Source organism: Hyla sarda, chromosome 8, assembly GCF_029499605.1.
Source record: "Hyla sarda isolate aHylSar1 chromosome 8, aHylSar1.hap1, whole genome shotgun sequence".
In the NCBI taxonomy this organism is placed as follows: domain Eukaryota; kingdom Metazoa; phylum Chordata; class Amphibia; order Anura; family Hylidae; genus Hyla; species Hyla sarda.
In genome coordinates, this window is record NC_079196.1 from 231262108 (window position 1) to 231371117 (window position 109010).

A 109010-nucleotide genomic window follows, 5' to 3' on the forward strand; every position below is an offset into this window, starting at 1 on the left:
AAAAAAACTAATATTCGTCATTATGAACATATATCACTATATTCTAAATATTCCCAAAATTGCGAAGTGCCGATATTTGCAGAAAAAAATAGCATTTTGAATATTTTCACTCAACACTAATGGGGGACTTAATTATTAGGGGCAAAAAGGGTATCACTGGGATTATTGGACAGTATGTTGTCCTCCTGGGGTGAATTGAGTTGACAGATTACTGGGAGGAGCTGGTGGGAGGGAAACCTGGTGGTCATGGTGCACAATGACTCTAGAGATGAGCGAATCGAAGCTGATAAATCCGAATTTGTTACAAATTTCATGAAAAATGGAGGTGGCACCATCAGCATTAGACCATATGGTGGCACAATGACAGAGCAGGGAGGCGGTAGCATCAGCATAAGGAGACCATAGAGCAGCACAATGAGAGAGCCTGTAGGTGGCAGCATCAGCATGAGGAGACAATAGAGTAGCACAATTAGAGAGCCTGGAGGTGGAAGCATCAGCATGAGGAGACCATATGGCGGCACGATGACAGAGTCTGGAGGTGGTAGCATCAGCATGAGGAGACCATATGGTGGCACAATGACAAAGCGTGGAGGGTGTAGCATTAGCCTGAGGAGACCATAGAGCAGAATGAGAGAGTCAGGAGGTGGTAGCATCAGCACGAGGAGACCATATTGCAACACAATGACAGAGCCTGGAAGTGGTGGCATTAGCATGAGGAGACCATAGAGAAGCAACATGACAAAGCCTGGAGGTGGCAGCAGCAGCATGAGGGCCATGCCAACTGAGGGTTGAGTCTGAGGAACCCCCCAACTGTTGACTGGGGGTGTCAGATGTCACTTGGGATGAAGTGGATGACCGAGTGAACCGATCAATCACGGCTGCTGGGTTGCTGGTCAAGACACGACCGGTAGCTGACACCGGGAGCTCAGACCTCTCGCTGCGACTCCTGCTGCCACACGCCCCTACTCTGCTGCAACCTCTGCCTGCACCTGATAAATTTAGGCCTCTGCCACTATTCTGTGCACGTCCTGGCAATACTCTGCCTGATATACTTATTGCGTTTATGAGGGGAGTACAATACGCTTCACTACGCTTAAAACAGTATTTGTCTGTCCTTTCACAGTAACTAGGCCCTTGACAGATTAACTGGTACAAAATAGTACACTACTTAGATTTACGTATGTGGTATGCACTTATGAGGGCAGAAAAATTCACTACAGAACACTTTAAAAAAATTATTCCTGCCTCCTCTGCTAAGGTTTATGAAGTTGAGGCAGCTTGTTGAAATGTATGAGACAACACACAGCTCTCTGCCCCTTTCTGTAATACAATGCTGAAGAAAGTGATTGGGAGGTTAATGGCTGCAGTAAAAATCCTTTTCATTAAAAAAAAAATTCTCTTTGTCCACCAGAATGCTGATGTGACTAGGAGGTGAAAGACTGCTGGAAAAAGCTTCTGTGTAACACACGCACAGCGATATCCGTCCTCTTTCTCTACAGTGTAATGAATTAAATGACTGGCCGCAATATGGCTGCCAATTATATAGGGCTGTGACATCACAGGGGTGACTGGCTGCTGATAGGCTGCATCCTGCATGTGATTCAGGGTCATCCTGCCTACCCGCCTTCCTGCCTTGCCTTCCAGCCTTCCCAGGATTCCTTGCCCCATGTCCTCACATGTGGATCCACCATTTTAGATGTCTTGGAGCCTGGATCGCACTAAATGGAGTTTAATGTAACAATTTTTAATTAATCCAATTTTTCATGAAATTCATAACGAATTCGGATTTGTCAGCTTCAATACGCTCATCTCTAGTATCGCTAGCTACAGTAAATCTTCCATTTAAATTTAAATATTCATCTTTTAATCTTAGGGATTGTGAGGCCTATGGTCTCCTCATGTTGCTGCGAGCTGCAGGCTGTGTCATTCAGCCACTATGTGGTCTCCTCTTGCTTCCGCCAATTCCAGGCTGTGTCATTCTGCCAGATTATGTTCTCCTCATGCTGCTGCCACCTCTATGCTCTGCGGGAAATGGAGACAGAAATGTAAGTTTGGCATGGCGCTGCTGGAGACTTCGTAAAAGGAGGAAGAATTCGGTAAGTTTCAAACATTTATTGCAACACACGCAACACGTTTCTGGGTATGACAAAAACAAAAAAATACTATCTTTTTCCTGTAAATTTCTGTTTTTGTCATGCCTGATGAAAGGGTTGTTAATACCTAGAAATGCGTTGCGTGTGTTGCAATAAATGTTTGAAACTTACCAAATTCTTCCTCCTTTTACGAAGTCTCCAGCAGCCTGACGCCAAGCTTCCATTTCTGTCTCTGTTTCCCGCATTCTACACACGTTGGTGATCCAGCATGAGAAGCCGCTGCAGCTGTAGCTCCAGGTTTATTCATCTTGCCCTGGATTTTGCACAACTGCACCAGGTGAGTACGTTTTTGTCACTCTCATACTGTCACGCTCACCACCAGGATTCTTCACAAGGAAGCTTATTTGTATGTAACCTCTAGGCTCTGTCACTGTTCTGCCATGTGACTCCTTGTTAGTTTGGGTTACAGTATTAGTTCAAAGTAAACACCGGGACTTTAACTTGGGAATCTAATATAAATCTTAAATTTAAATTTAAAAAAATCAATGTAATCTTTACAAGACTGAGGCCTTATGGTCGTCGCCTTCATATTACCTGTGGAATTATCACAAGAATCCAATGAAACAGCTTCGAGCGATAACAATGAACCATAAGTGGAGGTTAGCTGAAACCGTTATCCTAATTTGTGGGAGGAGACTGGTCTTTATAAACCCACCTGATCCACACAGGTGCTGTCGCCAGCATGCAAGATGTCTTTGCACCGGATGCTGTGGTTTTGGCGGGAGGTTTGATTGCATATGTTGCAGAGAGGCACTGTCCGCTATCCTAACTATGATGCAAGGAATACGGTAATGCGTTAAGTTACCTTTCATGCTGCAGGCTGTGAAGTAGCTACATCTTGCTCCTACAATATGCAGTAAACATGCAGTAAGCACATGTAGCTGTGCAGGCTCCAGCCCTGGCCTGCTGGCCGTGAGGTAATTTGCATATTTCAGCTTGAGGTTAACTCTTTCCTGCCTCAGTCTCTTAGTCTGCAAAGATCACTCATAGGAGGTCACCGCTGTGGCTTATACAAATAATTGACTGCAGCAGGAGGATGTGTTTGGGCTGACAGAGCAGCACAGGCTGCTGAATCTCCAGGTGTTGGGGGGCCTCCATATTTCGGTGTTGTTTTGACTGTTCTTACATTTACGAGATTATTTTTCTTTCATATGTGACCTGGTGTAATCCAGTTTCATGCTCACAACCGCTCTCCATTCTGTCCCCTCGCTGGAGTCTCTCCTGCTGCGTCTCCCCATCTGTACGCTCTTTTATGCTGCAGCCCAGGTCCAATCTCTATCTCAGACATGTCATCCATTATAGGCCATGTATACATTGTCATTATACATTGTACTGTTATACATCACCAGTGCATTTATTTACTGTGTTTGTCAGTTACATGTACACCACGTATACATCCCTTAGTATATACCATGTAAGTTGCCATCAGTATACTGTTATATGTCACCGTGGTTATGTCACTTGTCGTAGATACATCATATGTCTCTATTATACTGTTTTATGTTACCATTCATATAACTTGTATAGTTTATAAATACACACACGTAGTCATGTATGGGTCATGTCCCCATAGAATATACTGTGCGCCCACCTGCTACGTCAGCGGATGTTTCATAGCTTTATTGTCACATTTGTCTTGGTTTTTAGTTATGTCACGTTAGGCTTCATTAATGTATGCAGGGCAGGTTTTTCAAGCTGTCACAACATGACTCTCATGGTTCTCAGGTCTAGTATGTTAGGCTGTTATCATGGCATTGCTGTTACTTTTACTCATGTGGGAGGTCAGGTGTGATAGGATGTCCTTGCTGACATTACCAAATGGTTCTCCACACTTATGTTTCCTTACAGCGTTCTGTGTTTCGTTACCATACACGCCATGTTTTCCTGCATTTATCACGCATACGGTTCACGCAAGATAACACGTATTCATTTCAACCAGGTACTGACATCACTTGGCTTCCTTTGTCATGGCTACATTCTACACAACTACACCACCATGATTGCGTTTCCACTTGGTTGCAACAGCAGGTAACAAGCAAAACCGCGTACTGCCATACGTTCCCACGCAGTATACTACGCCTACCTTCCACATAGTGTTCCTTACTGATATCCCACACAGTATACCACGCCTACCTTCCACATAGTGTTCCTTACTGATATCCCACACAGTATACCACGCCTACCTTCCACATAGTGTTCCATGCTTATATCCCACACAGTATACCACGCCTACCTTCCACATAGTGTTCCTTACTGATATCCCACACAGTATACCACGCCTACCTTCCACATAGTGTTCCATGCTGATATCCCACACAGTATACTACGCCTACCTTCCACATAGTGTTCCTTACTGATATCCCACACAGTATACCACGTCTACCTTCCACATAGTGTTCCATGCTTATATCCCACACAGTATACCACGCCTACCTTCCACATAGTGTTCCTTACTGATATCCCACACAGTATACCACGCCTACCTTCCACATAGTGTTCATTGCTGATATCCCACACAGTATACCACGCCTACCTTCCACATAGTGTTCCTTGCTGATATCCCACACAGTATACCACGCCTACCTTCCACATAGTGTTCCTTACTGATATCCCACACAGTATACCACGCCTACCTTCCACATAGTGTTCCTTGCTGATATCCCACACAGTATACCACGCCTACCTTCCACATAGTGTTCCATGCTGATATTCCACACAGTATACCACGCCTACCTTCCACATAGTGTTCCTTACTGATACCCCACACAGTATACTACGCCTACCTTCCACATAGTGTTCCATGCTGATATCCCACACAGTATACCACGCCTACCTTCCACATAGTGTTCCATGCTTATATCCCACACAGTATACCACGCCTACCTTCCACATAGTGTTCCTTGCTGATATCCCACACAGTATACCACGCCTACCTTCCACATAGTGTTCCTTGCTGATATCCCACACAGTATACCACGCCTACCTTCCACATAGTGTTCCATGCTGATATCCCACACAGTATACCACGCCTACCTTCCACATAGTGTTCCATGCTTATATCCCACACAGTATACCACGCCTACCTTCCACATAGTGTTCCTTGCTGATATCCCACACAGTATACCACGCCTACCTTCCACATAGTGTTCCATGCTTATATCCCACACAGTATACCACGCCTACCTTCCACATAGTGTTCCATGCTTATATCCCACACAGTATACCACGCCTACCTTCCACATAGTGTTGAGCGGCATAGGCCATATTCGAATTCGCGAATATTCGCGAATATATGGACGAATATTCGTCATATATTCGCGAATATTCGCATATTCGTTACATTCTCGTTTTATTTTCGCGTATGCGAAAATACGCGCATGCGAAAATTAGCATATGTGGAAATTCGCATATGCGAAAATTAGCATATGCGAATTTTCGCATATGCGAATTTTCGCACGCCAGTCTCACACAGTAGTATTACAGCCTTCTTTACACCACACAAGCTGGAAGCAGAGAGGGGTGATCACTGTGATGTGTACTGTGAAGAAAAAAAAAAAAAAAAAAACGAATATTCGTAATTACGAATATATAGCGCTATATTCGCGAAATTCGCGAATTCGCGAATATGCGATATTCGCGAATAATATTCGAATTGCGAATATTCGCGAGCAACACTACTTCCACATAGTGTTCCTTGCTGATATCCCACACAGTATACCACGCCTACCTTCCACATAGTGTTCCATGCTTATATCCCACACAGTATACCACGCCTACCTTCCACATAGTGTTCCTTGCTGATATCCCACACAGTATACCACGCCTACCTTCCACATAGTGTTCCATGCTGATATCCCACACAGTATACCACGCCTACCTTCCACATAGTGTTCCATGCTGATATCCCACACAGTATACCACGCCTACCTTCCACATAGTGTTCCATGCTGATATCCCATACAGTATACCACGCCTACCTTCCACATAGTGTTCCTTACTGATATCCCACACAGTATACCACGCCTACCTTCCACATAGTGTTCCTTGCTGATATCCCACACAGTATACCACGCCTACCTTCCACATAGTGTTCCTTACTGATATCCCACACAGTATACCACGTCTACCTTCCACATAGTGTTCCATGCTTATATCCCACACAGTATACCACGCCTACCTTCCACATAGTGTTCCTTGCTGATATCCCACACAGTATACTACGCCTACCTTCCACATAGTGTTCCTTGCTGATATCCCACACAGTATACCACGCCTACCTTCCACATAGTGTTCCTTACTGATATCCCAACCAGTATACCACGCCTACCTTCCACATAGTGTTCCATGCTGATATCCCATACAGTATACCACGCCTACCTTCCACATAGTGTTCCATGCTTATATCCCATACAGTATACCACGCCTACCTTCCACATAGTGTTCCTTGCTGATATCCCACACAGTATACCACGCCTACCTTCCACATAGTGTTCCTTACTGATATCCCAACCAGTATACCACGCCTACCTTCCACATAGTGTTCCATGCTGATATCCCACACAGTATACCACGCCTACCTTCCACATAGTGTTCCATGCTGATATCCCACACAGTATACTACGCCTACCTTCCACATAGTGTTCCTTACTGATATCCCACACAGTATACCACGCCTACCTTCCACATAGTGTTCCTTACTGATATCCCAACCAGTATACCACGCCTACCTTCCACATAGTGTTCCATGCTGATATCCCATACAGTATACCACGCCTACCTTCCACATAGTGTTCCATGCTTATATCCCATACAGTATACCACGCCTACCTTCCACATAGTGTTCCTTGCTGATATCCCACACAGTATACCACGCCTACCTTCCACATAGTGTTCCTTACTGATATCCCAACCAGTATACCACGCCTACCTTCCACATAGTGTTCCATGCTGATATCCCATACAGTATACTACGCCTACCTTCCACATAGTGTTCCATGCTTATATCCCACACAGTATACCACGCCTACCTTCCACATAGTGTTCCTTACTGATATCCCACACAGTATACCACGCCTACCTTCCACATAGTGTTCCATGCTTATATCCCATACAGTATACCACGCCTACCTTCCACATAGTGTTCCTTGCTGATATCCCACACAGTATACCACGCCTACCTTCCACATAGTGTTCCTTGCTGATATCCCACACAGTATACCACGCCTACCTTCCACATAGTGTTCCTTGCTGATATCCCACACAGTATACTACGCCTACCTTCCACATAGTGTTCCTTACTGATATCCCAACCAGTATACCACGCCTACCTTCCACATAGTGTTCCATGCTGATATCCCACACAGTATACCACGCCTACCTTCCACATAGTGTTCCATGCTTATATCCCATACAGTATACCACGCCTACCTTCCACATAGTGTTCCTTGCTGATATCCCACACAGTATACCACGCCTACCTTCCACATAGTGTTCCTTGCTGATATCCCACACAGTATACCACGCCTACCTTCCACATAGTGTTCCTTGCTGATATCCCACACAGTATACCACGCCTACCTTCCACATAGTGTTCCTTACTGATATCCCAACCAGTATACCACGCCTACCTTCCACATAGTGTTCCATGCTGATATCCCACACAGTATACCACGCCTACCTTCCACATAGTGTTCCATGCTGATATCCCACACAGTATACTACGCCTACCTTCCACATAGTGTTCCTTACTGATATCCCACACAGTATACCACGCCTACCTTCCACATAGTGTTCCTTACTGATATCCCAACCAGTACACCACGCCTACCTTCCACATAGTGTTCCTTGCTGATATCCCACACAGTATACCACGCCTACCTTCCACATAGTGTTCCATGCTGATATCCCACACAGTATACCACGCCTACCTTCCACATAGTGTTCCATGCTTATATCCCACACAGTATACCACGCCTACCTTCCACATAGTGTTCCATGCTGATATCCCACACAGTATACCACGCCTACCTTCCACATAGTGTTCCTTGCTGATATCCCACACAGTATACCACGCCTACCTTCCACATAGTGTTCCATGCTGATATCCCACACAGTATACCACGCCTACCTTCCACATAGTGTTCCATGCTGATATCCCACACAGTATACCACGCCTACCTTCCACATAGTGTTCCATGCTTATATCCCACACAGTATACCACGCCTACCTTCCACATAGTGTTCCTTACTGATATCCCAACCAGTATACCACGCCTACCTTCCACATAGTGTTCCATGCTGATATCCCATACAGTATACCACGCCTACCTTCCACATAGTGTTCCATGCTTATATCCCATACAGTATACCACGCCTGCCTTCCACATAGTGTTCCTTGCTTATATCCCACACAGTATACCACGCCTACCTTCCACATAGTGTTCCTTGCTTATATCCCACACAGTATACCACGCCTACCTTCCACATAGTGTTCCTTGCTGATATCCCACACAGTATACCACGCCTACCTTCCACATAGTGTTCCTTGCTGATATCCCACACAGTATACCACGCCTACCTTCCACATAGTGTTCCTTGCTGATATCCCACACAGTATACCACGCCTGCATTCAACAGTGTATTGCTCAGGTTCCTACTCGGTGTACGTGTTTATGTTTCCCTAGCGGTGTAACATGTACATCTTCCTTCAATGTGACCCGCATATGTTTCTTACAGTATTGTTTTCATGGCTTGCGGTTACGTTTTTCATGTTCAGCGCTGTCATGCTACTCTTATGTTTCTCATTGAACATGATTCATTCTACCCCATAACGTTCACACTACGCAAATATTCCTATAGCAGGCACATTACGCATAAAATTATGTATACCTTTCTGGAGCGGTCACATTGTACATACATGACTGTGACATTTATGCTACAATAGTTCCGGTGGCATGTGTTACCTGAGCTGATACCATGCTTCACGTTATATTGGTTTGCAGTACCAGACGTTTATACCATAGCATATGTACTGTGCTCGTTTGGTATAGTTGATTTACTGGGCTTTGTGCTAATATAGCCGATGCTGTGTTACGTTTCCATAGCTGTCATGTGGTGCATTAATGTCCCTATTGTGGTCATACGGTGCTTATGTTACTATAGCTGATAATTTGCATTACATAACAAGTGTCTATATGCTATGCGTTTAATTAACTGATATACGTACTGTAGCAGATATACTGGGCATTTTACATTATTTTAGCTGACATATGGGCCTATGTTTTATTGCTGGTAATTGCGTTTTACTGTGGCTTATATATACTGTGTATTAGTGGTTAATTTAGCTGTTCTGCTGAACATTAATGTTGTTCAGGGTTTACACTACTTTAAGCTTATATACAGGGCTTTGTGGTTTTCGGAGATGTTATACGGTGCTTACATTACTCCAAGTGATATACCATGCTTCAACGTTAACGGTTCTCTTCAGTGTCACATACATACGGTTACCTTCAGTGTCACATACATACGGTTACCTTCAGTGTCACATACATACGGTTCTCTTCAGTGTCACATACATACGGTTCTCTTCAGTGTCACATACATACGGTTACCTGCAGTGTCACATACATACGGTTACCTGCAGTGTCACATACATACGGTTCTCTTCAGTGTCACATACATACGGTTCTCTTCAGTGTCACATACATACGGTTCTCTTCAGTGTCACATACATACGGTTACCTTCAGTGTCACATACATACGGTTACCTGCAGTGTCACATACATACGGTTACCTGCAGTGTCACATACATACGGTTACCTTCAGTGTCACATACATACGGTTACCTTCAGTGTCACATACATACGGTTACCTTCAGTGTCACATACATACGGTTACCTTCAGTGTCACATACATACGGTTACCTTCAGTGTCACATACATACGGTTACCTTCAGTGTCACATGCATACGGTTACCTGCAGTGTCACATACATACGGTTACCTTCAGTGTCACATACATACGGTTACCTTCAGTGTCACATACATACGGTTACCTGCAGTGTCACATACATACGGTTACCTTCAGTGTCACATACATATGGTTACCTTCAGTGTCACATACATACGGTTCTCTTCAGTGTCACATACATACGGTTCTCTTCAGTGTCACATACATACGGTTACCTTCAGTGTCACATACATACGGTTACCTTCAGTGTCACATACATACGGTTACCTGCAGTGTCACATACATACGGTTACCTTCAGTGTCACATACATACGGTTACCTTCAGTGTCACATACATACGGTTACCTGCAGTGTCACATACATACGGTTACCTTCAGTGTCACATACATACGGTTACCTTCAGTGTCACATACATACGGTTCTCTTCAGTGTCACATACATACGGTTCTCTTCAGTGTCACATACATACGGTTACCTTCAGTGTCACATACATACGGTTACCTTCAGTGTCACATACATACGGTTACCTGCAGTGTCACATACATACGGTTACCTTCAGTGTCACATACATACGGTTACCTTCAGTGTCACATACATACGGTTACCTGCAGTGTCACATACATACGGTTACCTTCAGTGTCACATACATACGGTTCTCTTCAGTGTCACATATATACGGTTACCTTCAGTGTCACATACATACGGTTACCTTCAGTGTCACATACATACGGTTACCTTCAGTGTCACATACATACGGTTCTCTTCAGTGTCACATACATACGGTTACCTTCAGTGTCACATACATACGGTTACCTTCAGTGTCACATACATACGGTTCTCTTCAGTGTCACATACATACGGTTACCTTCAGTGTCACATACATACGGTTACCTTCAGTGTCACATACATACGGTTACCTTCAGTGTCACATACATACGGTTACCTTCAGTGTCACATACATACGGTTACCTTCAGTGTCACATACATACGGTTACCTGCAGTGTCACATACATACGGTTACCTGCAGTGTCACATACATACGGTTCTCTTCAGTGTCACATACATACGGTTCTCTTCAGTGTCACATACATACGGTTCTCTTCAGTGTCACATACATACGGTTACCTTCAGTGTCACATACATACGGTTCTCTTCAGTGTCACATACATACGGTTACCTTCAGTGTCATATACATACGGTTACATTCAGTGTGACATACATACGGTTCTCTTCAGTGTCACATATATACGGTTACCTTCAGTGTCACATACATACGGTTACCTGCAGTGTCACATACATACGGTTACCTGCAGTGTCGCATACATACGGTTACCTGCAGTGTGACATGCATACATTTCCCTACAGGGTAATACGCATACAGTTCCTTACAGTATACGTTTCATAGTTATTCTCCCATCCTTTTGTTTCAGCTGTCACGTTGTGTACGCTTGGTTGTTTTACCTCTTAGCGCCATACGTTCAGTGTGGTTGAAGGCTGATTGCTATCGTCAATCCGTAAAGCCTCATCTTTATAGTTTAGTTTCTGGTCATTATACACGCCTTGTTACAGCCAGGTTGACCTCACCGTTCCAGGTAAGCTTTAAGTCGTCACTTTACATGCCTTTTGCACGTCACACGCTCCCGTGAGAGAGAAGTCTCGTATCGTTGTCATTCCTTTGTATATTATAAATGTTCTCATTTGGGGCAGATTGTATCGTCAATCCACGAGCCTCTTGTTGTCTTTTGTCCGTACGTTACACACGCCCCTGTTAGAGGCAGATAGCTCATGTTATACGGTGCTTACGTTACTTCAAGGGATATACCATACGTCAACGTTAACGGTTCCCTACAGTGGGACATATATATGGTTCCCTACAGGGTAATACACATACAGTTCCTTACAGTGTACGTCTCCTAGTTTATTGTCCCCTTCTGTTGTTTCAGCTCTTTTGTTTCATCTTACTTTATGTACGCTAGGTTGCTTTAAGTCTTAGCGCTATGTGTTCGATGTGGTTGGAGGCTAAATGCTGTTGTGAATCTGTAAAGCTTCATCTTTATAGTTTCCTTTTTGGTCATTACACACTCCTTGTTACAGCCAGTTTGACCTCGCCATTCCAGGTAAGCTTTAAGTCATCACTTTACATGCCTTTCGTACGTCACACGCTCCCGTGAGAGAGAGGCTGCTCGACAATCCTCGAGCCTCATATCGTTGTCATTCCTTTGTACATTAGAAATGTTCTCATTGGGGGCAGATTGTATCATCAATCCACGAGCCTCTTGTCGTCTTTTGTTTTGTACGTTACATATGCCCTTTTAGAGGCAGATTGCTTATGTTATACAGTGCTTATGTTACTTCAAGTGATATACCATGTTTCAACGTTAACGGTTCCCTATAGTGTGATATACATATGGTTACCTACAGGGTAATTAATACGCATACAGTTCCTTACAGTGTAAGTTTCATATTTTGTTGTCCCCTTCTGTTTCAGCTCTTTTGTTTCAGCTTATGTTATGTACTCTAGGTTGTTTACCGCTTAGCGCTATGCATTCAGTGTGGTTGAAGGCTGATTGCTGTCGTCAATCCGTAAAGCTTCATCTTTATAGTTTCCTTTTTGGTCATTACATACGCCTTGTTACAGTCAGTGTTAAGCTGTCTCTTTGCATGCCTTTCGTACGTCACATGTCCCTGTGAGAGATAGGCTGCCCGACAATCCTCGAGCCTTCGTATTGCTGTCATTCCTTTGTACATTACAAACGTTCTTGTTTGGGGCAGATTGTATCATCAATCCACGAGCCTCTTGTCATTTGTTTTTGTACGTTACTTACGCCCCTGTTAGAGGCAGATTGCTTGACAATCAACGAGCCTCATGTTGTTTCCGTTTCTATGTTCCATGAGCTTTTGTCAGAGGCAGATTGGACTGTCAGTCCATGAGCCTCATGTTTTTTTCCATTTCTGCGTTTCATATGATTCTGTCCGAGGCAGATTGGACTGTCAGTCCACGATCCTCATGTTGTTTCCGTTTCTATGTTCCATGAGCTTTTGTCAGAGGCAGATTGGACTGTCAGTCCACGAGCCTCATGTTTTTCCATTTCTGCGTTTCATACGATTCTGTCCGAGGCAGATTGCACTGTCAGTCCACGATCCTCATGTTGTTTCCGTTTCTGCGTTTCATATGATTCTGTCTGAGGCAGATTCAGTCCACGAGCCTCATGTTGTTGCCATCTCTATCTTGCTCTTATGTATGTTACTATGTGTCTGATTGTGGTCTTAGTTGTACACGTCTTAGTGTTAAGTTCTTTGATGTGGGTTCAGCTTGTTCATGTCTTGTCGTGTGTACCTGTTGGGAAATTTCCCTTATCGGTCTTTGTAACCTGCTGGTCATGTATATTTTCTTCTGCAATAAGCCTCAGGGTGTAGCAGTAATAATCTTCTTTACACCTGCAAGTATGTGGAGACTACCTTACTGGAAACCTCAGGATAAGTATGTTATATACTTTTATGTTTTTTCTATGTGGGTCTGTTGTTGTCACTTTATGTATGGCATGGTTCAATAGGATTACTTATATGTGTAGCTCGGGACACTTTTCAAATCTTCCTCTTCTGGCACTACCTATCTAAATACCTACTAACGTTTGTGTTTTGGCCACTTTTCTAACCGACTCATTGTACCTTCTGTCTATCTAGCACTTCGACATTTTCTATATTTGACACTTGGGTTACCTCTATCCATGCGCACCCTGGTAATACCATCCTGGTAGGTGCTATGGGTCTAGTAGTGCCAAGTGGTATATCTAGAAATTTATCTTGGCTTCGGCTCCATAACAGCTGCGCCAGCTTCTGGGTAGGGGCTTCTCTTTGTCAGTTATCACTTAGATATTAAGTAAGTTAAGGGCACTGTTATCGCTCTGTTTCATTGACACGTTCCAACCTCCGGCTGTTAACTGGAGTATTTTGTCTGTTATCTTGGGTTCATATGACGTAGGTTATGCTTAACCATTAATTCATGTATTACCTAACTGAAGTATTTTTGCCCCCTTCTCTAGAATACCCTTCACGGCCGGCCAGGCACACCCCAGGCCTAATTATTCATGCAAGTGGTGCCCTACTTACAGTACATATAAGAATCCGACCACATGTGGAGGTTAGCTGAAACAGTTAACCTAATTTGTGGGAGGATTCTGGTCTTTATATACCCACCTGATCCACACAGGTGCTGTCACCAGCATGCAAGATGTCCCCACCCTCCCTTCTCCTTTTTTTTCTACAGTCACTCTCGGGGTATCCCCCTTCTCTAGGATACCCTTCACGACCACCCAGGCACACCCCAGGCCTAATTATTCATGCAAGTGGTACCCTACTTACGGTACATATAAGAATCTGACCATAACTGATTAAATGAAACATTCACACTTTCATAGTCAGGGGGGCGCTGAGAGGTCGGGGCAGGAACAGGTGGTACCTCGCATGGCAGAGGACCGCCAGCTTGATTCTAAGATACAAGTATGAGCTTTTTCACTGCAGCCACTTCTAGCTTTATGCACCCACTCATCCAATGGCACAGTAGCTGAATTTGTTCCTGTTCAAGTAGCTGGTACTGCAGTCCCTCCCTTTTCAAGTGGACACTCAGAGTATGGGGGTGCGCTGAGAGGCAGGGGCTGGAACAGGTATTAGCTTGCCTCTCGGCAGACCGCCAGCTCGATGCTCACCAGAATGAGTAATCAAAAAATTTAAATAAATTCTAATTAAATAAAATAAAAATTACATAAAAAATCTGCCACATTCAGACGCTCTGAATGCAATGCATGTAATCTGCATGTCATACTGAATAACAATATTATTACACTACCCCAGCACACTCCATATGCGTGTTAGAACAAAGCAAAGTGTTCTGTACCTCTATAGACTTGACTGATGATCTCTATAGACATGACTGGATGATGATGATCTCTATAGACATGACTGGATGATGATCTCTATAGACATGACTGGATGATGATCTCTATAGACATGACTGGATGATGATCTCTATAGACATGACTGGATGATGATCTCTATAGACATGACTGGATGATGATCTCTATAGATGTGACTGGAAGATGATCTCTATAGACATGAGTGGATAATGATCTCTATAGACATGACAGGATGATGATCTCTATAGACATGACTGGATGATGATCTCTATAGACATGACTGGATGATGATCTCTATAGACATGACTGGATGATGATGATCTCTATAGACATGACTGGATGATCTCTATAGACATGACTGGAGGATGATCTCTATAGACATGACTGGATGATGATCTCTATAGACATGACTGGATGATGATCTCTATAGACATGACTGGATGATGATCTCTATTGACATGACTGGATGATGATCTCTATAGACATGACTGGATGATGATGATCTCCATAGACATGACTGGATGATGATGATCTCTATAGACATGACTGGATGATGATCTCTATAGAAATGACTGGATGATCTCTATAGACATGACTGGATGATGATCTCTATAGACATGACTGGATGATGATGATCTCTATAGACATGACTGGATGATGATCTCTATTGACATGACTGGATGATGATCTCTATAGACATGACTGGATGATGATGATCTCTATAGACATGACTGGATGATGATGATCTCTATAGACATGACTGGATGATGATCTCTATAGACATGACTGGATGATGATCTCTATAGATGTGACTGGAAGATGATCTCTATAGACATGAGTGGATAATGATCTCTATAGACATGGCAGGATGATGATCTCTATAGACATGACTGGATGATGATCTCTATAGACATGACTGGATGATGATCTCTATTGACATGACTGGATGATGATCTCTATAGACATGACTGGATGATGATGATCTCTATAGACATAACTGGATGATGATCTCTATAGAAATGACTGGATGATCTCTATAGACATGACTGGATGATGATCTCTATAGACATGACTGGATGATGATGATCTCTATAGACATGACTGGATGATGATCTCTATAGACATGACTGGATGATGATGATCTCTATAGACATGACTGAATGATGATGATCTCTATAGACATGACTGGATGATGATCTCTATAGACATGACTGGATGATGATCTTTATAGACATGACTGGATGATGATCTTTATAGACATGACTGGATGATGATCTTTATAGACATGACTGGATGATGATCTCTATAGACATGACTGGATGATGATCTCTATAGACATGACTGGATGATGATGATCTCTATAGACATGACTGGATGATGATGATCTCTATAGACATGACTGGATGATCTCTATAGACATGACTGGAGGATGATCTCTATAGACATGACTGGAGGATGATCTCTATAGACATGACTGGATGATGATGATCTCTATAGACATGACTGGATGATGATGATCTCTATAGACATGACTGGATGATGATCTCTATAGACATGACTGGATGATAATCTCTATATAAATGACTTATTAAATTTAAAATAAAAGTGATGTTTAGGGGCCCAGTTCTGTTTTCTTTTTTAAGCTATTGAAGAGATATTGGGTGATTTTGATGGACTCTTGTTTTTTTTTACCCTTATGCACTTTGTAACCATATAACTATCATCTGATGCTTTAGAATGGGACTGGCCTGGACTTTGGAGTTATAAATGGTGTCTATTAACCACAACTATCACTGGATAAACTATCTGTACATTCAACTTAACAGTTAATTATAAAAATATATAAGACAAAAACAAAAAGGTCTCCACCAATGGGTAAATGAAAAACATATATTACTGCAAACAGTCCAAAGTGTCACTGATATCCAATAGTCAAAGGTAAAGAAAATGGCGATGCTATACAGCAATACTAGTACAATTCTGTGACTCCCAAATACATCATTCCTATGACTGAGAGTAAGTGACGGTTTGGGGAAATAAAAGATTGATAACAAAAATACACACTGTCACCCGGTTGTGTCCCCATCATTACTAATCTATATATGCGGGAAAACCTTAATGTCATTATGGAGACTTAATCTTGGGGGGAAAACTTCATAACGATAAATTAGTAAAAAAAATAATGGCAGATTTATCAAACTGTGTGAGAGAAAAAGTTAATACATTTTTTCAACAGCAACCAATCACAGCTCAGATAACAAGCTCCGGTAAAGTGAAAGCTGAACTGTGATTGGTCACTGTGGGAAAATCCCTCCATTTTCTCTCTCACACAGTTTGATAAATCTGGGCCAATATTTTGCCAACCAGATGTGCCTCATTTTTCCTTATTATTATAAATATATAATCATGGGGCAGACTGGGTGTTTGCAAATGGGATTGGGAGAGGACAACCAAATATGCCTGTAATAGTGTCTAGGGCCAGGAGCTGTGTCCATTGTTAGAGTCATTATGAAGTATCTTGGAGGGAGGTAAATAGGTGTATGGTGGATCATGAATGGGATATTACTGATATATACGGCCAGGTGTAGTATACTGCATGGGGTCTGGTGGTGCTCTATATCTCTACATATAAAGCATCTGTGGAGTGACCCAACCCAAAGCCCTTTCCCCCAAAATACCCTAACACAGGGCACTGGTGACCCTTTCCGGAACCTGACCCGTTCTCTATAATAACCCCATAGGTTGAGGCTTTAGCACCGAGTGATGCTAATGCAAAACGCTTCTACATCCATGTTCCTGAGCATGGTGGCCATGAAAGATCCAGGGTGTGACAAGAAGATGGGGTTAGTTTGGAAGATAAGGGAAGAGGGTCACCAGAGGGGGGGGGGGGGGGTAAATAAAGTAGGGTCTTCATATTAATGCACAAAGGTGATACATATGATATGAAATCTGATGTTGGCGGGAAGGGCTGATACCTTTGCTGTATAATCACATTATTATTCACGAGTCCGACCAGTCACATTGGAAGAATGGGGCCTGGGGAGGGGGGGGAGATCGGGTATGCGACATGTACATTGTGTGTAGAAGGACCCCTAAGTTTCAGATGTATTAACCATCAGGATACTAAGATGCATCTACATCTGGGGTGATCTTCTGCATCAATAAACCAGAGGGTAAAACATGTGAAGTCCAGTCTGTCATTAATCCACGAGCCTCTTGTCGTCTTTTGTTTTGTACATTACATATGCCCTTTTAGAGGCAGATTGCTTATGTTATACAGTGCTTATGTTACTTCAAGTGATATACCATGTTTCAACGTTAACGGTTCCCTATAGTGTGATATACATATGGTTACCTACAGGGTAATTAATACGCATACAGTTCCTTACAGTGTAAGTTTCATATTTTGTTGTCCCCTTCTGTTTCAGCTCTTTTGTTTCAGCTTATGTTATGTACTCTAGGTTGTTTACCGCTTAGCGCTATGCATTCAGTGTGGTTGAAGGCTGATTGCTGTCGTCAATCCGTAAAGCTTCATCTTTATAGTTTCCTTTTTGGTCATTACATACGCCTTGTTACAGTCAGTGTTAAGCTGTCTCTTTGCATGCCTTTCGTACGTCACATGTCCCTGTGAGAGATAGGCTGCCCGACAATCCTCGAGCCTTCGTATTGCTGTCATTCCTTTGTACATTACAAACGTTCTTGTTTGGGGCAGATTGTATCATCAATCCACGAGCCTCTTGTCATTTGTTTTTGTACGTTACTTACGCCCCTGTTAGAGGCAGATTGCTTGACAATCAACGAGCCTCATGTTGTTTCCGTTTCTATGTTCCATGAGCTTTTGTCAGAGGCAGATTGGACTGTCAGTCCATGAGCCTCATGTTTTTTTCCATTTCTGCGTTTTATACGATTCTGTCCGAGGCAGATTGCACTGTCAGTCCACGATCCTCATGTTGTTTCCGTTTCTGCGTTTCATATGATTCTGTCTGAGGCAGATTCAGTCCACGAGCCTCATGTTGTTGCCATCTCTATCTTGCTCTTATGTATGTTACTATGTGTCTGATTGTGGTCTTAGTTGTACACGTCTTAGTGTTAAGTTCTTTGATGTGGGTTCAGCTTGTTCATGTCTTGTCGTGTGTACCTGTTGGGAAATTTCCCTTATCGGTCTTTGTAACCTGCTGGTCATGTATATTTTCTTCTGCAATAAGCCTCAGGGTGTAGCAGTAATAATCTTCTTTACACCTGCAAGTATGTGGAGACTACCTTACTGGAAACCTCAGGATAAGTATGTTATATACTTTTATGTTTTTTCTATGTGGGTCTGTTGTTGTCACTTTATGTATGGCATGGTTCAATAGGATTACTTATATGTGTAGCTCGGGACACTTTTCAAATCTTCCTCTTCTGGCACTACCTATCTAAATACCTACTGACGTTTGTGTTTTGGCCACTTTTCTAACCGACTCATTGTACCTTCTGTCTATCTAGCACTTCGACATTTTCTATATTTGACACTTGGGTTACCTCTATCCATGCGCACCCTGGTAATACCATCCTGGTAGGTGCTATGGGTCTAGTAGTGCCAAGTGGTATATCTAGAAATTTATCTTGGCTTCGGCTCCATAACAGCTGCGCCAGCTTCTGGGTAGGGGCTTCTCTTTGTCAGTTATCACTTAGATATTAAGTAAGTTAAGGGCACTGTTATTGCTCTGTTTCATTGACACGTTCCAACCTCCGGCTGTTAACTGGAGTATTTTGTCTGTTATCTTGGGTTCATATGACGTAGGTTATGCTTAACCATTAATTCATGTATTACCTAACTGAAGTATTTTTGCCCCCTTCTCTAGAATACCCTTCACGGCCGGCCAGGCACACCCCAGGCCTAATTATTCATGCAAGTGGTGCCCTACTTACAGTACATATAAGAATCCGACCACATGTGGAGGTTAGCTGAAACAGTTAACCTAATTTGTGGGAGGATTCTGGTCTTTATATACCCACCTGATCCACACAGGTGCTGTCACCAGCATGCAAGATGTCCCCACCCTCCCTTCTACTTTTTTTTCTACAGTCACTCTCGGGGTATCCCCCTTCTCTAGGATACCCTTCACGACCACCCAGGCACACCCCAGGCCTAATTATTCATGCAAGTGGTACCCTACTTACGGTACATATAAGAATCTGACCATAACTGATTAAATGAAACATTCACACTTTCATAGTCAGGGGGGCGCTGAGAGGTCGGGGCAGGAACAGGTGGTACCTCGCATGGCAGAGGACCGCCAGCTTGATTCTAAGATACAAGTATGAGCTTTTTCACTGCAGCCACTTCTAGCTTTATGCACCCACTCATCCAATGGCACAGTAGCTGAATTTGTTCCTGTTCAAGTAGCTGGTACTGCAGTCCCTCCCTTTTCAAGTGGACACTCAGAGTATGGGGGTGCGCTGAGAGGCAGGGGCTGGAACAGGTATTAGCTTGCCTCTCGGCAGACCGCCAGCTCGATGCTCACCAGAATGAGTAATCAAAAAATTTAAATAAATTCTAATTAAATAAAATAAAAATTACATAAAAAATCTGCCACATTCAGACGCTCTGAATGCAATGCATGTAATCTGCATGTCATACTGAATAACAATATTATTACACTACCCCAGCACACTCCATATGCGTGTTAGAACAAAGCAAAGTGTTCTGTACCTCTATAGACTTGACTGATGATCTCTATAGACATGACTGGAGGATGATCTCTATGTACATGACTGGATGATGATCTCTATAGACATGACTGGATGATGATCTCTATAGACATGACTGGATGATGATCTCTATAGACATGACTGGATGATGATCTTTATAGACATGACTGGATGATGATCTTTATAGACATGACTGGATGATGATCTCTATAGACATGACTGGATGATGATCTCTATAGACATGACTGGATGATGATCTCTATAGATGTGACTGGAAGATGATCTCTATAGACATGAGTGGATAATGATCTCTATAGACATGACAGGATGATGATCTCTATAGACATGACTGGATGATGATCTCTATAGACATGACTGGATGATGATCTCTATAGACATGACTGGATGATGATGATCTCTATAGACATGACTGGATGATCTCTATAGACATGACTGGAGGATGATCTCTATAGACATGACTGGATGATGATCTCTATAGACATGACTGGATGATGATCTCTATTGACATGACTGGATGATGATCTCTATAGACATGACTGGATGATGATGATCTCCATAGACATGACTGGATGATGATGATCTCTATAGACATGACTGGATGATGATCTCTATAGAAATGACTGGATGATCTCTATAGACATGACTGGATGATGATCTCTATAGACATGACTGGATGATGATGATCTCTATAGACATGACTGGATGATGATCTCTATTGACATGACTGGATGATGATCTCTATAGACATGACTGGATGATGATGATCTCTATAGACATGACTGGATGATGATGATCTCTATAGACATGACTGGATGATGATCTCTATAGACATGACTGGATGATGATCTCTATAGACATGACTGGATGATGATCTTTATAGACATGACTGGATGATGATCTTTATAGACATGACTGGATGATGATCTCTATAGACATGACTGGATGATGATCTCTATAGACATGACTGGATGATGATGATCTCTATAGACATGACTGGATGATGATCTCTATAGACATGACTGGATGATGATCTCTATAGACATGACTGGATGATGATCTCTATAGACATGACAGGATGATGATCTCTATAGACATGACTGGATGATGATCTCTATAGACATGACTGGATGATGATCTCTATTGACATGACTGGATGATGATTTCTATAGACATGACTGGATGATGATGATCTCTATAGACATGACTGGATGATGATCTCTATAGAAATGACTGGATGATCTCTATAGACATGACTGGATGATGATCTCTATAGACATGACTGGATGATGATGATCTCTATAGACATGACTGGATGATGATCTCTATAGACATGACTGGATGATGATGATCTCTATAGACATGACTGAATGATGATGATCTCTATAGACATGACTGGATGATGATCTCTATAGACATGACTGGATGATGATCTTTATAGACATGACTGGATGATGATCTTTATAGACATGACTGGATGATGATCTCTATAGACATGACTGGATGATGATCTCTATAGATGTGACTGGAAGATGATCTCTATAGACATGAGTGTATAATGATCTCTATAGACATGAGTGGATGATGATGATCTCTATAGACATGACTGGATGATCTCTATAGACATGACTGGAGGATGATCTCTATAGACATGACTGGAGGATGATCTCTATAGACATGACTGGATGATGATGATCTCCATAGACATGACTGGATGATCTCTATAGACATGACTGGAGGATGATCTCTATAGACATGACTGGATGATGATCTCTATAGACATGACTGGAGGATGATCTCTATAGACATGACTGGATGATGATCTCTATAGACATGACAGGATGATGATCTCTATAGACATGACTGGAGGATGATCTCTATAGACATGACTGGAGGATGATCTCTATAGACATGACTGGATGATGATCTCTATAGACATGACAGGATGATGATCTCTATAGACATGACTGGATGATGATCTCTATAGACATGACTGGATGATGATCTCTATAGACATGACTGGATGATGATGATCTCTATAGACATGACTGGATGATGATCTCTATAGACATGACTGGATGATAATCTCTATATAAATGACTTATTAAATTTAAAATAAAAGTGATGTTTAGGGGCCCAGTTCTGTTTTCTTTTTTAAGCTATTGAAGAGATATTGGGTGATTTTGATGGACTCTTGTTTTTTTTTACCCTTATGCACTTTGTAACCATATAACTATCATCTGATGCTTTAGAATGGGACTGGCCTGGACTTTGGAGTTATAAATGGTGTCTATTAACCACAACTATCACTGGATAAACTATCTGTACATTCAACTTAACAGTTAATTATAAAAATATATAAGACAAAAACAAAAAGGTCTCCACCAATGGGTAAATGAAAAACATATATTACTGCAAACAGTCCAAAGTGTCACTGATATCCAATAGTCAAAGGTAAAGAAAATGGCGATGCTATACAGCAATACTAGTACAATTCTGTGACTCCCAAATACATCATTCCTATGACTGAGAGTAAGTGACGGTTTGGGGAAATAAAAGTTTTGATAACAAAAATACACACTGTCACCCGGTTGTGTCCCCATCATTACTAATCTATATATGCGGGAAAACCTTAATGTCATTATGGAGACTTAATCTTGGGGGGAAAACTTCATAACGATAAATTAGTAAAAAAAATAATGGCAGATTTATCAAACTGTGTGAGAGAAAAAGTTAATACATTTTTTCAACAGCAACCAATCACAGCTCAGATAACAAGCTCCGGTAAAGTGAAAGCTGAACTGTGATTGGTCACTGTGGGAAAATCCCTCCATTTTCTCTCTCACACAGTTTGATAAATCTGGGCCAATATTTTGCCAACCAGATGTGCCTCATTTTTCCTTATTATTATAAATATATAATCATGGGGCAGACTGGGTGTTTGCAAATGGGATTGGGAGAGGACAACCAAATATGCCTGTAATAGTGTCTAGGGCCAGGAGCTGTGTCCATTGTTAGAGTCATTATGAAGTATCTTGGAGGGAGGTAAATAGGTGTATGGTGGATCATGAATGGGATATTACTGATATATACGGCCAGGTGTAGTATACTGCATGGGGTCTGGTGGTGCTCTATATCTCTACATATAAAGCATCTGTGGAGTGACCCAACCCAAAGCCCTTTCCCCCAAAATACCCTAACACAGGGCACTGGTGACCCTTTCCGGAACCTTACCCGTTCTCTATAATCACCCCATAGGTTGAGGCTTTAGCACCGAGTGATGCTAATGCAAAACGCTTCTACATCCATGTTCCTGAGCATGGTGGCCATGAAAGATCCAGGGTGTGACAAGAAGATGGGGTTAGTTTGGAAGATAAGGGAAGAGGGTCACCAGAGGGGGGGGGGTAAATAAAGTAGGGTCTTCATATTAATGCACAAAGGTGATACATATGATATGAAATCTGATGTTGGCGGGAAGGGCTGATACCTTTGCTGTATAATCACATTATTATTCACGAGTCCGACCAGTCACATTGGAAGAATGGGGCCTGGGGAGGGGGGGGAGATCGGGTATGCGACATGTACATTGTGTGTAGAAGGACCCCTAAGTTTCAGATGTATTAACCATCAGGATACTAAGATGCATCTACATCTGGGGTGATCTTCTGCATCAATAAACCAGAGGGTAAAACATGTGAAGTCCAGTCTGTCATTAAGGCCAAAATATCCACAGGGATGGTCTAATAAGTACTTATCTACTAACAATCTGTGAGCAGGGCAAAATTTACAATCATACTTAAGGACAAAATTGGTACAACAGTGATCCTATTCCCAAAACATGCTTAAAACACACTCACTGTCGCACTTGGTGCACAGAGGCACCAGAGAAATTGGCTTTTCTTCATCTCCCCTGTCCGTCCATCTCCACATCTCCCCTGTCCGTCCATCTCCACATCTCCCCTGTCCGTCCATCTCCACATCTCCCCTGTCCGTCCATCTCCACATATCCCCTGTCCGTTCATCTCCTCATCTCCCGAGTCCCTCCATCTCTTCGTCTCCGCTGTCCGTCCATCTCCTCGTCTCTCCTGTCTGTCGTTCTCCCCATTTCCCCTGTCTGTCCATCTTCTCGTCTCCCCTGTCCCTCCATCTCTTCATCTTCCCTGTCCAGTCATCTCCTCATATCCCCTGGATGTCCATCTCCTTGTCTCCCCTGTCCGTCAATCACCTCATCTCCCCTGTCAATCCATCTCCTCGTCTCCCCTGTCCTTCCATCTCCTCGTCTCTCCTGTCTGTCCATCTCCTCGTCTCTCCTGTCTGTCGTTCTCCCCATTTCCCCTGTCTGTCCATCTTCTCGTCTCCCCTGTCCCTCCATCTCTTCATCTTCCCTGTCCAGTCATCTCCTCATATCCCCTGGATGTCCATCTCCTTGTCTCCCCTGTCCGTCAATCACCTCATCTCCCCTGTCAATCCATCTCCTCGTCTCCCCTGTCCTTCCATCTCCTCGTCTCTCCTGTCCGTCCATCTCCTCATCTTCCTGTTCGTCCATCTCGTCTCCCCTGTAAGTCCATCTCCTCATCTCCCCTGTCAGGTCATCTCCTCGTCTTCCCTGTCTGTCCACCTCCTTGTCTCCCCTGTCCGTTCATCTCCTTGTCTCCCCTGTCAGTACATCTCCTTGTCTCCCCTTTCAGGTCATCTCCTCGTCTTTCATGTCTGGTCATCACCTTGTCTCCTCTTTCCGTCCATCACCTCGTCTTCCCTGTCCGACCATCTCCTAATTCCCTCTGCCCGTCCATCTCCTCGTCTCCCCTGTCCTTCCATCTCCTCGTCTCCCCTGTCCATACATCTCCTCGTCTCCTCTGTCCATCCATCTCCTCGTCTCCCCTGTCCCTCCATCTCCTCGTCTCCCCTGTCCCTCCATCTCCTCGTCTCCCCTGTCCCTCCATCTCCTCGTCTCCCCTGTCCTTCCATCCCCTCATCTCCCCAGTCCTTCCATCTCCTCGTCTCCCCTGTCCTTCCATCTCCTCGTCTCCCCTGTCCGTCCCTCTCCTCATCTCCCCTGACCGGTCAGCTCCTCGTCTGCCTTATCCCTCCATCTCCTCGTCTCCTATATCCATCCATCTCCTCGTCTCCCCTGACCGGTCGTCTCCCTTTTCCCTCCATCTCCTTGTCTCCCTTATCCCTCCATCTCCTCGTCTTCCTTATCCCTCCATCTTCTCGTCTCCCCTGTCCTTCCATCTCCTCGTCTCCCCTGTCCTTCCATCTCCTCGTCTCCCCTGTCCTTCCATCTGCTCGTCTCCCCTGTCTGTCCATCTCCTCGTCTCCCCTGTCCCTCATTCACCTCGTCTCCCCTGTGCTTCCATCTCCTCGTCTCCCCTGCCCCTCCATCTCCTTGTCTCCCCTGTCCTTCCATCTCCTTGTCACCCCTGTCCCTCCATCTCCTCGTCTCCCTTGTATTTATTAAATATATGGTATAAAAAAAATTAAAGTATCATAAAAATTACAACTAAATCCGTAGTTCCAAGGGATTAGATATCCTAGTAAAATAAAGCACTAAAATAATACTTTCTACCCCATCCTATAGTGGTTGTTTTTATTTATTTATTTATTTATTTTAAGTTATACCACAAAAATATATATATATATTTTTCTGTATATTTAATAAACACTTATTCATTTTCACTGCATATTCAAATTAGGTCTTCTTGCATTTAAGCAGGGTTCTGTACACATTAGACTGCTGCGTGGAGCGGAGGTCGGTCATTGCACCCTTTATATGCCATCCCCTTTTTAGAGTGTTGGCACTAGTGAAGTTTGTTCTGTTGTAAACGATGCTGATAACCAGACTTTAGTCATCTCCTCCGCTGCTATCTGTCCTCGTCTTATCAGTCACTAAAGACATAAACGTTTTCTTTACAGATAAACCCCCCATATAGCAGCAGTTTCTCTTTCATTTCCATCTGTATTCCGGTAAATGTTATTGCATTGTGCCATACATTATCCATCACCTTTGTCCTCAAACCTTTTTCCAGATAAACACTATCATAAACCAGTGCTTTCCCTTTCGTTTTACGTTTTCCAGTATCGGGGTTACATTGAACCAATGAAAATCAATCCATAATTGTATCTAGAAGAGACATAAAATAATCTTTAAGGAAAATATATCTTCTAGGGAGTAATGTTACCATAAGAGTTGCCACCTGCTTTTCTGCTTTCCGAGCTGCACCTAATTTACCTAAAGGCCACGCCAATGAGTGAACATGTGGCAGCTCTGGGTGCCCAGATACTTTAACCCCTTAAAGGGGTTCACTCTGTGCCGGATGACTGGCGATGCGAGGCGGAGGCTCGTGACATCATCATCACACCCCGCTTGTGACGTCATGGCAATGCCCCCTCAATGTAAGTCTATGTGAGGAGGCGTCACTCCCCCTCCCCTAGACTTGCATTGAGGGGGCGTGGGCCCTGATGTCATGAGCCTTCGGCACTGCACCTGACGCTCTAAACGAACACCGGGTGCAGCAGGGAGATGGTGGGGTCCCCAGCGGCTGGAGCCCCGCAATCAGACATCCTATTCCATATCCTTTGGATAGAGGATAAGATGTCTAGGGGCGGAGTACCCCTTTAAATAGTAATTTTTCATTTTTTGCGTTTTTATTTTTTCCTCCTCATTTTTTAAAATCCATAACTCTTCCAATTTTTCATCAATTTTCCACATAGGGCTTGTTGTTTGTGGCACTTATTGTACTTTGTAATGACATCACTCTTTTTATCATATAATGTATGGTGAAGCAAAAAAAAAAAAAAAAAAAATTATATATATATATATATATATATATATATATATATGTATATATTAATGAGGTGTGGTAGCCCTTGGGGGGTGTATGGTAGTGGTGGTATGGTATTGGTATATGAGGGGTTTATGTTAACCCTATAGTTTGTGACGCCAGGCTGAGGGCTGGTATGCTGAGGTAATGCTCCAGCCTATCACCGCCCTTCCCAGTAACGATAGGTGCATGAAATGACTGAAGATCCACAAGGAGATTGAACTTGAACAACTTTACTTAAGTGCTTGCGATACATCCAAGGCACAGTAACAGTCTCATGCAAACACTCCTTATATCGTTCAGTGACTGACAGTTGTTGCGGACCTTGAGCTACTTAGAAAGTCTCTGAATTTAGGGTAGATATTTTCTCATCCGTCCGGATTTACGGGTTAGATTAGGTCCGGTGACGCTGCAGAGTGTTTGGGGATTGATACACTCTCTACTCTGAATTACTCAGCCGTTGCCGCAAGGCTCGGGCCTAACTCACTGTGATAGTTGCTGCGCAGATCCTTCTCGTTTGACAGGCAAGGAACAAGAGAGAGATCCTTACTGTTTGGCTGCGCAGGAACAAGAGAGCGAAAACATGGCCGCCGCTCCCTTATATGGGCAGGGGGCGGGGTGAATCCGATTGGTCCGAACATCTGGCATTCACCATTACACAGAGTAATGGGATTGTATACGTCACAGGGCCTCCAAAGGTCCTTAAGCAGAATACCATAGAGTCCACCTAATCACATGACCCGCAGGTCCTGCAACGCTATGGAACAGGTAATTACATATATATATTACTTTATTTACATCAACCTTACATAAATTACTGAACTATTAGTTGGAATAGAGGCGACAAGGGGTAGATTACATAACAGGGATCCCTACGTCCTAGGGACTCTGGCTATGGGGACCCACACATACATAGGTACCGTATAAGATGCAGTACCGGGACACCACAAACCCCCTTACTTAAGATAAGTTGGCCTCGACATCTGTCCCCTGAGACAGAGGGACTAGGACTAGAACAGGATGCTATAGAACAGGATGATCTGTACTTTTGCTATACATCCTAAGTAGACTAAACACATTTACATTCTTTTGATACATTTCCTAGTATCTGGATTAGGCAATTAGAAATATATCTAGACAATTTAATGCTATCTAGACATTTAATGCTATCTAGACATTTAAAGAAACTATATATCCTTTAGTTTCTAGCTTCCTATGCAACTTTATCAAACTTATTATACATTTTGAAGCTTACTAGACAATAAGGCAGCTATCTGACATGTAGTTGCTAGCTCCTAAGACACTTTATTAGCTCTCTATACATTTTTAGGAGGATAAACTGAACATTAGCACATACTTCTATACATAATACTAACTAGACATTAGTACAGCTTTCTACACAGTTAGCTTCAAGCTGACTAGGCATTTGTATTATCTCACACATTCTATTGACCAACAATAAGTTACCTGTTAGTTAGTACACGAAAGGTATACTGGCTAGCCGGAAGCTAGGTCACAGTAAATGTGGCTGCTAGGGTCTATCGGCTACACGCTACCTATCCCTAGAGCACTTTCAAAACAACCTACTAGTTTATTCTTAGAATTACGTGTTTATTTCTGGATTAGCAAGAGCACCTGCTGGCCAGGCAGAGCATCTCACACACGCAATAAATGAAGATGAGAAGAAGTGTACCTAACAGTGGAAGGAATTGGGTATCAACATGCTACAATTCCTAAGTGTTTTCTTAAGTGAGATATTTATTTTGATCTATGTACTAGAAAAATTTGAAGTAGTACCTTTAAGTGAGTAATCTAGGGTACTATGAGTGCAAGTACTATTTTAAGAGGGAATCCTCCCTACTATTTTTGTTGGGACAGGTGCTAGCGATGGGCGACAGCAACAATACTACCCTCGGAGAAGCCGAGGTGTCCCCTGTGAAGTTACCTACTAAACACCTTTGGCTTATTATACATTTGTATGTACAAAAATTATATATATTTTTAGTGTTGAGTGTACACGTGCAGTACATCGATATTTTCTGTGTACAGTCCTGACTTGCTTTTTGTGTACATAGACATTAGACAATTTTTTTTTCTATGTGCAAACCTTACTTACTATTTATGTACACAGGTACTGTCAGGATCCGGATACTGTGAGGATACTGGTGGTGGATCCTCTGTGTCAGTGGGGTGATGACGTGGGCCGTACAGGGGGAACGGAGTCTAAGGGGTTACTGGTTTTCACCAGAGCCCGCCGCAAAGTGGGATGTACTTGCAGCGGCAGGTAACCCCCAGGTCTTTCCACCCGATAGTGACTCAACCCCAACTGACGGCTGAGACAGGCGCGGTACAAGGGATTATGCAAGAGCAAGGTCGGATGTAGCAGAAGGTCAGGGCAGGCAGCAAGGATCGTAGTCAGGGGCAACGGCAGAGGGTCTGGAACACTGGCTTGGAACATACAAGGAATGCTTTCACTGGCACAAGGCAACAAGATCCGGCGATGCTGGGAAGGGGAATTGAGGTATTATAGGCATGGACACAGGTGTGAGCACTAATTGGGCCAGGCGCCAATCAGTGGCGCACTGGCCCTTTAAATCGCAGATAGCCGGCGCGCGCACCCTAGGGAGCGGGGCCGCGTGTGCCGGGACTGAGCCGTCGGGGAACAGGACGGGTAAGGAAACTGGGACGCGAGCCGCGAGCGGGCGCGTCCGGCTACGCGGGTCGCATCCCGCCGGTGACATTAATGCAGCGCTCCCGGTCAGCGGATCTGACCGGGGCGCTGCGAGAAGGTGAACGCCGCGAGTGCTCTGGGCAGGAGCGGGGACCCGGAGCGCTCGGCGTAACAGTACCCCCCCCCCCTTGGGTCTCCTCCTCTTTTTGGAACCCAAAAACTTGCGAATGTGCTCCTTGTCGAGGATGTTATCCTCGGGTTCCCAAGACCTCTCTTCGAGGCCACAGTTCTCCCAATCTACGAGAATTTTTTTTTTTTTACCTCTGACTATTTTGGACGCGAGGATTTCCTTAACAGCGAAGACATCGGAGGCGCCAGAGACAGGAGCTGGAGCGACAACCTTGGGAGAGAAGCGGTTAAGAACAAGAGATTTGAGAAGAGAAACATGAAAAGAGTTAGGAATACGGAGAGAAGGGGGAAGAAGAAGTTTGTAGGAGACAGGATTGATTTGACTCTTGATTTTAAAAGGTCCAAGATAGCGTGGTCCCTTATAGCTGGGAACACGGAAGCAGATATACTTGGCAGAGAGCCACACTTTGTCCCCAGGAGCGAAGACAGGAGGAGTTCTTCTCTTTTTATCGGCATGTTTCTTCATACAAGACGAGGCCAGTAGGAGCGACTTTTGAGTTTCCTTCCAGATGATAGAGAAGTCCCGGGTAACTTCATCAATGGCAGGCAACCCAGAAGAAGTGGGAATGGGGAGGGGGGGCAGAGGGTGACGGCCGTACACCACAAAGAACGGGGATTTGGCGGAGGATTCAGAGTTTTTGAAATTGTATGAGAATTCAGCCCAGGGTAGAAGGTCGACCCAATTGTCTTGGCGGGAGGAAACAAAATGTCGCAAATAGTCACCAAGGATCTGGTTAACTCTCTCTACTTGCCCATTGGATTGGGGATGATAGGAGGACGAGAAATTTAATTTAATTTTTAATCGATTACAGAGAGCTCTCCAAAATTTAGATACAAATTAGACGCCTCTATCCGAGACAATATGCGTGGGAAGCCTGTGAAGGCGAAAAATGTGCATAAAAAATTGCTTCGCCAATTGTGGCACAGAAGGAAGACCTGGAAGCGAAATGAAGTGTGCCATTTTGGAGAAACGATCAACGACCACGCAGATGACTGTGTTGCCATGGGATACAGGCAGATCTGTAATAAAATCCATGGCAATTTGAGACCATGGTTGCTCAGGAACAGGTAAAGGAAGGAGGAGTCCAGCAGGCATCTGGCGAGGGGTCTTGTCCCGGGCACAAACTGTACAGGCCTGAATGAAATCAGCGACATCACCCTCCAGCGTAGGCCACCAATATAAACGAGAAATAAGTTGGATGGACTTCTTGATGCCAGCGTGGCCAGCGAGGTGTGAGGAGTGTCCCCACTTGAGGATCTTGAGGCGCTGGTGTGGAGGGACAAAGGTCTTTTCAGGAGGAGTTTGTTTAATGGAAGCTGGAGCAGAGGAGACCAGGCACTCAGGAGGTACTATGTGTTGTAGAGGAGCTTCAGATTCGGTAGCATCAGAGGAACGTGAAAGAGCGTCAGCCCTGACGTTTTTGTCAGCAGGACGAAAGTGAATCTCGAAGTTAAAGCGGGCAAAAAACAATGACCACCTAGCCTGGCGTGGGTTCAGATGTTGGGCAGACTGGAGATACGAGAGATTCTTGTGATCTGTGTAGATGACAATGGGGTGTTTGGAACCTTCCAGTAGATGCCTCCATTCTTCGAGAGCTAGCTTCACGATCACCAATGGAGTAATTTTTTTCTGCCGGAGAGAAGGTTTTAGAAAAGAAACCACAACTAATATTATGTCCAGTAGAGGTTTTTTTTAAGGAGTACGGCTCCGGCTCCGACTGAGGAGGCGTCCACTTACAGCAAGAAGGGTTGCGATGGATCAGGTCTGGACAGTACCGGAGCAGAAGCCAGGACTTAGGGTTGGCATTCTTCCTGGTTAGGGCCACAATCGGAGCCACAATGGTGGAAAAATGAGGAATAAACTGTTGGTAGTAATTGGCAAATCCTAAGAAGCGTTGGATAGCACGGAGTCCAGAAGGGCGTGGCCAATCTAAAACCGCTGACAGTTTGTCTGGGTCCATTTGAAGTCCCTGGGCAGAGACTAGGTAACCTAGGAAGGGAAGAGATTGGCATTCAAAGAGACATTTCTCCATCTTGGCATACAGTTGATTTTTGCGGAGTCTCTGGAGCACTAGGCGGACATGACAACGGTGTTCCTCTAGAGTAGAGGAAAAAATCAAGATGTCGTCCAGGTAATCCACAACACAGGTATATAACAAGTCCCGAAATATTTCATTAACGAAGTCCTGGAAGACTGCAGGGGCGTTGCAGAGCCCAAAGGGCATAACCAGATATTCGAAGTGTCCGTCTCTGGTATTAAATGCGGTTTTCCACTAATCCCCTTTCCTGATGCGAATGAGATTATATGCGCCTCTTAAGTCCAATTTAGTGAAGATGTTGGCGCCACGAAGGCGGTCAAAGAGTTCCGGGATTAGAGGCAGGGGATAGCGGTTTTTAATGGTGATTTTATTTAAACCGCGGTAGTCAATACATGGCCGTAGGGTACCGTCTTTTTTTGAAACAAAGAAGAACCCTGCTCCGGCAGGGGATGAGGACTTGCGAATGAATCCCCTCTTTAAATTTTCCTGGATGTAGTCAGACATGGCTTGAGTCTCAGGGGCGGACAGAGGATAGATCCTGCCCCGGGGTGGAGTAGTACCAGGAAGGAGGTCAATAAGGCAGTCATAAGGCCTATGGGGTGGCAAAGTCTCTGCTTGTTCCTGGTAGGCCTTGGGAAGACCTGGTATAGGAGGAGCCACAGGGGTTTGACTGACGGGAGCTGACGTGAGGCATTGTTTGAGACAAAAAGGGCCCCAGCTCTTGATTTCCCCGGTGGTCAAGTCAAGGGTAGGAGAGTGACGTTGGAGCCATGGCAAGCCAAGGAGAATTTCAGAGGTGCAGTTGGGTAGGACAAGAAATTCAATTTTTTCGTGATTCAATCCAATGCACATTAACAGAGGTTCTGTGCGGTAACGCACAGTGCAGTCCAATTTCTCTCCATTAACTGAAGAGATGTAGAGTGGTCTGACGAGACTGGTCACTGGGATGTTGAACCTATTAACGAAAGAGGACAAAATTAAATTTCCTGCAGAACCGGAATCCAAGAAGGCCACAGCTGAGAAGGAGTTAGCAGAGGCACAGGCACAGTAAGAAGTGGAGAAGCAGAGTTCACACCTAGAGCTGTTTCACCTTTGTGCGGAATCGGAGTGCGTTTTTCCTGACGCGGAGGGCGGATAGGACAGTCTTTTAGGAAGTGTTCGGTACTAGCACAGTACAGGCATATATTCTCGTTAAGGCGGGACCGGTCCACTTGCATAGCCTCCACGGCAGAAGGCACAGGAACAGATTGCAGTGGACTTGAGAAGAGAGGAGTCGGGGAGAGAAATCGCCTGGTGCGAACAAAGTCCTTCTCTTGTCGGAGCTCCTGGCATCTTTCAGAAAAACGCATGTCATTGCGGGTGGCCAAATGGATAAGTTCATGCAGGTTAGCAGGAATTTGTCGTGCGGCCAGAACATCCTTGTTGTTGCTGGATTAGCCTTTCTTGAAGGTCGCGCAGAGAGCCTCATTGTTCCAGGATAATTCAGAAGGGAGAGTACGAAATTGGATGGCATATTCGCCCACAGAAGAACTTCCTTGGACAAGGTTCAACAAAGTCTCGGCAGAAGAGGCCCGGGCTGGTTCCTCGAAGACACTAAGACACTACGAATCTCAGCGAGGAAAGACTGGACAGTGGCAGTGACAGGATCATTGCGGTCCCAGAGCGGTGTGGCCCATGACAAGGCCTTTCCAGACAGGAGACTAACCACGAAAGCCACCTTAGACCGTTCTGTGTGAAATTGGTCTGACATCATCTCCAAGTGTAGGGAACATTGAGACAGGAAACCACGGCATAATTTAGAGTCCCCATCAAATTTGTCCGGCAGGGACAAGCGGAGGCTGGGAGCGGCCACTCGCTGTGGAGGAGGTGCAGGAGCTGGCGGAGGAGATGGTTGCTGAAGCTGTGGCAGGAGTTGTTGCAGCATGACAGTCAGTTGGGTCAGCTGTTGTCCTTGTTGCGCTATCTGTTGAGATTGCTGGGCGACCACGGTGGTCACCGTGGGCGACCTCAGCGGGATCCATCGCCGGATCTACTGTTAGGATCCGGATACTGTGAGGATACTGGTGGTGGATCCTCTGTGTCAGTGGGGTGATGACATGGGCCGTACCAGGGGAACGGAGTCTAAGGGGTTACTGGTTTTCACCAGAGCCTGCCGCAATGCGGGATGGACTTGCAGCGGAGGTAACCCCCAGGTCGTTCCACCCGATAGCGACTCAACCCCAACTGACGGCTGAGACAGGCGCGGTACAAGGGATTAGGCAAGAGCAAGGTCGGACATAGCAGAAGGTCAGGGCAGGCAGCAAGGATCGTAGTCAGGGGCAACGGCAGAGGGTCTGGAACACTGGCTTGGAACTTACAAAGAACGCTTTCACTGGCACAAGGCAACAAGATCCGGCGATGCTGGGAAGGGGAAGTGAGGTATTATAGGCATGGACACAGGTGTGAGGACTAATTGGGCCAGGAGCCAATCAGTGGAGCACTGGCCCTTTAAATCGCAGAGAGCCGGCGCGCGTGCGCCCTAGGGAGCGGGGCCGCGCATGCCGTCACTGAGCTGTCGGAACAGGATGGGTAAGGAGACTCGGATGCGAGCCGCGAGCGGGTGCGTCCCGCTACGCGGGTCGCATCCCCGCAGGTGACATTAATGCAGCGCTCCAGGTCAGCGGATCTGACCGGGGCGCTGCGAGAAGGTGAACGCCGCGAGCGCTCCGGGGAGGAGCGGGGACCCGGAGCGCTCGGCGTAACAGGTACAAGGATAGCTTTCTGTGTCCAGAACCATATACATATTTACTATACATTTTTCAACACTCCAACATGTTTCAGGTGCATTCACCTGATAATTGCAACATTTATCATAAGAGTTCTTATGAAGCTGGTGGTATATACATGAAGCAGGCGTGTAAGGATCAGCAGTCCACCTACACTATGAGTTCAAGGCAATATACAAATTGGCGTGTAAGGATCAGCAGTCCACCTACACTAGGAATTCAATTGAAAAGTGAACACGGCCTTAACCACAACTCAGCAGGGTACAGTCCTTGATGAATCTCCTACAGGCTTGGAGTCTCTTGACTTAATAGTCAGGCACAAGCTTAGTGGTTACGTTGCTGAACTTTAAACTGGAAAACTTAGCACAGTCCTGCTAGGCACAATTCTTGAACTTGGTTGCTGTAAGACAAAAATGATTAGACAGAAAACAATAAGACATTACTTTAGAGTCTCTTTAGAAGACGTTCTTCTTCACTCTTGTAGTGCCTCTCTTGGTTCCCCTATATCTGCCAACATCAGGGGCAGGGTTAGAATTAACATAGCTTTGCCACACCACATTGGTGAGGATAGAGTGGTGGAAAGCAGCTGAAAAGGTGTTATAGGCTTACTAGCCGGGATCACAGTGGGGCAATAGGTCTTGAGCACCATCTCCAAATTAGGAGCAACCCATGACCCTTTCGTTGGTACCTCATGAACTGGCAAACTCTCACTGCTCCGAGAGGGCCTAGGTACATTTGTGGGCATCGGTGGCCGCAGCTTTGGCCTACTTTCTTCACCCTGTGCAGAACTTGACTCTTGACGGTATGAAGAAGATGAAGAACTTGACTCTTTGTTGTACATAGAAGACGATGAACTTGACTCTTTGTTGTACATAGAAGATGATGAGCTTGACTCTTTAGGCTCCTCCTCCTTGGGTGCGCTGGTGGAGGCTTTAGGAGGAGACCTTTTCGGCCTCAAGTTGAAGGGATCGGACTCCCAATCCGTTGACGGGAAATACTTGAAAGGAAGCTGTGTTGGGGCTGTTGGTCTGGTGACCACTGAAGCCCACTCTCCACGAAGGCTCTGCACGGGGGTGTACTCCACAATTTCACCCACCTCCAAGGTGTAGAACTTCTTATGGAGATATGGCCTTTGCACTGCTCGCCCAGTGTGGCAGTCAAGGAGTGTCCCATAACCTCTGACCTTGTCGAACTTGGCCACAGTTACTCTTCTTCTTTCTAATGGCTCCTCCCCTTCTCGGGGGTGATCCCATTTACGGATGTACAATGCCTCCATTTCTTTGGTATTCTCTTGATACCGCACTCTTTCTTCATAAGGCAAATGTACGTGCTTTGGAGCATAGAGTTCTTTGTATATATGTACTGATTGCATATTTTCTCAAATCTGAGCTTATATAGTTAGTTAAATACTAAATAGTTGTAAATAAATTGATTTATGTGTTGGTGGTATAAGGTAAAAGAAAGAAAAGGATGTGATATATATATCCAGGTATATCACCTGAGTATATGTGTATGTAGAAAATGTGTATAAATATTAAGTAGAAATTACAATAAGTGATTGGGTGATGTGATTGGATAGTGTATGGCTGGTAAATAAGTGATTTAGGAGAATTTAATATATTTCAATATTTATTTATAATATAATGACTATCTACCCCTGCAGGACCTTTGCATAGGGTAGAATAGTACAATTGATAGTAAAATAGTTTAAAGAGCATAACTTTTAATTAAAAATAATAAAAAAATAATAAAGCTTATAAAACTTATACACATATATATATATATATACAGTTGCATATATATGGAAACCAGCTATTGTTCGCTTTCCAGGGTAAAAGACAATAGTATTGGATAACCTTGCAGTATTATAGTTTGTATCCGGTTTGTGAAGATAGTTTAGTGTTCAATTGTTAGTATCACAATGGTTGTGGTAAAACGTGGATACCGGTATCCTTAAATAAATTGTTTTTATAGCATATATTCCTATGGACGTAGTTGGTATATTGCAATTATGTATCCATATGATGGTGCACAGCACCACTTACCGATCCTCCTAGTGGTTATCCTAGGCACACAGTCAGGCTGGCGCGGCTTGCATCCGGCTCTAGGTTGGTAGATGCCTATCTGGAGGATAAGCCGCAAAGCAGCTACGTGGGTTCCCGTGATGCCGCACTGGCACGGCTGGCGTCCGGCCGATGGAAACTGTCCGGGCTGAGCGGGTGTCCACGGAAGCGGTGGTAAAATAGAGGATCAGTAGTGGATGCTGGCAATGGATACTGGCAGTGTCCTCGTGTGCTGATGCGCACGTATTGCAGTGGGCCCAAGTCCTAGGGTCTCCAGCGGTTGCAAGTCGTAAAGTGCATATATACACCTCTTCTATATGTAAATAAGGTTGTATGGGTTACACAACCTTGGCGTGAGTACTCATCTGGCAGTGAATTCCATACAATCACATTTTCGGTTGCAGCTACCTCCCTACATTTTTCATAGAGTTCTTTGTGTCGGGCCTTTAACTTTTCCATCAATTCGGCCAGCTCGGCTTCTTGACGGGCCCTTTCCCTTTCTGCGGTTGGGATTGGTGGGAGTGGTATCCCAGGTAATGGGTGAAGTACTCTGTGCATGTACTCGATCAGCTCCGGCTCATCTCCGAACACCCATTGCGGCAATTTTGGTGAGCACGGTCGTGCACTTGGCAAGCTTGATCAAGGAATGACCTCAGGTCTGGAGGAGGAAGAATAGACCGCCTCTGGCGGGGTACTCACAGCAGATTCCTCCGACGGGATCTCGGCCCACGAGCCCCAGGTCCTGTGGTGAGGGGACAATCTCACCGGTGACGCACCTCCAGGTGTCCCTGCACTGTTCGCTGGAGGTGTCTCTGGCCAATCGTTGTCATCATCAGGCAGTGGGGGAAGATTGCAGGCCCCCTCTTCGTCTAATGACAACCGCTGCAGACGGTCAGCAAGCTCTTGAAAAAGTTGGGCTGCGACTGCCACAACTTTCCGTGTTTCCAGCGCCATTGTGCCAACTTGACCACATGGAACACTGCTCTCCGCCATGTCTGTACTCTCCGGCTCTCTCTGCAGACTGAAGAGGTTGCTCTGCGTGGCGTCTTTAACCCCTTAAGGACGTAGGACGTAAATGTACGTCCTGGTGAGGTGGTACTTAACGCACCAGGACGTACATTTACGTCCTAAGCATAACCGCGGGCATCGGAGCAATGCCCGTGTCATGCGCGGCTGATCCCGGCTGCTGATCGCAGCCAGGGACCCGCCGGCAATGGCCGACGCCCGCGATCTCGCGGGCGTCCGCCATTAACCCCTCAGGTGCCGGGATCAATACAGATCCCGGCATCTGCGGGAGTTCGCGATTAAAATGAACGATCGGATCGCCCGCAGCGCTGCTGCGGGGATCCGATCATTCATAACGCCGCACGGAGGTCCCCTCACCTTCCTCCGTGCGGCTCCTGGCGTCTCCTGCTCTGGTCTGTGATCGAGCAGACCAGAGCAGGAGATCACCGAAAACACTGATCTGTTCTATGTCCTATACATAGAACAGATCAGTATTAGCAATCATGGTATTGCTATGAATAGTCCCCTATGGAGACTATTCAAGTGTAAAAAAAAATGTAAAAAAATGTAAAAGTAAAAGTAAAAAAAAAGTGAAAAATCCCCTCCCCCAATAAAAAAGTAAAACGTCCGTTTTTTTCCTATTTTACCCCCAAAAAGCGTAAAAAACATTTTTTATAGACATATTTGGTATCACCGCGTGCGTAAATGTCCGAACTATTAAAATAAAATGTTAATGATCCCGTACGGTGAACGGCGTGAACGAAAAAAAATTAAAAAAGTCCAAAATTCCTACTTTTTTAATACATTTTATTAAAAAAAAATTATAAAAAATGTATTAAAAGTTTTTTATATACAAATGTGGTATCAAAAAAATGTACAGATCATGGCGCAAAAAATGAGCCCCCATACCGCCGCTTATACGGAAAAATAAAAAAGTTATAGGTCATCAAAATAAAGGGATTATAAACGTACTAATTTGGTTAAAAAGTTTGTGATTTTTTTTAAGTGCAACAATAATATAAAAGTATATAATAATGGGTATCATTTTAATCGTATTGACCCTCAGAATAAAGAACACATGTCATTTTTACCAGAAATTGTACGGCGTGAAAACAAAACCTTCCAAAATTAGCAAAATTGCGTTTTTCGTTTTAATTTCCCCACAAAAATAGTGTTTTTTGGTTGCACCATACATTTTATGATATAATGAGTGATGTCATTACAAAGGACAACTGGTCGCGCAAAAAACAAGCCCTCATACTAGTCTGTGGATGAAAATATAAAAGAGTTATGATTTTTAGAAGGCGAGGAGGAAAAAATGAAAACGTAAAAATTAAATTGTCTGAGTCCTTAAGGCCAAAATGGGCTGAGTCCTTAAGGGGTTAATAGTAGGCTTCTCCAAAATGGCGCTGGCCAGGAAGGACTCTATCGGTGCAGCCCCGACTTCCGGTCCCTCCAGAAACGACTCCTGCATCTCTGAGTTCCCTTTCGGCTGGGATACAGCAACTTGGCGCCCACGCCCAGGCTCGGGGCGTGTCGCAGCACAGGCTTTCTTCCCGCGCTTTTACGGCAGAAGTTCGGCTCTGCCTGTGCATGAACTCATTCCGCAGTTTATACATTTCAACTGTAGACAAATCTTCGCCTCCCCCCTTACTTTTCTCTTGGCCCCCTTGTATGGTGCACCACAAGCACCATTCCTGTACACAGCAACACGGTTTGCAACACATAAATAAAGCTCGTTTTCTGGGGGGAGTACACTTTCACCAGTGGCAATAGTAGGCACACACCCGTATCCTGTTCGTGACACCAAAAAGGCTTTGTGGTAGCCCTTGGGGGGTGTATGGTAGTGGTGGTATGGTATTGGTGTTAATGTTAACCCTATAGTTTGTGACGCCAGGCTGAGGGCTGGTATGCTGAGGTAATGCTCCGGCCTATCGCCGCCCTTCCCAGTAACGATAGGTACATGAAATGACTGAAGATCCACAAGGAGATTGAACTTGAACTTGAACAACTTTACTTAAGTGCTTGCGATACATCCAAGGCACAGTAACAGTCTCATGCAAACACTCCTTATATCGCTCAGTGACTGACAGTTTTTGCGGACCTTGAGCTATTTAGAAAGTCTCTGAATTTAGGGTAGATATTTGCAGATCCGTCCGGATTTAGAGGTTAGATTAGGTCCGGTGATGCTGCAGAGTGTCTGGGGATTGATACACTCTCTATTCTGAATTACTCAGCCGTTGCCGCAAGGGTCGGGCCTAACTCACTGCGATAGTTGCTGTGCAGATCCTTCTCGTTTGACAGGCAAGGAACAAGAGAGAGATCCTTACTGTTTGGCTGCGCAGGAACAAGAGAGCGAAAACATGGCCGCCGCTCCCTTATATGGGCAGGGGGCAGGGGGCGGGGTGAATCGGATTGCATACGTAATGGCATTGCATACGTCACAGGGCCTCCAAAGGTCCTTAAGCAGAATACCATAGAATTTAGATAGTCACGTGACCCGCAGGTCCTGCAACGCTATGGAACAGGTAATTAACCATTTATTTACATATATATTACTATATTTACATCAACCTTACATAAATTACTGAACTATTATTTGGAATAGAGGTGATAAGATGCGGTACCAGGACACCCCAGAGGCAAAATTATAAAAAAAAAAAAACATGCAATTTTAGGGGATTGTTTTTTTACGTAGTACACTTTTCGGTAAAAATTACACATTATCACATTTTGTAGGTCCTTTCGATTACGACGATACCTATTTTGTATATTTTTTGTTTTATTCTTCTAGTGAATAATAAAAAATAAAAAAAAATTAGAAGACTTAAAATTGTTCTCTTCTGACAATTTTCTTTTTCCGTATATGGGGCTATATGAGGGTAATTTTTTTGCTGTGTTCTGTTTTTATCAGTGCAATTTTTGTTTTCATAGAATTTTTTTTAGCACTTTTTATGATTTTTTCTCTGATATATGAAGTGACCAAAAATGCACAATTCTGGACTTTGGTATTTTTTTCCATTAACACCGTTGACCCTGCGTTTTAATTAACATTATATTTAGTCATTTACACACAGGCGATACCATATATGTTTATTTATTTTTTTTTTTTACATTATTTTATTCATAAAATAGGAAATGGGGGTGATTAAAACTTTTGTTAGGGGGAGGGGTTGTTCACATTTATTACTTTTTTGTTTTTCTTTTAGTCCCCATAGGAGGGGCTAGAGCAACACAAAGATGATCAGACGGCACGGAGGAAGGTAGGGACCCTCCGGCCATCAGTTAAGGTAATGGGGACCAAGCGAATGCCCCACGGTGGTCCCAATCACCCTTAGCAACCAGTCAACAACATTAAGTTGCCGGATTTAGGGTTAATAGCCTCGCCACTACAGGCTATTAGCTGCAGACCCTGGCTGTTGATTCCAGCCAGGGGAACCGCGGTACAGAGCAGGATGACAGGGGTTAATGGTCTCTTGCTCAGACTGCCAACCAGCTGGTATTAAAGGAGAGCTCCAGCCACAATGAACTTATCCCTTATTCACATGATAGGGAAAAGGTAACTGATCGCCAAAACGGGACCCTGTCTCTCTCTGGTAGATGGCACCATCACCTATAGAAATCAATGAAGTGCGTGACGCCAGCAGCTTGCGCTCTTTACTGAGAACCAGGTCCCATTCCGGAGATCGCAGGTGGTCCCAGCAGTTGGATCTCAGCAATCCGCTACTTATCCCCTATCCTGTGAATAGGGGATAGGTTCATTGGCTGGAGTTCTCCTTTAACTATTTGCGCATTTTTCTCTCTAATTCCTCTAAATCTCTATATTCAACCAATGATGTCTCCTTTCCTAAGACCTTTCAAGAAGACTTATATACATACAGTAAGATGGAGGTTTAATGGCTGGGTGAAGTACCTTTGCCCTTGCCAATTCTGCAGATCATAAATTTCTTAAACACTGGGATATTTGGATGCACAGCCCACACTACTGCTGAATCCCATTCTTGCTCCCCTTGATGTCTACTGCTCCTCTATTTCCTCCTATTCACTCTTTTACCCTTATGTGTCTACCTTCCCCCTTGTCCCCGCACGACTGAGATGTCATTCAGGTAGCCGAACGAAGGGCCGTTGGTACTTAAAGGGGTACTCCGCTGGAAAACATTTTTTTTTTTTTTTTTTATCAACTGGTGCCAGAAAATTAAACAGATTTGTAAATTACTTCTATTTAAAAATCTTAATCCTTCCAGTACTTATCAGCTGGTATTTGCTCCACAGGAAGTTATTTTCTTTTTACATTACCTTTCTGTCTGACCACAGTGCTCTGGAGTTATTTTCAGTATGACCACAGTGCTCTCTGCTGACACCTCTGTCCATATCAGGAACTGTCCAGAGCAGGATAGATTTGCTATGGGGATTTGCTCCTACTCTGGACAGTTCCTGACATGGACAGAGGTGTCAGCAGAGAGCACTGTGGTCAGACAGAAAGGAAATTCAAAAAGAAGAAAACTTCCTGTGGAGCAAATAGCAGCTGATAAATACTGGAAGGATTAATATTTTTAAATAGAAGTAATTTACAAATTTGTTTAACTTTCTGGCACCAGTTGATTTAAAGAAAAAAAATTTCCAGCGGAGTACCCCTTTAATGTACACAGATATCCTATTAATACACCTGTCACTTGATTGCATCCTATCTTTGTAGACCAATCTACTTATCTAGTTTCATGTGGACGGCAGTCATTTCTCTTTAGATGCTTGAAGGACATTGCCAATGTGAAATTTGTCCTCTCGCCTATGTTTTACTTTTATTTTTGTATTACTTGTTATCCGGCGTTTGCCTTGTCAGGCATGTATCTGCCTAATTGACTTGTTGTTCCTGTTTTATGAAAACCAATAAAACAGTTAAAATAAAATTATGCCATCATCAGAATTATTGGAAATATTTTGATCTTATGAGTAGTGGGCCAAGATACCTGCAGTCTGGAGAAGACAACTTCACCTCTGAGACATCTGGAGCAGGATCTTATGAGAAGTCGGCCAAGATACCTGCAGTCTGGAGAAGACATCTTCACACCTGAGACATCTGGAGAAGGATCTTATGAGGAGTGGGCCAAGATACCTGCAGTCTGGAGAAGACATCTTCACCCCTGAGACATCTGGAGCAGGATCTTATGAGGAATGGACCAAGATACCTGCAGTCTGGAGAAGACATCTTCACCTCTGAGACATCTGGAGCAGGATCTTATGAGGAGAAGGCCAAGATACCTGCAGTCTGGAGAAGACATCTTCACCTCTGAGACATCTGGAGCAGGATCTTATGAGGAGTGGGCCAAGATACCTGCAGTCTGGAGAAGACAACTTCACCTCTGAGACATCTGGAGAAGGATCTTATAAGGAGGAGCAAAGATACCTGCAGTCTGGAGAAGACACCTTCACCTCTGAGACATCTGGAGCAGGATCTTATGAGGAGTGGGCCAAGATACCTGCAGTCTGGAGAAGACACCTTCACCCCTGAGACATCTGGAGCAGGATCTTATGAGGAGAAGGCCAAGATACCTGCAGTCTGGAGAAGACATCTTCACCTCTGAGACATCTGGAGCAGGAATTTATGAGGAATGGGCCAAGATACCTGCAGTCTGGAGAAGACACCTTCACACCTGAGACATCTGGAGCAGGATCTTATGAGGAGGAGCCAAGATACCTGCAGTCTGGAGAAGACATCTTCACCCCTGAGATATCTGGAGCAGGATCTTATAAAGAGAGAGGACCAAGATACCTGCAGTCTGGAGAAGACACCTTCACCCCTGAGACATCTGGAGCAGGATCTTATGAGGAGTGGACCAAGATACCTACAGTCTTGAGAAGACACATGAGACTTCTGGAGCAAGATATTATGAGGAGTGGGCCAAGATACCTGCAGTCTGGAGAAGAAAACTTCACCTCTGAGACATCTGGAGCAGGATCTGATGAGGAGGAGCCAAGATACCTGCAGTCTGGAGAAGACATCTTCACACCTGAGACATCTGGAGCAGGATCTTATGAGGAGTGGGCCAAGATACCTGCAGTCTGGAGAAGACATCTTCACCTCTGAGACATCTGAAGCAGGATCTTATGAGGAGTGGGCCAAGATACCTGCAGTCTGGAGAAGACACCTTCATCTCTGAGACATCTGGAGCAGGATCTTATGAGGAGGAGCCAAGATACCTGCAGTCTGGAGAAGACCTTTCACCCCTGAGACATCTGGGGCAGGATCTTATGAGGAGGAGGCCAAGATACCTGCAGTCTGGAGAAGACACCTTTACCCCTGAGACATCTGGAGCAGGATCTTATGAGTAGTGGGCCAAGATACCTGCAGTCTGGAGAAGACACCTTCACCTCTGAGACATCTGGAGCAGGATCTTATGAGGAGTGGGTCAAGATACCTGCAGTCTGGAGAAGACATCTTCACCCCTGAGACCTCTGGAGCAGGATCTTATGAGGAGGAGTCAAGATACCTGCAGTCTGGAGAAGACAACTTCATCCCTGAGACATCTGGAGCAGGATCTTATGAGGAGTGGGCCCACATACCTGCAGTCTGGAGAAAACACCTTCACACCTGAGACATCTGGAGCATGATCTTATGAGGAGGAGCCAAGATACCTGCAGTCTGGAGAAGACACCTTCAGCCCTGAGACATCTGGAGCAGGATCTTATAAAGAGAGAGGACCAAGATACCTGCAGTCTGGAGAAGACACTTTCACCCCTGAGATATCTGGAGCAGGATCTTATGAGGAGGAGCCAAGATACCTGCAGTCTGGAGAAGACACCTTCACCCCTGAGACATCTGGAGCAGGATCTTATGAGGAGGAGCCAAGATACCTGCAGTCTGGAGAAGACACCTTCATCCCTGAGATATCTGGAGCAGGATCTTATGAGGAGGAGCCAAGATATCTGCAGTCTGGAGAAGACACCTTCACCCCTGAGACATCTGGAGCAGGATCTTATGAGAAGTGGGCCAAGATACCTGCAGTCTGGAGAAGACACCTTCACCCCTGAGACATCTGGAGCAGGATCTTATGAGGAGGAGCCAAGATACCTGCAGTCTGGAGAAGACATCTTCACCCCTGAGACATCTGGAGCAGGATCTTATGAGGAGTGGCCAAGATACCTGCAGTCTGGAAAAGACACCTTCACCCCTGAGACATCTGGAGCAGGATCTTATGAGGAGGAGCCAAGATACCTGCAGTCTGGAGGAGACATCTTCACCCCTGAGACATCTGGAGCAGGATCTTATGAGGAGGAGCCAAGATACCTGCAGTCTGGAGAAGACATCTTCACCCCTGAGACATCTGGAGCAGGATCTTATGAGGAGTGGCCAAGATACCTGCAGTCTGGAAAAGACACCTTCACCCCTGAGACATCTGGAGCAGGATCTTATGAGGAGGAGCCAAGATACCTGCAGTCTGGAGGAGACATCTTCACCTCTGAGACATCTGGAGCAGGATCTTATGAGAAGTCGGCCAAGATACCTAAGGACAAGTGAAGATGTCTCATTGAAATATTGTGCAGCACAATATTATGTTCAGGGACCAATATCTCTGTCTAGGACTGGGTCATTATTTTTGTTTAAAAAAAAAAAAAAAATGTTGAATCCACCATTCAGAAGTTATGTCTTATCTCCAACAGGTAACTGTCAGTCAGTTTTAGATAAGTTTATTAGCACTGTGATTTTTATTTTTTTGTCTTTAATGGAAGAGACCGACAATTTTGTCCACATCTGTAGATGACTTTTTCTGCGCTATAGATTTACTGTATGGTTTAAAAAAAAGAAAAAAAAAATAGATACATTTTGATAATAAAAAGTTTGAGTGAGTAATAGTCTCCTGCTGGATTATGGATGTTGCCTGGGAAAGTACATGTGCCTTGCGCTGAAGCAAAAGTTGTGCAATGTTTTGTAACATTTTAAAAAAAACTTCAATGTACTCTCTTGCGCACACAAAACCCGACCCCCACAGGAAAAAAAAAAAAAAATGAACAGACCACAAGTACCATGAAAAGTCATGTAAACGACTAAATGAATAGGGCGCACAAAGGTACACTATTTTATTGAGACACACCTCAAGTATACAAGTATCCAATCAGTGGTTGCAGTTACTTCCAGTGGCTACAGGGGGCGTCCTTTCTGTTTGGATTTGTCCATTCCATGATGAATTCTTCCAGACAAATTTCATCATAGTAGAACCTGTAAACATCTTAGGCTCTTCACATTGTACTCAGCCTCCCCTGGTACCGTACACAGGTACCATAAACCTCTTCTTCTTAGGGTTTAATGTTATTTTTTTCTCTTACATGCCCCGGCCCCTCCTCCAGTTGTGGTCCCTCTCTCTTTTCCCCTTCTGGTCAGTTCTGACCAATGAGCTCCCTAGCTCCACCTTATGGTTGACCAGGTACGAGCCTTTGCTCTGTGCTTCCCGGGCTTTCTCACTGTTTCCTGTGCCATCTAGAACGTGCCCCCCTCCCCCCCCCCCAACTCTTATGTTATTATTGTGTACTATTGATGTTTTTGGACTTTGCTCTCATGTAATTTACAATCTGGGGTTTGTTAGGCTGCGCTGGCTGCTTTGTGACTTGCAGGTGTTCTGGTGGTAGCTTAATCTTGCAGGCCTCTTTGTGCCTCGTATCGATTTAAAAGATTTAATAAAAAGCTGTGTCTGACTCCCACCCATTTAAGGTTAATTTATGAGTTGTGTGCCTATTCCTGACCCATTATGGGCATGTTTCAGGGAGACTAGGTTATAGGGAGCATTATGTCACCTAAGTCTTGGACTGTCTAATTAGATCCTGTATAGAGATGAACAAGCTGAGCCCGGCGAACAAGGTCTCGCTCAAAACTTCGAGGTGACAGCAATTTGCCGATCTTTCAAACATCGTTAGGCTCTGCCCACCCAAACTGCCATAATAATAGCAAAAGGGATGAGGAACACATGGCCTTTTGGCACCTTAATGAAACTAAGAACACTGAGATGTCAGGGTAGCCCAGAATACCTTGCAGCTATCACATGACCCCAGGTTATCCAATCATTGTTTGCATTCATGTGTCATACAGCCTTCCAGGCCAATAGGACTGTGGTGTCCCTGTACCGTATGGTATACTGTACCATTTTAGAAAGTCCTCAAAGTCAGAGTTCCTTATCACCGTTAGGGTCCTCTTGGTGGGATAACCCCTAGTCGCCTCTTCTTTCTTTAATTTTGTGTGTTAAATGTACATAATGTATGAAGATATTGTTACTTGTATGGTACTTCCAGGACCTAAGTATTTTATGGTTATGGTATGCTGTAGGACCTTCCTGGTCATGTGGTGCGGTCACATGCTAATGCAGTGGCCCGGTACTGCACTGCATACCGTACCTAGTGTTTGAGGTCCCCAAAGTCAGAGTTCCTAGTAAGAGAGGGGGTCCGCCTGCTGAGTAAGTCCCCAGTCGCCTCTTTAACTTTACATTTGATGTGTTAGATGTATATATATAAATGTTGTTTACCTGTATAGCGTTGCAGGACCTTAGGTCATGTGACTTGTGTAGATTCCTCTGTGGTGTGCTAAAGGACCTTTGGAGGACCTCAGGTCACGTGTTTACCCACAACTCTTTGTAAAGACAATTGACAGTTGATAAGGACCAATGAGCTTTAGTCCAGCCCCTGCCCCTATAAGGGAGCTGAAGCCAATGATCGCTCTCTAGGGTTGCTGCTCTCGTGGATGCCAGACTATCAGGACGGATCTACGCAACTTACAAAGACAAGCTAGGCCAGAAGCCTGCCGGCCTCAGCCTGAAAATACACCGTGAGTTCAAATCTCAATCCCCGCTAAAGCTAGCCTGACTACTAGACCAAAACTAACCCCTAAATCCAGTGGGACAGTGGGAACCTTTTAAGCTCAATAGACTCACGAGGTCCCAACCACTTGTCAATCTCTAAAAGCTTCAGTAAAAGTTCTGACAAGTTTCTGCAAAACTCTGGTTGTGGACAATCAATTATTTCCTATTTCCCTATCGCTCTTGGGACGGGTGGCAGTAGGACAAGCATACAGAGAATAGCCCTCACCCTGGTGTCACGACTAGAAAGGGTTAAGCAAGCACCCTTTAGTAACCGCACAGCTACATTCCGATACCATACCCCCCAAAGCTACCACACTAACCCACAATGCTGTGTGTAAAGGACTGACAGTTGGTGGGAACCAATCAGCTCTAAGCCAGCCACTGCCCATATAAGGGAGCTGCTAACCAATCCTTGTTCTCTTGGGTTCCGGACTAGCAGTGAGAGAGGAGATCTGTGCGACTTACAAGATAAACCTAGGCATGAAGCCTACAAATACTGCAACTTACTAACCGTGAGTTAACAAACCAAATCCCTGCTAAGCTTGCGTGACTGCTGGACCTCAAACTAATCGCCTAAATCCAGCGGAACAGCTTAAATCAATCTCCTGAGCTGAAACATTACAAGGTCCCAACCAACTGTGAGGAACCTAAAGCCTAGTCCTATGTACAGACTGTTTGCCGTTATTAACCTGCATAAAATCTGCAGTAACGTTACCTACAGTTTACCAAATCTCCGGTTGTGGACAATCCTTATTTCCTCCCTATTGTTCCTGGGACGGGTGGCGGTAGGATATATCTATAGAGAGGAAGAACCCGCACCCTAGCGTCACGAGTGTTAAGGGTTAATCCAGCACCATTTCATCACCGCACATCTACACCCCATGTACCCTATACCCCTACAAGCTTACCACAGGACACATCACAGGGGTGAGTTTAAGAGGCTTTGTATTGCATTGTGGCTGCCATTTTGAAGAGAGAAAGCTGAGAGAGCAAGGACTATTGAGCCCAGAAAGCTGTACAAATTGTATAGAAAGGGAGCAGAGCAGTGGGCTGGCCTCAGAGAGTGACCTCCTGTACCCTGCAGTGCTGCGCCCAGTTGGTACACTACAAATCCCAGCCATCAGCAAACTAGCACATAAATGGTATCACAATTCAGGCCTGTGAGGATCAGATCATCTAACATAGCGGCCGGAGGTCCCCTCACCTGCCTCCTGCTTCTCTGGTCCTCCATCAAGCAGACCAGACAAGTAGATCACAGACAACACTGATCAATCCTTTGCCTATGCATAGTACTGATCTATATCTGCAATTTAAAGATTGCAATAAATAGTCCCCTGTGGGGACTATGAAAGTGTGAAAAAGTTTGAATTAAAGTGAATAAGCCCCTCTTTAAGAAAAAAAGAGTAAAAAATAAATAAACAAATCAACATACTTGGTATCACTGGATGCAGAAATGTCTGATCTATAAAAACACTATGTTAATGATCCGTATGCTGAACGGTGTAAACAAAAGAAAAAAAAAACGTCCAAAAATATAGATTTTTAACCACATCATTTATCAGACAAAAAATTGAAAAGCAATAAAGAAAACATCAAAACAGGAATGTTACCGATAAAAACTAAAGATCACGGCACAAAAAAATTAGCCCTCATCCCGCTGTGCGGAAAAATAAAAAGGCTATAGGGGTCGGACAAGGACAATTTTAAATATACAAATTTTATTCAATAAAGCTTGACTTCTTATAAGGGAAGTACAGTATTATAAAAACTATATAAATCAGGTATAATTTTAATCGGATTAAGCTACAGAATAAAGAAAACCTATCAATTCAATCATAAGGTGCACTGCTTAAAAATAAGAGCCCCAAAAAGTGGCAAAACTCTGTTTTTTTCTTCAATCCTACACCCCCCCCCCCCCCACCCCTCGAATGAATAATACTTTTTTGGGGTTTGCCATACATTTTATGGTAAAATGAAGGACGTCATTACAAAGCACAATTGGTCATGGAAGGAAAAAATAAACCTCATATGGGTCCGTAGGAGGAAAAATAGAAGTTATAAAATAAAAATAAACAAATAAATGAATAAAATAAACAATACTAAAATGGAATTTTGCTGTGTTCTCGAGGCCAAAATGGGCTGTGTCCTTAAAATGGGGACTCCACTGCCCCAGCATTCTGAACATTTAGTTCCGAACGCTGGGTGTGGCCTGCAGAGGTCAGGACATCATGGCCACACCCCTCATGATTTCACACCCCACCTCCTCAATGCAAGTCTATGGGAGGGGGCGTGGCAGCCGCCACACTCCCTCTTATAGAATTGCAATATGGGGGCATGGCGTGATGTCAAGGGGGAGCATGGCAGTGACATCACGACCCCCGCAGCCAGCACCCAGCGTTCAGAACTAAATGTTCTGAATGCTGGGGCAGTGGAGTGCCCCTTTAGGGGTTAATACGTATCGGTCATCACTGCAGCCACCAGCTTTTTCCTTTTTTGTCCCATTTTTCTGGTTTTCCTATAGCTGTAAGCAGCATTGTTCTCCTAGACATGTATCAATGGGCATTCCCAGGCAGTGATGATGCTTTCCCTCACTGCTGTAAACTTCCTGTCTCTTAGTCAGGTTCTCAGCTTAGTCAGGTTGACAGAAGCCAATCAGCTGCAGTCTGCAAATGAGAGGATGCTGGGAGGGCCTTTACCTGCCCCCTCGTCATTGATTCGGGGCTCCAATGCTGCAGTCAGTCATAGCAGGCTGGAGCAATTGAGCTCCGATAGCACTGATCAATGTTCCTCTATGGAGTATCATTAAACAGTATATGCAATCTAAGGATTGGTAATAATACCCTATTGAGACAAAAAAAAATTGTAAAAGAAAATGTTAATAAATGTGAATCAACTTTGATTGCAGCATCTAAAATGAAAGTAAAATGAACCCGGCAGCTTGGCGGGAGGGCACTTACCTGTCTCTTCTGTCTGATCGGTGATCCTATGCTGCCTCCATCCTCTGCAAGCTGGAGCAGCAAAGCACTGATGACACTGATCAATGCTATGCTGTGGCAGTAAAATTGGTGACGCAAAAAACAAGCTCTCATATAGGTCTGAAGGTAGAAAATTTAAATTGTAATGATTTTTAGAAGGTGAGAAAGAAAGAGAAAAAAGAAAAATCCTTCAACTAGTTAAAAAATCTCAAACTTTTTAAAGAGTACCTGTCACAAAACTAAACTTTTAATATATTGTTCCTTATGTTATTATGAGACACTCTGCTGTTAAAATTCTCAACTTTTATATGTTTTTAATGTGATTGAAAAAATTGCCACTAGGTGGCTCTGTTCTATTCCCAAACAATTAGTTTGGTCTGCACCCCGGACTTGAAACTCAGGAAGTGCGTGCGAGGCATAGTGATTCACAGATCTCACAGGCTTCAGTGACATCGCGCCTGCGCGGGAACGCCCACCTTCTCCTGACGACAGCTCACACAATGTGAGCAAAGGGAAATGTATGATACACAGCTTTTTAAAGCTCACAATTTTATTTTTTTTTAGGGCAGGAGGGATATTAGGAGTAGTTAGTGAATATAATCCAAGTTTGTTTAGAAAATTTGGTTTGATGACAGGTACTCTTTAAAGGAAATCTGTCACCAGTGTCACCTGCACTAACCCGTCAGTACCGAAAGGTAGTGCAGGTGACATTGATGACAATGGTACTTACCTTGCCCCGGTCCGTGGCAGCGATCTCCTGTAATCTCCTCCGTTAGCTACAGCTCTGGGCAACGGATTGAGGCATGGGCGGAGCTTAATGACATCACTGCTGATGTACCTGGGACCCAGCAGAGAGCAGCAGCAGTGACATCACTTAGCTCCACCCATGCCTCAAGCCGCTCCTGCTCTCTGTTGGGTTCCGGGTCCTGGGAACAGCAGCGGTGACGTCATTAAGCTCCGCCCGTGCCCCAAGCCGGTGCCCGTAGCTGGAGATTACAGGAGATCCCCGCCACAGACAGGACAAGGAAAGTACCATTGTCATCACTGTCACCTGCACTACCTTTCAGTACCGACAGGTTAGTGCAGGGGACAGTGGTGACAGATTTCCTTTAAGCAAACTTAGTATTTTATAATCGCTATATTCAACCCCCTATAACTTTCTCTTTTTTTCAGTATACAGAGCTATGTGGGGGTCATGGTGATCTGTAGTTTTTATCGGTACCCCTTTTTCATATATTAGGTGGACTTAAACTTCATTTATTGAAAAAATTTAATTGAACAAAATAAAACAATGACGCGTTTTGAAAAAGTAACAGCCCTACTCCTAAAAAAGGGGAAGGTCCATCAACTATATATAAAGTAGAGAAGGTCACATATAGGGGGGAGAGAAGAGAAGGGGAGAGAAAAAAAATTATTTTATTTTCCCTTTTCTTTCACACATTTATTCCTAGAAAAGACCTTTATTTCTTATTTATTCTTTTAGTGCTCTGTTTATATTTCCTTCTTTCCCCGACTTGCCAGCCCTAGACTTCATCTTTCTCAGGCCCAAGACTCTGACTGGCTACTCCTCCACCTTCCAGGATGGTTTTTATCCCACCCTAGTCTGTTGCGGTATCGGGGAACCAAAGGGTTTTAGAATTATTCGATTGTCTGATTCAGCACTTTCTTTATTTTCTTTGTCTTTTATTCTCATCATTCACTTCTCTCTCTTCAAACATCCAAAAAAAAACTAAAGGGAGAAGGGGAGAGAAAAGAATGAAGATTTTCCTCCTCTTACTTCTTCTCTTTTTTATTCTTCCTTCCTCTCCATCCTTCTTCCAAAGGACATATATTCTGTAGAACTCTTCTACCACCTCTTCCGCCTCCACTATAAACAGAGCGGTACCGGATGGGCTGCAGGACCCAAGCATTACAATTATCGTAACCCCCCTACCCTTCCGCTCCTCCCCCTATGGCACTGGTGGGAGAAAAACAAAAGCATAAACACTTTTTATGACCTTAAAACATCCATTATTTTCCTTTTTCCACTGGTGGCATGGTATCAATCCAACTATCCCACGTTTGATGGAACTTTTTCAAGCCCCCATTTTTTTATACCTTCCAGAATTCTAGGTTGATGGTACTCGCTACAGTCTTCATATATTCCTTTACCCCTGTGTTCTTCTTACTCATCCATTTTCTCGATACCATTCATCTTAAGAAATACATCAGTTTGAACAACAATGCCTTATTTTTATTTGCCACTACCTTACCTAGCAGCCATACTTTGGGATCACTCATCTCTATATTTTTCAACCTTGTCTCCACTACTTTTATCCCTTGTTGCCAACATCCTTTGGACCTGCTGACACTTGTAGTACATATGCGCAAAATCTGCATCTTCTTCTCCACACTTAGGGCAATCATAGTGTTTATTCTTTGAGATCTTTCCAAGTTGTTTTGGTGTGTAATATAATCTCTTATTAATAAAAAATGGTGTCACCCTGTGATTTCTATTACCTGTTGCTCTCTTACCCCACCCCCAACTATTCTCCCACTCTGTTGCACTTATTACTCCTAATTCATTCTCCCACTATTGCTGACTATTATGAATGTCGGTGTCATCCTGTACCCTCCTTAACCCCTTGGGGACGCAGGACGTATGCATACACCCTGCATCCCCGATCCTTAAGGACTCAGGGCATACCTGTACGCACTGAGCATTTCCGGTCCCCGCCGCTCACCGGATGGGGACCGGACCAGGATGCCTGCTGAAATCATTCAGCAGGCATCCCGGCTCATCGCCGAGGGAGATCCTGAGACCCCCCCATGTCGGCGATCGCAGGAAATCGCATATCAATTCAGACATGCAATTTTCTGCTTTTCCGGGCTGATCGGGTCTCTGCCATTAGTCAGAAATGAGTTCTGACCAATAGCAGCGCATGAAAGGGGGTTGCCATGGAAACCCCCCACTCTGCCCACCCCTGGATGTCGGGCAGAACGGGGGAAGAAGATGGAGGCCAGTACCTGACTAGAAGATGCCGTGGGGACCGCCAATCATCGGTGGAGACTGCAGAGATCTGCGGCGCAGGTAGGGAAGCGAAGGTGGGGGGGGGAATAAAAGGTTGCAGTAAAGTGATCATTACTGTTGCCTTCTAGTGGTTGCCAAACTGCAACTCCCAAACGGTAGCCCTCCAGATGTTGCAAAACTACAACTCCCAGCATGCCAAGACTGCCCAAGCATGCTGGGAGTTGTAGTTCTGTAATATCTGTCCCTTCAGATTTAGAAATTTTTTTAAATTGCTGCTATTCTTTGAAGCCCTCTAATTTTTTCAAAAAGTTAAAATATGTCCATTTTATGATGCCAACATAGAGTAGACATATTGTATTTGTGAATCAATATAACATTTATTTGGAATATCCATTTTCCTTACAAGCAGAGAGCTTCAAAGTTAGAAAAATGCTACATTTTCCAAATTTTCCTGAAATGTAGGGATTTTTCACCAAGAAAGGATGCAAGTAACGACGGAAATTTACCACTAAAATAAAGTAGAATATGTCACGAAAAAACAATCTCAGAATCAGAATAATCGGTAAAAGCATCTTAGAGTTATTAACGCTTAAAGTGACGGTGGTCAGAATTGCGAAAAAGGGCTCAGTCCTTAAGGGGTTAAACCTCTATAAATTTTAGATGTCACTTTTTTCCTAATCTCTTTCTCCATTATCTCTTTCATTAATGGTTCTTCTTTTACCACAAACAACTCTTTTTTTTATTTATTTTGCTCACCGCGTGTTTTAATTGGAAATATCGAAACCCCTGATTCTCAGGAATTCCGTATTCCCTACTTATACTATGAAATGCCCTTAAAGGGGTACTCCGGTAAAAACCTTTTTTCTTTTAAATCAACTGGTGGCAGAAAGTTAAACATATTTGTAAATTACGTCTATTAAAAAATCTTAATCCTTCCTGTACTTATTAGCTGCTGAATACTACAAAGGAAATTCTTTTCTTGTTGGAATGCTCTCTGATGACATCACAAGCACAGTTCTCTCTGCGGACGCCTTTGGCTGTCTGGGCATGCTGGGAGTTGTAATTTAGCAACAGCTGGAGTCTCCCTGTCTGGGTAGAAAATGTGAACAGAGCTTCAGGCTTACTAGCCTGGTTCCTGTCTGTAGCTCCGCCCCCTAATGATGTCATCACTAGGGGCAGAGCTACACTGACCTGACCGGGACTCGAGGGAAATAAGTGGACTTTGTCTTCTGTATACACTATATACAGCTATCTATAGATAGCTGTATATAGTGTATACCGCCCAAAGGTTTAACCTACACTGTCCAGCAGTGTAAGTCAACTCTTTTCTTGCTGGGCTTGAGCATAGCGCACAGCTCAGCAAGGGGTTAAGTGAGCCAGCAATGTGTATACTGTCTACACATTGCAGGCTCATTGTAAGTTCTTGCTGGGCAGTAGGTATACAATGTATATCTACAGCGTATATCTACTGCTCAGCATCAGCTGTTCTCCCGGCTCTGTAGCCCTGAGAACAGCTGATCCCGACAATCACTTCAGGAGGATCGCAGTGGGTGTCAGGAGGTGCGACATCCGCTGTGATCTGTCCCTTACTGCGGCTGCTACTACTCCCAACATGGAGCAAACTCTGCTCCATGCTGGGAGTTGTAGTGCCTGCATTAATAGACAGATCACAGCGAGTGTCACTCCTCCTGACACCCGCTGTGATCCTCCTGTATAATGTATAGATACGGCCTCTCTTCCATGGTCCCCTGCACTGCCGTATATATACACCTATTCATAGTTCCTGCAGAGAGTTGTGATTGGCTGGAACCATCTGGCCAATCACAGCTCTGCGGGAAATAGTAATATGTGTATATATACGTGAGTGCAGGGGACCATAGAAGAGCGGCCGCCACATCTAAACATTATACTAGAGGATCGCAACGGACCCCGGCGATCTTTCAATTAGTACAGGTAGTACTACTCCCATCATGGAACAGTGTGTTCCATGCTGGGAGTAGTAGTACTACCTAAAAAATGTAAAAAATAAAAAAAAACTGTTAAAAACACGCACACACTACATTTTTATTATTGGTGGCTACATTTTTAGGTCCCTGCCCGCACACATAAATTGATCCCTGTTTAAAAATTCATAAAAATTTTGTTCTAAAATAGATACATTTCGTTAAATACAATTTTTTCCATCACTACTGTATCTTTTTTATTGTTAATGATACCCTACGAAATTTTATTAAAAAAGGTATCTCCATCACTTTATTGGTTCGCTAAGGTCCAAAAAATAAATAAAATCCGCCGGCAAAAATGCCAAAGTTAAAACCCACAAAATTGGCATTTTTAATGGCGTTTTTGCAAAAAAAAAACCTCGGTGGAATTTCAGCCTAAATCATTTCCCTCAAATATTTGTGCCACAAATCTTATATTATACTTATACCAAAATTCTTTTGTTTGACTTTTAGTGATTTCTTCAAAATTTTTATTATCGAATAAGGGTGTATATTATGTCGCCCCTTTCTGTGAAACAACTTTCTTAACTACCTCCTACACTTGCTGGGCCAATTCTATTAAAGGGGTACTCCGCCCCTAGACATCTTACCTCATATCCAAAGATAGGGGATAAGATGTCAGATCACGGGATCTCCGGAGCAACGCTGGAGGCTTCGGATCCCGACCACGCGAGCGGAAGAGCGTGATGTCACGACTCCGCCCCCGTGTGACTTCACGCCCCATCCCCTAAATGTAAGTCTATGGGAGGGGGCGTCTCGTGTCTCGGACCTATATATCCAGAGATATAAGCATTTATCTGCTGGTGAGTTACTTTTTCATTGTGCAGGCTGGAGGGGGCGTGTCAGTCTGTCTCCCTCACAGGAGCAAGCCTGTGCAGTCAGCCAATCAGCACTCTCTACTCTGTAACCCTTTCCTCTATGGTTTTATGCTGTACATGTTACACAGAGGAAGATGCTTGGAGCTTGCCTGCAGTAATCAGAAGACATTATGGTGAATTCATAACAGGATAAAATGTATAAATATAAGAATAGATCTTTATAAAATGAGTGCAAGGATTTTTTAGATAAAAGTACAGAATTTTTATGAATACATGTTCTATCTGTTTTATCGTCTCCTAGCAAAGCTGGTCAGCAAGGGTTGTAGTCAGGGGCAACAGCAGAAGGTCTGGAACACAGGCTTGGGACATACACAAAACGCTTTCACTGGCACAAGGCAACAAGATCCGGCGATGCAGGGAAGGGGAAGTGAGGTTATAAAGGCGTGGAGCAGGGAGCAAGTGGGAGCTAATTACACTGATTGGGCCAGGCACCAATTAGTGGTGCACTGGCCCTTTAAATCTTAGAGAGCTGGCGCGCGCGCGCCCTAGAGAGCGGAGCCGCGCGCGCCAGGACATGACAGCCGGGGACCGGGACAGGTGAGCAGATTGGGATGCGATCCGCGAGCGGGCGCGTCCCACTATGCGAATCGCATCCCCGCCGGCAGTGTCAGTGCAGCGCTCCCGGTCAGCGGGTCTGACCGGGGCGCTGCAGAGAGGAGAACGCCGCGAGCGCTCCGGGGAGGAGCAGGGACCCGGAGCGCTCGGCGTAACAATAGGGTCAACAGAACTAAAAAATTGAAAGGGGGTGGAATATAAATGAAGGCCCAAATCCTCTTTTTTCCTTCCCATTCTATCATCAAGAACACTTACCTTCCTTCCCTTTCAATTCTATTCTCTAACACTTCCATCTGTATCCCTCAATGTATCATCACACTTACCCCCCTTGAATAATTAGAGTATATTGAACAGAAAGATTGAGCTATCCATTTACGCTTTAACATCCCTATTTTTTCTTTATTTAAATGATCTCTAAAAGGCAGACGACCCCAGGCAAATGTTTTGCTATTACCCTGAACACTGCAGAAAAAAAAGATAAAACCCTCGCCAGTGTTATCCCTCCCTCCCCCCCCCCCTACCCTCATGGTTCGCTCTCCCCTTACAGGTTACGTTACCTCTCTATTGAGCCTAACCTCCACCGGACCATACCATAAAATACATCTGTATTATTAAAGAGACGCCTATTTACTCGCTTCACTATTCAGCCAGGTGTCTGATTCTTGTACTCAATTCTCAATTTGGCCGGGAATATCAATAAATATTTTATTTCCGCCACTCTTAATCTTTTTTTAACCTGTATAAAATTAATCCTCACTTGCTGCGTTTCTTTTGAGAATTCCGGGAATATTCCCACCTTACTACCTGTATTCCTTCTCGCCCTTCTTATAATATAATCTCTATCCGCAGAGGATACACATTTTATCAGCATAGCTGGAGGCCTAGCTCCTGGGGGAGGGGGGTAAAGAGGAACTCTGTTTGCTCTCTGTATCTCCATGGTCTCCAGCGACCCCTCTCCTCCAAAAGATTCTTTCAACCACTTTTCCATATATCTCTTACAATCCTCTCCTTCTGCCTTTTCTGGGAAGCCAAAAATTCTGATATCCGACCGTCTACTTCTGTCCTCCAAATCCCTAACCTTGTCCGTCACCTGTTGGCAAACTCTTTTTGGCTTAGTGATCTCCTCATCTGATTTTTTAACCTCCTCTTCTACCTTGTCTACTCTTCCTTCCACTTCTCCCCCTCTTTCTGCCATTTTCCTCATGTCATCCCTTATCAGGGATATATCTACCTTTACATCTCCTATATTCCCCTGGACCTCCATTAGGGATTCATTAGACCTCTGTACCCCTTCCAAAAATGTTTTCAAAATTTCTGAGGATTCCCTCCCTGGACCCTCATAAACTCCCTCCTCCTCTAAATCAAATCTATCCTCTTCATGTTTCTTTTTAACTGCTGGAGACAAAAAAGTGTCCATTACCCTCCAACCGCTCCCTCACCTTTCTCTTTTACTTTAATTCCTATACCAGATCTCCAAGCACTATCCTCCTTCCATCTTTCCCTACATTTCTACGCCCCATCATCGCTTTGTATAAAAAAAAAGAAAAATTTACATTAATTTACATATAAATTTGCAATCTGCAGTTATTATACACAGATTCCAGTGCAAGACAATTTAGTACTATACAGTCTACAGGCGATTTGAGAATTTAGTACTATACAGTCCACAGCAGATTTATAACAATTTAGAACAACACAGTCCCCTGCAAATTTAAAACACTTTCGCGCTATCAAGTCCAGTGCAGTTTAAGAAAAATTAAGAACAATGCAGTCCACAGCAGATTTTCCAATTGGACCCCAAAATGCAATCCCAGCACAGTATTTTAATACCGAATTTAGTCCAGTTCTCTTCCCAACAGAGCCGGACTGGCCATTGGGCACGTCGGGCATTTGCCCGGTGGGCCGGGCCGTCCACCTCTCCTGATGTGACAGACATATACACACTCATTCTGCATCAGGAACAGGCGGCCGGCAGCATTCATATTCAGACCTGACAGGTTGTGCATTGGTGGGCCACACACTGGCCGCACGTCAGCATGGAAAGTTATGTAATGGACCCGATTCAAGAGTGGTGGCCGGCGGTGCCGCTAAGCTGTGTGCTGTTCCTGTATATAGATGTGCCGCACAGGCGGTGCCGCTAAGCTGTGTTCTGTGCCTGTTTATAGATGTGCCGCACAGGCGGTGCCGCTAAGCTGTGTGCTGTGCCTGTATATAGATGTGCCGCACAGGCGGTGCCGCTAAGCTGAGTGCTGTTCCTGTATATAGATGTGCCGCACAGGCGGTGCCGCTAAGCTGTGTTCTGTGCCTGTTTATAGATGTGCCGCACAGGCGGTGCCGCTAAGCTGTGTGCTGTGCCTGTATATAGATGTGCCGCACAGGCGGTGCCACTAAGCTGAGTGCTGTTCCTGTATATAGATGTGCCGCACAGGCGGTGCCGCTAAGCTGAGTGCTGTTCCTGTATATAGATGTGCCGCACAGGCGGTGCCGCTAAGCTGTGTGCTGTTCCTGTATATAGATGTGCCGCACAGGCACGGCTCCTCACACCCCCCTTCAGCAGCCGCCCGCAGAACAGATAGGGCAGACTGACAGTGGGGATTCCAGCCATGGAAAGGGCCCGGCCACTGCCACTTGTTTCCAACATTCTACCTTCCTGCCCTTTAAAGCCAGCGCAGGGACCGCGGCCAGGATGACTCCCTGTCAGGAGAGAAGAGAGGGAAGCTCCTCCTCCTCCCCCCCCCCTCCTCAGGCTCCTGTGCTGTGTATAACTGTATTGGTGGAGCAGGCCCGTGTTCCCTGCTCCTCCTCCTCCCCCCCCCCTCCTCAGGCTCCTGTGCTGTGTATAACTGTATTGGTGGAGCAGGCACGGGTTTCCTGCTCCTCCTCCCCCCCCTCCTCAGGCTCCTGTACTGTGTATAACTGTATTGGTGGAGCAGGCACGTGTTTCCTGCTCCTCCTCGTCCCCCCCCTCCTCAGGCTCCTGTGCTGTGTATAACTGTATTGGTGGAGCAGGCACGTGTTTCCTGCTCCTCCTCCTCCCCCCCCCCTCCTCAGGCTCCTGTGCTGTGTATAACTGTATTGGTGGAGCAGGCACGTGTTTCCTGCTCCCCCCCCCCTCCTCAGGCTCCTGTGCTGTGTATAACTGTATTGGTGGAGCAGGCACGTGTTTCCTGCTCCTCCTCCTCCCCCCCCCTCCTCTCCTCAGGCTCCTGTGCTGTGTATAACTGTATTGGTGGAGCAGGCACCTGTTTCCTGCTCCTCCTCCTCCCCCCCCCCTCCTCAGGCTCCTGTGCTGTGTATAACTGTATTGGTGGAGCAGGCACGTGTTTCCTGCTCCTCCTCCCCCCTCCTCAGGCTCCTGTGCTGTGTATAACTGTATTGGTGGAGCAGGCACGTGTTTCCTGCTCCTCCTCCTCCCCTCCTCAGGCTCCTGTGCTGTGTATAACTGTATTGGTGGAGCAGGCACGTGTTTCCTGCTCCTCCTCCTCCCCTCCTCAGGCTCCTGTGCTGTGTATAACTGTATTGGTGGAGCAGGCACGTGTTTCCTGCTCCTCCTCCCCCCTCCTCAGGCTCCTGTGCTGTGTATAACTGTATTGGTGGAGCAGGCACGTGTTTCCTGCTCCTCCTCCTCCCCCCCCCCCCCTCCTCTCCTCAGGCTCCTGTGCTGTGTATAACTGTATTGGTGGAGCAGGCACGTGTTCCCTGCTCCTCCTCCTCCCCCCCTCCTCTCCTCAGGCTCCTGTGCTGTGTATAACTGTATTGGTGGAGCAGGCACGTGTTTCCAGCTCCCCCCCCCCTCCTCAGGCTCCTGTGCTGTGTATAACTGTATTGGTGGAGCAGGCACGTGTTTCCTGCTCCTCCTCCTCCCCCCCCCCTCCTCAAGCTCTGTGGCGGATCCAGGGGGGGGGGGGGGGCAATGGGGCAATGGGGGGGGCAATTGGGGGACCCGTCCCCGCGGCCTGCATAGTGTAAGTAAGGTTATGCTCAGGGCCCAGGGGATTAGGGAAACAGGATATGCGCCACTGTTAGGAGGAGGAGGATGGGGGAGGGGGGGCAGAGAAAAGGGAATATTTAATGAGGGTCTGCAGGGAAAAGCACAGGGGGCATTATATGTGAAGAGCACATGACAGGGGGGCCCCTGTCCTGTGCCCTTCACATATAATGCCCCCTGTGCTGTGCCCTTCACATATAATGCCCCCTGTGCTGTGCCCCTCACATAATGCCCCCTGTGCTGTGCCACACATATAAATTATATGTGTGGGGCACAGCACAGGGGGGCATTATATGATGCCCCCCCTGTCCTGTGCCCCTCACATATAATGCCCCCTGTGCTGTGCCCCTAACATATAATGCCCCCTGTGCTGTGCCACACATATAAATGATATGTGTGGGGCACAGCACAGGGGGCATTATATGTGTGGGGCACAGCACAGGGGGGCATTATATGATATAATGCCCCCTGTTCTGTGCCCCACACTTATAATGCCCCCTGTCCTGTGCCCTTTACATATAATGTCCCCTGTGCTGTGCCCCTCACATAATGCCCCCTGTGCTGTGCCACACATATACATTATATGTGTGGGGCACACAGCACAGGGGGCATTATATGTGTGGGGCACAGCACAGGGGGGCATTATATGATATAATGCCCCCCTGTCCTGTGCCCCTCACATATAATGTCCCCTGTGCTGTGCCCCTCACATAATGCCCCCTGTGCTGTGCCACACATATAAATTATATGTGTGGGGCACACAGCACAGGGGCATTATATGTGTGGGGCACCGCACAGGGGGGCATTATATGATATAATGCCCCCCCCTGTCCTGTGCCCCTCACATATAATGCCCCCCTGTGCTGTGCCCCTCACATATAATGCCCCCTGTGCTTTGCCACACATATAAATTATATGTGTGGGGCACAGCACAGGGGGCATTATATGTGTGGGGCACAGCACAGGGGGGCATTATATGATATAATGCCCCCTGTTCTGTGCCCCACACTTATAATGCCCCCTGTTCTGTGCCCCACACTTATAATGCCCCCTTTGTGCTGTGCCCCTCACATATATTGCCCCCTGTGTTGTTCCCCTCACATATATTGCCCCCTGTGCTGTGTCCCACACATATAATGCCCCCTGTGCTGTGCCCCTCACATATAATTCCCCATCATGCGCCCCTCATATATAATGCCCCCATCATGCGCCCCTCACATATAATGCCCTCTGTGCTGTGCCCCTCACATATAATGCTCCTGTCATGTGCCCCTCACATATAATGCCCCCATTCTTTGCCCCTCACATATAATGCCCCCATCATGCGCCCCTCATATATAATGCCCCCTGTGCTGTGCCCTTCCCATATAATGCCCCCATTATGAGCCCCTCACATATAATGCCCTCTGTGCTGTGCCTTTCACATTTAATGTTCCTGTCATGTGCTCAAAACATATAATGCCCCCTGTGCTGTGCCCCTCACATATAATGCCCCCTGAGGGGACTGGACATGGGGCTTTATATGTGAAGGGCACAGCACAGGGGGCATTATATGTGAGGGGCGCATGATGGGGGCATTATATGTGAGGGGCACAGCACAGGGGGCATTATATGTGCGGGACGCATGATGGGGGCTTAATATATGAGGGGCGCATGATGGAGGCATATGTGAGGGGCAAAGAATGGGGGCATTATATGTGAAGGGCACGGCACAGGGGGCATTAAATGTGTGGGGCACATGACAGGAGCATTATATGTGAGGGGCACAGCACAGAGGGCATTATTATGTGGGGGGGGGAACAGGACGGGTCATAATTATTATATGTAGGGGCACAAGATGGGGCATTATTACTATATGTGAAGGCACAGAGTGTTTTGCCTTTCAGAAGTATAGTCTATATTATGAGGAATTTCTGGGGTGGTACGTTTTTTAGGGGCCAAAATACATTACGGTATTTTACTCAGGGGGTGCACAGCAAGTTATATTCAGAGAGTGCAGTGTGTGGTAGAATTAGATTTAGAGGGCACAGTGTGTGATAGTATTATATTCAGTGGGTACAGTGTGTGGTAGTATTATATTTAGAGGGTGCAGTGTGTGATAGTATTATATTCAGAGAGTGCAGTGTTTGGTAGTATTAAATTTAGAGGGTGCAGTGTTTGGTAGTATTAAATTTAGAGGGCACAGTGTGTGGTAGTATTATATTCAGAGGGTGCAGTGTGTGGTAGTATTATATTCAGAGAGTACAGTGTGTGGTAGTATTATATTTAGAGGGTGCAGTGTGTTGTATATTCAGAGGGTGTGTGCCAGTATTATATTCAAAGAATACAGTGTTTGGCAGTATTATAATAATTATTGTTTTCATATAGAGGATCAGAATGCGCTGACATAGTGAGGAGACGTCTGGGCATCAAGTTCTGCAGAGAGAAGATTTAGCTGGAACAAATCCTGGCGGTATGTACCAGCTGAATTAGATAAGGAAAGACTATAGAGAAGACGTCACCTGTAATCACTGATATCATTGTGTATTCTCCTCACTATAGAGAAGACGTCACCTGTAGTCACTGATATCATTGTGTATTCTCCTCACTATAGAGAAGACGTCACCTGTAATCACTGATATCATTGTGTATTCTCCTCACTATTTAGAAGATGTCACCTGTAGTCACTGATATCATTGTGTATTCTCCTCACTATAGAGAAGACGTCACCTGTAGTCACTGATATCATTGTACATTCTCCTCACTATAGAGAAGACGTCACCTGTAGTCACTGATATCATTGTGTATTCTCCTCACTATAGAGAAGACGTCACCTGTAATCACTGATATCATTCTGTATTCTCCTCACTATAGAGAAGACGTCACCTGTAATCACTGATATCATTGTGTATTCTCCTCACTATAGAGAAGACGTCACCTGTAATCACTGATCTCTATAGTGAGGAGAATACACAATGATATCAGTGATTACAGGTGACGTCTTCTCTATAGTGAAAAGAATACACAATGATATCAGTGATTACAGGTGACGTCTTCTCTATAGTGAGGAGAATACACAATGATATAAGTGACTACAGGTGACGTCTTCTCTATAGTGAGGAGAATGTACAATGATATCAGTGATTACAGGTGACATCTTCTCTATAGTGAGGAGAATACACAATGATATCAGTGACTACAGGTGACGTCTTCTCTATAGTGAGGAGAATACACAATGATATCAGTGATTACAGGTGACATCTTCTCTATAGTGAGGAGAATACACAATGATATCAGTGACTACAGGTGACATCTTCTCTATAGTGAGGATAATACACAATGATAGCAGTGATTGCAGGTGACATCTCTATAGTGAGGAGAATACACAATGATATCAGTGACTACAGGTGACGTCTTCTCTATAGTGAGGAGAATGCATAATGATAAGATGTCACCTGTAGTCACTGATATCACTGTGTATTCTCCTCACTATAGAGAAGACGTCACCTGTAGTCACTGATATCATTGTGTATTCTCCTCACTATACAGAAGACATCACCTGTAATCACTGATATCATTGTGTATTCTCCTCACTATAGAGAAGACGTCACCTGTAGTCACTGATATCATTGTACATTCTCCTCACTATAGAGAAGACGTCACCTGTAGTCACTGACATCATTCTCTATTCTCCTTACTGTGTCCTATCAGAGCTGGAGTCACTTGTAAGTTCTGCAGTTATGATGGGTGAAACAACAACTCCCAGCATCCCCTTACCACTGCTTAGGTCATACTGGGAGCTGTAGTTTTAAATGGTAAAAACCTCTTTAGCATTTTCCCATTCTGTGGCAATAGGTATATTTGATAATTATTCTGACATATGAGCACGGCCTAAGAGTCTTAAACAAGGTTAGGACTGTATGATACATTTAATAATATTGTAAGTTCCGTAATCTTATTTTCTGTCCGCCAACACAAAATACTCTAATAGTGCCCCTCCCGAGACTCGACTCTGGATCCGCCCCTCCTCAAGCTCCTGTGCTGTGTATAACTCTATTGGTGGAGCAGGCACGTGTTTCCTCCTCCTCCCCCCCCCCCCTCCTCAGGCTCCTGTGCTGTGTATAACTGTATTGGTGGAGCAGGCACGTGTTTCCTGCTCCTCCTCCTCCCCCCCCCCTCCTCAGGCTCCTGTGCTGTGTATAACTGTATTGGTGGAGCAGGCACGTGTTTCCTGCTCCTCCTCCTCCCCCCCCCCTCCTCAGGCTCCTGTGCTGTGTATAACTGTATTGGTGGAGCAGGCACGTGTTTCCTGCTCCTCCTCCTCCCCCCCCCTCCTCAGGCTCCTGTGCTGTGTATAACTCTATTGGTGGAGCAGGCACGTGTTTCCTGCTCCTCCTCCTCCTCCCCCCCTCCTCAGGCTCCTGTGCTGTGTATAACTCTATTGGTGGAGCAGGCACGTGTTTCCTGCTCCTCCTCCTCCCTCCCCCCCTCCTCAGGCTCCTTTGCTGTGTATAACTGTATTGGTGGAGCAGGCAAATGTTTCCTGCTCCTCCTCCTCCCCCCCCCCCCCCTCATCAGGCTCCTGTGCTGTGTATAACTCTATTGGTGGAGCAGGCACGTGTTTCCTCCTCCTCCCCCCCCCCTCCTCAGGCTCCTGTGCTGTGTATAACTCTATTGGTGGAGCAGGCACGTGTTTCCTGCTCCTCCCCCCCCCTCCTCAGGTTCCTGTGCTGTGTATAACTGTATTGGTGGAGCAGGCACGTGTTTCCTGCTCCTCCTCCTCCCCCCCCCCTCCTCAGGCTCCTGTGCTGTGTATAACTGTATTGGTGGAGCAGGCACGTGTTTCCTGCTCCTCCTCCTCCCCCCCCCCTCCTCAGGCTCCTGTGCTGTGTATAACTGTATTGGTGGAGCAGGCACGTGTTTCCTGCTCCTCCTCCTCCCCCCCCCCCTCCTCAGGCTCCTGTGCTGTGTATAACTGTATTGGTGGAGCAGGCACGTGTTTCCTGCTCCTCCTCCTCCCCCCCCCTCCTCAGGCTCCTGTGCTGTGTATAACTCTATTGGTGGAGCAGGCACGTGTTTCCTGCTCCTCCTCCTCCTCCCCCCCTCCTCAGGCTCCTGTGCTGTGTATAACTGTATTGGTGGAGCAGGCACGTGTTTCCTGCTCCTCCTCCTCCTCCCCCCCTCCTCAGGCTCCTGTGCTGTGTATAACTCTATTGGTGGAGCAGGCACGTGTTTCCTGCTCCTCCTCCTCCCTCCCCCCCTCCTCAGGCTCCTTTGCTGTGTATAACTGTATTGGTGGAGCAGGCAAATGTTTCCTGCTCCTCCTCCTCCCCCCCCCCCCTCATCAGGCTCCTGTGCTGTGTATAACTCTATTGGTGGAGCAGGCACGTGTTTCCTCCTCCTCCCCCCCCCTCCTCAGGCTCCTGTGCTGTGTATAACTCTATTGGTGGAGCAGGCACGTGTTTCCTGCTCCTCCCCCCCCCTCCTCAGGTTCCTGTGCTGTGTATAACTGTATTGGTGGAGCAGGCACGTGTTTCCTGCTCCTCCTCCTCCCCCCCCCCCTCCTCAGGCTCCTGTGCTGTGTATAACTGTATTGGTGGAGCAGGCACGTGTTTCCTGCTCCTCCTCCTCCCCCCCCCCTCCTCAGGCTCCTGTGCTGTGTATAACTCTATTGGTGGAGCAGGCACGTGTTTCCTGCTCCTCCTCCTCCTCCCCCCCTCCTCAGGCTCCTGTGCTGTGTATAACTCTATTGGTGGAGCAGGCACGTGTTTCCTGCTCCTCCTCCTCCTCCCCCCCTCCTCAGGCTCCTGTGCTGTGTATAACTCTATTGGTGGAGCAGGCACGTGTTTCCTGCTCCTCCTCCTCCCTCCCCCCCTCCTCAGGCTCCTTTGCTGTGTATAACTGTATTGGTGGAGCAGGCACATGTTTCCTGCTCCTCCTCCTCCCCCCCCCTCATCAGGCTCCTGTGCTGTGTATAACTCTATTGGTGGAGCAGGCACGTGTTTCCTCCTCCTCCCCCCCCCCTCCTCAGGCTCCTGTGCTGTGTATAACTCTATTGGTGGAGCAGGCACGTGTTTCCTGCTCCTCCCCCCCCCCCTCCTCAGGTTCCTGTGCTGTGTATAACTGTATTGGTGGAGCAGGCACGTGTTTCCTGCTCCTCCTCCTCCCCCCCCCCTCCTCAGGCTCCTGTGCTGTGTATAACTGTATTGGTGGAGCAGGCACGTGTTTCCTGCTCCTCCTCCTCCCCCCCCCCTCCTCAGGCTCCTGTGCTGTGTATAACTCTATTGGTGGAGCAGGCACGTGTTTCCTGCTCCTCCTCCTCCTCCCCCCCTCCTCAGGCTCCTGTGCTGTGTATAACTCTATTGGTGGAGCAGGCACGTGTTTCCTGCTCCTCCTCCTCCCCCCCCCTCCTCAGGCTCCTGTGCTGTACATAACTGTATTGGTGGAGCAGGCACGTGTTTCCTGCTCCTCCTCCTCCCCCCCCCCTCCTCAGGCTCCTGTGCTGTATATAACTGTATTGGTGTAGCAGGCACGTGTTTCCTGCTCCTCCACAGACTCTGACTCCCGCCCCTGCTGCTGGAAGCAAGGAGGACTTCCCCTGCCCACAAATTATTCCACCCATCCATTAGGTGAGTTTTCTGGGGGGATGAGGGGAGGGGGGAGTTGCAGTTTTGGAGGCAGTGGGAGACATTATCCCAGTGTTTACTAATCAGGGTGCCTTCTGCTATTGCAAAACTACAACTCCCAGCATGCCTTTGGCTGTGTGGGCATGCTGAGAGTTGTAGTTTTGTAACAGCTGGAGTCATCCTGGCTGGGAAACACTAATCTACCTGTCTATCTATCTATCTATCTATCTATCTATCTATCTATTTATCTCATATTTACCTATATAGCTATCATCTATCTCATATCTATCTATCATCTATCTATCTATCTATCTATCATCTATCTATCTATCTATCTATCTATCTCATATCTATATCTATCTCTCATATCTATCTATCTATCTATCTATCTATCTCATTATTACTATATGTGAAGGCACAGAGTGTTTTGCCTTTCAGAAGTATAGTGTATATTATGAGGAATTTCTGGGGTGGTACGTTTTTTAGGGGCCAAAATACATTACGGTATTTTACTCAGGGGGTGCACAGCAAGTTATATTCAGAGAGTGCAATGTGTGGTAGTATTAGATTTAGAGGGCACAGTGTGTGATAGTATTATATTCAGTGGGTACAGTGTGTGGTAGTATTATATTTAGAGGGTGCAGTGTGTGATAGTAGTATATTCAGAGAGTGCAGTGTTTGGTAGTATTAAATTTAGAGGGTGCAGTGTTTGGTAGTATTAAATTTAGAGGGCACAGTGTGTGGTAGTATTATATTCAGAGGGTGCAGTGTGTGGTAGTATTATATTCAGAGAGTACAGTGTGTGGTAGTATTATATTTAGAGGGCACAGTGTGTGATAGTTTTATATTCAGAGGGTGCAGTGTGTGATAGTATTATTTTCAGAGGGTACAGTGTATGGCGGTATTATATTCAGAGGGTACAGTGTGTTGTATATTCAGGGGGTACAGTGTGTCAGAATTATATTCAGAGGGTGTGTGCCAGTATTATATTCAAAGAATACAGTGTTTGGCAGTATTATAATAATTATTGTTTTCATATAGAGGATCAGAATGCGCTGACATAGTGAGGAGACGTCTGGGCATCAAGTTCTGCAGAGAGAAGATTTAGCTGGAACAAATCCTGGCGGTATGTACCAGCTGAATTAGATAAGGAAAGACTATAGAGAAGACGTCACCTGTAATCACTGATATCATTGTGTATTCTCCTCACTATAGAGAAGACGTCACCTGTAGTCACTGATATCATTGTGTATTCTCCTCACTATAGAGAAGACGTCACCTGTAATCACTGATATCATTGTGTATTCTCCTCACTATTTAGAAGATGTCACCTGTAGTCACTGATATCATTGTGTATTCTCCTCACTATAGAGAAGACGTCACCTGTAGTCACTGATATCATTGTACATTCTCCTCACTATAGAGAAGACGTCACCTGTAGTCACTGATATCATTGTGTATTCTCCTCACTATAGAGAAGACGTCACCTGTAATCACTGATATCATTCTGTATTCTCCTCACTATAGAGAAGACGTCACCTGTAATCACTGATATCATTGTGTATTCTCCTCACTATAGAGAAGTCGTCACCTGTAATCACTGATCTCTATAGTGAGGAGAATACACAATGATATCAGTGATTACAGGTGACGTCTTCTCTATAGTGAAAAGAATACACAATGATATCAGTGATTACAGGTGACGTCTTCTCTATAGTGAGGAGAATACACAATGATATCAGTGACTACAGGTGACGTCTCATATCTATCTCATATCTATCTTTCTATCTATCTATCTCATATCTATCTATCTATTCATATCTATCTATCTATCTATCTCATATCTATCTATCTATCATCTATCTATCTCATCTATCTATCTCATATCTATCTCATATCTATCTATCTCATATCTATCTATCATCTATCTATCTCATATCTATCTATCTATCTATCTCATATCTATCTATCATCTATCTATCTCATATCTATCTATCATCTATCTATCTCATATCTATCTCTCATCTATCTATCTCATATCTGTCTATCATCTATCTATCTCATATCTATCTATCATCTATCTATCTCATATCTATCTAAATGATCCATTTCATATCTATATCTATATATATATACACTGGTATATATAAAATCCGGTTCCCTTTCCTCAGTTGTTATATGTGTGTTCATCCATAAGGTGCTACCTACACCCTGTGCGGGACTCTTCTTGCTGGTTTAACTAAAAGGCGCATCTTACAGGATATATATGGAAAGTGAAATTTAATGTGTTCCAGATTATCTATCTTCTGCGCTAAAAAACGGAGTGACCCAAAGACGCACAAGATATATGTGTTTATCTTCATTTGTGGTCGTGGCTCGAAGAGCCGTGAATGAATAACCTAAGGAGAAAACATGATTAGGATGACTTACCGACCTAACCTTGAATTCCTATGGAACCTGGAACATAAGAAGAAGTAAGGAAACAGCGGTTGAAGTGTGCCCAAAGTACCGCGACCGTGGGTACGCCTATAGAGGGCAAAAGTCAGAAATAGGGTGCAACTTGATTTTATTTAGTTTACAGAGCCAGTATCTTAAATACATTTGCCATTCCATTGAAGGGTCGGGCACATAACGGTCAAAGCAAGCAGAACTCCAACAACCCAGCTTCTTGATCATGTGAGCTGGAACGTTGTGTCTAGAAGCAGCCGAGGCCGTGCCAATTCTGAATGAGTGCCCTGTGATGCCTGCAGAGTCTTTACCCAACATGGTGATGAGTGACCGGACATGTTTGATGAACTGTGATGAAGTTAAAGCCTGGCCACCAAGAGGTAGAAGAGGACCGTCCGCCACTCGCCCCAACAACATGGCCAGTAAGGCCGATAGGGCAGCTACCGGGCACCAATGATGTGACGTGGGAAAGTAGCGAACGGACACTCCCCACCTGCAGGTTATGGTGGCCAGCAGAGAGAGGGTGAAACCTGAGCCACTAGGCGACAGCTGGCCCGGGGTCAGGCTCGGTGATCTGTGCCCGAGACGCGTGAACTCACCGGGCCTGAGAAAGCCATAGAAAGCGAGGTGAATGGCCGCTTTGATGACCGTACTTAGGTGGTAACCGAAAGGGTGAGTGTCTAGCAGGGTGCACATGGCCCTGAAGAGGTCCCCGGTGACCGGTGCGCAGGAAGGTGACCTGTGAAGTGAAGAAAGTGACACACCTCTGAGAGCAGTCTTGATGGGACGTGCGGAAAGCAGTGACGGTGCATTAGGGTGCAACAAGGACCTGTGGTGCTGAAGACCCGTGAGGTGCAGCTTGATGGTATTGTGGGACAAGTGTAAGGAGGAGTGGCAAAAACCAATGAACGCTAGGGAAGAATGCACCGACATTGTGGCAGGCAGACCTAAGTTGTTCATGAAGGTAGTGAAAGACGCCAGAGCAGAATCATAAGCCCGAATCGTGCTGGGTGCTAAGGAACCTCGGTTTAGAGCGATAGCCACTGCTGAGTAGGTGGCTAGGCCGTCAGTTGCTGGAGCGGGTGGACCGTTCGATCTGCTCCTGGTAGTACCTGAAAACAGCCTCAGGTTAGCTGGGGACAATGCGTCAGCTGCAACATTTAACCTGCCCTCAATATGTTTGACTGAGAAGTGGAAGTTGTGCTCGAGTGCTAGAAACACGAACTTCCTGACGAAGTGCATGATGTAGGGGGACTTAGAGCACCCTTTGTTTAGTATATTGACCATGGCCTTGTTGTCACATATGAAGCGAACAGTCGTGTTACTCCAAGACCGTCCCCACACTGCAGCAGCCGCTACAATGGGATATATCTCGTACAGTGCAGAGGTATCTTTGAAACCGGGAATGTTGCCGATCTCTGGAGGCCAAGGACCTGCCAGCCACTGATTCTTGTGTATAGCTGCGAACCCGAGTGCAGAAGCATCGGACCGCACAATGGAGGACAGTTCTGATGCTCCAGGAGTAAAGAAAGATACCCCATTTCATTTGTCTAAAAACTGGTCCCACATAAGTAGATCTGCCATGGCTTCATTGTCAATGTGAATAGTCTGCCTCTGGCCAGAGACTGAGGGGAGAAGGTCCAGGAGCCTGGAAATGAATGCTCTCCCCTGAGGGATAATCCTCATGGCGAAAGCCATCATTCCCAGGAGGCTTTGAAGCTCGACCCTGGAGACCGTACGACACCTGGAGAGGCTGTGTAGTCGCTCCCGGATTCTGGCCAGTTCGTCCTGTAGTAGTCTCGCTTGCATGTTCCCGGTATCCAGGATGATACCCAAGAAGACAAGCTGGGTGGAGGGACCCTCTGTTTTGTGTGAAGGGACAGGGATGCCAATCTCTTTGAACAAAGCCAGCAGTGAGGAAAGGTTACTTGGAGTATGTTTGGGGTGTTCAAGCAGCAAGAAATTGTCCAAGTAATGTATGGTGTGTTGGGAGTTGGTGACGTTTTGGAGTGCCAAGTGAAGGGCTGTGGCCAACTGATCGAAAAGCCACGGGCTACTCTTTGCGCCAAAAGTGAGTTTGGTGGTGAAGTAATATTTGTTTAGCCATTTAATGCCATGCCACTGCCAGAGGTCTGGCCTAATAGGGAGTAATTTAAAAGCATCGGTTATGTCTGCTTTTGACAACCAGGTGTTCCTCCCTAACTGCAGGATGATTTGTATGGCCTGGTCAATGGATGAATACTTCATTGAGAATTCCTCTGACAGAATTAAAGCATTGATGCTGGGTATGACAGACGAATAAGGAGCGGAGAGATCGTATATTAACCTCTTTTTATTATTGAACTTTCCGGTAGCCAGCCCCAGCGGGCAGACTATCCAAGTGCAGAAAGGAGGCGTGTCAAAAGGACCGATCATGAATCCTTTTTCCAGCTCTGACATGATCAAACTGGACACCGTCTCTGTGTCAGCAAGGGCTGACACCAAATTGTGACATTCATAAGTACACTGTGGGAGGGCGACCAAGCCTGTGTGGAATCCATCACAGAACCCAGCCACCAACCAACTGACCCAGTTGGGATCAGGGTGACAGGCGAGGACCCCGGCCAGGACCTGCACCTGGACCACGCCTATTCACGCCTGAGAGCCCTTCTGGGAGCAGATTGAGCTGGGGTGAGCTCTGTAACAGGTGAGACATATGTGTAGGAGTCTGCAGTTGCTGTATTGACAGGAGGAGAGATTGAAGTTGTTGCAGGCCTGCCCAGCCTGTCTAGAGCGCCTGTGTTCCTCTGAGGAGCAGAGACGTGGGAGCTGGGGCCCCTGCTGGAGCTAGACTCCCCTGGGTAGCTGCTCCTAGGACACCAGTTGGCTGAGTGGGAGGTGAGTCCGCACACAGCGCAGGACGGAGCTTTCATGCCTGCGAAGTGATCGCAATAGAGCTCCGTATCAACAACCCCCCCAGTTAGTTATATAGTTAAATTCTGCGTAAGCTGCTGCTGCTTTGGCCGAGAAGGATTTGTGGTAATCATAAAACGTAGTGCCCACATATTTATGAGCCATCTGGATAACTCTGTGCAGATACAGGTCTAACTCGACCCTGCGGCTAGGGCTGACCGAGCAGATGACGTCCCTAAAGAGGCCGAATGCAAGGACGAATTCGGTGACGTTCAAGGACCTGTTGAGCCTGGCGTCCTTGCTTTGAATGTCACCGCCAGCTCACCACAGACGACAGTCTTGGTGTCCTTGATGTCTGTCGTAGCGATTAGGAGGGAGGCAAGGTTGACATCCTTGCCCTCTAGGCTCTCTTTTTTAATGGGCGCCGAGATGAGATGCGCTGGGGTGATTTTGGGTGGGAGTTGTGGCGTACCTGTAGGCGTAGCCTGTGAGGTAGAAGCCGTGGGAGCTGCCGTAGTGGGAGCAGATTTGCTACTCTTGGAGGTGTCCATAAGGTCCAGTCTGGCCTGGAAGCCAGCGACTGATGCTAGGACGTCTGCCATCATAGTATGAAGCTGGGACAGCGAGGCGCTTGACGCCTGAGCCTGGACAGCTTCCTGACTGCCCCTGGGGGCTTGGTCGGCAGTGAGCAGGTTATACAGTTCGCCCTTCCTGGCAGAGGCTGGGAAGGGGATGTCCCTTCGCCTTAACTCCTCCTCAAGGGTGCCGGTGGGGAAAAGAAAAATGACTGATGAATTTGCAACTAACTCAACTTCACCTAGCTACTAGACACAGGAACTGACCTGCTGCTGTCCTGAGCTGTAGGAACAACGCGACAGCCTTGCGGCACGACCTGATACAGCTGTGAATATTATATGAGACAATTAGCGTGGTGCACTGAGTAACAACTAGAGAGTGTGGGTGGCGAAGAGAGTAATTACAGTAGTGACTATGTGTATGCCGTTTGCGCTGAAGAAGAGTCAGAAACGGCACACGCAGAGGACCCCGCTGAAGACGTGTCAAACAAAAGGCGATCCTCCGCCTAGTTTAATGACATGTTGCGCTGAATGAGTCAGGTACAACATGAGTGCCATGCCCCGACTGAAGCAGAGTCAGATCGAGAGCCGAGTGGCAGGTGTGTGTGAGGACGCGCGTGGCTGTGACGGAAAGTCAGTAGCAGCGTCATGCATGACATCAGGGAGTATACCCGTGGATCACGGGACGTGAGTTTGTGGGTTTGCACGTGTGTATGTGTATATAATATGTATTCCCCCCCCCCCTCCTTTTTCTTTTTTTTTTTTTTGTACCTCGAGCTGCAAGCTGAGAGGAAAACGTTTAGAAGGGAACCTAATCACCGACCACCAACTAGACAAACCTGAGGGGGGAAAGAAATCCCAGAAATGACATTTTGGAAGCATAGTAGATAGTGCGGTCTCCAGTAGCAACCGTGAAAATGGAAATTATGAGTGGTACAGTGTGAGTACGCAATTCTCTCCCTGCCTTGAGCTGAAGGGAGCCACTGGTGAGGTCTGGTAGCCATGGGAACTGAGCAACAACGTGGAGCATGCATGAGTCGTGGGCCCGTTGCTATGGAGACCATGGAGACCGGTGTTTTGAGTGGGTGTGAAGCCCTGCGCTCACTGAACTCACTGAGGCCCTGTGCAGGTGGCCAAGGCGAGAAGTGGCACCCTAGATTTTTTATGTGCTGCCCCAGGAGAGTGCATGCATGCCTTTTCCCTCTTGTTTTATAGTCTTTTACATGCCCTGTCTCCCAGGGGAGACCCCCATATGCAGCAATACCCCAAAACAAAACTCCTCCCCTTTATGTACATTATACATGTATATATCTATTTTTCCCGGGGCGCATGCCCCGCCCACCGTGACCCCGGAGCCCTGCCCCTCCTGTCTCCCTGCCATGTCTAGGAGACGCCGGGAGACCGGAGAGGGGAAGGAGCGCGAGGCCCGACGGGACGGATACACCGATCGGCGCCCGTGTTGGCCTCCCCTCGGTGAGTGACGCGAGGCGGCGACACGAAACCCCGCCCCCCCCAGCCACTCCGCCGACCGGAGCCAGCGAGCGGCGTGAGGGAACGGAGCAGCGGGACCAGCACAATGACGTCTCCCCGCCCCGGGCCAGCGGCGCCACCAGGCCGAAGGAGAACCAGGTAGGGGCAGAGCCCTGTTGTTGACCGGGGAAACCCGGACTCCCGGGAGCGGCAGCAAAGCCGACGGGAGGGCCCCGGCCCTAGCGAGGAGAGCAGTACCCTGCCCCAGAACAACGTAGACAGGGAGCAGTGGGGTTGCATAAACAGGACACATAGAGGCCGGGAACCGGCGCTTACCTGAAAAACCTCGTAGAGGACGGGGGATAGGACCATCACAGAAACCACCAACTAACTCTCCAGGAACGTGAGACCTACTACAGCAGCCTACAAGAGAACTACTGCCAATGATACACACGCCCCTACCTGTGGGAGAGGTGTAGTTTTATACCCCACGCCACTCCCACAAATGCAGCCAATTAGGATTTCAACATAGAGAACTTTTGGGGCAAATGATCTATGTCTTGAATGCTAAAACTCTTTGGGAATAACATCCTTTATATCTTTTGCAGTAAGTGTCAATGTGTTTGGCCCCTTTCACACTATAAAAATATATTCGTCATGAACACCCGTTATATAAAGCCTGGAAATCGGCAGCTATACGGCCGCTACAAAATCACATTATAGTCTATGGGATTTTTCTAATAGCTGTTTTAACCCGTTATCGCCCGTTATTAATAACAGCCGTTATTTTGTGATGGGTGATAGTAACGGGACTATAGACTAAAATGGGATCTTCTAATGGCCGTTAGTGATTTTGTAGCGGCCGTATAACTGCCAATTTCTTAACGGGCGTTCAATATACGCTATACGTACGTTTTACGGAGCTATTAGCGTTTTTTTGGAACTTTTATGGACAGGCACAGCCCTCAGAAGGACACAAATTATATGTACTTTCCCCCTTATGCACTTTATATATACAAAGCACATAGAATGGCGGCCTAGTGTGTAAAGATTTTTTTATATATTTTGATTTTTTTCATCACAGTTTTAAAGGGGTTATCCAGGAAAAAACTTTGTAAATTACTTCTATTAAAACATCTTAATCCTTTCAGTACTTATGAGCTTCTGAAGTTAAGGTTGTTCTTTTCTGTCTAAGTGCTCTCTGATGACACGTATCTCGGAAAACGCCCAGTTTAGAAGCAAATCCCCATAGCAAACCTCTTCTAAACTGGGTGTTTCCCGAGACAGGTGTCATCAGAGAGGATTTAGACAGAAAAGAACAACCTTAACTTCAGAAGCTCATAAGTACTGAAAGGATTAAGATTTTTTAATAGAAGTAATTTACAAATCTGTTTACCTTTCTGGCACCAGTTGATTATGTGTGTGTATATATATATATATATATATATATATATATATATATATATATATATATATAAGTTTTTTCCTGGAATACTCCTTTAAGGGAAGTGAATTAGTTCAATTTTAATATATTTCACACATTCATCAGTGCAATATATTAGAAGAAGTGAGACACCAAGAAAATACCAGCTACTGTGTAATTGGTGGAGTATATATATATATATATATATATATATATATATATATATATATATATAATCTCTTATATCCAGGGGCAGACTGACACTATTGATATATCTGGGTGGGCTGTAACTATATACAGGGGACAGCTATCAATAGGGGGGGCTATCTACTGATGGCACCTACCTATTTGGGGCACCTGTGTTATGGGGAGAACTAGGTAAAGGGACCTGTCTACTTGATGGGGGGGGACATACCTATTCTTCCCCAACACACTTATCTACCCAATCTACTGTGTGAGACACCAAGGGGGTTATTATTACTGTTCTGGGCACTTTAGGTGCTGGAAAAGGGCATAGCCTAAAATGTTTGTCTGGCAGGGTCAATGGAGACGATTCGTGGCTGGAAGAAATCATCATGATGGTCTGAACTGGATGGAGAAGAAAAAGAAGAGTGAACAACTTCAATTAGAGAAGACGTCACCTGATGTAACTGTATGTAATCACTGCAAAGCCTGTGTAGAGCTACTGTCTACCACTATATGGTCACAGTATGGGGGGGAGGGGGTATATTTCCTCCTAGTATTTTTGTATTATTGGTAATATTTGTCCTAGAGTTCTGAATTTGGTCATTAACAGTATAATGGTAATATATGAGGTGATAATATTCCTCCTTGTAAACTGGTATTATAGGTACTATTGGTCAGTATACAGAATTTGGTCAATAACAGTATGATGGTAATATATGAGGTGATAATACTCCTCCTTGTAAACTGGTATTATAGGTACTATTGGTCAGTATACAGGATTTGGTCAGTAACAGTATGATGGTAATATATGAGGTGATAATACTCCTCCTTGTAAACTGGTATTATAGGTACTATTGGTCAGTATACAGAATTTGGTCAATAACAGTATGATGGTAATATATAAGGAGATAATACTCCTCCTTGCAAACTGGTATTATAGGTACTATTGGTCAGTATACAGGATTTGGTCAGTAACAGTATGATGGTAATCTATGAGGTGATAATACTCCTCCTTGTAAACTGGTATTATAGGTACTATTGGTCAGTATACAGGATTTGGTCAGTAACAGTATGATGGTAATATATGAGGTGATAATACTCCTCCTTGTAAACTGGTATTATAGGTACTATTGGTCAGTATACAGGATTTGGTCAGTAACAGTATGATGGTAATATATGAGGTGATAATACTCCTCCTTGTAAACTGGTATTATAGGTACTATTGGTCAGTATACTGGATTTGGTCAGTAACAGTATGATGGTAATATATGAGGTGATAATACTCCTCCTTGTAAACTGGTATTATAGGTACTATTGGTCAGTATACTGGATTTGGTCAGTAACAGTATGATGGTTATATTTATGGTGATAATATTTCCTCCTTATATACCGGTGTTATTGTATAGTTATTTTAGAGGTACATGTGTTTATCACAGGAAATTGTCTTAGCTAGGTTAATGTGTGTGTGTGTGTGTGTGTGTGTGTGTAAATATATATATATATATATATATATATATATATAATATTTTTTTCCCATTGTGTACCCTATTATACTTAATTATAATTAAAATTTGGCCCCTCCCATTTGTGGTTCCGCCTTCACATAGCCACACCCATTACCGGATTGGGCTGCTTAATCTAAAATGCCTAGGTCTATTTTTGGTCCCAGTCCGGCCCTACTTCCCAATATACCAAACTGTACTTTCTGGACCAATATTCTGCTGCTCCAAAACACACAGAAAATCCTCCCAATCCAAGGGATAAACTCCCATAAACTTTAGTGTCACTGCCCCAGTAATGCAGCTCAAGTCTCCAGACCTCAGATGGCCCCAATCTGACCTTATCGCCGGCAGCTTCCTCAGCTATTGTTCTCCATGTATGATGACTCCTCACAAATCGGCACTGTCTGCACGGCCCGGCACTAAATAACCTCTGTACACCTCTCACAGTAGCTTCCGCCTGTACCTCCGTCACACAACTCCCGCTCTCTGTCCTTTAGCGCCCCCGTACCGACTCTCCACTCTTTCAGCGCATCCGCCCGAAACCTTAGCTCCTCCTGGCTGTAGCATTCAGGGTGACCCCAATAGTGCTGGCGTCTCAATCCAGTATTCGAACCGGCATTCTGCTCGCCTCAGTACTTCATCCCAGTCCCCGGCATGGTGCGTCGTTCACCTCAAGCAGCGCGGTCAGGTGGAGGTGAGTGGCATCCGCTCATGCTCCTCCTCCCAGTGAGCTGGTAGAAATCTTCAAAGGTTCTTACATTAAAAAATTTTGAGATTTAGAGACTTGTCTTTCCCTTGGGGAGAGGGGGGTGCTTGTGGTAAGAGGTAAGGTAAGAGTAGTACCTGTGGGTAAAGGGCAATGCTGGAGCATTCCGTAGTCAAGATACATTAGATCCTATGGATAGAAATGATACACAATACACAAAGACATACTATGTAAAAGCATTTCAAGATTAATGGATATGCAACTGTCAAATATCTATAGACTAAGTAAGCATTCCCGAAAAGTAACTTGAGGAGTCCATATATATGGGAATTTTTGCCTGGAATGGGATTCCCAGTATGATAGTTCTTCTACCTTCAGTTTCCAAGTTTCCAATAATAGAATGTCTGAAGTCACTAAATGAGGAGGAACAAGGAGCCGGGCGGCAGAAATCACATATTGCGTTAACCTATTGGAAATACATTTGGTAATGTTGTGTCAGGAGATGGGGGCACCATGTTTTACAAATATCCACTATTGTAGAAATAGGCCTGGTGTAATAAAAAAAACTGTGTCCCAGTAGCAGAAAGCGACCCTTCACACAGAGACACCCTTTTCTGCTTAACAGCTGGCTCGCTCTCACTCCCTAACCCTAATCCTAACCCCTAACCCTAATCCCTAATCCTAACCCCTAATACTAACCCTTATCTTTACCCTAATCCTAACCCTAATCCCTAATCCTAACCCCTAATACTAACCCTTATCTTTACCCTAATCCTAACCCCTAATACCAACCCTTATCTTTACCCTAATCCCCACCCCTAACCAAAATCAGTGCTGAAAAGGTCTGAGAGTGCTGAGCTCAGGTCACATTTGGCTACAGGTCATAGTTTTTTGACTTCACCAGCACCGCTTCTGAATTAGCCGTTGCACCACTTAGACGGACTGGGTAAACCTGATTACCAAGGTGATGCACGTGGGGAAGAAAAATCCGGGCTGGGATTACGTATTAAATGGGAGAACACTTGGGACGACTGACGTGGAAAAGGACTTGGGAGTCTTAGTTAACAGTAAATTTAGCTGTAGTGACCAGGGTCGGTCAGCTGCTGCCAAGGCAAATAAAATCATGGGGTGCATGAATAGGGGCATAGATGCCCACGACAAGGAAATAATTCTACCGCTGTACAAATCACTAGTCAGACCACACATGGAATACTGTGTACAGTACTGGTCAGACCACACATAGAATACTGTGTACAGTACTGGTCTGACCACACATAGAATACTGTGCACAGTACTGGTCAGACCACACATAGAATACTGTGCACAGTACTGGTCAGACTACACATAGAATACTGTGTACAGTACTGGTCAGACCACACATAGAATACTGTGTACAGTACTGGTCAGATCACACATAGAATACTGTGTACAGTACTGATCAGACCACACATAGAATACTGTGTACAGTACTGGTCAGACCACACATAGAATACTGTGTACAGTACTGGTCAGACCACACATAGAATACTGTGTACAGTACTGGTCAGATCCCACATAGAATACTGTGTACAGTACTGGTCAGACCACACATGGAATACTGTGTACAGTACTGGTCAGACCACACATAGAATACTGTGTACAGTTCTGTTCATACCACACATAGAATACTGTGTACAGTACTGGTCAGACCACACAGAGAATACTGTGTACAGTACTGGTCAGACCACACATAGAATACTGTGTACAGTACTAGTCAGACCACACATAGAATACTGTGTACAGTACTGGTCAGATCACACATAGAATACTGTGTACAGTACTGGTCAGATCACACATAGAATACTGTGTACAGTACTGGTCAGACAACACATAGAATACTATGTACAGTACTGTTCAGACCACACATAGAATACTGTGTACAGTACTGGTCAGACCACACATAGAATACTGTGTACAGTACTGGTCAGACCACACATAGAATACTGTGTACAGTACTGGTCAGACCACACATAGAATACTGTGTACAGTACTGGTCAGACCACACATGGAATATGGTGTACAGTACTGGTCAGACCACACATAGAATACTGTGTACAGTACTGGTCAGACCACACATAGAATATTGTGTACAGTACTGGTCAGACCACACATAGAATACTGTGTACAGTACTGGTCAGACCACACATAGAATATTGTGTACAGTACAGGTCAGACCACACATAGAATACTGTGTACAGTACTGGTCAGACCACACATAGAATACTGTGTACAGTACTGGTCAGACCACACATAGAATACTGTGTACAGTACTGGTCAGACCACACATAGAATACTGTGTACAGTACTGGTCAGACCACACATAGAATACTGTGTACAGTAGTGGTCAGACCACACATGGAATACTGTGTACAGTACTGGTCAGACCACACATAGAATACTGTGTACAGTACTGGTCAGACCACACATAGAATACTGTGTACAGTACTGGTCAGACCACACATAGAATACTGTGTACAGTACTGGTCAGACCACACATAGAATACTGTGTACAGTACTGGTCAGATCACACATAGAATAATGTGTACAGTACTGGTCAGACCACATATTGAATACTGTGTACAGTACTGGTCAGACCACACATGAATACTGTGTACAGTACTGGTCAGACCACACATAGAATACTGTGTACAGTACTGGTCAGACCACACATGAATACTGTATACAGTACTGGTCAGACCACACATAGAATACTGTGTACAGTACTGGTCAGACCACACATAGAATACTGTGTACAGTACTGGTCAGACCACACATGGAATACTGTGTATAGTACTGGTCAGATCACACACGGAATACTGTGTACAGTACTGGTAAGACCACACATAGAATAATGTGTACAGTACTGGTCAGACCACATATTGAATACTGTGTACAGTACTGGTCAGACCACACATGAATACTGTGTACAGTACTGGTCAGACCACACATAGAATACTGTGTACAGTACTGGTCAGACCACACATGAATACTGTATACAGTACTGGTCAGACCACACATAGAATACTGTGTACAGTACTGGTCAGACCACACATAGAATACTGTGTACAGTACTGGGCACCAGTGTTCAAGAAAGATATAGTGGAGCTGGAGAGGGTTCAAAGACGGGTAACCAGGGTAATACGGGGAATAGGAGGACTACAGTACCCAGAAAGATTATCAGAATTGGGGTTATTTAGTTTGAAATAAAGAAGGCTTAGGGGCGACCTAATAACTATGTATAAATATATCAGGGGACAGTACAGAGATCTCTCCATGATCTATTTATACCCAGGACTGTATCTAGAACAAGGGGGCATCCTCTACGTCTAGAGGAAAGAAGTTTTCTACACCAGCACAGATGGGGGTTCTTTACTGTAAGAGCAGTGAAACTGTGTAATTCTCTCCCGGAGGAGGTGTCATGGTGAACTCTGTAAAAGAATTTAAAAGGGTCTGGATGCATTCTTGGAGAATAATAACATCACAGATTATGTATACTAGATATATAGGGACATATATAGGGAACATTGATCCAGGGATTTATTCTGATATTTGGAGTCGGGAAGGAATTTTTACCTCTAGTATGAGGGTTTTTTGCCTCCTCTGGATCAACTCAGTAGAGACTCATTAGGGATATAGGTTGAACTTGATGGACTCTGGTCTATTTTAAACCTTATGAACTATGTTGCTATGTTACCAACTTCATAACAGGGCGAAAACTGAGACAAGTAGGTATACATAAGTCCAATAAAGTATCAAGAGAAGAAAGGTTACACTCGTGCATTGTCCAGTTTTTGCCGAGGGACTTCAACTTTTGGATGAACTACTATACAGCCGAACTGGATCTAAGAACCGTCTGGATGTCCGGGCTGGTCCTACGACCCTGCTGATAAAACAGAGACTGTGTCGACACGTACACCGTTGTTGTGCACAAAGCAAAACACAACAAGGGAAGTGGTGACATTCAGTTGAGTGACATTCAGTACTATAATCCCCTTACCCATTACATATCTGTGGTAACTGGATTTAGAGCGCCCTTTGTATTCCTTTTCATTCCTCTTACGTGTTGAACCATTTATATGCCTGCAGTGTGACGTCCATCGAGGAACCCGGGGAGAATAGTGGGAGGAATAATACATCATGCAACATTTTTTCCTCCCACTAGTCCCGTCGAAAAACAATGGCGTCTGACGGACCCCATATTTGTAAATGGTACCTGTCAGGACCTGTTGTGGCCCGTCAAAAAGAACGCCCATTAAGACACACAAAAATAAAGTGCCTTACAAATGTTGGCCGACGGGGGACAACAGCAGTGTAAAAGGGGCCTTAGCTAGACTGTCTGGAGATGTCAAGTTTTGACTTGTAAATCCCAACAATCTAACAATGAAGTATGTAGATAAGTAGATAAGTGATACCATGTACTACGTGTTTATAGAGTGCTGGAATTTGGTTATTAACAGAACAATAAATGGAGTCCATTGTTTCTATTTCCTTGTCACTTTATTGTAAGTGCGCTACACTACATGTTATCAGAGGTTTACAGCTCATCCTAGTTAAAAATTAATAAGCAAAGGAATAAAAGGTGCGCGGAGGGAAGGATTAATAGTATGAAATTCATGAAACAAGAAACTAAGGACCAAAGGGAGAAGAGCGAACTGTCTATTAGAAATGGACAACTTCCAGCTACGAGACGATATCCTTAACTTCAGCCTGGATGATGGTCCTCTGGGGAATCAGGGATACTCCAGGGTTCTCCTCCAGCTCTTTGGTCACAGCGGTCATGGGAAATCGTCCTTTGTCAACTCCTGTAAATACGTCATCGATGAAGGAGAAACATTTAAACCTTTTGCTGAAGCTGGCGAGAGGAAAGATGGCGGAGCAGTGACTATGGTGAGGAAATCCTTCAACCTCACCAAAAACATCACCATAGTGGACAACAGAGGCTTTTCCAAAATGAACAACTTTGAGAGAGCAGAAATTTACGCCCAACTTGGTAAGTAAAAACTAAAAACATGACCAAAAGTACAGAATGATAGAGTCGGCCTTATTACGTCCTCTCAGGCATCATATGATGAAGATACCAAGTAAAGTCAGATATGGAGGTAACAGTGCTCGGTTGGTCATTTATGGAACAGGTTTCTGTTCGGTCACAATCTAATCATTCATTTTGGCAAAGAGGAGGGGGGAGGAGAACATCTCACGACAAACCCACAAATTCAGACCTGACCTTCAGATATAGGTCTTGTCATTTATAGAAGATCTTCTATTCTGGAGGCTTCAGAGATGTTGTTCAGGTTCTGGTATGTGTCAGTGTGATATGGCCGGTGAATATGATGGTTATTGTTGTATTGGCCCTAATATGGGACCCGGAGTACTGACCCGAGCTATGGAAAGTGTTATCTTATGGTCATGGCAATATGTATAGGGACATGGGTAACCAGCTGGCATTACAGTCTATACATCTCTATGACACTACCGACACTGCGGCTTGGCACACACTATTATATCACAGGAGGAAAGTCTTAGGAGGACACTACAGACTCTGTGGTTGCAGTATGTGAACAGGCTTCTATGTGTTATCTCTACACAATTCGTCAGTTCTGAGACATCCCCGTCATCCCTCTTTAGAATCTATATTACTGTTATACCCTTCTACCTTCACCCAGCAGCTCGGCCAGAACTGAACCCAGTAGATGCCGGGAGTAATACCCTAATCCAGCGCTGGTTTACTGCACCGACCGGACACATTTACCTATATTCTGCTTCTTACAGGAAACTTCATCCCCATCGGTGAGAAGGTGGAGTGGACGGAAAACTACACAGCTATGATGGGCAAACTAGAGGATGGTGAACTGAACCCAAACTACTCAGACTTCATTGTCCCCATCCTAATATACAGGTGAGGGGCCCCTGACACAGAGTAATAGGGCCACAGCCTGTCCCCCATACACAGCAACTTTTCTGTAATATCAGTTGTCGCTCCCCGTCCTGTATATAAGAAGCTAAAGGGTTTAGGTCCCAGACACTACGATATCACAACTCAATAGCCCTCATGCACTAAGAGTGTAGGATTGTATTTGTTGTAGGCTTAATAATCCATTTATTCATTATTATTTGTGTTTTTGTGTATGTATGGGGGGGGGGGGTTACTTTGGTGCTTTGGTGCACGCTGGAAAAATAATAATTCCAAAGGAATAATTGTCCACATATATTTTAACCAGAGAACCTAGAACCAAGCAGAATCACTTCGAGTAAAACAACCAGAATTCCCAATGGTCAGAGATGAAGGGATGGGGTCATGTGGGGTTCTGCGGTTATTTTTAGACCATCTTTGTTTTCATCAGAAATTTTCCACATATAACTAACTTTTTTTTAGTCAGAAACTTTCAGAAATATGTAGGTTTTTATTTAAATCTGTTGCCAAACCTCTTTTGTTGTGTTTTTATTGGATTTTGGTTGGTTTTGTGGGTTTTTCCAGTGCATTTGTGTTGCAAAAAAACAAAGATGACAAAACCTGTTAGAAAGAGCTTCGTAAGTGAAGGGCCAATACCAATGGGATTTTTTTTTTTGTTTTCTTTTGCTATTTTTATTTTTTATGACTTAATTATTTTTAATTGTATTTCTCCAGTGCCTCAAGTTTTCTACCACAAGATGAACAGGAAGAAGTGAGCACATTTCTGGAGAATTGTATAGGAATGACAGGTACTATAGTAAGGACTGAACGTCTGTGCATAGAGAACAAGTAGGAAGCTGCATATAAATGTATAAGAGGTTTCATTTCTAGTACATGTAGTATAGAGACCACAGCGCTCCCCAGTTCATGCACAAGGGTTAAATTTATTATAGATAACCAATATGGCAGGTCCATGTGATACATTTGTATAGGTGACACAAGTCCACATCCCTGACCTTAGTCACTGTTCATGTACATAAAGGAGGTGATCGCACTAAGGGGGAAAACATACCCTTCCCCACTCCAATATGGCATCAGTATAAAACCCTGGATGAATGTTCTGTTCCTATAGATTTAGTAACTATAATATATATATAACTGTAATATAATTATTCTTTAGAAATGTATCCAGGCCCCTCCTCCTGGACTCTTTTATTCAGTTCACCTTGACAACTTTCTCCGAGAGAGAATTCCACAGTCTCACTGCTCTTACAGTAAAGAACCCCCGTCTGTGCTGATGTAGAAACCTTCTTTCCTCTAGACGTAAAGGATGCCTCCTTGTTATATATACAGTCCTGGGTATAAATAGATAATGGGAGAGATCTCTGTACTGTCCCCTGATATATTATATATATTATTAGGTCACCTCCTTGTTATAGATACAGTCCTGGGTATAAATAGATCATGGAGAGATCTCTGTACTGTCCTGATATATTATATATATTATTAGGTCACCTCCTTGTTATAGATACAGTCCTGGGTATAAATAGATCATGGAGAGATCTCTGTACTGTCCTGATATATTATATATATATTATTAGGTCACCTCCTTGTTATATATACAGTCCTGGGTATAAATAGATCATGGAGAGATCTCTGTACTGTCCTGATATATTATATGTATTATTAGGTCACCTCCTTGTTATATATACAGTCCTGGGTATAAATAGATCATGGAGAGATCTCTGTACTGTCCTGATATATTATATATATTATTAGGTCACCTCCTTGTTATATATACAGTCCTGGGTATAAATAGATCATGGAGAGATCTCTGTATGGTCCCTGATATATTTAGGCATAGTTATTAGGTCGCCCCTAAGCCTTCTTTTTTTCTGAACTAAATAACCCTAATTCTGATAATCTTTCTGGGTACTGTAGTCCTCCCATTCCCCGTATTTCCCTGGTTGCCCGTCTTTGAACCCTCTCCAGCTCCACTAAATCTTTCTTGTACACTGGTACCCAGTACTGTACACAGTATTCCATGTGTGGTCTGACCAGTACTGTGCACAGTATTCTATGTGTGGTCTGACCAGTACTGTACACAGTATTCTATGTGTGGTCTGACCAGTACTGTACACAGTATTCTATGTGTGGTCTGATCAGTACTGTACACTGTTACGCCTAGCGCTCCGGGTCCCCGCTCCTCCCCGGAGCGCTCACGGCGTCTCTCTCCCTGCAGCGCCCCGGTCAGTCCTGCTGACCGGGAGCGCTGCACTGACATGGCCGTCGGGGATGCGATTCGCACAGCGGGACGCGCCCGCTCGCGAATCGCATCCCAGGTCACTTACCCGTCCCGGACCCCTCCTGTCATGTGCTGGCGCGCGCTGCTCCGCTCTCTAGGGCGCGCGCGTGCCAGCTCTCTGAGACTTAAAGGGCCAGTGCACCAATGATTGGTGCCTGGCCCAATTAGCTTAATTGGCTTCCACCTGCTCCCTGGCTATATCTGATCACCTCCCCTGCACTCCCTTGCCGGATCTTGTTGCCTTGTGCCAGTGAAAGCGTTTAGTGTTGTCCAAGCCTGTGTTACCTGAACTCCTGCTATCCATATTGACTACGAACCTTGCCGCCTGCCCCGACCTTCTGCTACGTCTGACCTTGCCTCTGCCTAGTCCTTTTGTCCCACGCCTTCTAAGCAGTCAGCGAGGTTGAGCCGTTGCTAGTGGATACGACCTGGTTGCTGCTGCCGCAGCAAGACCATCCCGCTTTGCGGCGGGCTCTGGTGAAAACCAGTAGCCTCTTAGAACCGGTCCACCAGCACGGTCCACGCCAATCCCTCGCTGACACAGTGGATCCACAACCTGTGAGCCGAATCGTGACAGTAGATCCGGCCATGGATCCCGCTGAGGTGCCGCTGCCAAGTCTCGCTGACCTTACCACGGTGGTCGCTCAGCAATCGCAGCAAATTGCCCAACAAGGACAGCAGCTGTCGCAGTTGACCGCCACGTTACAGCAACTTCTGCCTCTGCTACAGCAGCAACCATCTCCTCCGCCAGCTCCTGCATCTCCTCCGCAGCGAGTGGCCGCTCCTAGCCTCCGCTTGTCCCTGCCGGACAAATTTGATGGGGACTCTAGACTCTGCCGTGGATTTTTGTCTCAGTGTTCCCTGCATATGGAGATGTTGTCGGACTTGTTTCCTACAGAACGGTCTAAGGTGGCGTTCGTAGTGAGCCTTCTTTCAGGAAAGGCCTTGTCTTGGGCCACACCGCTCTGGGACCGCAATGATCCTGCCACAGCAACAGTCCAGTCCTTCTTCGCTGAGGTCGGTAGTGTCTTCGAGGAGCCAGCCCGAGCTTCTTCTGCCGAGACTGCCCTGCTGAACCTGGTCCAGGGTAATTCTTCAGTGGGCGAGTACGCCATCCAATTTCGTACTCTTGCTTCCGAACTATCATGGAATAACGAGGCTCTCTGCGCGACCTTTAAAAAAGGCCTATCCAGTTGCATCAAGGATGTGCTGGCCGCACGAGAGATTCCTGCCAACCTGCAAGAACTTATCCATTTGGCCATCCGCATTGACATGCGTTTTTCTGAGAGACATCAAGAGCTCCGCCAGGAAAAAGACCTAGATCTCTGGGCACCTCTCCCACAGTATCCGCTGCAATCTACGCCTGGGCCTCCCGCCGAGGAGGCCATGCAAGTGGATCGGTCTCGCCTGACCCAGGAAGAGAGGAATCGCCGTAGGGAAGAAAATCTTTGTCTGTACTGTGCCAGTACCGAGCATTTCTTGGTGGATTGCCCTATTCGTCCTCCACGTCTGGGAAACGCACGCACGCACCCAGCTCACGTGGGTGTGGCGTCTCTTGGTTCAAAGTCTGCTTCTCCACGTCTCACGGTGCCCGTGCGGATTTCTTCTTCAGCCAACTCCTCCCTCTCAGCCGTGGCCTGCTTGGACTCTGGTGCCTCTGGGAATTTTATTCTGGATTCTTTTGTGAATAAATTCCGCATCCCGGTGACCCGTCTCGTCAAGCCGCTCTACATTTCCGCGGTCAACGGAGTCAGATTGGATTGCACCGTGCGTTACCGCACAGAACCCCTCTTGATGTGCATTGGACCCCACCACGAAAGGATTGAATTTTTCGTCCTCCCCAACTGCACCTCTGAGGTCCTCCTCGGTCTGCCATGGCTCCAGCTTCATTCTCCCACCCTTGACTGGACCACCGGGGAGATCAAGAACTGGGACTCTGCTTGCCACAAGAGATGCCTCTCCCCCCCTCCCAGTCCAGTCAGGCAAGCCTCAGTGCCTCCTCATGGCCCACGTCCTTGTGTCACCCTGCCCCGTGCCAAGCTTCACCTTCTGCCCTCCCTCCCCATTCCCACTCCTGCTGTACTGCCTGCCTTTGAGGAAACCCTCCATTCACTCCCGGTGTCCTCGGCCCAGGTAAAGCAGTTGTCGGACAAAAAAAGGGGGAGACCTAAGGGGGGGGGGTACTGTTACGCCTAGCGCTCCGGGTCCCCGCTCCTCCCCGGAGCGCTCACGGCGTCTCTCTCCCTGCAGCGCCCCGGTCAGTCCCGCTGACCGGGAGCGCTGCACTGACATGGCCGTCGGGGATGCGATTCGCACAGCGGGACGCGCCCGCTCGCGAATCGCATCCCAGGTCACTTACCCGTCCCGGACCCCTCCTGTCATGTGCTGGCGCGCGCGGCTCCAGACTCTCTGAGACTTAAAGGGCCAGTGCACCAATGATTGGTGCCTGGCCCAATTAGCTTAATTGGCTTCCACCTGCTCCCTGGCTATATCTGATCACCTCCCCTGCACTCCCTTGCCGGATCTTGTTGCCTTGTGCCAGTGAAAGCGTTTAGTGTTGTCCAAGCCTGTGTTACCTGAACTCCTGCTATCCATATTGACTACGAACCTTGCCGCCTGCCCCGACCTTCTGCTACTGTCACTGTCTTGCCTCTTGAAAACGCTGTGGAGACAGCGAAACATGTAGAGGCGGCAATATAGTGTTTTTAAAGCTGTGTTTGAGAGTGGATTATAGGTTGCTGCAGAACCTTTAGTGTGGAGGTCTTTAGATCCCACTTCTACCGGAATTATCCCTCTCAGCACATAATTTTTAAATAATTTCTTCTGGGATTATCTTTTATTCATTGAATATAATAAAAGTTATATTTTATAAGGGGAATAACAAGAGGTGTTTTGCACCCTGGGCTACGGCCCTAGGGTTTGGTTAATAGTTGTAGTTGGCCTTTTGTGCCCCTTAGTGGATCAATTTAGTCTAGTTTAGCTGACCAGTACTGTACACAGTATTGCATGTGTGGTCTGTCCAATACTGTACACGGTATTCTATGTGTGGTCTGACCAGTACTGTACACAGTATTCCATGTGTGGTCTGTCCAGTACTGTACACATTATTCCATGTGTGGTCTGACCAGTACTGTACACAGTATTCTATGTGTGGTCTGACCAGTACTGTACACAGTATTCTATGTGTGGTCTGACCAGTACTGTACACAGTATTCCATGTGTGGTCTGACCAGTACTGTACACAGTATTGCATGTGTGGTCTGTGCAGTACTTTACACAGTATTCCATGTGTGGTCTGTCCAGTACTGTACACAGTATTCCATGTGTGGTCTGTCCAGTACTGTACACAGTATTCTATGTGTGGTCTGACCAGTACTGTACACAGTATTCTATGGTAGTTCTAAGTAGTTATTTGTACGGCGGTAGAACATTTTTCCTTGTCGTGGGCATCTATGCCCCTATTGATGCACCCCATGATTTTATGTGCCTTGGCAGCAGCTGCCCGACACTGGTCACTACAGCTAAATTTACTATTAGCTAAAACTCCTAAGTCCCTTTCCATGTTAGTTGTTCCCAGTGTTTTCCTATTTAATACATAATCCCAGCCCGGATTTGTCCTCCCCATGTGCATAAGCTTATATCGATATCATCTGCCATTTCTCAGTCCAAACCTCCAACCTATCTAAATCCATATCTAATAGGGCACTGTCCTCTATTGCATTATCTGCTATACACAGTGCACTGTCCTTTATAGTGATATCTACTATATACAGTGCACTGTCCTCTATTGCTACAATACACAGTGCACTGTCCTCTAAAGAGTTATCTACTATACACAGTGCACTGTTCTCTATAGTGTTATCTACTATACACAGTGTTCTGACCTCTATTGTGTTATTTACTATATACAATACACTGTCTTCTATTGTGTTATCTACTATACACAGTGCACTTTCCACTATTGTGTTATCTGCTATACACAGTTCACTGTCCTCTGTTGCGTTATTTACTATACACAGTGCACTGTCCTCTATTGTGATATCTGCTATACACAGTTCACTGTCCTCTATTGTATTATCTACTATACACAGTGCACTGTCATCTATTGTGTTATCTACTAAATGCAATGCACTGTCCTCTATAGTGTTATCTACTATATACAGTGCACCGTCCTCAATTGTATTATCTGCTACACACAGTTTACTGTGCTCTATTGTGTTTTTTACTATATACAGTGTTTTGTCCTCTATTGTGCTATCTAGTATACACAGTGCTGGTCTTCTACTGTATTATCTACCATATACAGTGACCTGTCCTCTGTTGTGTTTTCTACTATACACAGTGCACTTTACTCTATAGTGTTATCTACTATTTACAATGCACTTTCCTCTATTGCGTTATCTACTATATACAGTGCTCTGTCCTCTATGGTGTTAGCCACTTTGCAGAGTTTAGTCTGCAAGACTCGTAATTTACTAAAGAAAACTCTCTGCAAGGTCAATAATAAATATAATACAACAATTAGGAATCAATACTGCCCCCTTTGGTCCACACTAGTAACAGTCACCCACTTAGATATTACAGACATAGAAAATTAGTGCAAAAATATAAGCAACATAAAGATCTGTAAATTATAGTGTATTGAGATGATAACAAACCGAAAAAAGGAACAATAGGGGGATGTAGTGGGGTAATAAAAAGCCTATAATTCTGCAAAAGCGAAAGTGTGTTTTACATTGTGCACCTTTTACCACGCCAGCCACAGTACACCCCTCATACATTACCTGCCACAGTACACTCCTCATACATTACCAGCCACAGTACACTCCTCATACATTACCTGCCACAGTGCACCCCTCATACATTACCAGCCACAGTACACTCCTCATACATTACCAGCCACAGTACACTCCTCATACATTACCTGCCACAGTGCACCCCTCATACATTACCAGCCACAGTACACCCCTCATTCATTACCAGCCACAGTACACTCCACATACATTACCTGCCACAGTGCACCCCTCATACATTACCTGCCACAGTACACTCCTCATACATAACCAGCCACAGTACACTCCTCATACATTACCTGCCACAGTACGTCCCTCATATATTACCAGCTACAGTACACCCCTCATTCATTACCAGCCACAGTGCACTCCTCATACATTACCAGCCACAGTACACTCCTCATACATTACCAGTCACAGTACACTCCTCATTCATTACCAGCCACAGTACACTCCTCATACATTACCAGCCACAGTACACTCCTCATACATTACCTGCCACAGTACACTCCTCATATATTACCTGCCACAGTACACTCCTCATACATAACCAGCCACAGTACACTCCTCATACATTACCAGCCACAGTACACTCCTCATATATTACCAGCCACAGTACACTCCTCATACATTACCAGCCACAGTACACTCCTCATACATTACCAGCCACAGTACACTCCTCATACATTACCTGCCACAGTACACCCCTCATACATTACCAGCCACAGTACACTCCTCATACATTACCTGCCACAGTACACTCCTCATACATTACCAGCCACAGTACACTCCTCATACATTACCTGCCACAGTACACTACTCATACATTTACAGCCACAGTACACCCTTCATTCATTACCAGCCACAGTACACTCCTCATACATTACCTGCCACAGTACACTCCTCATACATTACCTGCCACAGTACACTCCTCATACATTACAAGCCACAATACACCCCTCATACATTACCTGCCCTAGTACACCCTTCATTCATTACCAGCCACAGTACACTCCTCATACATTACCAGCCACAGTACACTCCTCATACATTACCTGCCACAGTGCACTCCTCATACATTACCTGCCACAGTACACTCCTCATACATTACCAGCCACAGTACACTCCTCATATATTACCAGCCACAGTACACTCCTCATACATTACCAGCCACAGTACACCCTTCATTCATTACCAGCCACAGTACACTCCTCATACATTACCAGCCACAGTACACTCCTCATACATTACCAGCCACAGTACACTCCTCATACATTACCTGCCACAGTACACTCCTCATACATTACAAGCCACAATACACCCCTCATACATTACCTGCCACAGTACACCCTTCATTCATTACCATCCACAGTACACTCCTCATACATTACCAGCCACAGTACACTCCTCATACATTACCTGCCACAGTACACTCCTCATATATTACCTGCCACAGTACACTCCTCATACATAACCAGCCACAGTACACTCCTCATACATTACCAGCCACAGTACACTCCTCATATATTACCAGCCACAGTACACTCCTCATACATTACCAGCCACAGTACACTCCTCATACATTACCTGCCACAGTACACCCCTCATACATTACCAGCCACAGTACACTCCTCATACATTACCTGCCACAGTACACTCCTCATACATTACCAGCCACAGTACACTCCTCATACATTACCTGCCACAGTACACTACTCATACATTTACAGCCACAGTACACCCTTCATTCATTACCAGCCACAGTACACTCCTCATACATTACCTGCCACAGTACACTCCTCATACATTACCTGCCACAGTACACTCCTCATACATTACAAGCCACAATACACCCCTCATACATTACCTGCCCCAGTACACCCTTCATTCATTACCAGCCACAGTACACTACTCATACATTACCAGCCACAGTACACTCCTCATACATTACCTGCCACAGTGCACTCCTCATACATTACCTGCCACAGTACACTCCTCATACATTACCAGCCACAGTACACTCCTCATATATTACCAGCCACAGTACACTCCTCATACATTACCAGCCACAGTACACCCTTCATTCATTACCAGCCACAGTACACTCCTCATACATTACCAGCCACAGTACACTCCTCATACATTACCAGCCACAGTACACTCCTCATACATTACCTGCCACAGTACACTCCTCATACATTACAAGCCACAATACACCCCTCATACATTACCTGCCACAGTACACCCTTCATTCATTACCAGCCACAGTACACTCCTCATACATTACCAGCCACAGTACACTCCTCATACATTACCTGCCACAGTGCACTCCTCATACATTACCAGCCACAGTACATCCCTCATATATTACCAGCCACAGTACATCCCTCATACATTACCAGCTACAGTACACCCCTCATTCATTACCAGCCACAGTGCACTCCTCATACATTACCAGCCACAGTACACCCCTCATACATTACCAGCCACAGTACACTCCTCATACATTACCAGCCACAGTACACCCCTCATACATTACCAGCCACAGTACACTCCTCATACATTACCAGCCACAGTACACTCCTCATATATTACCAGCCACAGTATACTCCTCATATATTACTAGCCACAGTGAACCCCTCATACATTACCAGCCACAGTGCACCCCTCATACATTACCAGCCACAGTACACTCCTCATACATTACCTGCCACAGTACACTCCTCATACATTATCAGCCACAGTACACTCCTCATACATTACCAGCCACAGTACACTCCTCATACATTACCAGCCACAGTACACTCCTCATACATTACCTGCCACAGTACACTCCTCATACATTACAAGCCACAATACACCCCTCATACATTACCTGCCACAGTACACCCTTCATTCATTACCAGCCACAGTACACTCCTCATACATTACCTGCCACAGTACACTCCTCATACATTACCAGCCACAGTACACTCCTCATACATTACCAGCCACAGTACACTCCTCATACATTACCTGCCACAGTACACCCCTCATACATTACCAGCCACAGTACACTCCTCATACATTACCTGCCACAGTACACTCCTCATACATTACCAGCCACAGTACACTCCTCATACATTACCTGCCACAGTACACTACTCATACATTACAAGCCGCAGTACACCCCTCATGCATTACCTGCCACAGTACACTCCTCATACATTACCAGCCACAGTACACTCCTCATACATTACCAGCCACAGTACACTCCTCATACATTACCAGCCACAGTACACCCTTCATTCATTACCAGCCACAGTACACTCCTCATACATTACCTGCCACAGTACACTCCTCATACATTACCAGCCACAGTACACTCCTCATACATTACCTGCCACAGTACACTCCTCATACATTACAAGCCACAATACACCCCTCATACATTACCTGCCACAGTACACCCTTCATTCATTACCAGCCACAGTACACTCCTCATACATTACCAGCCACAGTACACTCCTCATACATTACCTGCCACAGTGCACTCCTCATACATTACCAGCCACAGTACACTCCTCATACATTACCTGCCACAGTACATCCCTCATATATTACCAGTCACAGTACACTCCTCATACATAACCAGCCACAGTACACTCCTCATACCTTACCAGCCACAGTACACTCCTCATACATTACCAGCCACAGTACACTCCTCATACATTACCAGCCACAGTACATCCCTCATATATTACCAGCCACAGTACACCCTTCATTCATTACCAGCCACAGCACACTCCTCATACATTACCAGCCACAGTACACTCCTCATACATTACCTGCCACAGTACACTCCTCATACATTACAAGCCACAATACACCCCTCATACATTACCTGCCACAGTACACCCTTCATTCATTACCAGCCACAGTACACTCCTCATACATTACCACCCACAGTACACCCTTCATTCATTACCAGCCACAGCACACTCCTCATACATTACCAGCCACAGTACACTCCTCATACATTACCTGCCACAGTACACTCCTCATACATTACAAGCCACAATACACCCCTCATACATTACCTGCCACAGTACACCCTTCATTCATTACCAGCCACAGTACACTCCTCATACATTACCAGCCACAGTACACTCCTCATACATTACCTGCCACAGTGCACTCCTCATACATTACCAGCCACAGTACATCCCTCATATATTACAGCCACAGTGCACCCCTCATACATTACCAGCCACAGTACACCCCTCATTCATTACCAGCCACAGTACACTCCTCATACATTACCAGCCACAGTACACCCCTCATACATTACCAGCCACAGTACACTCCTCATACATTACCAGCCACAGTACACCCCTCATATATTACCAGCCACAGTGCACTCCTCATACATTACCAGCCACAGTACACTCCTCATATATTACCAGCCACAGTACACTCCTCATATATTACTAGCCACAGTGAACCCCTCATACATTACCAGCCACAGTGCACCCCTCATACATTACCAGCCACAGTACACTCCTCATACATTACCTGCCACAGTACACTCCTCATACATTACCAGCCACAGTACACTCCTCATACATTACCAGCCACAGTACACTCCTCATACATTACCAGCCACAGTACACTCCTCATATATTACCAGCCTCAGTACACCCCTCGTATATTACCAGCCACAGTACATCCCTCGTATATCACCAGCCACAGTACATCCCTCATACATAACCAGCCACAGTACACTCCTCATACATAACCAGCCACAGTACACTCCTCATACATTACCACCCACAGTACACTCCTCATACATTACCAGCCACAGTACACTCCTCATACATTACCAGCCACAGTGCTCCCCTCATACATTACCTGCCACAGTACACTCCTCATACATTACCAGCCACAGTACACTTCTCATACATTACCTGCCACAGTACACTCCTCATACATTACAAGCCGCAGTACACCCCTCATACATTACCTGCCACAGTACACCCCTCATTCATTACCAGCCACAGTACACTCCTCATACATTACCAGCCACAGTACACCCCTCATAGATTACTAGCTTTATTACACCCCTCATATTTTATCTGGCATAGTGCACCCCCCATACGTTACCTTGACCATTGCACCATTACCTTGCCCATGCAGTGCTAGCCATCTACTTTAACCTTTTCTTTGGCAATGGGGCCTAACTGCTCTTTGGCACTCGTCCCCAAAGCTGACCTGAAGTTAACAGGATGGACGACCTTGTTGGAAAGGTCCTAGAGAAGGGTGATGTCAATCAGTAACTGGAATTGTAGCAACTAGGTCTTTTAGGCCTGTCCTTGTATGGTGAAAAACAGATCTCACAGCAGAGGTCTTGTCTGTACCTCTACTCACACACAACTCTTCAGATTTACACTATTACTGATTAACTCCTCCCCTTCTAGACAGACCTGGGGGGAGCAGGGCAGGAGGCCCACATGCATCCTCCTTCAAAGTTACAGTTAACCCAATAAAGATATGAGTACCTCTGTAATGCTCACCGTTTCTCTAGATGTTTGCATCAACATGAAAACCATCACCAATTGCTAACGCGATGGTATAAAACCATAGAATGACTTTTTGCTTATAAGCTTTCTTGCAGGACCCAGGTTGGCTCTCTATCACACATTTGATGGGATTGTCTACTTATAATGCTTAAAAGAGGTGGCTTCTACTCAATTTAGCCTGTCTATGATTGTTATTGCCCTAAGCCTACTGAACCCATCTTTTCGACCCTCCAGGTGTAATCTAGCAGTGTATCTCTTGGCAGCAAAACCCCTTATCCCTCAATAAAATCAGTAGGTTTGAGGAATTGATTAGCTGGTCTACAAGGACTGAATCCTGACTCTCTGGTCCCAGTGGAAGACCATCATTCTCCAAACAGCAACCCAAGCTGAATAACCTCCTGACACACCTTCTCTCTGCCTTTCTCCTTTCCCCGACTGTTTTGTAAGTGTAGTATATGTTCTTATCAGTGGTTTGGTCTTCGCCATTGATGTAGGATGGATGCTGCATGGAGGGAGCAGGTGTACCGGGGCGTTCCGGGGCTGGTTCAGAGGAATCAGCTCGACGGTTGTCCTGATGTGACCTGTTTCCTCCGGGTCTGGCCATGAGGTAGAGGGGTGTAGAGCCGAGGTACTTCTGTGCCTCGGGAGTGGTGACCCTGAGGTGCCGAAACTCACTGGGTGTTATAACTCACCGAGTGAACATTATTACTCTTCACCTTTGGCACTCACCCTTGGTATCCCGGCCTTCTGGCTAGGATCAGGGAAATTTTTATAGATCCGGCCGGAGGACCGGGCAGTATATCTGCACTCATTCACTTATTTATTATTTTTTTGTATGTCACTGTGCCACGTTTCGTGTTTTTCTTTGTACACAGGATTGTCAGGATGTGGTAGCCCTTCTGGCGGTCCCTCCTGGCGGTCTAGGGGAGGTTTGTGGCCATTAGGTTCCTCACCTCCCTGCAACCCCTGAGCAACTTGGTTTTGGTCGAAATGACATCAGTATACGGTTCCTTGGCTGATAACTTGGTTAACACCTAGGTTGAAGCCAGGAGCATTTTCGGCCCCTTAGTAGCTTTTGCGAAAAGGACATCGAACCTGGATCTTTGCAGGTGTCTTTTGGCCCGGAGGTGAAAGGTAGGTTTGTTAGGGGGCCTCACTCCTGTTGGAGAAGGGCTTAGCAATAAACCGCATCCTTTGTGCACATTTTTTTAGTGTGACACATTTGCACTTTTTCTTGCACTTTGGGTGATAGGGAGCACTTGCATCGGCTCTTAAAAAAAAAAAATCCCCCCTTTCTCTTTCCTTTTTTTTTTCTTCTCCTTTTTGCCTTTATTTTAGTGTCAAAAGATATATTTATTGAAAGCAAAGAAACGGTACATAGAAGTACATTTCAGTCACAGTTTAACAGTATAAATAGTACTTACAGCTAGTTTTGAACCTAATGTAGTCTCACCTTAGACAACAACCGGCAATAGTGCCAACCAACTGGGGTCAGGATCAGTGGATCCGGAGAGGGACGGCAGTGAGGTAAGGATGGGGAGGGCAAGGAGGGTGGGTGATGAAGAAGAAGGGTAGGGGAAGTATCAGTGGGGATAAGCAATCCATGTCATGAAATGTTTCAGACCTATTAATACAGTGCATCACAAAGATAGGTAATACGTCAAGTCCGGGGCATGGGGAGAAGACAGCCATGGTTCCCAAACCTTATCAAAGTTATCTCTGGTGTCAGCTCTAATTGCATTAAGTTTTTCAGATAGCAATATTTGATTTACTCTAGAGACTACCATTGAGCTAGATAAAACATTGGAGCGCCATTTAGACACCACATGGATCCTGGCCGCCAGCAGAATAAATTGAGCTAACTTAAATGAAGCAAAAGACATGCCCTGCGGCCTACTTCCCAATAAGCAAACATCAGGTAAGGGGGACAGTCTGATGTGCAACACCGAGGAAATTAGGCTTGCTATGTCCGACCAAAATCTCGCCACCTGAGGGCAGGTCCACCATATATGGAGCATGGAACCTGTCTCATGGCAGCCCCTAAAGCATTCTGAGGACACCTCAGGGTATATGATGTGCAAGGGAGCTGGTACATAATAAGTCCTGTGTAGGACCTTCAGGGAGGTTTCAACAAGGGAAACCTGCCAGCTCCCTTTACTAATTTGGGTACAACAATCGTGCCATGTAGATAAGGGCATAGTGACCCCCAGATCCTCTTCCCATTGAGTCATGAAGGGTAGCTTAGAGTCTGGAGGAGGCTTGTTAAGCGAAGCGTAGATGTGAGATAGGGAGCCAGGTCGAGAAGGTGAGTAGATGGCAAGTGTCTCAAAAGAGGTAGGGGAAATCCCCGAAGAGGAGAATGGGAGAGACAGAAGGAAGGAAAAGATCTGATTAAGTCTATACAGTTCAGAAGGTGGAGGAGTATATCTAGCTATAAAATTTTCCTTGGTCATAAGGTGGGTGCGAAGGAGAAAATCATGTATGCGAGTAAGTTTGTGGAGTACCCACCAGTGAAATGGACCTGTTTGGAGGCCTGGTGTAAAAAGGGGGTTATGAAAAATAGGTAAGGCTAGGGAGAGAGGAGATTGAAGAGGAATCTTAAAGCAAACCGATCTCCACAGGAGCAGTGAGTAGCGAGAGAGGAGAGCAGAGGGGGGGATCAAAGTGAAGATAGGACTGGATGACCACATAAGAGAGCATAAAGTATGGGGGGAGAGGAGAGTATTTTCCAGAGTAAGCCAGCGAGGTGCACCCGAACCTGCATTACATAACAACAATTGAGCAAGACGAGCCGCTCTATAATACTTGATGAGGTTAGGGACAGATAGTCCCCCAACACTCTTATGGTAGTGCATAATAACTCTGGGGATACGGGGGCGGAGGCCTCGCCAAATGAAACTAAATATATCAGCCTGGAGTGTCCGGAGATCCGGTAAGCAAATAGGAATAGGTAGGGTTCGGAATAAGTATAACAGTCTAGGTAGCAGTACCATCTTGACAGAGTGGAGCCTGCCCAACCAGGAAATACGAGGGAGATTCCATTTAGCCATATCGGCCCTCAGGGACTTAAAGAGAGGGGGTAGTTAAGTTTATAAAGAGAAGCAATGTTAGAGGGAAGAGAAACCCCAAGATAGGGAAGGTAAGAAGTGGTGGGGTGGAGATCGAAGTTAAGACCAATGAGATCCTGTGTCGACCTGGGGGTGTTACAGAACAATACCTCCGACTTGTTCTTATTAATTACTAGTCCGTAGACCGCTGAGAAGGTATCCAGGACCGCAAATAAATTTGGAATGGAAACAAGGGGGTTCGTAAGGGTCAATAACAGATGGTCCGCAAATAAATTAACCTTATATACCGATCCAGCTATATCTACTCCCGAGATGTCAGGGTTTCTTCTTAGGGCACTCGCCAGTGGTTCCATGGCCAAAGCGAATAAGGCAGGCGATAACGGACATTTTTGCCTTTATTTTACCTGTTGACTGTTTTGTAAGTTTGCTAGCCGTACGGTTTCCTGGCTTATTCAGTGTTGAGGTGGCACTAGTCCTTGATATTGTATACTTATATCTGGTCACCCAATACTAGGCCTTCATTTTCTCATCCCTGTGTGCTATGTCACGAGTTTCATTGATTATTTATTGATGTATCTATATCCATATGGCTATGTTGAGTTGTTTATTCTGTTTCTCTGTTATATGAAACATTGAAAATAAGCACATAATTGGTAAAGAAAAAAAAAATATATAACAATAGAGAATACATTCAGAACAGACTACAAATATATCTGACATTTAAACCTGGAGCTGTGGGCCAGAGTAGACACAATAAAATGACATCCACCCGACAGGACAGGCGGACAAGAGTGTCCCGCTTCAGGAAACCACAGTTATACCTACCGCTTTGCAGATAAGCATAAGAATAGATTTCCTTACTGCCGGGCCAGACTGGTCACTCAACAGTGTTCAGGGTTTTTCTCATTTCTTCTTCACACGTCTTTCCAGATGGTCCAGTTATAAATGGTCATATTACAGGAAGTGCTGCAGGTTACCAAACAGTTCCAGTATTTTGTGAGGTTGTATCACACCAGTCACACACATCATCCGCTCACATTTTTCTCTCTTACAGGAATTTTTCCCATCGTTGTCATCAGTAAGAAAAAAAGCGGAGATTTCATGACGATTGAAAACACGTTTAAGCGTATGGGAGCCGAGGTTGTTATATCTATAGAGAACTACACCAAGGAAGATCACATCAAAACTCAAGGGAGAACCAAGGATATCCTGAAAATTCTTCACAGTGCCCTGATCGATGTCAGATTCCGCCTGGGACAGGAAAGAAACCCCCGGGCCGACTGGGTGCGACGGAAGAAGTTCCTTCTGGAATATATACACAAGGCCGACCAGGAGAAGAAAGAGGAGCAATGGAGAAGAGAGGAACAAAAGAGAAGAGAAGTACTTAAGAGACAAATGGAGGAGGAGAAGAGGAGAGAGGAACAAAGAATAAGAGAGGAACAAAGGAGAAAGGAGGCAGAATGGAGAGAAGAACTAAGGAGAAAGGAGGAAGAAAAAAAATGTATCATATGTTAAGAGCTAGCCTAAAGACAGATCTATGTGACCTGTGTATAGTGTCACTCCCCGGCCTTATCCTGGCCTCCAGCAGAATCATATGCCATGTCCTACGCTGAATCGGTCCCAGCCTCCTCATGCAGAAGACAGCCTAATCAGGAGAGGACTTTGGGGCCAGTCACTTGTCATGGATCTATTTCTTGATGATTTTCAGTATCCAAATAATAAAGTCATGATGTCGATAATAAGTCATTTTCTATGGTTCATTCCCATCAAAGGGTCAGTAAGTAGATAAACAAAGGAATCCTTTATATCAGTGGTATGAAACTGTGGCCCTCCCGATATTGCAAAACTTCAACTCCCAGCATGCCCAGACACCCATTGGCTGTCCAGGCATGCTGGGAGTTGAAGTTTTACAACATCGGGTGGGCCACAGTTTAAGACCACTGCTCTAGTTAGCACCAAAGCCTTTCTGAAGCCACTTTTTTTTTATCTGGAACGTTTTCTTTGTACTGAATATTAGGCTATGTCCACATAAGTAGCCAATGTTTGGTGAATATGTGGAGAAATACCGTGGCTGTCTCTGTCCATTGATGTCATGGGCAAATCATAGTCCACTGGTGACCACGTTTATTCCATTTCCAAGCACCCAAAGGTTTTTGTTGAATTAAGACACTAGAGAGGAGGGAGTGTGGGGGCAGGGTGAACAAGAAATTAAACAACTGGGTCTATATTAACAGGACTCCCTTAGACAGGGCACCCAGGGATTAGGACAGAATTTGTATAACCCAATTGGACAAACTTGGGGAGCATCAGCCACTGAGAGGTCTAGAATATTGGAACATTTCAAGCCTTCTGGAAAGGTTGAGTGGTCCAGGTGTTGCAGCCCCAGCAAAGACACTTTTGTCTTCCAAATTATAAAAATTGTTGACTTTACAAGATACAACACCAGAGATGTATGGGTGGGATCAAACCACAATAGTAAGGTCTGGCTGTACTTTAAAGCTGCCCCTCCCATGCCCACCCACTGTTCATTGGCACCAATTGGTAATAGTAAGGATGCCCAATACCAGGCATAGGCAACCTACGAGACTGCAGATGTTTAGAATCACAGCTCCCATGATGCTTTGGCGAAAAGTTAGTTTGGGGGAACTAAAAAGGAAAAAAGGGCACTCCCTTGTGTAGTATATTAACTGGTGTGTTTCCCACCACCACACCACAGTGATATACTGACCTTTCGCGGTTGTTCTATGGATAGGCACAACTCTATTAAAGGTATAACCAGTAGTTAGATGTATGAGTTGCTGCACTCTGACCCCATCCTGCTCTTGTCCAGGAGTGAATAAGTAGCATGATGATAAAGAATAAACAGAGGGTCTTAGAGGCGCTACTCAGCAATGGACCAAAAAATTACCAAAGGAAAACATAAAGGATTCTTGGATATACATATCTGGACAACACTTTTCAGCACCACCTTCCTCAGGTCCACTAGAATTACTGATGAAGCAATTCTGTTGGGAATTTGTGCCGCCGAGGTCTGTCAGCCGGCCGACACGCGTTGGTACCAAAACGCGCTGTCTAGATATATATCCAATAATCCTTTATGTTGTCCGTTGCATCGCTTGTGGTCATGTTTTGGTCCAGTGCTAATTATTGCCTCTAAGACCCTCTCTGTTTATTCATCTTCATGATGCTTTGGCTGTTAGAGCATCATGGGAGAAATAGTCCAAAACATCTGCAGTGTCGAAGGTTGCACAATGCTATGGCACCATACCTGGGAGTTCCATGCCCCCTAAATATGGTGAAGTGTCAGTATTCCAACCTATATTTTGATGAGGACCAAACAAAATCCTATATATACAATTAAAGACTTTAGTTAAGAAAGAAGGAAATATTGGATAGTGCAACTTACATCAGGTAATAAACTCTTGGAAGGATATTCATTGCCATGGACTGGATTCTGCCAAACCACAAGAATGGCATCTTAGTCCACGTCATCTAATCTTCATTGACCTGAGTGAGCAGAGAAATTAGGTTCAAAGAAAAACCTTCTCAAGGCTGGTGGGAAATAGGGAACCTCGGAAAGTGATGGCCATGAAAATTCATTTACATTAATAGTAGGGTCATACATAGCGCATGCGCAGCGTATTTCCCTGCTGCACCTGTGGGAATCTGTAGTAAACTGAGCTTGCATGTGCAGTTTACTCACAGACAGGATGTCTGAGAGTAAACTGCACACACACGCTCAGTTTACGACCGTAGATCCCTGTGTGTCTGCTCATAGCAGTGAATTGCTGCAGACATGAAGGGCACACAGGTGCAGCAGGGAGCTCACTCTAGTGACAGTCATCGGCGCATCCGCTGCGTGAAATATGCTGCGGATGTGCTACCTGTGACCCTACCCTAAAAAACTACTTTTCAAACAGGATATTATAATCAGGGGGAAGTTTATGTAAGTTTAGATTGTAATTGCTAAGGGTCTCCAAAGGCTTCAAATTTGGAAGGAATGCAGGTAATGCTCACCTGTGAGGTGGGTGTGTAGATTAAAGGGGTCATCCAAATCTAACATGCTGCTGTGGTAAAAAACAAAACAAAAAACCCTATACACACTTAGCCACGCTCTCCTGCTGATCCCGCTTATCTCCATTCAGTCATCTCTCTTCCGGCTATGCTGCACACACTTTATTGTTGCTAATGGGGATGGATACAGTCCAATGTAAACAGATCTCTACCAAGCAAAGTCTTGTATAACTGTGATGACAATTAGAGGTGAGCGAACTTTACAAAAATTCGATTTGGCCGATTTGCGGCGAATCTACATTAAAAAAGGCTATTTCTAGCCTACATACAGCCTCTATAGGGGTATAGAACACTTTGCTGTGTCCTAAAACGCATATGGAGTGTGCTGGGGTAGTGAAATAATACTGTTATTCAGAATAACATGCAGATTACTGGCATCGCTTTTAGAATCACTGCCGCACAGCAGCACAATGATAGAGCCTGGTGGTGGCATCAGTGTCAGGAGACCATATAGTGACTGAATGGCATAGCGTGGAGGTGTTGGCAGCATGAGGAGATCACATACTGGCTGAATGACACAGTGTGGAGGTGTTGGCAGCATGAGGAGACCATATAGTGGCTGAATGACACAGCATGGAGGTATTGGCAGCATGAAGAGACCATATAGTGGCTGAATGACGCAGCTTGGATGAGGCTGAAGCATGAGGAGACCATATAGTGGCTGAATGACACAGCATGGAGGTATTGGCAGCATGAAGAGACCATATAGTGGCTGAATGACGCAGCTTGGATGAGGCTGAAGCATGAGGAGACAATATAGTGGCTGAATGACACAGCGTGGAGGTGTTGGCAGCATGAGGAGACCATATAGTGGCTGAATGACACAGCATGGAGGTGTTGGCAGCATGAGGACACCATATAGTGGCTGAATGACACAGCGTGGAGGTGTTGGCAGCATGAGGAGACCATATAGTGGCTGAATGACACAGCATGGAGGTGTTGGCAGCATGAGGAGACCATATAGTGGCTGAATGGCACAGCCCGGAGTTGCCAGCAGCATGAGTAGGCACTAGGCCTTCACAATCCCTAAGATTAAAAGATGAATTAAGAAATTTAAATCTCCCAGACCCAGGCCCCACAGTGGCATCAGTAACCCATATATTGCCTGAATTACACAGCCTGGAGTTGGCTGATGCACGAGTACACACCAGGGCTTCACAATCCCACCTCCCCCCCCCCCCCCCAAAAAAAAAAAAAACACAACAATTTTATAAATTTTTTAAAAAGATTTTGGATAGCAGGTGCTACCTATGAGAAAATTTGAAATTCCCAGACCCAGGCCCCACAGCGGCATCAGTAACCCATATATTGCCTGAATGACACAGCCTGGAGTTGGCTGATGCACGAGTACACAGCAGGGCTTCACAATACCCCCCAAAAAACAACACAATTTTATAAATTTTTGAAAAAGATTTTGGATAGCGGGTGCTACCTATGAGAAAATTTGAAATTCCCAGACCCGGGCCCAGCAGCGCCATCATTTTTTTATTTGAAATTTAAAACAACCTTTGCGTGTCCCGGACCCCAGCGTGTGGGTACGAAGGACCAAATCCAACAAGCCCCCACAGGGCTCATGTGGCTGTGAGATTTAGGCGCAACGTCTCCATTGCCCTGACCGGCCATTGTTTCCAAGACTTCTCGCCAGGGCAAACCATGTGAAGAACAGTGTGACACCGCAGTGCCCTGCACACATGGTATGCTGAAGGGCCACTGAGACTTGTCCGGGCAGTGGAGGCTTAAGACACAGTGGAGGATGTGGAGGCGGAGTAGCACACTGTCACAGAACCAACCGGTTGACAGAGTGTAGCAGGAAGCAGCATTGAGTACACACCAGGGCTTCAGAATCCCAAAGAAAAAACAACCATTTAAAAAAAAAAATTATATTAATTTAAGAATATTTAGAACAGCGAGTGCTACCTATATGTTGCCTGAATGACACAGCCTGGAGTTGGCTGATGCATGAGTACACACTAGAGCTTCACAATCCCTCCAAAAAAACACAACAATTGTAGAAATTTATGAAGAAGACTTTTGGATAGCGGGTGCTACCTATGAGAAAATTTGAAATTCCCAGACCAAGGCCCAGCAGCGCCATCAGTAAACCATATATTGCCTGAATGACACAGCCTGGAGTTGGCTGGTACATGAGTACGCACCAAAGCTTCACAATCCCTAATAAAAAAGACAAACATTTTTTACGAAAAATTTTTGCGAAAATTTAGGACAGCGAGTGCTCTCTATATATTACCAGAATGACGCAGCCTGGAGTTGGCTGCAGCATGAGGAGACCATTGAAATGTGTGATTTTTTTATTTGAAATTTAAATCAAAATTTGTGTCCCGGACCCTGCCGTGTGGGTACAAAGGACCTAATCTCACAAGCACCCACAGGGCTCATGTGGCCGTAAGATGTAGGCGCAACGTCTCCATAGCCCTGACCAGCCATTTTTGTTTTTTGTACCTTTGTTTAAGAACAAGCGCATATCCAAGAGTCCAGAAGACTCTATAATGCAGGACGGTGGACCACCAAAAGACATTGTTCTATAAAATAATTTTTTATGAAATAAAGAAGCAGAGCTCATCCTTCTGCATATTTTTTTTTTGAAAATTTTACTTAAATAATCACACGCAACAAACATTCAATGGTGTAATGGTTATTATTGTGGAAAATTCAAGTTTATTACTGTGATAATTATCAGAAAATTTGAAAAAAACACTACCCAAGAGTGTTTAATAACTCCATACATTGCACCATAAATGTTGAAATTTAAATTAAGCATGTATGTATGTATTTCAAAAATCCTAAAATTAAAGGCCCAAGCCCAGAAGCATCATGAAGTCAAGTAGTTCCTGAAAGACACAGGAGCAGTCAGGAGTAGGCATCATCAGTACCCAAGAGGCTTTAATAACCCCTTACATTGCACGATCACTCGCGAGATCGAGCAATAACAGGTGTGTTATGCCGTCAGATGTCCGGGGCTGCACGTGCGCTACACTGAACGGACCAGCGTGTGTCTTGATTTCACCGACAGGTGCGGGTAACCCGCTGAACCCCGTTCGCGATAGGGATCAGGGATTGCAATTATTTGCCAGGAAAGAAAAATCACAACTAAGCGCGGGTCATAAGCTCGAGTTCATTAAGTCCCTGCCCTTTGTACACACCGCATGTCTCTACTACCGATTGGATGGTTTAGTGAGGTCCTCGGATCGGCCCCGGCAGGGTAGGAGAAGGCCCTGGCAGAGTGCCGAGAATTTAAAGTTAATTGTTGAAATTTGCATTAAGCATGTATTAGCTACTGCTAAACATCCAAAAATTGAAGGCCCAAGGCCGGAGGCATCAGGGAGGCAATTATTTCCTGATAGACACAGAATGAGTCAGGAGCAGTCATCCGCAGTACCCAAGAGGGTTTCATAACCAATCCCTTACATTTAAAGATCAATGTTGAAATTTGCATTAAGCATGTATTTAGCTACTGCTAAACATCCAAAAATTGAAGGCCCAAGGCCTGAGGCATCAGTGAGGCAAGTAGTTCCTGAAAGACACAGAATGAGTCAGGAGCAGGCATTCGCAGTACCCAAGAGGGTTTCATAACCCCTTACATTTAAAGATGAATGTTGACATTTGCATTAAGCATGTATTTAGCTACTGCTTAACATCCAAAAATTAAAGGCCCAAGGCCAGAAGCATCAGTGAGGCAAGTAGTTCCTGAAAGACACAGGATGAGCCAGGAGCAGGCAATCGCAGTACCAAAGAGGGTTCCATAACCCTAATTGATAACCCAAGAGGGTTTCATAACCAACCATAATTGGGAAATGTTGGTGTAACAGCATGGTCAATCTACTCTCAGGCATCTGGCATTGGTGGCTGGAAATCCTGGCTGATCCATCCCTGATTCATCTTCACAAACATCAGTCTCTCCACATT

At 45.2% G+C, this 109010-nt stretch overlaps 1 protein-coding gene across 1 annotated transcript; it reads left to right on the plus strand.

Moving 5' to 3' along the window:
- The first annotated feature begins 2361 nt into the window (after nucleotides 1-2361).
- LOC130285386 (translation initiation factor IF-2-like) lies at nucleotides 2362-102736 on the plus strand. Its single transcript, XM_056536746.1, has 6 exons — nucleotides 2362-2430; nucleotides 11551-11712; nucleotides 12180-12237; nucleotides 85168-85294; nucleotides 86024-86097; nucleotides 102067-102736. The coding sequence occupies exons 1-6, from the start codon at nucleotides 2362-2364 to the stop codon at nucleotides 102525-102527; spliced, it is 951 nt and encodes a 316-aa protein (XP_056392721.1). The 3' UTR covers nucleotides 102528-102736.
- Nucleotides 102737-109010: the final 6274 nt, after the last annotated feature.

Bases quoted from the DNA above. Each gene is read 5' to 3' on its own strand.
- LOC130285386 (XM_056536746.1), top strand. From the start codon at position 2,362: ATGAGAAGCCGCTGCAGCTGTAGCTCCAGGTTTATTCATCTTGCCCTG. The intron at 11,713-12,179 runs GTAAGCTTTAAG...TCATCTTTATAG, and splicing joins GGTTGACCTCACCGTTCCAG to TTTCCTTTTTGGTCATTACA. The intron at 86,098-102,066 runs GTACTATAGTAA...TCTCTCTTACAG, and splicing joins GAATTGTATAGGAATGACAG to GAATTTTTCCCATCGTTGTC.